This window comes from Trichoplax adhaerens, genomic scaffold (genome assembly GCF_000150275.1).
Source record: "Trichoplax adhaerens TRIADscaffold_37 genomic scaffold, whole genome shotgun sequence".
Lineage (NCBI taxonomy): Eukaryota > Metazoa > Placozoa > Uniplacotomia > Trichoplacea > Trichoplacidae > Trichoplax > Trichoplax adhaerens.
This window is the reverse complement of record NW_002060977.1, coordinates 52,288-160,890: the sequence shown is the minus strand read 5'-3', so window position 1 is coordinate 160,890 and position 108,603 is coordinate 52,288. Positions and strand designations below refer to the sequence as shown.

Here is a 108,603-nt window from a genome sequence, read left to right as displayed (position 1 = left end):
GGTCACGGGGTCATGACTTTATCTCATCAGTACAGTACTGTACAGTAAGTCTCTAATGCGTACAGTACTGTACTGTACACTGTAAGTCTCTAATGCGTACAGTACTGTACTGTACAGTAGAAAGTAGAAACCCTAAGAGGGTCTCTAGTGTACTGTACAGTAGAAACCATAATAGAGGGTCTCTAGTATACTGTACAGTAGTGGTAGTTACATAAAAAATGATGCCTTTCTAGTTATCAGAAAAGACGAGTAGATATTGTCAATTCAAAACATAAAGTTACTGTGCTGATGAGAATCGAGAGTCAACGCAGATATTTTACTGTTGTATCACTTTAGTGTACTGTACATTGTACAATGTAGAAATAGGTAGACATGATGCAATTAGATGCAATCATGTACAGTATAATGCAAAGCAGTACTGATGCATACACTACAGTACTATACTGTACAGTACAGTTCAACAGTAAAAGTAAAATCTAGTAGTGAGTGATTTACGTTATATTGTAATATTTTATATTCCCTTATTAGGGAATATTGAGGTATTTATTAATCGATTCATTAATAGGAGTAGCCAATCGGGTCACTCGATCCATCATCTTCTACAGCACTCACAGTACTGTATGGAGGTACTGTAATCAGATTTAGACTGTACGCTGTACTGTACTGTACTGTACAATTTACTGTCCATTTTTAAAGGCTAGACCTCTGCTAGGAGATCCCAGTACATCCGTTGCCTTCATTAGTTCATTCAGCATCGTAGAAGCCAGCGTTTGCAAATCATTCATCCATGCTGTAGACAGGAGATTAATTCAAGCCTGACCTGAATACTGTCGCGCTTCCATTGATATAGGTTATATTTTAGCGCAAGTGTATATGCAACGGTAACTGTATTTGAAGAAGATGACTGTAGAAACTGATTCCACCGATAAAGAAGTTACTGCCTGTGCTGTTGATGGTAGGTCGCATCGTTTAAAAATAATATTATCAGTATTCAGAATGTGTTTTGTTTCTTATAACATTTGAATACTTGCATAAATGAGGTTTTGTACTCGACTTGGCTTCAATAGCTCCAACTTTACTTGGCCCTATTCACCGATTAATTCTAACCACAATTCCTGTAGATTCATGCTTGATGTTGACGAATCACGTCCAGTTAACATCATAAATGAATATCTACTGTTGTCAAAAGAACACTTTAGTTTGCTGTACATTGAATCCAAATAAGATATGCACCAACACAGGCAGTTGGTTAAATATACATAGCTTCATGCTGCATACGATCACTGCGTTACCGTTACCCTACTTGAAACATCCGTGGTAACTATCTGAAATCGCCTCAGTATAACATAATAACATGTAGCAATACTGTATAGTTACAAATTTTATTTATGACAGTTAACATATTAGCTAAAACGTAAAGCATACTTGTACGGATTGAAAGTTAAGAAATGGCTTACATTTTTCTAGAGTCTCAGCTTAATGCTATCACTTAGTATAGAAGCAGTTAAGTGTATATTGCTATGCGTATACCATTACCATGCAAATAGTGATATTGTAAACAAATATACTACACTACAGTATTGGATACTTGTTGTCATGTTAACTGCTGAAGAATGGAGTGGCGTAGTCCTTGCAGTGAACAATTTGAATACGTTATTTTTACCAACTTTAACGCCGCTATCTTTATCTTTATAATACCAGAAATTGCAAGCCATCATAAGTTTCACCTTCGCGATGCATGCACCTTAAAATCATTGTCCGGACTGATGATCGTGGTAATGCTGGTCATATCATGGGTTTTGCAAGCTCAATTTTCGAATAATATTGCGAATTACAATTTCACCGCATTTTGCTATCTTACATGGTACGTATAGTAAATGACAATCGATATGGATCACAATTGAATTTGTTCATAATGTTTATCCATCATTGATTCAGGTATGCTAGATCATGGACCATAATATGCTATCCTATATACTGTTTATTCGGATTGATCCTTGGTAAATCACTCAACGAAATGTGGAGGTAGAAGATTTTGCCATTCTTTATGTGGCAGTCCTGTGCAGTATCAGTAATTAGTAAAAGAGAGTACTGTCACAGTAGTAAAATACCTTGATGTAGTCGTCATCAATATTCTAAGAATCAGCTTTGTTTAATTTCTATTGGATTAACTATTTAACAATATCTTATGTTGGACAGTGAATGCTCCATTGCATTAAAGTACAAAGGATCGTATACCAAGGGTATCTTGATTAAAGTGCTACCTGTCGCGATTTTAATGTCATTAGGCTCGTATTGCTACTATTACTCTTTAACGCTGATTCCTGCTGGCGATTTCACAGCAATATTATCATCAAATATTGCTCTTATCTACGTATTATCAATTTTTTGGTTGAAAGAACCGACTATTTTAATACGGGTAATTTAAAAGTAAATTAAACAACTCTGCTAAAGTAACTAATTATGGAATCTGTTACTGATTAATTATTATGAATATAATCACAACTTAATAGTCTTAGTTTATGTCGTAATTCTGCTAAACCCTGCTGTATATCTTTTTGATTAATAGATATTCGCAGTTTTACTATCCGTTACAGGAGTAGTTTTGTTTGCATACTCGAATGGATTCGAAGGAGCCACTGCCCTCGGAATAATATTAGCTTTCTGCCTAGCTGTTTTATCTTCCATTTATAGGGTAAGTACTTGCATCATGAAATAAATAGCTTTCCATTCTACTGACTGATTGGATACCGTTGTTAGATACGTATTTATGAGTAGCCTTAGCAATTACAGTACTATGAAAATCTATGATAATAATAAACGTTGTGAGAGAAAAAATTGTAGATAAACAAATACTGAACATAAGAATACGAGCTCGTACATTTTTTTAATTTGTTAAATAGAACCATTATTTCGTGAAACATTCTGTAGGGGAGTTTTTTACCTTATAGTCCACTACGTATTGCGATGAATAAATTTTTTATTGCTTTCTTATAGTCGTGACTAGCATTAATTGCGGCGCCTACAGTCAAATGACTGATTCAAGTCGTTTAAACAGCAATGAATTAACGATTTTTACTATAAAATATTAGCTAGCTTAATGCCAAGTTAGGATTTACTTTAAAATTGTTCGTATCATGATTGTAGGTATCTTTGAAGGTTGTCCTCGCTAACGCTAGTATTGGTAAAAGTGCCCTTTATACGTCTGCTATGAGTATTTGCATAACACTGACGGTGTGGCCAGTTGTGCTAGTCTTTCATGTTACTAACTTCGAGGTTATAAAGTGGCCTGATTTGCCGTGGGATAATTTAAACTCTATTGCTGGATTGGGAGTGCTGTTCAACAGCTTATTGATATTCGGAATAGGAATAACTTATCCAATATTTATTTCTCTTGGTGTGTTATTAGGTATCCCTGGTAATGCTATTGTAGATTTAATATTTCGTCAAATTTATTTTGATTATATTAAAGTGATTGGAGCTCTATGCATTTGTTGTGGCTTTTTAATATTACTCATACCTGAAGAGAGAGCTCTTAGAATTTCTAATTCATTTATCGCAGTTTGTAAAAAGCGTCATTTACAGAATGATGTATCAGTTAGTAATAACAAAACTGTTACTGTTATATATGAAACCCAAGTTTAGATATGGCTCATATATGCAATTATACTGCGAGATAATGTATTCATCGCTGAACTGTGTTTTGATCAATATTGGCTGATTTGGTGAGACGAATACTCATTATCTCAAAAAGAAATTTGTTTGCTATTGAAATATTTCAAACACAATTGCATAGTCTTAATTCAAGTCGTTAAACCTTTGTTACATAGAAAATACAAATACAAGTTAAATTTCGGCCTAAATATTCATAACTATATTCTTAAAATCGAGCTAATAAGTTTCAAATCGAATTTAGAATTGTGAGTAAATTTTACTGCTAGATTATTTTAATTTATTTATATCTGCCTTATCATTCGAATACTTAAATACCGGGTCCGTAATTTTGGAGTTTGTACGCCACTGTGGAAGGATAACTTTGTATGAACATTTTTAAACCTTGATAAAATTCTTCGTCACTCCCAGTAATGCGCATTAATTTGTACAGCTTAAAATATATAATGGTACCGCCAGCAATTAAACGATGGGATATTGAGTTAGTATTGAGAAATTACCTATCATTGATTACTGAATTTCTAAGAAATTTTAATAAAGGATTATTCAAGATTTTTTTCGGTTAGCAGCTTTTAATGTGTATCGTACATCGTGGCAATGGTGATTATATTTGAATGATGTTGCTTGTTTCCAATTCCTTATTCGTTAATCGGATGAAGAAATGACTATACATTTATTATCATAACCTGATTTAAGATCCTACCAGTCATATCCAAAATAAATAATTTCATACATATCACCAAGCTTATAGGAAGAGTTAGATAGCATGGAAATAGTGGAATTTTTATCACTTTTGCATTTATAATATAAAGAAATTCTACCTAAATTTAACTTCTTAGACATCAAGACGTCGATTCAAAAACCTGAACCTACGAAAGAAAAAGCTTAAGACTTAACCTTGTACGAACACAGTTGTTTTACTTCCATCGAAAACTCGAAATATTGATGCCTACGGACAAATTTATTAATAGAAGTAGATAATCACGCTTCGAAGATAATCATGATATCCATGATGCCAAGCTAACAGGAACGATTAGTTTATCAGTAATCTATATGTTCTTGTTACTATCCTTTATATTTACTTTTTGAAAGCTGATGCATAAAAATTGTTACTTCTTCGGAAGGAAATACAGTGCATAGAAGCTGTCGTGATTATAAATGACGATTTTTAATGCTAGAAAACGGAACGGTTTGATATTAGACTATCCCACGAAGGAAAATTATAAAATATTAAAGATTTCCAAATCAAAGAGTAACATAGAGCAAAGTTAAAATTACCCAAGAAGTAAGATAAAATTAGCAACAACATTCACCTGCAAAATCTGAACAAACGGCATTCCTCACAATTTAGCCTCATGCAGCAAAAGAAGTAATGTTGTAGTTTCACTTTTAAAGTATCATCTAGGTATAAAGGAATATAAGACCATCATTTTTTATATCAGTACTCACTTTCAATTGTAAATGACTACTGAACATGTATGTATTGGCGTATAGAAATAGTAGTCAATAGAGCACAGTTTGACCGTAAGAAAAGATAATGTCTATCGATAGGTAACAACAGTCTACAGTCTAAATCATGTAACATCTCTTTGAAGTTGTAATTCTGGGAGAAAAATTTTTTGCCTTTGACTAACGTACCAAAGTATAAACACCGTTTTCGGTACCATATTTTAAGTAGGAGTCAAGCTTTCTTCACTTAGACTTTGCTGTAAGTATATTATAGTTAAATTTGCTATAGCACATTCAAATTATTCAATGAACGCATTAACAAGCAAATAGACTAAAATTGAATTTGATACAGCCAATAACAAATGTACAAACATTTTGACAGTAGTATTAATCATCCATCTATTATCAATTCTATGTGCCGTACCATAATAAGTGTATATTGGTGGTATTTCTTTATTTAAATTCTTAATCAACCCACTGTAGTTTTTCTGTTGTATTTGCTACTATTCTGTGACAATATTTGTAGCGTAAATGTTAATGACAACATTATTTTTTTGCAAATAGTAAGATAGTTCACTATTCACAATTATAGAGGTATCCTTAGGATATTTTCATTCACCAAAAGGGCGAAAATTTAAAATAGTCGATATATCATGGCTGCATGGTTATTCAAGTAATTAAAAATCTTACAACTGCGAATGGATCGTATCAAATACAACTGAAAGTTATAGGTTTAGTTATTTTTAAAATTCATTAATGAATAGTTCGCTGAAAAAATTCTTAATTTAACTACTGATAATATTCAAAGTTAAAAAACAAAACGATAGAAAAAGTAGAAACGAACCATCAAAGATTTAAGAATAATAAAATAACTTTTAATTTATGTCAAGATTGCAAGTGCTGCTGCTGATAATAGCATTTAACACCTTGTAATGTAATAGGCAACTAACCATATTGGTAGAATGTCCATTGTGCAGAACGTTATTCTGTCTGAATTTGCAATTTCAACCTGATCAAATATATCAGGAGTTACGAGAAATATTGTTATATATTTGATAGATATCTTCAAAGAAACTCCTAATCCTATCTTGACTTTTACTTTTAACTTCAATTGATTACAAAGTTTAAATCAATAAGGAATCTTTGGAAAACTTCGAATCGTGTTCCATACCAAACATTTATACGATCTTGCAGACAGCAATTTTAATTTGAGTCGATTAATATGTCCTAGTCAATAGTTATGAGAGATAATTATCATTTACATAACTATTATGGAATAAAAATACTACTATTTAACCAAAATGAATTGGCGTGATAGTAGATGAAAAATGTACTTTTATACTGTTATATTGTCATAATGACAGTTAGGTATCACGGGAAATTTCTTTCAAATATGATATCCAATTGTGAGTGAGACAAATAGGCTAAGTTAATAATGGCATTATTCTACAATTTTTCTGTTAAAAAACATGTTGTATTTTAGCTTGAATATGTAAACGCTTATGTAATAAGATACAGCTTCATTAATCTTCTACGTTTTACGTAAAAGTACTAAATCTTTACTATCACATGCAATTTCACGTCCTTATAACTGTGATTTGTAGATAAATCAAGGCAAATATGTAGTTTGTAAACGACCACTGTAACAATTTCTTATAAAACACTGGCAAAATACGATCTTTGCATCAATGTTTGTAGAATTGCATGTGATAGAGGATAGGATCTAAACGCTGGTAAAGTATTTCGTTATAAAACTAATCGCAATGATTATACTCATAGATTATCAAGTTCTAAACACATTTTTGTATCTGATATGGCAAGGTCTATCGTTAAGATTGTTATGTTTTACGCAATGAATTCTAATCCACGCGTAAGATTTGTAAGTGACTTTATTATTAAAAATACCGGGTATTTATAGACATTCCAGCTTACGCCTTGGCCATTTTGCGTTGTGACATTTAACATATACCGTAAAACTAATTACTAACTATTATAGCAATCATTTACTTTACAACATACGTATATCTATCGTAAATTATCAGTCCGATTTTTTGAAATATAATCATGTACGGTATTACAGAATCACAATACAGTTATCATATTACAAGTACTTATATAGATAATATTCTAGTCATATACTTAACGTTCTATCTAATTGCTAATGTAACATATATCGTACTTAATATCTAACACTATCTACAACAAAGATATATCTTACTGTGAGTCAAAGAACATTTACTCACCCTATAATAACTTACATCTAAATTTACTAAGCGGTAACCATCAATTTAGTTAAAACTGTACTAATAACGACTATTTATTATAGTTACATAAATTTCTCAGTATTTATCGGGTGGCGTTCTTATAATCGATATTTTCAAAGATCCTAATAAAATAGATCTAAAAGTGTTACTAATTCCATTTTATAGCTACCGGTATTATTTCACTCGATCATTTTCTTATTTTATATATGTGTGCGTAGACCTTGGTAACCTGATACAATACTATAAGAGGTACTAGAAGATTACTTGGACATTTTACGATAAATTGATACATAGTTTTGTGACCAATACAACAGCTTATAAACCTTATTTTTGGTCTATAAAGCTGTAATGCTATGTTAACAATGGATACAATTTCATCTATAACTTGGTTTCTAATACAGACTCATTATGTTTTTTTGCCATACATATTCAATATCGTATGAGAAGGTATTCAATGAATTGATCTTTTAGTCTGTGTAGTTCAATGCCTGGTATATTTTATTGGCAATATGCACAAAACATCACATCTTGTCTATTTCCGTAGTTAACTCTAAAAGCTGAGTAACTAGGTATGATTTTGTCTATATTATCAGTTATACATCTAATACGAATTTTACTATATTGTACAGAAGAAACATAAAATACTATCCATTCTATAACATAAATTGTTCGTAATCTAGAAAAATCAAGTAGACGATATACTAGAATTATTATAAAGAATGGATCTAATGATAAGTGAAAATCATCTTGACAAATGATAATAACACTAGTATACTTGTATTCTATCTTTACTTAATTTAAAAGAATGAACGAATAAACATAAACTATCAAAATCTATGGATTTATGAGGGCAAGCAATGTCATATAGTGAATTGTTAATCATTTATAAATATGTACTGCACTTTATCGTGTCAATATTATAGCTGGTCTATTGATCAACTTATTTCTTAGACAGTTTGAAATTTACGATAAAGTAATACTTAATGTCTTTAATACTTCATCCAGTCTTTCAAGTGGATTGATTTACTGTTGATATGATTTCATTACAAATTTTGACATCATAAGGTTTATAAGTATTATCAAAGACAGTAAATATGTCTAAAAAGAATATATTGGGAAAAATTTCATTATTAATAACAGTTAATCATTTTTTTAACCTAATAACTGTAACAGCTAATGAAAGTATACCATAGCAATCACTATCTATGTAAACTCTGTTCTACAAATCAATAGACGACTTATCGTCAACGGTAAATGGTTTCCTAATCGATATTCATTCGCCGCCACATGCTTTACTTCAAGGACGCCTCCAGTAAACAACGAGCTTGGTTGCTTTTTCATCTACCAATAATTGGGAAAAGCCGTAGGTAACATATGACTACCAGCAGCAGCAGCGGCCGCTGCTGCTGGATTATATGATGATAGATAAATTCCACTTGGAGTCATTTGAACTGGTGGGCCATTCATGTAGTTGGATACTGTTGTGTTCGGATTGTTGATATCATTAGGCCTTCCTTGCATTTCACTGGTTCGATAATCCGATGGTCCAGGCCTTCCCTTCAGTGAGTAATCCGATCTTTGCATATTGGTTGCGTTTGGATTAGATGATAGTTGCGGCGGGTTGTTATATGCTGGTGGAACTTGAACGAATGCTGATTGCGCGCTATTTGGCATACCAGGAAAAGGATTGGATCCATCCATGGGTGGTCCATGTTGGCTGATAATCATACCTGGAGCGCCACCACCGCCACCGACACCAGCGGCTGCTGCTGCAGCGGCCGCTGCTGCTTGAGTCGATGGTGGAAATGGATATCGATCCTTTTTCATTAATTGTTTACTTTTTCGACGTCGTGGTCGATACTTATATTCAGGATGAATTTTCATATGGACAGCATGTAAACGCTTAGCTTCATTAATGAACGGTCGCTTTTCACCTTCCGATAGCATCTTCCATTTTGCTCCTAATATTTTACTAATTTCAGCATTATGCATTTTAGGATTTTCTTCGGCGATTTTACGTCGTTGTTCTTTGGACCATACAATGAATGCATTCATAGGTCGCTTAATATGATAGCAATTTTGTTTAGTTTTACCATTAGACATGCTTAGCGGTTTAAATTTGGGTCTGTCTTGATTGAAAATGTTGAATTAAGTGTTGAGCGCTTAAATGGTTTAGAAGTAATTGGCAGAATATAAGTTGGGCTTGATTAATCCAGTCCTTGTCAATGTTAATTAATTGTAATTTATTTTTTTGGCAGTTGTCAATATTGATTGAGATAATATTATTTCCTAACAGGTAAAATAACATAATAATTAGTTATATACTATAGCAATAAAGAATTAATTAAAACATCGATGTTGGCAATATTTATAAATCAGTATAAAAGAAACTCTATGCATTAATAATATCCTCGTTAAATTTTAATTATAAAAATACTGTATGAGGATATGGTTTTGCTTAATGAAGGACTGCTTGATATAATATAAATTAAAGTACATTTAATCATTAAATCAAATATGTTATGTCAACAATGTATCGAGTTAATAGAGTATCCATTAAATTTAAATTTTTACATATAGTTGAGACATTCAGATAAAGCAAGTTAATTGCACTTAAAGTGACAATAAATCAATATTTTTGACTTTTTTTCAGTTTAATCCCAAATTAATAATAAACTATATAGTTTTACTATATTCTTAAGAACATAGGGAAGGAATAAAGTCGAATGAGATTGATCAAGACTGAGATATCGAAAGCAATCGTGACATACTGGTAGACAAGGACGATGTTCAATGAAATATACCGTAAATTTGAAAAAACTAGATAATTTTAATAACATCATTATCATATCGCCGTCATGAACCCTTAATGGGATTAAGAAATATTAATACTAAACTATCGTTATTTAATTAAATTCTAGTGGTATCATTTATGTCTAATCCAATATAGTAGTGGCAATATTTTGATTACTTTGGTATAATCTGGCTGATTCATTGATTGATTAGTTAATGAAAAAAATAAGCAAATTTATCGTGATAGAGAGAATTGAATGAGTTATATTATAGTGAACTGTTGAATTATTTACCTAACACGTTATTCAATATTCTTTTTAGGCGGATTGGGAATTTGACTGTTAAAATTTTTTTGCCGTTGCCCGGTAGTATCGCCGATGAATGCTAGATCGTTAAAGGTGTTGAATAATGGATTGGTAGAATTGGATGACTATTAATTGGAAAGAAAACATTAATTAGTTTGATGTAATAATAATTTAGTTTAAAAAAAAGGAGTTAGTTGGAAACAGAGTCTCGAAAGTCGTTAAAATAGAAATTGAATTGAAAACGATAAAATGGGGAATCATTAACTCTAGAAAAATGATTCCACTTACTGTATATTTGCATTAAATGAAGAAAAGAAAGCAATTTGAAAATAATAAGCAATAACAGATAAGACATAAGAAATAGAGAAATGGCATGAAAAATGAGGATACCTTGAACAGTCGATGGTCCTAGTAATAGTGTGCCGAAGTGAAAGAAAAACGACTGTTTTATCAAAAGTAGGAGATGCAAAAGAGAAACAGAATAGTAGATAACACTATCACAGACAGGTAGACAAAGTAATGGTCGACAGAGTGAAGATGGAAGACAGTAGTTTAATAACGTTAGCAAGTAATGGAGAAGAAAGACCAAGTAATAAAATAGCTCGTGCAACAACTGATGCTTGAACTATTTGCAAATGGGATTAAAAAATATGAAGTGACAACAATATCCACTCCATTATATACACAAACTAATCCTGTAAATATATTATTGAATTTCAATCATTTAAAGAAGGGTAACCATGTCAAATTGTTTCTATTCTTCATAGGTCAGTCTTGATTGTTTCTTTTGTATTGAAATATTGAACTCAGTGCACGAACCAACTGTTTCGTTATTGATTTCCATACATTAATTTTGTTTGCTATAGCGAGGGAGGCGGAAAAGGACGAGCAGGGAATCTTGTATCACAATTTAGGTGCGTACGGTGTCTATAAATGTCTGTAAGTACATACAAGAGAAAAGGAGGTAGAGATGCAATTCTAGAAGAGGAAATAAGCCAAAGAAATCTAAATAGAATAACCATATTTTTATTCAATTGTCATCTAGTAATGATTTCAACTTCACAACACCTGCTATTCGACAAAATTGACTAAATAACTTCCCTTCTTTGTATCTTCATTCTATATCCTCCATTTGATTGATAGCTATTGTCTTTTCTTTTAACCTGTCTGCTATTTACTGTTTCTGTTACGTTTGGGCTTGATGTCATTGCATGATTATAATGAAGGAAATCGTTTATTATATTTATCATTTCTTCATCGATGATAAACAATGGATGCTAAACCATTGTCCGTAATGAGATCAATATCTTTCTATCCAACTGGCATTTCTACATTGCCTCTAATTAAATTTTCTTTTCTTGCTTTTCCAACAATTTGAACCCCTTTAGCACCGTACTAGCATGACGAATTCTTTTAGTTGAGTTTTTTAATTCATATCCTTTCTAATTGCCTGATATTTCTATGCATTTTCGTTGTTTAGCTACCATATCGTCATCTAAATCTGGCATATCAGAACCAAATGCTACTATAAAATTAATCAATGCACTTTCATTTATTTATTATCGTATTGCCTAGCCAAAAGAAAAGACAAATTACACATATTCTGATTAGGTTAATAGATATGACAGATAAAAGTCAATTATCCTGAGTCCCTGACGGTGATTTTCATGCTTAGCTAAAATATGAATTGTTATTGCGTTAAAAGTATTGATGCGAAACTAGACAAGGTGAAAAATCTTCGCTTAAAAAATTAATTCTCAATTATTTTTTGTTTACTTTCAAGAATAAATAAGCCATTACGACGTCGTAGTCAAAAATGCAACTTTAGCTTCATACTATCTAAATTGAATTATTACGTTATTAAATTTCAGCCTTTATTTGATGTGAATTAAGTACGAAACCGCATACAGCCTTGATTTTAATCCAGCTTACCTAAATTGACTCTATTAATTTAATCGTTATTCATCAACTAAAGTCAATCTTAAACTATTGATTGCTTTATTCTTTCAGCTATAACGAATTAATTAATCAAATACCAAAACTTGTCAATTCAACATCGTTGTCTATTAAATAGAAAATAGAAGGATAATAAAAGTAATGTCTTAGTTAATTAGACAAGTAATATTTAAAATGATCAATTTAGTATCTTCAATCATTCCAATTTGATCCATCGAAACATGATAGTAACGAATTTTAAAATTGAAGAGTAAAAGTGTCAAATGCAAGAATAACTGTTATTACTTGAAATAAGTTACTTGTAGCAAGAGTTGTTGTCACTGAATAAGCGCTATATTCATATATGAAGACGAAAAATACATGTGTAAAAAGTCATCGTTTGTGAGTTAAGCAAACACTTATTATAACATGATGTATTGTTCAAACATTGCGATTATTTTCCAGTACGTCAACCAACAACAAATTGAGAAGACGAAATGGATGATTATGATAATTTCGTTCAATTATCCTTTTCTTTATTATCCTTAACAATAACTTCAATTTGTTTGAAAAAGAGAAAGGGAATAAATAAGAGGGACGGCTTTCATGCTACAATAGATAAAGTATGGGGTCTAGCGGTCGGCGCACTGACTTCCATGACCATTTAATTAATAAATTTAAATGGCTATTGATTCAACCGCAGCAAGATATTGATTAAAATTCTAATTTCTATTTGACCAACATTGTAAATACTATGTGTTACTAGTATCAATATTGATATATTATCGACGACACTAAAGTAACTGATCACGAAGAAATATTAGATACATCAGATGATCATTTAAATAATATTACAAGGTCATTTAAAGATAGTCATGTTCTTGATGACATGCCATTCATTATAAGGGGACATTTATTCCTAACTTCACTCTACTAAGACTACTGTATTCTATTGAGATGGCAAATAAGAGTTGTTGTCTAAACTATACAATCCAAGATGATCAATTACTTTGCATGGACAATCCAATTATTATCATAGTTACTGACAATGTTTTTCACTATGTTTTCGTAGTATGATTATTTGTAGACAAGTTATTCCGAAGTCTATAGTTAAACTTTTATAGAAGTGTATTCTCGACCAATAAAGGAAAAAAATCCGACAAAGAATAATCAGCTATCCTTCAGTTATATCCACTATTCTATTTGAAAGATATTAACTAATTAGATAGCATTATGACTACTGGCTAAAAAATGGAATGGTGAGCTTAACTTGATCATGATTGCAAGAAGAAAATAATATATTTTATCATACTATCACTACTAAACATATATATTATCATCTGCCTTTCTAGTTATAGTGCAAGTACGAAAGAAGCTTAGAAATAGCGTTGAGAATCTTAAATTATCATTAAATTTATCCAATATAAATATTGATGTCAAAGGGTAAACTATTGCAGAGATTCACTCTGATAGTGGAAATCTTTTATCGAGATATTGATTAGTGGCGGCATAGAATTGCCGATATTGACGACAATCTTTTAAAATTGTATACTATTGTTCGGTAACATCAATATCTTTCCCTTTGTTTTGAATTTGTCTCCCATATCTTATGCCAGTTGTTACCATTGTTTATTTATCTCTATTCTTCCTTGATCTTTAAAGTAAAACGAAAATCTTGCCATCCATCATGAGAATCGATCCTATTGATATCTTATGATTGCTGTGATTAAAACTTAATTTGAAAAATCAACATGGGCCATAGTTAGATTAGATATCTCATACATATTTGATGTGCAGAATCTATTGGAGGTAATTGGATGATTAATGCTAATAAAAATTAAAGTCCAGGAGATAATATAAAAATAATGGAAAACCCCATCTGCAAAAACGGACTCAGAGGTTCCACTTAAAGACGAAAGAATATAAAATAAAAAATGCTTCAGAAATTTCCAGATACCGGCAGGTTTAGCGTCTTAGTGACAAAAAGTAACCAGAAAACAATAAAATAATACACCAGGCGGAAAGTAGAACCGTTGCTAAATGATAAGGAAGTCAGGAAATAGGCACAATTGTTTAACTAACAGACGAATTTTCAATGCATTGAATTGTGGAGCAGTTGTGACAATTATCAATCTGTTGTTGATTTCATTTTATTCAATTTTTAGTCTATCAATAGTTTTGTTCATTGATTTTCTTTTGTCAAATTGAGTTGTTATCCCTTCTCTCTTGATATCATCCCAATTATTCCATCGCAGTAGCTGAATTAGATATGATACTAAACAATGTTACTAGAACTAAATTTTTTTCTCAGAATAAGTATACGCATTCGTAGTACGTGCATTGTACACGAACGATTTGGATGCAAAGAATAAGATTCTATAACACGCTATAGATTTGGAAATTTTTCTCTTAAAGCGAAATTATTCATTCGCTTAAATTTCTGTTCTCTCTCTGAAGGATTTCTCTTGTAATACAATCGAGCAGGATCTAAGTTTTATATTGAGGTATCTAAAAATAACAATTATCCAGAAAGATAATATGATGATTTTGCAGATTGTTTTCGTTTCAGTTTTCGTTTAGCAACTATTAAGATCTTCCAATTAGTTAAAAAAATTTCTCAAGTTATATATTAATAGTACTCGATTTCTATAGACTCTGATTACAACTCTACAGTATTTATGGTTTAAACAATTCATTAAGTGTGAAATTTTTATAACTGAAACCTACAGGAGATTTATTTTTGTTGTGGCTACTCACTTATAAATCCATTAAAACTCTACTGTGCTGCAGCAATCAATATGATAGAAAGAGGCTTGGCAGTATTGGGAATATAAAAACAATCAACTTAACCCTTCAATAGTACAGATGGAAACTTGATTTGAATCCCACGCCATGATAAATTAAGCTGTTTTTAGATAAAGATTTCTTCTGTTGGATAGGCATATATTTTGCTTACACATTTCTTGGTTATACGATTTGGTTAATATTTAATTAATAAATGCAGATTTCTGAGCCCATGTTTCTGTATAGATTTTGGAATGTATTGAGGAGTTAGGGTGAAGATAATATATATGCGAGTAATTATTTTAATAATTATACTATTTTATTCAAGGCGCGATCGTGCCATATTTTACCAGTATTTCTCGAAACAAATGATATAATAGCTCATTTTGGTAGTTATAATATCTAAAGTCTAGACCGCTTCCTATTCTGTACGTGGAAAACAATTACTACAGTAGTATTGCAGCCTTTATGATTTTATTATTCGTATATCAATCGGTCTAATACTTTTCTCTCCAATCCAATTATGTTTTTATAGACTTTCTAAAATAAAATGGCATCAATTCAATTAGTTCAGTTTTATACGGTATTTTAGGCAATGCAGCAGTAGAACTGATTTGATTATTGTTTATTATAGCCTTCAGCTACCTGGGAAGATATAGGACTCGGTTGTAAACTTAAACATTTCAATATAGATGAAATTAGTTCATTCTCGAGGAATTAAGGGAAGAATAGCATGTGTGCCCTTAGAGAATAGACATATAATTGAAATCTTTCAACCGTCGAGAACGGAAGTCTTATAAAGTTAGTAATTACTTTCTTTTCATGATTCCGAATGGAACCTTTTAGCACTCCTTCTTCCTCTTATTGTCTCAACTACATTATGATTAGCTAACGCTTTGAATATATTCAAGTTTTACCGCGGACTTTTTCTCTCCTATATTGGTAATTATATCTTCTTGTCATACATGCTTGCCATTTTTAAATACCTATTTTATTCCAATTGAATAATCATCTTGGCTTAATTTTAGGTATCAAGTATAATCAATAGCTGTTATTACAAACTGTCGCGCAACATATGTATGCTAGTATCATCTCTATATCGGATTATGATATTGAGTTCACTGTGTCTCTGCACTAAAATTTCGCAGCATCAAAATATTTCAGCAATATTGAACGAAATACTGTAGGAAGGTTACTGAGTCGTTCTCATCGATAGAATAATTATTGTTTTTGTAATAAATTTCGTAATCAATTACTGTATCCTACTTCTACAAGTTTTAATTCTGTTGATCATAAATATTGGCCATGTCATCTGACCGTGAATATATTCTTAACAAACCAATCAGAGTTCGCATTTGAGTAACTACTCGTCAATTAATGCTGTCATTTCATATTCTTTCATACTTTCCTCTTTTCTATATAAAATAAATAATTTTAACGTGAACTGCAACAGAGCTCAAGTTGCTTTAGATCCTTTTATCCTTGCGTCACAAACTCCCGTGTGACAAGATAATGTTGTGATCGAATCTACGATCTCGCAATAATTCGTACGCCTTCGATTTACGTTATACTTCTAACCTTAGGGGCTAAGAACTAACTTTTATTAATTTGTCCAATCGTTTAAATAGATTTTATCTACTAGCTTTTACACACTTCTTAGAATACTACTAATCCAACGATAGATATAAATGACCTTTAAGTAAATTATTTGATATCTAACCATTTTAAGGAAACATAAATTGGTCGAGTAGAACTGTTACTTGCATGAATAATAATAATAAGTCGTTTCCTATACATAAAAGCACCAAAGGCCAGTTCTATCATGATTCTGTAGCGTACCTTTACTACGAGTCACTTTAGTTTTATTGTCGTAATGATGGAACAGATTAGCTACTTCTACAACACGAAAAATTTGACGTTCTTGCCTAACTATAGAAAAGATCTATTCTTCTCTAGTTAAATATATCAATATAATAATATATGGGAAATGGAGAGTTTGCATTGGATGCTACAGCCACAAATGGCCCTAGCATATAGCACTTGAAAAAACTCTAAGATTTGACGGAGGTAATAGCAATATCTTGCAGTACTAATAATACAGTAAAGTATATCTGCAATGATTTTGAAATTTGTGATATTTCACATAACTAAATTCGAGTGGCAACGCAATGTTATTTTATAATGTTGTTATATCGTGCATCAGCTAAACTATTCGTACAGTCAAGTTCGAGTAAGAATACGTGAAGTACTATAGTTGCTGGGTAATAATCGGCAAAACTGATAAAAAATATCTATCACTCGCATTTTCATTAAAATTAAAAGAAAGTGTAAAGGATTCGTGGTGATTAAATTTCGTACACCTGTAGCGATCCTAATTTTTTAACTGTAATACTGTGCTGAGTCAATTATAATAGCAAAATATTTACTCAATCAATAATTATTTAGCATAATCACTATTATGTAGCTATTATTTTCTTCTTATACACACTTATACAAGCTAAAAAATGGTAAAAATTATACAAAGTTACGTAATACTTATAATTATTAATAATCTTACAGCTTATTTTAAGCCTCCGTATTTTTCCTTTAATATCTGACTTCGGTTAATCAATTTCTATGTGCTTATTAACACTGGCAGTCTAAGTGATACAGTGGCAAGTGTTTGTATCCTGTACTAGTTGTACGGTAAATTACATTTTAGATAATGATTAAAACAGAAATATGATCAACAGAGTCAATTTCTGTTGGATCTCCATTTAGATTTTCAATGGTATGAGCTAATTGTCAGGAAGACGAACAAATAAATAGTATAATGATCAATAAAATTCCCTCTATACTATCTCGAGCAATCCTGAACCTGTAATAAATTTGTAAATTTTTTCCCTTGTTGCTAACCTTATAAGCGCACTTGATTCCTAAGCTAAAAACTAAGCCATATCTTTAGCGGCAAATAAGCCATATTTTGGAGGTTTATTAGTAATGTAATACAGGTTTTACATTAGATCTGATAACTGGCATATACTTCAGAATATTTTCAAGCATAGGTCTATTGAATTGGGAAATAGCAAGATAAGTTAGAGTTCATTTCTATTTCAAAGAAACATAAATTCAAAGAAAAAAATAAATTGTAGATCTAATCACTTTATTACTACAATTAAAAAGAGCCATAACTATCAAGGATATAATTAAAAACTTTAGGCCATGGACTATTAAATATGAATCAATATCTATTTTCATTTTCTAGCTTTAAAGCAAGCACTAAAGCTAATCAAACGTTTGGTTGTAGTATAAGTGCTAAAAAATACTGTTAACGTTTCTTTTCTGTATTTGCTGTACAAAGATTCTTTCAAGATGGCATCATCTGCCCATTGTTACAAATGCGGCAAGTAATATCAACATAACATCTACTGGTCTACTGTTGCCTTTGAATTGCTATTCTTGTACCGATTTATTTCATAGATAAAAAATTTATTTTTAGATTAGGTTGTTGATACTCTCGATAATACTAATCGTTCATCCTAATTATAGCTATTTGTCACTTATTGTTCGAAATAAATAGGTAGGATAAGCAATGGTGTGTTCTTATTCCATATGGTTGATTAAGTCATCGATGAATCACCGTTGAATAATCATATAACGTATATCTTAGAGTTATCCATTGTTGGCGATAATATCACATCATCATCTGCGTTAAAATGATTTACTGGTTGTAGAATAAATTAGTCTACTGTATATCTAAAAAATTGGTTTATAATTTACATATAATTTAAATGAGTAACCAATTACATCATTTCACAGCACTCTGAAGTTACGTAAGTATGCAGTTGTTAATCATTTTATAATTAAAGTTAATCCTATATGTATATATAATATTAATTAATTGCTAAATAATAGTATACTGTATATGAAGAGACATTTGTAGGCGAAATATACTGTTCCAGACTGAAATTTATATTAGAGCTGTTATCATTTAAAGATGCGGCTAGAAGACTTTTTATTATTTCAATTATATTAGATAGCATCCAAAAAACTTTCCTTGAATTTGCTCTATAAGCTAATACTCTATCGTGGAACATTTTTTGAAATACAAAATCTATTATAATCGCTTTAAAAGTGAGTTTAATATAGGCTAATGGATAATATTGTCATTGGATATTTTGTTACCGACTGTCATGTTAATACGTTATTATATTTATTTTACCAAATGTTTGCCCATTATATACTTTCATTAAAGGTTGCAATATGCCTTGAGGCTGTCGCAACAATAACATCAAATATCTTTGAAAGTGCAACTGTTGTAATTACAGTAGAGCATAATAAAAAACAAAGTAGGACTGTTCCAGCTGGAGAACTGTCCTTGAATAATTCATTTATAAGAAGTGATATCTGTATTATAGTTATAATCAGACGGTCAGTTGTAGTTAAATCCCTTAAAAGACTCCGTTAAAGGTTATGAATAAGAATAAACAAGCAATCCATTATGGACAAAGCTAGATTAATTGTTATTTGCTACTGTGTAAGCGAACAATATATTAACTAGTAATCCCATCGCAAATATATATTTATGAAATTAAAGTGTGGCTAATACAAGTAAGAGCGATGTTATTCTACGGAATGCTTAATTCTCTCAATGCTTACAATGGGCCAATAATAATTTCAAGTAATAGTTCAATATTTGGAGCGATGATGACAACATGACAAGACAAATTTCATAAGATTGACTATTCTAGTTGGCTTTGGCTTTCTATCTGATTTAATTAGTGTCATTGTTGCGTTGCTACATGGGTTAATATTATGGATTTGATTAGATTCAAATTTAAATTCTCATCTATTTTGGAAATGCCATTGCCTATTCTATCTTACGTATTAGCTACTGTTAGGCCAGTGGATTAATTAATTAATTATAAAGAGAATAGGGAGAACCGATTTTTTTTTTCTATGTAATATTCTCAGGTGTGAAAGATCTGAAGTCCATAATTAGCCTTAAGCACAGTCAGACATAATTGCTATGATAGCGGTGTAAACTAAAGGTCCGACTAAAAGCAAGTGAAGCACGATATTTTATTAGTACTATACGTGCTACTCGTTAAATATGCATTTTGACATCTTACGGTAACTCTTTCAGCCGTTAGCAATGCGGACGCTTTAATCCTTAAAATTGGAGAAAGATAATTAATGAAATATTGATTAAATTAACCATAGACTTTCAGTAGTCCGTGGATTAACTAATAGGAAGTTAGTGATAAAAACTGATTTATTACCATCGTCGTGGATGAAATCCATCTCTATTATTAGTACTGTATTTTTGACTCAATCTACCGACAGTAAAGCATTCGCGGCAGGCGAAAATGATATTGATAGAGTGTGAACTTTCAAGTACAGCAGATTTTTGATCTCTATTCAGTTTGGCAACTTTATTGTGAACTATAGCAGGCACAGCAGAATAAGATATCGTCAATCTTATTCCATTCCTGTTCAATGATCTAGTAAGCAATCTATAGTCTAAAAAGTCTTCCAGAATTCCGCAGCAATGGCAAGAAAAGCAGCCCTTGCCGGGCGACACAGCATCCTCAAACTTAAGTCAGACTTTGATTTCGTAGTACTGTGTGCTGTATATGGCAAGTAATAGTAAAACTTTCTTATTTATTTTCTTTTTTGCTATACAGTACTGTAAAGCAAAAATGAAAAGAAAGTTTTACTATTGCTTGCCGTATACAGTGCAAGGACTTCTAACAGAAGACTTTCTTTTAACTTAATAGTCCATGCCTCTATCATGGCTATGACTTCAATAGGCTCCTACAGCACGTACTGTATGGTACGATACAGTACAGTACAACAAAGAGCTCGTAATTTATCTGCAACCCGGTCCGGTGCGATACTGTCCGTTTAATAGTGTTACATAACATGGTGGGAATAGACTGCACTATAAATAATAAAGTACAGAGTTACTGCATACTGTCATACACGTATAGTATAGAAGTATTTTGGGCTTGAAATGCTAATATTCGTAACTTTAACTCATTTTATATCAATTTAAATTACATATTCGGATAAAGCGTCTTATTTCCAATCAAGTGATACCAAATTTATGGAATAAGGACTTAAAATTATAATTCCATATAATTTCAATCACCGGGAAAGACTTATGGGACACCCTAAGTATGTGCAGATAGTTCAACTACTGGGCCTGTAGACTGTACAGAGTACAGGATCTTGACCAAATTACTCGTGTTTCAAAGTGTAATTCTATCATGGAGGTTTTCTTTTACCACGATAGTGTCAACTATATAATCATCCACCTCCATCACAAATGCACGAATAAAACTGAGTGTGTACTTTGACCATGATGACCGTTATTTCAAGCTTTGGAAAATGTTACTAAAACACTTCATAACGAAAATTGGTTGCGCAAGGCACGTTGTACCGTGCCTGAATACTCTTTCGATACAGTCGAATGACTAGTAAAGTAGTCAACTTAAACATTCTGCGCCATGAACAGTTAACTGTTGTTGACAGTCCCTCCCTTTTAATCTAGTGGTCTTTCTACAAAATTGAACATACTGTACGTTTATATAATACAGTGCAGTCCGTAGAATGGATCTCGCTGTAGGAACTCAACTCTATCTGTCATTAGCGATTACTGTTAGCTACCATTCAGGCAGTAAAGTAGGTAAAAATGCAGTGCTGTCAAGGAGTACTAGAAGAAGAAGAAGATCAAGGTCCGCAAGTACAGTACAGTACGGTACAGTACAGTACTGCCGTGTACTGTACACTGTATAAGATGGTACTACATAAGCATGCGTAGTTCATCGATCGCTAAATCTGTCTGATTTTGGAAGAAATGCTATCAACATCCCGACTGTTTGCCAATAAAATAGTTCGTTTTTAATAATTACTTGATGTTCTTGACAATTGCTTAACATTTTATTACCCACAATGACTTACTTGAAGATATAATGACTATTTCATTCAATTACTGTAGTCTACCTGTGGTCTGTTCAGACAAGCAAGACCGCTAACCCACACCAGTTCTGTTTGGCAACGCCAACATGGCCGGTCATTATCATCTGGACAGGATGCAGTAAGTATTGACGGATTCTATTATTTTTTCTGGTAGGTAGGTTGCTGCTGTTTTCCAGACGCTGTCCGATTGCCAATTCTTAATCTTAAGAAATTGAATTTTACAACGATATTAGATTAGAAGTAACTTTCTTCAACGCTCTCCTTTCGAATTTAGTTATCTTGTGATTCTGGTCGACCGAATTAATTATTAGCGTATACGAGTATAGTACCACAGTAATATGCCGTTACTTTACCGGTACAACATGTTGCTGTAGAATTGCAATGGATGTTATAATTATACGATACTTTTAACAAGAAAATACTGCAAAATTGATTGAAGTCTTTATTATCCTTTGTACGAGTCCTCAGTGTACATTATATGTTCATAGTTACAGTAAGACGGAGTAATTGTCGACTAAACTATAGTCTTTAAACTGCCCTTGATTTATATTGACTTTGCCTTGTACTTCATTCAGACATGATTTTATAACTAAACTTACATATTGCTTGTATTTTACGTATATTCAAAAAATCTTACCCTTGTCATTTTTCTGGATCTGTAGTTTTCTAAAGATTACCGTGTAGTTGATCATACTTTCGACGCTGTCGTCGTTGGTGCTGGTGGAGCTGGTTTGCGCGCTGCGATGGGTTTATCCATGGCAGGCTTTAAAACTGCCTGCATTTCTAAATTATTCCCAACAAGATCTCATACTGTAGCTGCTCAGGTAGTTTAAAATCATCGTCAGCAAATCTACCCTTTGTGAAAGTAACTTTTCAAATCATAATAATAATATCTCTTTTATTATAACTGTAAAAAGGGTGGCATTAATGCAGCATTGGGCAATATGGAAGAAGATGATTGGAAATGGCATATGTAAGTGTAATAAGATCGTAAGTCATGAATATATTCAAAGACAAATGTAATATTATAACCATTAACGCTATCAGTGTGTCTACAGAATGAAATAATCAAATTCATTCTGTTATCAGACAGCGTAAACCTTTCTTATATTCTATTCGTGTAATTGATAAGCAAACAAAGTATTTTGAATAAAACTACTATAAATACGTATCCTCAATATTCCTTATTCTTGTAGGTTTGATACTGTAAAGGGTAGTGATTGGCTAGGTGATCAAAATTCAATTCATTACATGACTAGAGAAGCTCCTAAGGCCGTTATCGAGGTAGTCAATCTGTTTGTTAGCTTTACATTTTTACGGTGAATTCATACAGCCGTTACAATTCAATAAACGTTGTAACTTAAAATTAGCTGGAAAATTTCGGGATGCCTTTCAGTCGCACCGAGAGCGGGAAAATTTATCAGCGTGCTTTTGGTGGGCAAAGCTTGAAGTATGGTAAAGGTGGCCAGGCTCATCGATGTTGTTGCGTTGCCGATCGTACTGGTCATTCCTTATTACATACGCTTTATGGCAGGGTATTATTTTATGAATTACTATCATAGAGTGCAACACGCATGCATTTCGTTTAATCTTAGTTAACTGAGGCTTAAAGTAAATCTTTCTTGGAATTGTTGTCATTATAGTCACTGAAGTACGACACCCACTTCTTTATTGAATATTTTGCACTGGATCTCATTATGAAAGACGGAGCTTGCATCGGGGTTATAGCTATGGACATGGAAGATGGTAGCATTCACCGCTTTCGAGCCAAGAATACAGTTCTTGCAACTGGGTAACGCTTTAAAGTTTGAAGCAATCATTGATAATTATTATCTTTTGCTTTATTAATTAACTAATGACATTCCGAATTAGTGGATATGGACGTGCCTACTTTTCCTGCACTTCAGCTCATACTTGCACAGGCGATGGAACAGCTATGGTGTCCAGAGCAGGATTAGCAAATGAAGATATGGAATTTGTTCAATTTCATCCAACAGGTTTGAAAGATATTCATTCTATTACCTTAACGATTCTTTTTATCGACTGTCAAAATTTAGTAAGTATTTATACATTATAGTCTAATAAATTGTTGGAAAACACGCAGAGCAGATTCAAAGTAATCTTAATTTTACTCCAATCCAATTTTTAGGTATTTATGGCGCAGGATGTTTAATTACAGAAGGTTGTCGTGGCGAAGGAGGATATCTGATTAATTCTGAGGTTATTAGCTATACTTATTGAATATAAGTAAATTTTTTAAAATTTCTCATTTCAAGTCATGCAGTAATGACTGATTTATTCTTTTGTAACCTGCTAAGAAAAATTGCTCTAATTTACGTAAATCCTTTCGTAGGGTGAGCGCTTTATGGAGCGCTATGCACCAACTGCTAAAGATCTAGCATCTAGAGATGTAGTTTCTAGGTCTATGACTATGGAAATTAGAGAAGGAAGGTCAGTTTCAAATACAACAAGTAAATAATAGGCATTATTTAACGATGCTACAAAAATCTAATCTCGATATTGGCAATTTCAGGGGGTGCGGCCCAGATAAAGATCACGTATACTTACAACTATCCCATCTACCGCCTGAGACCCTTAGAACCCGTCTGCCTGGTATATCTGAAACAGCTATGATCTTTGCTGGTGTTGATGTAACAAAAGAACCAATACCTGTCATTCCAACTGTTCATTACAACATGGGAGGAGTCCCTACTCTCTACAATGGACAGGTAAAAATATATTGGAATGCTTCAGAATCGGTATAAATTCACTAAAAATTTCCACTTCTGTAGGCCATTCAGTATACAAAAGAAGGTGGTGACGTTATCGTGCCTGGTCTGTATGCTGCTGGTGAAGCCGCTTGTGCCTCTGTTCACGGCGCTAATCGCTTGGGCGCTAATAGCTTACTGGATTTAGTAATATTTGGAAGAGCTTGTGCATTGCATATTGAAGAAACTTGCAAACCTGGCGACTCTATAGCAGATTTACCATCGGTAGAATCTAATAATCGTCAATTTGATACAGTTGAATTTATCGTTCTAGTCTGTATCGTTAGAACTATAACTTTCTTCAATTGTTATACCTTTACAACAGAATGCAGGAGAGGAAACCGTAGCCAATGTTGACAAACTACTTCATGCTAATGGTGCCATACCTACGGCTGATTTAAGACTAAAATTGCAAAAAGTATGTTGTAGTAAAAAAATTTCTTTAGAAAAATTATTCTGAATATGCGGTATTAAGGAGATGTTTGGCAATGATGTTTTGATGATAGACTATGCAAAACAATGCAGCAGTATTCAGGACTGGACCAGTATTGGAAGAAGGTTGCAAGTTAATTGATGAAATTTATAATCAAATGGGCGACATTCGTGTACGTCAAATGTATCCTGACATCTTACTCATATCTACATTGTATCACGTATTTCGTTTTATATTAAAGGTTATGATTTCATGTTTTGTTTCAGTTATCCGACCGTGGACTTGTATGGAATTCAGATTTAATCGAAACCTTGGAACTTCAAAATATTCTTGTTAACTCCGTTCAAACTATCTATGCTGCACAAGCACGTGAAGAAAGTCGAGGAGCTCACGCTCGTGAAGATTTCAAAGTAAATATGTAAATAAATGAACGATACTATGATGGCGGTATTAATAGCGACAATTTATAATTATAGGACAGAGTAGATGAATACGATTATTCTAAACCGCTGGAAGGCCAACAAGAGAAACCGTTCAATCAACACTGGCGGAAGCATACTATGTCATATGTCGATCATCGAACTGGCAAAGTGAGTTATTAAAAGATTTAATTAGAAATAGCAATATGACGGTGCCGTTGTTAAAATATCTTGCATGTTTCGTTCGTTTTCATTGCAGTCTCACTTAGAGTATCGTCCAGTAATTGATGATACAATGGATGAAAAAGAATGCGCTCCGGTTCCCCCTGCAGTTCGATCATACTAATATGGATACAAGTTCATCTAATTGTTGTATAAAATTTGGATTGCCAGGATAGCCTTGCTATAGACTAATATTATCTACTCAATTTTGCTATGACTGTGGTTTGTACTCATTATAATAGCTTATGTTGCTAGTAATCGTAATAAATTAAGTTAGTGGGTTCGCTCCCACTTTTTATTTACTCATGAAATGTATACAGTATTTAATTTCCATAAAGGTAGTACTGCATGGAATTTACAAATTTATGTATGGTGATTATTATCTGACACACTCGGCCGGAGTAGTTGAGTTATGAACCATCTAGGGCTTGTTGCTAAGAAAGTGCACTGACGTTAAAGGTTATGATGATACCCGGATATTCTGCATAGCGGGAGTTTTAAAGTAACTTTGGTCGTAACATAATTATTAGCAGCAAAGTACAGTTAGTAGAAGCCATTTATTGGAATTAATCTATATGCTACAGGTTATCACGGTTGCTATTGTGATGTGATGTCGGAGGAAGAGAGTTCCTTTAATTGATATTTCCGCGTAGTCATTAGAAATATACAAGATTTCATTGCCCTTAGGCATTATCAAATGGTATGTGGCTTTCGTTCAATATGCTAGTAGTAGTAGTAGTAGTATTAACTTAGAGACCAATCTGGTATACATAAAAAATTTAGACCATCCACTATTCTGATGATTGCAATTCGTAAATCATTTATGCATTAGGAACTCGTTGCAGTACGGGTAAAATAATTGTTCAATTGATCATCATTATTTAACTATAACAACGTAGTTGTTAATAACCATAAAAAGAACAGTTTTAACGTTAACCTGGACAAGAGGAACTGTAGCTTGCCTCAATATAAATAGCTACTACCTTGCAACAATGGGAAGGGAGGAATACAGTAAATCATCGTGGCTAAGTTTCATTTTCCAGCAGACATCAAAGTAGCAACAATATCTATGTCTGCATAAATTCAATTTATACTGTATGCCTTTTGCGTTGGCCATTTGGCTTAAGTGTGTCTGTTAATTCGTGTTAAGTCATCGGTAGAATTTTCCCTGAACTCATAGCTGTATTGTCTTAAGTGGATACAGAATATGCGCAAGAAAATTTTTTCCGTTTCAAAGGTACTTTCCATTGCAGTGACTCAGTGATGCATATGACGTAATACTGATATTTACACTATTAACTGGCTAAAATAGCAGGAAAGTTATGACGTACGGAATGTCAATAATATCATTTCTAAGAATTTTTTCAAGAGATTTTTTATTACACTTCGTGAATAATGTGCTATGACTTATGAAGATTATTGACAGAATTATGCACGTAAATAATTTTTATAATACTAGTAAAATGATTAAATTACATTCTAGATTGATATACAATCGATTAACGTGATTTCTGTTCGAAAATATAATCTATGCAAATGAATAGCTTATCAAAATTAGGTGATAAACTTATTTGCGAGGGTTACTCAAAGTACAACGAATATTTTGGCATTAAATTGGTCATACTAGTTGAAATTATATATATAGAGCTAAACCATAATTTGTCAGAGTGCAAGCTAAACTATTATCATTAATGCCGATTGTGCATGAGATTCGGTAACAACTGCTGTTATACCAGTAAAAATTATTTTGTGATTCTCGGTGACTTCAATTTAATTTACTTTACTTACTGCACATATTACAGGTTATTCGGTTAAAATATCGGCATTAAAAAATAATTAATTATTCAGCATCTTTACAAATGCTAAGTTCAACATTTATGATTATCATAACAAAATAAATAATTAAAATGATTAAAAATGATTTTGGCCGCTAAAACTGTTCCAAGCCAATTGCTTATATCTAGAATTACGGTATGCTGAGTTGTAAACATGGAATTCTTAAACTAATCGATCATGGTTATCAAAATTGTTGTTGGTGTGACTTCCAGGCAGTTTAGTCGGTGCATCTTCGGTATCTGGAGTAATTGTAATTTTTGGTTGATTGCCATGATGATTTCCATTATTTAGATGAGACATTTCATAATTTTCATGATGTGGGTTATCATGAGCACCAGAATGTATGCCAGCACTGGGTAATCCAACAGAAGTTGTAGAATTCCCATTTCTTTTTTGAACTGAAACAAATTCGGTTACTGCAGGAGTAACCGAAAAATTTTTTCTTGCAATAAGTATCGACTCTTTCGGATGAGTTTGTCTTGGGACAGACCTACAACGAGAAAGCAACATATATTAAATAATATTATAGGTAGTAATTACTCATTAATAGTCTAAGATTAACGCTGTTGTTATAGTACGTTTGCGCCCTTTCATATAGCTCAACAGAAATAAAAGCATAGATTAAATTGGATATTAATGGAAAGCAAATTGTTGTGGAATATATTTGCTGTACTATTTAATCGCTTGCACATTGAAAATGTAATATTCCTATATGCAAATAATATTAAATTTTAAGACGGAAAAAACTTTGTATTAAAGACATCTAACAGAAAGGATTTAACTATAATTTTGGTTCAAATGATTAACATGAGCTATCTTAGAATAATACTAGATGACAATTAGTTAATATGTCAAAAACTTGGTTTACTTGAATTTGTAGTATTAGTGCATATGTCAGCTGTAATGCTATCATAAATCAGTTTGATATACATGCAAAATCAGAAATATTTTTAAGACTTCTGAATAAATTTTCTCTATTACTGAATTATCACGGCAGTATAGTACTATACTAATTGACGGGTATATCTCATAGGTTTACAAGAGCATCAATCATTACGATATGATGATGAAGTCGACAACAGTATTGGAATGTTAATATTAAAAAAACATAGTATTACTATTATAGTAAGGTAATGATCATTTCAATCTTAAATTGTCAATTCATGATTAATTAGAGAATGTCGAACTTGAATAATTTTTCTCGAAATCGACTTACTTTGAGCCCCCTAACTTACGACGAATACGCATAAAGATCCAAACCAATAGAAGAAGGACTAAGACGAAAAAAACAGCAGCGCCTATACCAATTAAGGCTTCTTCAGTTTTAGTTAGGCGGGCTGCATACTCTATCGAGCACACTAATAATTGTGGCTCAATAATTTCTAGTCGGCTTCCTGGCCCAGTCCATTGCTTAAAAGTGCATAGCAAATTCTCTACGGAAATATTACTGACCGAATACATGGTAACATTATAAAGCATGTCCGATTCAGATATGCAGATTATGCTATCATTTGTAGTTCCAAGGTCTACATCCGTAAAATTGCAATTACAATGTTTCTGAATATTGGCAATCATTTCGGTATATAGCTGCTGTGGATTCTATAATAGAGGAAGTGCGGTAGCTCATTAAATATTGCAGTAAAAGTAGCAGATCGCAAGAGTCTTCAGTCACAACATGCAAAATAAAAGATATTGCTATTAGCACATGTTTGGTAAATATTCCATCTCAACAATAGCCATGGCAATAGATTTCGAATAAATACCACAGTTAAAGCAGTTTGTAGTCGTAGAAAATCGTGAAAACTACTTTTAAATTCTTTTAATCAGCATTAACAAGGATTAGTTATTAAAAATCATGACGAGCAATTTATTGCTACATTTTAAACTATTTTTAAGGTGTTATGTAATTTAACTCTAGCGAAATGGGCCTTCTAATTTTGCGATTCCTAAATATGCTTTTAAGGAAAAAAGCTAATGGCTTTAAACTTAGGCCGCTATGAAAGGGCAAAAATTGTATTGAGACGTATCCTGATGTAATAACGAATTTTCTAAATAGCTAAAAGAAAACGTAACAATTAAAATATTTGTTCAATGATTTAGGCTATAAAATAATGTATCTTAGAAAGCAGCTACTATTACAACTACGAGAAAGAAAACGAGCAAAGTAAATATAGTAAATAAGGATCGAAACTCTGTTATTGCGATGGTTAGGATTACGATTAATAGTTTCTGAGTTTTTTTTTATAAACATGGTAACATTTTTAAACAGTTCAGTTTATCCAGTATTATTTCTACTTGGATAGAATTTCCGACTTACATTGCGATAAAATGAACATGACGGGTGAACTTGATAAAATTGTACGGATACTGGAACGGCAACTAAATTAATTAGTAATAGAGAAAGAAAATATTACGATGAGTGAGCATCAAGGCGGTTTTCTTAAGCATTTTTAAGATAAGATACAGTGACAGGAAGATAATAATTAAAATGCGATTGTATTTAGGCGTGATAGTTGAATGTATCTTTAATTAAAATAAAATTAAGCTTAATAAAATACTATAAGAATACTGATTATTTGTCTTGTTATATATATATATAGAGAGATAGGCCAGATTGATATTGTTGAAATGTTTATGGATACAAATAATCTTCTAAGAAAGATTTTACCGAACAATTAAAGAAGTCAAAGTTTAAATGCGGAACAAAACTACGTTTATCTTTCTAATCATTTGATTCACTATTTCCAAATCAATTATATCATTATTTCTTTTATCCCCTTATGTTCTATTTTAAAATTAAAGTATGATTCACTCAAAACGAACGCCTAAGAAGCTATTGCTTCATAATTAAATAAACCAAATTCCAATGTGGACTAAACTAGATCTATTTTCTAATTCATAGATTGATAAATCATTGCCAATTCTATCGTTATTTCTTTTAGGACTTGGATTTCGCAGTAATCATGATTTTAAGCTATTGATATCGATTAACTAAAATATAATTTATTATGCCTATAATCGAGATTAATGCACTGTATAGTAAGGATTGATTGAAAAGAACAAATTTTTGAAGTCTGGAGATCTTAAACAAAATAAAAGCATTATACCGATAAATTGTATGTGAAAAAAACTCTTTTACCTCGTATACATTTGTAAGAGCCTTGATTGCTAACGCACTGATAGCCAACTTTATCACTACATGGATTATTCAGTACGACGCATAAATCTTGATACAGTTCACAATATGTTCCATAATAAGCGATTGAACACCGACAACTGTAGCCATTAAATGCGGGTTCACAAGGATTATTATTTTGACAAGGGTTTGATTGGCAATAATCAATGATATCTGAGCAGTTTTTACCAGTATAACCTTCTTGACATGAGCAGTTATAATCATAGCTATTAAAGTCACCTTGGATGTCATGACAGCTAGCATTGTTTGAGCAAGGATTTACATAGCAAGCATTATATTCTTGACAGTAACGACCGATTGCGTCTTTATCACATTGACATCGGATTAAAAAATTATCTGCGCTAGTTACATTACAACTGCCATGGCCATTACACTGTTTTACATTACCTGGACTACCTGGTGCTCTACAATCGTTAGAACGACTTATAATAATTTGACGATAGCCAAAGCCACAATAATAAATGTTCTCGGTCAGTAACGATACAAAATAATGTATTCCTGGCCTGAGCATTTGACTATCAATTTCGATGCTGCCATTACCCGAAAGTATGTTATCAGATCGATTCAAGCCATAACTTTCCGAGCATCGTTTAAAGTCATAATAAGTCACATTAGTAATATTCATTACGATTGAACTATTGTCCACTTCCAGAATTTGTAAGCTTACACTATCGCCATCTTGAATTTCTAACGGTTTAATTTGTATTTCTGGATAACTACAGTTTTGTATATTAGTTTGCCAGCACGCATTTGGCGTTTGACAGATAGAATCATTACTGGAAATGGACCATACAACCAGATGATTTACAGGTGCGTTACGCCAAGTAGGCTTGGCTAGACTACATGCTATTGATGAGGATGAGCATGAATTTCTTATGAATTGATAATCGCAATTGATATTTCCGATAGTCGCTTGAAATTGGAAGGCAATCAGCAAACAGATAACTAGTTGATGGCCAGTAAACATATTCAGATACACGTAATAATGATATAAAATCCGCAATACTTACAATTTGTAATATTAATGTATCAATTAATTAAAGATTGATTGGTTAGAATCAAATTTTAATATCGACTTGTCGGAATTTTAAAGGGAAAAAGGCGATATCAAGTCTTCCGTCAAGGTTACATTACAGTGTTAGGCAAGATGATTTCCCCAAATTTTAATACAAAGTACCGAAGTAATACACAACAATACTGCAGTTAAACTGTATCTCTTTAATTATATATTGTATATTAAAATTAAAATCGAATTGATTTAAACTGGAAGATATCCCTTATTATTATTCATTTTGGACAACATATGGTGAGGGTTGGAGTCAAGTGATGAACAAAAGTCGATCACTCTTCATTTCCTGATTGATAACCACACCCTAGTTACTAGGATTACGTATTGCTGAAACTAGAGAAGTAAGATATAGATAGAAACAGTAGTTACCTAAGTTAGAATTAATAATTGATTGATGCATGATCCTGCACAAGATTAGCAGAGTGCCATATTTTCGAAGATAAAAACACTGGTGAATCATTACTAAATATTTTTGATGTAATAATACCATGACGATGACTGACTAATAAATTTTACACCTTAGCAGATATAACAAAAAGATTTTCGATGATAACTCAATAAATTTAATTCAAATTTTACGTTATCATTACTTTCAATGAAAGCTAGTAACTGCAAAGTAATGTGAAATGTGGAATCCAATTCGAACTCAATTCCGGAAATATCACTTTGCGTATGGTATGTATATAATTTCGACATAAGTGATGTAGGCTGGCAAAGGGATAACTAGTATAAATCATAATGTTTACCCATGCGTTGGAGAACAATTTATTGAAACTAAATATATTCTCGACGTGCAATCTTTGTAATCCTTCAGAGCTAAAGTTTCATATTTGACTGAATGAATTGCAAGCTTACAAATAGTAAATATGCATTTTGTCTTTTTATTATTAATTTCGTAAGCACAAAATTAATCTTGTACTTTTAGTGTCGATTCAAGTAAAAGATAAAAAATATGTTTACTGAGAAAAAATTTTATAAATCTTCAAATAAACCGTCGGCAGACCATATCGATAGTAGCTGTACTCTGAACGTAGCCAAAGGAATATTGAATAATTTCTAGCAAACAAACGAACAAGCGGTTACCGCTTTATGTTAGAATCTCCTTGTAAATGCATAATATTTATCATATGTACATATATTCCTTATCTATATGTAATAATGATTACATTTATTTTACATCTCAGCTACATCTATCATAAAGACGTAGAGCGGATAAATTATTTTAACGTTGTCTTATTATTCCTACCAATACTTTGGCTTGTTCCGGTGTTAACTTATCTCCTACTTTACATACAGTATAATTAGTGGATAAGGTTACTATGCCTAGTTAATGAAGAACAATCATAGTTACGCAATCGATAAAGTTCTCATATGAACTCCATGAAAAAATGATAGCTAATTGATAGCTGTTATTATGTCGATTTCTAAAGAGATAGGAAAATTAATCTGGCGAAGTTAGTTCATAAGCACTAATTACTGTCCACAAGATGACCTTTTTTTAAACATGTTGGCATTCCCAGCTGGCGTAGGTACGGTTCCATAGAATGAGGAAACTGATCAATGGGACCTGTCGTCATGCCATTAAAATAAGACTAAGATCAGATTTTTGTAAAATTTAATGATATTTTGCTTTAACATCATACGCTATTATTAGTCGATACAATTTTTGACTTGCCTTCGGGCAATTCTACATCCAGTGTTGCCTCAAATCCAGCTCTGGCATAGTCATTTTCAGCGAATTTACTGAACCATCTATAAGAAATAATATCGATCGCTAAGTCAATGACTCGATGACCGCTTTGAACTAGTAAGCGGGATCATCTTACTGAATAGCTTCGTCTTTGTTGCAGTTAGTAAATAGTAATCCCACATTTCCTTTTAATTTCTGCAAATTAATGGCACGAAGAAATTAGTTGTTAACCGTTACAAATACGTACGTAACTGTCTCTAAAATTATTACCTATTTCGTATAGCTATTTCGTTGCTATTTCGACTTACCTTGGCTATATGATGAAGGCCGTCCTTGTATTCGTCTTGTACGCTTCGTCCCAAGGCTATTTGTGCAATATTATTCTTGCCTAAGAAAAATCTGTTCAACAGTATCGAACAATTTAATTAAAAGCAAAGATCATATACATAATTGAGAGCTATCGAACTAAGCACACTGAGCAGTATCAAAAGTAGCTCATATAAGCAAGCGTATTAACATGGTGTAAAATAGCTAGATCATAGAAAGTAGTACAGTCTATATTAATTCTGTCTCATAATGAGTAGAGTTATTAACAATTTAATAAACCTTTTTACATTGCACCATACCTGCTGTCCTTCCATAAGTTCCGAACTTCTTTCAACTTGTTATTTCTCATATTTTCTACAGAGAAGACAAAGGCATGCTGATAATTATCCGCGCACGTTCGGATCTGAAATAGATTTAAGGTAATGGTAAGAACGTATAGTTATCTTTCGTAGATAATAATATCCAAAGCATCCTAAATCACATTACCGTAGGCAAAAAATGGATTTATGAAAATATGCAGTACATGTTTTACAATTTTATGTTTATCTAATATATTCTTAATTATCGTCTAGTATGTTATTATACAGTACTGTATGCTGCAATAATGTTCAAACTTTTCTATTCTACAGTATTATGTCGTAATTCGTAAGTTAGTTATCCAACTCACGAATTCACGCATAACGTTGTATTAGTTAGCTTCAAATCTCGAAACTGCAAGACGTACAATGTACAATACGAAAAAGTACAGATACGATCAACTGCTCTCATTATAGGCAGTGGTAGCCGACTACAGCATTGCATCAATCAGATAACGAAATTGCAGTAAGTTGAATAAGATAAAAAGGAGAAAACACCATGATCAATAGTGTTATACACGTACAAGTATGAAATAGAGTAAGGCACCGATACGATCAACTACTCTGAAACTAGGCAGATGTAGCCAACTACAGCATTGCATAAATCAGGTTACGAAGTTGCAGTAAGTTGAGTAAGATAAAAAGGAGGTAGTTGCAGGATAAATAGTGTTATATGCATACATGTACGAAATAGAGTAATGCACAGATACGATCAACTACTCTCAAAACAGACAGTGGGTAGCCAACTATAGGATTGCACAAATCCGATTATGAAACTGTAGTGAGTTGAGTAAGATTAAAAGAAGGTAGTACCAGGATAAATAGTGTTATATGCGTACATGTACGAAATAGAGTAATGCACAGATACGATCAACTACTCTCAAAACAGACAGTGGGTAGCCAACTATAGGATTGCACAAATCCGATTATGAAACTGTAGTGAGTTGAGTAAGATTAAAAGAAGGTAGCACCAGGATAAGTAGTGTTCTAAAGTACTTTCAATTGTAATAACTTGCATTAAAATGAGCAATTATAATTTCAGCATCAATCTCATTTTATACTTATAAGTAATGATTGTACAAACCTGCTCTATTAAATCTTTCTTATGATCAAAATTCTTTCCTTTGGTTTTAGTTAAGGAAACTGCATTTTGTAAAAATAAATCAGAATGTAAAAATCAATTGGTAATGGTCATACTTTGGGTAAATTCCTATCGAAGAGTGTTTGCAGTACTTGCAAGCAGTCACCTCTCCATTGGAAAGGATTGGCCTGCAAGACGAGTATCATGCACGATCTGCAGTAGCATTGCATTCAAAATTCTGCAATATGTATACGCGAACAACATTCATTGTCACACTATCAACTCGCGTTATTCGACTATAGTACAGAGTTGAGGTCAATTTACTCCATACTTACCAATTTTATTCCTTTTAGACTTCGGCATTATTTACTATTTCTATTTCTAGGACAGTATTACAAGTACTAAATGACCTCGCAATATACATACAGTAATAATTGAGATCAATCAACGATCGCCTTCGCATGCTTGCAGTAATGCATTTACTACAGTACAGTGTACGCTGTACAATACAGTAATAACTGCTGTTGTATACAGTAGTGTAACTTCGATAAAACTCCATGTGCTGATGTGCATGCATCGTGTACGCACTGTATGACGTGCACTTGTGCAGTCTAGAGTACTGTAGATCAGGAAAGGGTCTGGATATTTGATTTGCGCATAATCCACATATGCAAAATGAGCTGTCAGTCGTTATCAAGTCAATCTTGTCTTTACGCACACTTTACTCAGTAAGACCTTTCCTAGGCGTGCGATATTGATGTCCTTACCTATTAAAAACCACTATAGACTACAGTGCTAGAAGTTGACCTGGACTCATCGCTCTTGGACGGACAGATATTTTCGGGCTTTTTCGTGTCAAATACTGTGCTGTTCACTAGTGTTCTGTGCAGCGCTTTGCTAGGCTTTGGAATTGATTCATTTTTTCTAAGTGTAAATTAAGTAATTCGTATTGCATTGAATCTTATTATCTGTTATAAAGTTCTGCTTGGAAACAGTTCTATAAGATCGTAAATATTATTTAAATTAGTAACAGTGATGTAGGGAACAGACCCGGAAGATTCATACTAAGTCATTTTTCGGCATGAGAGTGGTCACTGCTCAGTCCAGGTCTTCTTGACCAGACCAGGAAGACCTCTATATTAAGTTCATGGTAGATTCGTAATAAAAGTCAACCCGAAACCCGACTCGAGGGCGGGGTTCGGGTTAACAATTTCTGTGCTGATACAGTATTTGTATCGCGATTGCACTCATTTCGAGTTACAAAATCAACAATTTGATTGGGTTTTATCGGGTTCGGGTTGCGCTTATATTCTATTTAAGGGACTAGTACAGTACAATTGGTTCTTGATTCAGCCTGTAGAGGTATTTAAATACTGTATAGGTATTATTTTTTTATTACCTAGACGTACAATATGTATAATGCTGTAAGTGCAATTGATGTCGATGGAATGAATGACCGCAATCATCCATCCCTACGACGAATGCTGACCTTATCGTAACAAAATAATTATCGACACTCCTGTCTTTGTCAACTGTTATTAAGCTACAGTATATGAGGCCATTCAAACCCATATCCAATCGTATTTTTCCTGCAATGAATGTAAGTACTGTACAGTACATGTTGAAAATGTAAAGTATAAAACCGTATGCAAAGCCAGGTAAAACCTTAAAAATAAAAAAGGCTACGAATTAATGTCCATTGAAAATCTAAAATAGAATAGAGAAGGTTTAAAGGTACTATGCTGCACATAGAACAGTACACTGAGTACAGTGTACGTACAAGGAGGATGGAAAGTCCAGAAAGGATTTGATATGGTTGCGTAGGAAAAATCGGGTTCCGATTTTTTTTTGGCCTACTGTATACTGTGCAGTACTAGAGCTGTTCAATGTTCATCTAGTTTTTGTGGACATACAGTACAGTACTTCTCTAAGTTGTAGCCACCTACCCTGTACAGTACACTGTACAGTACAGTACATACACTACAGTATACTGTAACCTACAGTACTAAGTACAGTAAATCGGAAATTTCTATTCATTTCACTCCATTTTACCGACGTTGCACGAAACTCACATTACAGTACCATACTGTACTGTATAGGCGACGAAAATATCTGTATGATTCTACTATACTGTATAGTATGCTTTATGCTAATGATTGTAACAATGTACAGTACATTGTACAGTACAACATGAAAAATATCTGTATGGTTCTATAGTACAGTACTGTACAGTATGTTTTATGCTAATGATTGTAACACTGAACAGTAAACTCAACATTAATGAATTGACTGTACAGTCCTGTACAGTACTGTACTGTACTGTACAGGCTGTTTCATAACATTTTGTCACTTTCGGGCCATATTTTTCTTTAAAAAATACTGTACTTTGATGAAACTCTACCTCTGCCACGCTGTACTGTACAGTATAATGTACTGTATGGCAGTACAGTGAAAATCTGTTAGCATCCATTGACAGTAAAACTTACCGCAGGCGTACTGTATGAGGAAGTTTCAGTTTACAGGACAGCAAAGTGATCAAATACTACTCAAGCAATTTTATCCCGAAAAGCCAAAAAACGTGTAATCATTAATTGGGCTAATGGACCTTAAATGGAGGATAATAGACTGATTTGGGCAATATTTTCTCAAAACGTGTATATTCAGCTAAGCCATTAGAAATTCGGATTGACAGGTGAGTTTGTTTTACTCCTTTAATAGCAAAAAAATTGCACTTCGCCTCGAGATGAATTGATAATGAAGTACTACTCCAGTTGATTTATGATGCTACTTTATAAGGCATTTAGTACTTTTATTGTATCCACTCGAAAACGTTGCCAACTGTAGGTTAGGAGTGATCAAATTATTCGGCATACAACATACGCTATCATTTACAAAAACGTATTTACATTTGAACTGTATGCTTGCGATTTGCCTCATCTTCCAATTGCAGTAATTACAATATGTGCAATAAAGTCTCGTGTAAAGAATTCAAGTACACATATAATTTTTTTCCATTCTTGTGAAGTTCCTTTATTTTATCTTACGTGATGAATACTTTGGGACCAACCAGTTTGGGGTGCTGTTAGTCGAAATTACAAGTATATATCAGATAATTTACAGACTGCGCTTATTAAATTGTATAGACCTTTACACATAGTCTTTTAAGTTATTCAAGAAGACATGACTAAATATTTTCGTCCGATAAAGATTTGTACAGTAATATTAGAAAATAAACGAACAATACCTTTGCCGTGTTGAATTATTGCAATAATTTGGATGGGCGAAATTAGATATAAAAAGATCTATTAAGAAAATTTTTATAGCTTACACCGTGTATTTATTTACTGTTCATACTGGTAGCGTATAGTAAATATCCTAGAAATGAAAAGTTTAGCAGCAAGGATTTCCCTACAATTGTGTAAAATTTCAATTTTGACTTGGTGATACATTGGAGACTCTGAAGGAGTGGAAGATAATTGCATGATTTGTCCCTGTTATGTTTTGTTGTTGTGTTTACTGTAGTTACACGAATATGCTAATATACTGTACAGTTGAGCGAATTGCACTACAGTAAAGACAGTACTATATGAGAACACAGGAGACTGTACTGTATGTTCGCAAGTTACAATTATTGCTCCTTAAATGATCAGTTTTGGATCCATTGCCGTCAGACACTTTCGTTTTCTGTTCGCCACTTCGTCTCCGAGTCTGAGAATTACAACAATGTATTACGGTGGGCAGCTGCAGTGAAGCGGTAATGAATGCTAATAACTGTCATGATCCGGTGATCTGTTTCAAGTACAATACTGATACTGTATACTTTTGAAATAATAACTTTGCCTTAGATTTCACCGATGGACCAGCATATTTTATCGATAAACGCAATTGCAGGACGTTAAGCATTAATTGTTTTCTCGATCAAATCTAGTATTACAATTCTGTACGATGAGGGGAAAGCGGATTGTCCAATTTACATTTAATTGTTAACGAAACTAAAATTTTATTTTATTTTAGTTGTATTTGTTGCATAATTATACTATCACAGTAATTTAGTATGCTCGCGCTTACAAAGTTGCTTGTGTATTAGCTTTCGATAACATCTACGGTATGGTAAACAAAAATGTTATGGTGCTGTTTTAGTTATTAAGTCTCAAGTGCCCAATTTTTGTGGGATCCTCAATTGAATATTTCTAACTATAAGTATGACTACGGCAGTATAATTCCTGGACATGCAAACTCTTCGATGATCTCAATTTTTTTTATTTATCTAATGTAAACGATATATCAACTTTTACCGTTGGAAAAAATCTACATGTAGTCTTTGGATACCGTTCGATTTTCCGAATACTCTTATAACTTTACAGAATCCTTCAATTTTTTTTCTTTTAACCGATGACGATAGATATTTTTTGATTAGTATTATGTAAGGCTTTCTACAGTAATAGCACTATCGGATCGCGCAGCTTTAGAATTTTCACCGTGAATCTTTTTTCTATGTTAGGAGTGCGTCATGGCTTGCTATTATACAGCACTATACCGTACAGTGTACAGTATACTGTATACTGTATACCATATTTCTACGCTTGAGCTGATAAATTGCAATTGCGATTAATAATTTCGACAGTACACTAGTACACGTATACTGTACATACTACAGTAATAATTAATTGATTAGTTATTACCGTTATTACAAACTAAAAAATTGGCAGTAATTATACATGACAAAATAAAGCAAAGAGAAGAATGCTGTCAGAATACCATACAACTGCCATAGGATGATTTATTGTGCAGTATTGTATTATACACGAACAATTTGCTATGATTATAATATGCTTTTCAATGCTGTGTTGATAAATGAAATTTTCAGACCAACAATATATTGCACAGTAGTGAAATTTTCCTTTAATGACGATAAGTTGAGAATACAGTTATTACTGTACATAGCTGGAACTGCTAGAAAAAAAAATGGATTCCCCGCTAAGTGGATTATTATATTATGAAATACTATATTAAGCTAAATCATTAAGTAATACCCTAAACAGCACTGTAGTTGACTGCATTTAGTAGTATAAAACATATAATTTACTGCACACTCATATGTGGTTCTGTATTTGTCGAGGACATATCGATCGATATAGACTAGCAGGCATGAGAACGTATCGTTGAAACTGATCAAAGCAATCTGGGATTTCTAAAAGGGTCTTTCTGTCGTTATTTTTTAAAAGTCCTTGCAGCAATCTTGTCTTCGCTTTACAGTATGCAGTAATGGTTGTAATTTTATTTTTATTATTTATTTATTTACTTTTCTTTACCGTATTCAGTACAGTGCTTTGGACGGAAAGTTAAGCTAATATCACTCTACAGTACACTCTACTGTACTGTACAGTACAATAACTTTCATTTCACAGACTTACTGTAAGTCGGTACTATAAGTAACTTGATTACGTATTCCAAGACGTTACATACTGTACTGTACGTCTGTACCCATACAATCTATGTGTTCAACAAACAAAAGTAGAGTAAGCTAAAAATATCCTCAAAGAATAGAAAATTGCACGTCATTCCATACATTTCATTTCTTTATTAGACTTTCTGTCGTCAATTTCTGTAGTTCAATCAACTGTATATTTGGGTAAATGAATTCATCTAATTTGACAGAAATCTTTAATGTTTTGTTATGGTGATGGAAAGAACAACAGCATAAACTTATCGTCAAGTATTCTATATACGCGTATGATTGCTGCTGAGTTTGCTATGTTGTAATTGAATCGCCCCCGTTGGAGACAATTCTGGAAAATACATTATTTTGGAGTGTTAACTTGTGTTTCAGGTAGCCTTGGAAATAGTCAGTTTACTGATCAATATTGTTACTGCTTATGCTGTGCATGTAATAGAAGATAGAGACGTTGGACTACTTATTGTCTATTCTAAAGATTCCAGTACTATAGGTAGGATAGAAAGAGCTACAATAGGATACTGTATATTAAGGACCAAACCTTACAATATTACAACAGTAAAACTTTTTCGACGATCTGCTAGTTGAAAGAGAATTACAAACAATTTTTTATCTTCAGTTCAGTGGAATCGTCGATTGCTACTTTAGTAGAGTATAGATTACTGTGAATTATATGGCATAACAAATATATATATATGTTACCATTTTTTTTAACTTGCCGATAAAAGATTCGATTAGTAAGACGAGTTTCATTGTATCTTACTGCCTCTATCTGTTGTAAGTAATATAGTAACAGTAGATCGATAACTTATAAGAAAACAAAAATATCCGGCGATATAATACTAGAAGTTATATAGCAGACGGTACAATAGCCAAATCGACTTCTGTTCGTTCCAAGTGAATAACTTCATCCGATAATTTTGCCCATTGTTCTGTAACATAGAGATTTTTTTTGCTTCCTTAATCACCAAACGGTAAGATTTTCTTTACGCTGTTGGCCCCAATGGACTGTATTGCATCACGTATAAAATTGGACGATTAATTATTTCTGTTGCATAAATTGAGTACTCTAGCACTGTAGATATACTTTGATGGATGAGCATTAACGAACATTATTGTTATTTTTTCCTTTCTTGCTTTGTATAGCAACATCGGGCCGTCATTAGCCGGAAAACTTTTACTTCAACCAACTTAATTTGTCTAACTGGTGACATAGTACTGTACAATATTGATCAATTTTATATAGTTTATAAGTTAAAACAAAATTATGACTAATAAACAAGAACGACGCAGTTGGCGTAATCTATGGAAGAAAAAGAAAACTTCTCAGTCATCCTGTGCTGATGAGGACAAAAATAATTATAATGATAGGAATAGCAATAATAACAACAACAATTGCAACTCTGATAACCTTAGTTCTTGTTCCAACGAATCTTCTCAAGATAATCATGAATCGATGCTAACGTGTCCTATCTGTTACACTCCTAAAAGCCCAAGCGAGTTTCCAATTCTATCTTGTTGTGAACATAGAACATGTGCAGCTTGTTTGAAAAGATATGTCAGCTTGCAAATCTCAGAATCTAGAACAAACATTACTTGCCCTGAATGCTCAGAATATTTCTATCCCAATGAAATTAAGTCCATTCTAGATGATAATGATATATGGTCAAAATATGAAGAATTTTCTCTTCGAAGAATTCTCGTTTCTGATCCGGACTGTCGATGGTGCCCGGCACCTGATTGTGGTTATGCAGTTATAGCTGCTGGTTGTGCCAGTTGCCCTAAGATACAGTGTGAACGACCCGGATGCAATACTGATTTCTGTTATCACTGTAAGCAGATGTGGCATCCCAATCAAACTTGTGATGCTGCTCGTCTCAGCCGTTCGGTCGCCGCAATCAACAACTCGGCAACGAATGAATCGTCAACGTCACAAGCAGGGCAGTTACTTCAAGATCTTGGGAGCGAACAAATCAAAATGTGCCCTCGTTGCTCGGCACTTATTATCAAAGTAGATGATGGTTCTTGTAACCATATGGTCTGTTCAGTTTGTTCTACCGAATTTTGCTGGTTGTGCATGCGAGAGATTACCGACTTACATTACTTAAGGTAAATGCTTATACTTATCTTTAGTAATTATAATTAATTTAGCACTGTATACTGTACTCTGTTACTGTCCTTTCAAGACATTATTATAAGATCCTTATTGTTTGTATCGTTTATCTAGCCCTTCTGGATGTACATTTTGGGGCAAGAAGCCATGGAGTAGGAAAAAGAAAATACTATGGCAGCTAGGAACCATCATTGGTGCTCCTGTAGGCATCGGTTTGATTGCTACAATTAGCGTGCCCGCTATAATAATAGGAGTTCCAATCTATGCTGGTCGGAAGGTACCATCATACGAGTAGAACTGTTTATAATAAACCGATATAAATGCTCGGCATACATTTTTTAGACTCGTATAAAGTATTCGATAAAATTTTATTTTATTCTAAAATATTTAGAAATAATATTCTATCGTTATTAAGACAGTTATCTTTTGTCATCCGAACTTGTAGGTGTATGAGAGATTTCAGGAGCGTAATCAGCGTCATAAAAGGAATATAGCCATAACTGCTGGAGTTTCCGCATCTGTTATGGTATCACCCATTCTGGCAGCAGTTGCGGTTGGTATTGGTGTACCTATACTACTTGCTTATGTGTATGGTGTTGTACCGGTGTCCCTTTGTCGTAGCGGTAGCTGCACGGACGCTTCTATGGTAGGTGAAACGTATGAGAGAGACACAAGGCTCGCCGTCGAGTCACTATTTTCGAAAACCATTGATCATTCTAAGCAAGAAAATTGCCGCTCTAAAACTATTGCGGAAGCTGCAACATTACAAGTACAAAAGCCCTTCCGTGGACACGTTGCAACTGCAGATACAGCCAGTACTAGCAATATTATTGCAATGATGGATACTACCCAACCTAGATCATCGACATCTGCCCACGTCCACGAAAAAGCTAGTAACTATCCTTATCTTGAAAAAGATGAATTTTATATTCAACGCAGCGCTAGTGATTCAAGAGCGTTGCCTTCAGGAGATAATAAAACGTACCAGGTGAACACTCAGCGTAGTATATCGCCTCAACCCTCCCCTAATAAGAGAAGTAAGAGTTGCTCCGGTAGAGATTCAATCAAGGCAGAACAGCGTGAGGTCACCTTGTCTCCAGCTTTGCCGGAGTTGCCTCGAGTTGATAGTGCTACCGGTCTTAGTGAAAGAAACTTCAGTGTTAGTTCAGTTGCGTCAAGCATTATAGCTGTTCAGCCCAATGTTCCTTTGTCTGTAGATACATAACATAAACTAACTAATTAATTTACACCTACTTGAGCTCGATAGCTAGACTTGTCAGTTGGGTGCCCGAAAGCGATTGATACCGCAAATTGAAAATAACACGGAAACATAATATTATAAATATAGTGTATACTGTTGTTATAATACATTTATCTGTTTTATTTTAGCGATTCCAGCTATACTGTGTTGTAGCATAATGCCAAGTCTAAAGTTATGATCAAGGACCTATTATTACTGCTGGATCTAGCAGCAGGATAAATTATGTTCTGTAGCTTAATTAGTAACCAATATTACCAGATTAATCAGTAAGATTGAAATTGATATGCTAAAGTGAAAATATTGCAGAAGCCGCCGACTTCTAAAAGTCGGTTACAATTATCATGCAAATGTTATACATTAGAAAAGAACTATTGGATATACTGTAAATTGTATAACAATAATATATATTCGACTTATAAATATTACACATCTCTTGTTAACACATTTCAATTGTTAGATTTATTAATATTGCAATAAATAGGAAACAAAAATACATATGTGCTATTGTTGTACCATAATGTTCTGTATGAAGTCAATAAAATACCATTCGAATTAAATTTAAGCGTAAGCAGGTAGATAATTAGAGGCATATATGATCAACTTACATATATCAGAAGTTAAAAGACCTACAGCTTTCGAGGTCAGATATATCAAATAGTCCTTAATCAATGGAAGATTAATTTCTTAAAGCATAACGCATCTTGTTGGATATCAAATAATTTAGTACCCAGTAGTAGAATGAGTTCAAACCCAAAGAATTTATCGTGCATTCTACATATTTTCATTTAAGCTTGAATCATTACGTATATTAGATGCACGTAGTTATTCGAATGGAAGCCAATTACCGTACCATTCGGAGTCACATCAGGATGTTTCAGTAATTAGCAATCAATGTTTACATTTGGGGTGATCTCCTGAATAGTGGGAGCCTGTGTATATACAATACAGACAATAACATATATACTGTATTACCTACATCTCACTGGTAAAGGATAATACAAGAATTTGCATTATATGTATTATCACAATTTATTAATCACTACTATCAGCGAATAAATTAGTACAAATAATTGAAATTTACGCAGGATATTCTGGCTGCCAGAAGTACATACAACAGCATCTATTCGTATATGCATTTAGCATTGAACCATACAATATAGCTGATTGGTCAACACAGCTAAATGTATTCTACCAGCTACGATAGGTACAGTTTAGCCATGGAACAGGTATTAGAAATTTTGTTTCCGTCACGAAAGATAAAATGTGCAGCATACGCTGACAAATATGACAACCTTAATATGAGAATGTTTCAGAACTTTCTATTGAAGTTTTTCTTTGCACGACCTTGGAAATTATCCATAAACGTAAACCCTCCAAAAAATTTACCAAGGACTATAAATGCACTTGTTGGTAAAATTCTGAATTAACAATAATATTAGTAAATAGAAAGTTATGGCAGATAGATAAAATCAAGAGAAAGAACTTTAAATATTTAAATTACTTCTAGGCCGGCAATTATGTATACCGATATAGGTCATATTTTGAAGAAGTTACCAAGTATTGTATAATTTAATTAACTGCCAACTTACGTTTTCAGAAAAATGAAGATAGAGAGAATCTTTGGAACAAAAAGGATGTGCTGATTTTGTAAAATTGCATCAACAATGCAGGAAGCAACGTACTCCGGCTCCAGTATCGGTAAAATCTTGGGAAATCTACATGTATAGGTATAGGTACAAGATGACTTAAATAATTGAGGTCATTAAATTGTGTTGAGTATATAATACATATTTTTGAATGTTTTGAATACTGTATTATTGAAAAATTCTTAAACGTATTGCAAGCAAGTGCAATTTGGCACCTTGATTTGCATCCGTAGAACAATCCAGTATCTGTATAGTACGGACACACAACTGTCGTATTTATGCCACTATGCATGTCGGTTAATTCGTGGCGTAAAGATTCATCAAATCCAATTGCACCATGTTTGGAGGCAGAGTAATCAACTAACTGGCTTACACCTAATAAACCAGCAGCGGAAGCAATAGTAACAATGTGACCTTCGTTATTTTCGAGCATAGCGGGTAGGAAAGCTTTCACAGTCTACAGATATAAGGAAATAACGTATTATCGAGGGATGTAGCAGGAACGTTAAATTAACAATTTATGAAACTAGCTAAATAACGAAACTGGAAAAATAGAATTGTACAGTATCAGAGATTATTAACAGATACATCTAGTAATCTGTAACTTTCTATTCGTATATACGCTTATATATATACATGTATAGTAGCAGATACGTATAATCAAATGCTAGATACGAGAGGAAAGTTAATATCGCTACCCAAAAGTGTGAGATCATGTTCACTTCCATTGTTCTTATTATCATATCGTCGTCGCAGTCTAGCAGTTTCTTGCCGCTGACAATACCAGCGTTGTTAATGAGAATGTTAACGTCACCAACCTCCATTTTGACGCGGTTGGCAACCTTATAAACGGATTCTTTTTGAGTAACATCGACAGTATAGGCATAGGCCCGCTTGCCCATGACCTCGATTTCTCGCGCAACGTTTTCGTTGGCCTTTTTGTCAATATCCCATAACACGAGAGTCGCATTTAGGTCAGCAAATTTTTTGGCCACGATCTTTCCAATTCCATTGGCCGCACCAGTAATTAAAACGATATCACCTTCTACATTTTTAGCTTTTCGTGGCAGTATAGAATAAATGATTGCAATAACAATATGATAAGCAAACCGAATGCATGTCAAGAAGAATTCGACGGCAATCACGAACAACATAGTTATCGAGACAATTTCTAACGCCTTCTACTGTATCTATTTGCACATAACAGGAAAGATGATTGAACTCTTTAATATGTTCGATATGTACTATTACGATTTCTTCAAGATACAGTAGAAACTACATTTAATAGCAGGCTAGATTTGATAAAACGAGCTAGTTTACTTAACGCTAAAAATTGTTTGCTCCTTGGCTCACTAGCAAGTCACTACCAATCATATGGACTGTAAATCTGTTAGTAAAGTGTCAGCACGGTACAGTACAGTGCAGTACAGTACAGTACAGTACAGTACTTTAAGCTACAGTAGTTAGGCAAGTTTACAGTACTTGTACTGTACTGTTCTGTACTGTACAGTACTGTACTGTAGTTTCCATACCTACAGTATGTCAGCAGCCTACCGTATAGTACTGTACTATACAGTATGTGCGCATGGCCGGAACCCTAGCAACGGAGCACTGCTTCGATTTCGCCAACTGATAGTACTGGCCCGTACTTACGTATACCATAATGTGTATGTGAACAAGTTGCTGCTTTGTGGAGTACTGTAAAGTAAAATCATTTCTGGTTATATATAAAGTTTGTTAATCAGTTGGCGGTCAATTCGATCTAGAAATAAGATGAGACCGTGAGCAAGTGCACGAATTTTAAACGTTAATATTCAATGTGTACGAGCAGTAGTCCTTGGTATGAGTTAGTGTACATATGCATATATGATATATGACAAGTTACTGTAATAAGGATTTTAACTGCAAATAAAATATCTGCTTGAAGCTTTCAGATATGCGTATTCGAATCTCAGCCGTACAGTAAAGTTGACCTGTTTCTTATACCAAAGTTTGAATATTTTTTTTCTTAAATATGTGTCTATAGTGCACTTAGCCTTAAGAATATGCGTATGTACTGTCAAAAATTGATCCAAAAAATCAAAATAATTTCATCACTATCATAGATAGACTTTTGCTTTATTTTACAGACTCTATCGAGCGTACATCATCCATGAAATGCTTTTTGTTAGCACATAAGTACTGCATAAATTCGTTGAAAGAAGAGACTAGATCTGCAAGGTATAGATCAGTAGAACTCCGGTTCTGCAATATATATATTAAACAACTCGTATATACGTAACATATACATTTCGAAAAATTCAAACACATTTAGTAGTGATTTTTATAGGCTACTATTTGTATGTCCTGATCCGCCATGAAGATTTCCTGTAGGAAAAAACCCACATCTCTCAAGTTTATAATTATAATTGAAATAATTTAATAGCATACAGACATTCAGGGTCTACTAAAAGAAGAGAGGTACGAAGCGCTCGTCTCACTGCACTAAAATGTCCTAGGTCAGTACTACTGGGGTGCTTTTTACCTTCGCTTATCTCAAACCAGAGAGGATTTCTGTAGAATACTGTACGTTATTTGTAAGCTTATGATTATTAGATTTACCGTTTACATATTGAAATTCCATTAACGAATTTGCCAAAGTGACTTTACGGATTAATGATTCTTATATTCCAACCCCTACGGTCGAATTAACGTTACTTGAACTGATTAAGAGAACATAGCAGAACGTACAGTATCGGCGTGAAATATCCGGTTCAGATTCAACAAGCTAGCACTTACGCATTCGACGCAATTGTAGGCAGAGACTTACAGTAGCTCGATTGATGAATTTCGTACTGTTTAATCATAAATAGAAAACAAAGTTTTCGATAGAGCTTCTATACAAACTGTCAATAAAATAAAGCGCGTCCCGTATCGCACCATCCCTGATGCTAGAGGTGAACTAGGTCGATTAAAATTATCATCAGCACTTGTAAACAGTGCTCTATTGCACTATACTACTCATATATGCATATTGCATCACAGACGATGTCAAACTTTAGGCGTTTTATTTCGGATAGCTTTACGAAAACAATTAACAGATATAACATACAAGAAATCTAATTCATTTTTCTTATCAGCTGATTGATATATTCTTCCCGATTTCCATAATCACCTCCTTCAATGAAGTGATTACCTTTCTTCTGCATACCACCATGTGGAGACGACAACTTGAAGGGCCATAAAAAGTTATTTGCTTGTTTAAAATTGGGACCAACAGTAAAGATCTCATGTATAAGGTCTTCCATACAGATAATTCCAGATTTTCCAAGGCTATTTTCAATGATTGCATTATCTGATAAAGCTATTCTTTTCTTATCAACTTTTCCAAAGCCACGCTTATAAATCAATTCTCGAACGCTCTTCAAATTTGGGTAACTGTAGAAAGATTTGAGCATATTCAATTAGTTTAATAACACGTTATCACGGTACAATCTACATTCATCAATTATACAAATGTACTACAGTGACGGGTTACAAGAGATGGTAATCATTAGTTACTGATTCAGAGAATCAGCATCATTGAGCCGTATTAATTAATAACTTCTAGTCTTACCCCCATGCAATATATGGGTCGACAAGTTTCAACATATTGATAGTAGCCTTGTTCAGTTTTACGAAAACACCGTTATGGATTTGACGTAATCGGAGCAAGCGAAGAATTTTGCGAACCTTCGGGCTTACGCCGTTGATACTAGATTAATCGATTTTAGTACAAAGGTAAAGATTAGATGGGATATAACAATCATCCCAATAGAATTTTACTGTTAGATATGATCTGAATATCGGCTATAGTGTGTACCCTCGAATTCTAACGACGAAAGCTAGCTTGGCTTCAGCAGGCAGGTAATAGTTGTTTTCTTTCCTTGCTTCTCGCTTCAGACGAATTTCATCGCGTTCTTTTAGACGATATTCTTTTACATACTGTTCAGCTCTTTTAAAAATTACCCTTCTCTTGTTTTTATTGGCCTATCATTTAAAAATATCATACCAATTACTTTCAAATTTTTAGCCATTATTTCTCCTCAAATGAAAATAAGGCAGGAAAATTTCGAATATATCATACGTAATCTTGAATTTTCGTGCAATACAGTTAGCAGTTTCATGCTACAATTTACTTTAAAGTCAGATTTTAGTCGCCTCTCTACAAACTAACCTTTCGGGTATCAATTTTCAGTTTTTCCTTTTCAGCTCGTAACTTTTCTAGAGCCTTACGTTTCTTTAGGACGCTCTCCGGGAGGGTGGGCAATTTTTCATTCCTAATAGATGCACAATATTAACGAAATCATTGGCAAAACAATTAGGTTAAACCTTACGAAATATTGAAAGTCTACCATGTATCCAAATAACGTCTATCAAAAAACGTCTATTTCGCATGGTCAACCACTACAAACGCCTTACAGTAGTAAGTCAATTTACAGTACGTTACCTATTGCTGCTGACCTACTTAACAATAATAAATCGGTATACGTGAATACTACAGCTCCTTAGAAGTAAATGTAAGTTTAAAAATTCATACAGTCTTGGTATAATAGAGCGAAAAATGGTGTGCAAGGCAAAGTACTGAATACGAATAAAGTTAAGAAACAGAAGTGCGGCAAATATAATTATTACACTAAACGTAGGCACACCATATATAGGCGAAATTACCGATTACGTTACGTATGACATGGTAGATTGATTCTAATCTTAGTTAACGACAAATTAGAATGTAACATCTTATACTTTCAGGTGTATCATTTCGCTTGTCGATTTATTGCAATGCTCTACATTGGCAGTGATAGGAAATGTTGTAAAGAAGCTAATGTAAGTTCTTAGTATGTCATGGCGATTAATGCGCGGTACTATTTTAATCAAAAATGAAGAGTGAACCTCAATTTTATGATCATTTAGAATAAGATTGACAAAATAACATGAATAAAGGCGATAGAAAGATGTAAAAGTACATTTGTGGGTAAAAATTTCTCAAAATGATGCAGTAAAAGACATGGATGACAAGAGATCCTTTACAGTTATCGACTTACCGTGTCGCCATTTCGATTGCTGTTGGTTGAAAAGAACGATTTGCACGTGAATAATCGTATTTACCCATGCGCATATTTCAATGGCCGTACAGTACGGTACACACTGTACGATGTACAGTACAGTACTGTACTGTACTCACGACTTGGTATTGTACGGTGCAGTACAGTACTCTGTATGGTACCAATAAAGGAACAGTACGGTACAGTACAGACAGTTTTTTTCTTTGCCTATACAGTACAGTACAGTACTGTACTGTACTATACAGTGTACAGTGTACAGTACAGTATGACGGTACCGCACTGCACATCTACTGTACAATGTACTGTAACGTACAGTACTATACTCATTAGTACTGTACACTGTACTGTACAGTTGTACAGTATACGGTACAGCAGTTGAATCTGTTGGACTTTTAAAAAAGGAGTGGCGAAAGGCTCGAATAGCAAACTGAATTTGTAAAGCTGACCAAATACTGTACTGTATAATGATTTAAAGTAAATCTTTGGTCTGTTTACTTACATGATTCTAGGAATAAAATCAGTCAATTTGGTAATTGTTCACGTACAGTATATGTGTTACAATATCGTAAAGTACGTTAGCTAATCGATTTGACAATTGTTCGCATATAAGACTACGTCCAATGCCTGTCGAATAACCGACCATCCTCTGCTTTACAATTTTATACAGTACTGTACTATGTACATTAGCCTTGCTTGTAGCAAGCAAGCTAGGGCTCTCGACGAAGCTGTAACGTCCTTAAGCTACGGACGAACCATTCGCGTGCAGTGTATCAATTCACCTCTACACAGAAATTTCGAACGAACAACTTATTGCCTTTAATTTGATTAGGTATATTTACGTGTAAATATCATAAATTGATCATTACATTACTTTCATCAGAAATACAAAGACGGTAATTCATTTAACTTAGTGAATAAGTAAATGCGAAGTCCGACCTGGTCGGATCTGCATCCACGTATTATCACCGTATATAAGTTGTCAAGTTTTTTGATGAAGCAAAAACTTGCATTTCAAACAAGCAATGCAAGAATATGTAAAGGCAGGAGCATGTCTAATGGAAGTCTACTGAAATGACTACTCGTGCTTTATGCGATTTAAATATCTTCATACAACAAAGTTGATAATATTACGATAATGTTAATAACAATAAAATCTGCCATACAGGCCGCTACGCTAATCCCTGAATAGGAAATATAGATTTATAATAATAATAACTTTATATACGATGACGCACTTCCTACTGATAGTTTAAGTTGTTTTGAACTATTTCTGTTAACTTAAACAAATAATCCTACGCGTATTGCTATGCATTTACTTGGTGGATTGCACTATCGTACATGCAACAGAGAGAATAAGAAAAGTTTGTTTAAACACGCGCATTCTTATATTGACTGAAAATTTGATAAATTGTTCATGACAATTCGGTCTCTTTGTTTTAAAACTTTTCTTGCATCTACAGTATATAAGATACAAGAACGTGATTAAAACTAGATTAAGAGGACTTTTTAGTAGCTGAAGTGTGGCCGACGAAGTCTTCCATAGATTGGGAACCTCCAACTAAGTCAGAAAATGCTTCTGTTGCTTCAATTGGTAAAAGCCTAAGATTAACGTCATAAAAAGGTCATATAAAAAAGTTGTACAGTGAGTGATGAATGTAGTACACAAAATTAACGCTGCTAAACTTTTACTATACTGTATACTATGCAGATCCCAATTACAGTATAAAATAACTAATTATAATTAATTTAATACCGAACCATGTATTATAAAGTAAAATAATTGATGATGTTACAATGCAAAATCATTTAAGCTCCAATTGCTACTCATAAATTATCTCCATGGATTGATTCTAAATCGAAATCTAGATCAAAGTACATACAGACTTACCCTTTTAGAAATATCATAATAGGTATCGTTCTCGGTAAACATAACATTTTCTGATTCCTTAAAACTGCATCAACAATTTGGTCGGTAACCCATTCTGGTGTCAATACAGGCATTAACGACTGAAATCTACAGTATATAAAAGAGTTATGTTATGTTGATACAATTGTTGATAGGTTCGTACTTTAAAATGATTGATGCATTGAGTTTAGTACTGGACAAGGTACAGAACTTAATAATACAGTAGAGTATAGTTATATGCATAAATAATGTATAAGTGTTGTACTATTTCCGGTAGCAGCGCGACAAGAATTAACGACTTCTCAGATAGCTATTGTAGCTTATAATTTACGTAAATTACATACAGTTATCAATAATAACAGCTGTATTCCTTAGGTATTAACATATCAAATTAACGTTACAAAATATTTAGCTATACAAGCTACTTACTTTACTAGCAATCCGATAGATGATGCTAAACAAGATACAGTGATACGTACGGTATACCACTAATTTATAACTTTTAGTATCATAATAATAGCATAGTTAGAGTTTTCTCTAATGTCTACGATCCTAATTATGATACTGTCTGTACATGAGAGGTGATCTATTGGATAATATGTATCACTTTGTGACAACTTATCCCACGCGTAATTTAGTTATAAAAATGTTTTAATTTAAAATATTACAGTCTGTTAAAGAATTACTTTAAAAAATCGAACTGAGATGGTCTTGACTGCAATTATTTATTTAACTACTGTACAGTATAGTGTTTCAGAATGGGTACTGTTACAGCAAATAGTTGCATCTTTATCAAAAGATGGTTTAAGCATTACCAGAATTGAAACGCACACTGACCTAAACTTAGAGCCTTCAAACATTCCGGTAGAGATGTAAGTTGGGCAAATAACCGTTGTATTTACTTTGGACCGTGCAATTCTTAGCTCATCACGCAAAGATTCATCAAAACCTACCGCGGCAAACTTAGACGTACAGTAGTCGATCAATCGATTAACTCCAAAGAATCCTGCTGTTGATGCAATTGTAACAATATGACCTTCATCCTTCTCCATCATTTTTGGTAGAAAAGCCCTTGTAGTCTGTAATTAAATTAATAAATCCAGAGTACAGTTAACAATTTTAAGAATTATCATGCTTAATTTAGGACAACACCACAAACTATGGCCGTAATTTCATAAATCCATTGCCAACGAAAAAACGGATATTGTTAAATTACTGTTCTGCAGTTATATTCTGCTAGTATAGCAGTATACGTATTCTACCAGTACTTGTATCCGCTTGAAACACGGGAAGTTACTAATTAACTGTCTAAGCTAGCATTTAAAATTACCCTTCTAAGTGACGTAGTTTATCGTCACTTCTTGTACAATATAGAGTTGCCATCTACTAACGACAGTGTACTTTGCAAATTGTTGTTTCTATCCTAGCCTAAAATACGTTATTACAGAAATAACAACTCCATAATCGTGCTGTAATGAAGCATCTACTGATGTTACGATTATCTATGGAAACTGCTCGATCGCTGATACTTATAATTATTCTAATCTGAGGTTATTGAATGGTGGGCAGAAAGCGAATTCACAATTATTTCAGCACTAGCGTAGATGAGCACCAGAGCATTATAAAGTACTGTAGAACATGGGAGTGCAGTAGGTAAGTAGGTATACCGTATACGTGACTGTCTACATGAACAGCAATTATTTTAAGAGAGTATTGGTTAATTAATTTCGTTCGAATAGCTATCCATTCTACTTACCCAAAAATGCGCAATACTGTTTATCTGCATGGTTTTTAATATCATGTTGTCACTGCAGTCTAATAATTTTTTACCGCTAACGATACCAGCATTATTGATTAAAAAGTCCACATCTCCCACGTCCTTTCTAACCAAGTCGGCCGCTTCGTAAATTTTATCTTTGTTGCAAATATCAACTATATAGGTGTATGCAGTCCCACCAGCAGCTCGAATTTCCGACTGTATCGATTTATTACCCTGTTCATTGATGTCCCAAATGACAATAATTCCTCCTAAAGCAGCAAATTTTGTAGCCATTAATCTGCCCAAGCCACTGGCTCCGCCGGTAATTAAGAAAATTTTGCCTTTAACATCTTTTTTAGGAGCAGGAATAAAGCATCTGAGTATTGATATGACAATACTCAACAATATTCTAAGCAAAATAAGAGCTACATCAATCAATGCTGCAAGAACCATGTCTGCGATTTGCGTTTTGACTCTGGAAACTAATGCCGATCAAAGTGGAAAAAGCTCAAGTGGAAGTTGTACTAATGGCGATCAATTGGAAAGCAGCTGTAGTTACCGTATAGTACTAACGCCGATCAAGTGGAAGAAAGCTCAGTGTAACTTACTGTACTGTACTGTACAGTATAGTACAGTACTAATGAGGCTTGAGTCTTGAATCGAATCGAATCTAGTAGAGCTCGGCTGGACTTGACATCCATGATTTGACCTGAGTGCTTCTACAGTATTTACCCCTACGGTGTACAGTATGAGACTATTGTACTGTACATTGTACAATGGACGGTTATTCAACAGCACTACTAGGAGGAGACGAGGACTTTTTTCTGGAGCTGTTTAACCAGTGTTCCAAACACCTGGTCGCAACTGGTGTGAGCGTAAGAGTATTTGACTGATTTTACACCTGGTCATTTTATAAGATGCACTAGACATTGCAGATCAAATAGAATCATAGAAGCGTTGTATGTACTGTGCAGGATGTCAGGGCTTTTTCCAGTAGTCGTAAGCAGTGTTTGTTACAACCCTGAAGAGCATTTTACTGATTTGACCCCAGCTCATTTTGCAACATATATGCTAAATGGAATGTTAGAAATACTTTACAGGATTTGACTAACGTGTAAGAGTTAGTATCAAGTTATACTGTACACTGTGACTGTACAGTACTATCAAGTATCAACTACAGTGAACTACTGATCAAGGCGTGACGTGAAGTAAAGTGACGTAAAGTGAATTGAAGAATATTTACCAAGCTCAGTACAAGTTACATGTTTTACGTATCTAAGATACGGGACTGGAGTTGGATATGGGTAGTTGATGAATGTTCAAAGTACTGTATAGTACTGTACACTGTACACTGTACACTAGTGTACAGTACAGTATTATGATACTGTACTGTACTGTAGTGAGAGGATCGGCTGCACAGTCAATTGTATTCTGTTGCAATCACAGTAGTAGTTACATGTTGTACGTATCTAAGATACGGGACGGGAGTTGGATATGGGTAGTAGATGAATTTTGTGCAAATTGGTTGGTTGATGAGTCTCTGCCGAGGTCTGTTTAAAGTATAGTACTGTACACTGTACTGTACTGTAGTGTACAGCGTACAGTATTATATCATGATACTTTCTGAACGAAACGGTACTGTACTGTACGACATGCCGCAACTAAAAAATGTCTAACCGTGGTCAGGTCTAAACCGTGCCGTACTGTAGTGAGAGGATCGGCTGCACAGTACACAGTCAATTGCATTCTGTTGTAATCACAGTATGTACTGTACTAGTTACATGTTTTACTTATCTAAGATATGGGACGGGGGTTGGATACGGCTAGTTGATGAATTTTGTGCAAGTTGGTTGGTTGAGGAGTCTCTGCCGAGGTCTGTTCAAAGTACAGTACTATACACTGTAGATTACAGTGTGCAGTATTGTACTATGATACTGTACACTGTACTTTACAGTGTACAGTGTACAATACTTTCTGCACATACAGTACCGTACTGTACTGTACGACATGCCGCAACTAAAAAATGTCTAACCTTGCCGTACTGTAGTGAGAGCATCGGCTGCACAGTCAATTGCATTCGTCTCTTTTTCATCAGCAATATCCGTTATTGCGTAGTTACAGCACCTAGCAGTGCCTCACAACAGGAATCTGCCCTGCTCTTCTTATGCTGTCGCTAGCCAAATTTCTCTCCATCTCAGCTAAGAATAACACCTTGCCTCGTGCTATCAATACTATTCGCCACTATCAATCTCAGTCTTGGCTGGTCTACCTGTCTCAACAACATAATCGTTGTTATAGCGCATCGATCTATCGAGATTGTTGGCTCCCTAATTCGTCTCAACAACGAGATCGTGATTATTCTAACTCATTGATACATCGAGATAGTTGGCTCGTTCGTTTATCCGTAATTTCCTGCGCGTTCAATTTCTTCAAATCGTCTCAATTGCACACTATGGCTAGCGAGATTGAAATAGAGCAGCAACTTGCGCCTCTACGCTTGCTTGTCAAAGAACAGGTTTGTTTCCATTGAATGAAATGAGTTGAAATCAATTAAATGTGTTGCGTTACGATAGCAGTACAGTATTCGTAAACCTGAAGCAAGGTATTGTTGATTCTTGGCTACTGTGCTAACACTAATTCATTGGTCATGATGTGATTGCTCATAGCCATACCAGTAACAAACTGTCATTTACTCGAGTATGATTACAATCCATGGATACCATATTCGCAGATTCCGCATACCTCATATAACCTGAACAGACAGTCACTGTAATCTTTTAGCGATATGAAATAGAACAGAAAATTCAGTCTATCATTAATACACTAAATTAATGTGTTACAGTTATAATCTTAGCATGCAAACGATTGAATGAAAGTATTTAATGTGCAATGACGTATGTCGATTCATAGTTGAATTAATTCATTAGTACTACTTAAAGATATTCCGTCACTAGAATACAGGACATATCATATTTTGCATAACTCGTTATTATCAATTTATTAAAGAGTAGCCTATCTACACGTATTTGGACTTCAGTTGGTCGGCAATTAGTACAGTAGATACACCAGAGTGACGACGAGATACGATGCAAACATCTCCGTTAAAAACTTCATGTGGTAATAATGTTTTTAAAGTAGCAGCATGCGTGCTTTAATTAACCATGTATCACATATTTTCGCGTTAAATTATTATAATTGCAGTAATATTACATTATAGTACAGATGGAATATCATACGTGTTGTAGTTGTAATAGACAGTGATCGAAAATTTCTTCATTTTTCGGATTATATATATACCATTGCTATCTTACATTACTGCAATCTTAGCCAGTAGCCATGGTTATTACACATTGAGCAATGCAATGATAAATTGATTTTATTCTTCGTTTAATATTAGGGTGATAGAGTAAGGGAACTAAAGGAAAGTCAAGCACCCAAAGCGGACATTAGTCGAGCTGTTGCTGAATTGAAAAGACGTAAAAAACAACTGGAAGATAAGGTTAGCTAAATGAACATCATTTATCACAATCACATCAGCACTTTTTCTCACTCCAATGATAAGAGAATACTCCATAAATAGAATAGACATTTTTTGGCATTATATATTATATCGATACAAATTTGAAAATGTTGCTGTCCAACAATTAGGAAAAAGCTTTGAATCCCCCTGACGAATTCAATCGTAGCCAATTAGAGACATTATTGAAGCAAAGATTTTTCTATCGGCCTTCATTCTCTATATATGGTGGCATAGCTGGCTTGTATGATTTTGGACCGACTGGTTGTGCTATGAAAAATAATTTATTGCAGGAATGGCGATTGCATTTTGTATTGGAAGAAGATATGCTGGAAATCGAATCCAGTAGTTTGGCGCCAGAACCAGTTTTCAAGTACATTAAATTATTCATATTCTGTGTTTGGATGATAATATCTCATAAAATGTTATATTGCATTTTTAAAATTACAGAGCTTCCGGCCATCTTGATCGTTTTCTAGACTACGTAGTAAAAGATGTCAAAACCGGAGAATGTCTTAGGGCAGACCACTTATTAGACGGTAGCGATTCATTGTGATATTACTGCCTATTCAAAAGTAATAATGATTCAAAATTCAAAACTACGTATGTTTCTGTTGTAGCTCATTTGGAAAAACTGCTAGCAGATAAAAATCTAGAAGGCGATAGCAGGCAAGAAATTATCAACTTGCGCACCAAGGTATTCTACGCAAGTATATAGTAAAGGATTAGCTTCATTTTCATTCGATATGTTATCAGAAATGGTAAAATCGTTTAATCAAGTTCATTAATTGGCCATCGTAATTGTGTAGGTAGAAAGTTTAAGTCTGCAGGAGTTGGGAGACCAAATAAAAAAATTCGAGGTAAAATCTCCAGTAACAGGCAATAACGTTTCCGATCCTATGCCTTTCAACCTTATGTTTCGGACGGAAATTGGACCTAGTGGTGGAGTTAGCGGGTAAAAATAACTATAATGATTTGATACGTATATTCCTCTTATTGACACTAAAAGCTACAAATTATAATCATTATTATATTACTAAGCAACAAAATTACTTCACAGCTACTTGAGACCTGAAACTTCACAAGGGATGTTTGTTAATTTTGACTATTTACTGGAGTATAATCAAGGCAAATTACCCTTTGCAGCCGCTCAAATTGGTTCCGCTTTTCGAAATGAAGTATCCCCGCGATCAGGTCTTCTAAGAGTTAGGTATGATATGCTATAATTTGATAATTACCCTGGAATAATGACTATATATTAGCTTAACAATTGGACAATTTTTCCCGTAGAGAATTCACCTTGGGAGAGATTGAATACTTTTATCATCCCAATGACAATGATCATTTCAAATTTGACTCTGTTGCTGATGTTGAAGTAACTTTATTCCCCAAAGATCATCAAGTTAGTGGGAAGCCTACTAGGAAAATGTCCATTAAAAATGCTGTGGATGAGGTACAGGTGTATCATAAGAAATATACAATACTAAAGGATTTCAATCATAATAACACTAAGTAATAATATGAACAAAAGGGTTGATAATATAACATCAATTATCCCGTAGGGTGTTATTGGCAGTCGGTGTATGGGATATTTTCTTGGACGTATAAGCCTTTATCTAACAAAAATGGGCATAGATCCTAAATATTTACGATTTCGACAACATATGGATAATGAAATGGCTCACTACGCCACAGACTGTTGGGACGCTGAATGCAAAACCTCCTACGTAAATTATATAATTATAACTTTACAATACAATGTACTTAGTACTTGGATAGTTTAATTTTATATATGGTTGTAACCATAGATCTTTACATGATATAATTTTTGTTGTTTAGGGGTGGGTAGAATGTGTTGGATGTGCTAATCGTTCATGCTATGACTTAAAATGTCATGTTAAGGCTACAGGTGCTAGTCTATGCGCTAGGGAAACTCTGAAAGAGCCAATATCCGTTACAATTAATGAATATCATTCAGTTTATAATAATTGCTATTTAAAGATGAATTTCAATAGTTAACCTTAACAATAATTACAAAATCACTCCTGTCGTCGAAGTTGTCTTAAACAAGTCTAAAGTAGGTAAAGCGTTTAAGGGCGATGCTAAGAAAATTATGCAATATTTCAGTAATCTAGACAATGATACAGCTGAAAAATATGATAAAATGCTAAAGGATACAAGGTAAAGTTAAATTGATTACATTCATTATGTTAATATGCCATGTAAATAGCAATTTAAAATTTCTAAAAATTTCTTGCAGCCAAATTGAAGTAGATATCGATTCGAAGAAGTTAACAATAAGCGAAGATATGATAGCAGTTAAACGTTATGAGAAAGAAATTCATGGTTAGTTGCTACAATTGTCGTTGAAAACGTTCATTCTCTTAGATCGTTTGTATTCTTGCACGTATGCGCGTATATAGTGGTGGATATTACACCATCTGTGATCGAACCTTCGTTTGGATTTGGGCGTATCCTATATTCAATTCTAGAACATAATTTTCGAATACGAGAAGGAGATGAGCAAAGATCGGTATATTAAAGAATTATAAAAGCGCCGCGTAATTTTAGTCCTGTACAATATATTATTTGTTGCTAAATATTTTACTAGTTTCTTATAAATATAAGTGCCAACAAATAGATTTTTGTTGAGATTATCTACATTCTACACTGTATTTCTATTTCATATTCTAGTGGCTGTCTTTGCCTCCTCCCGTAGCTCCAGTAAAATGTAGTGTTCTTCCACTTAGTGCTAAGAAAGAATTTGATCCTTACATAAAGCAGCTAGGTACTCAGTATAGGATCTATAAATTTCAATTTTGGTTACAAAAGTTCATAAAGGCATTACGTTATCCGCTAACTTATTGTCGAATTTTATTGCATGTAGCTAGTGAATTAAAATTGCACGGAATTTCAAACAAGGTTGATGACTCTGCTGGCTCTATTGGTAGACGATATGCACGAACAGATCAAATTGGCATCCCCTATGGTATTACAGTTGACTTCGATACTGTCACCAATAATCCAGCCACTGTAACACTTCGCGAACGAAATACCATGCAGCAGATCAGATTAAACGTAATCAACAACATTTTGTAGTTTAAATGCTGATTAATCTATTGGGCAATAAAGTAAGATTATAATTGCTTGTATATCCTAATTGATAGGCGGATATTGCGCCAAAGGTAGTCTCAGACTTGGTTAAAGGACTCACAACATGGAAAGAAACAATTACTAAGTACCACCTTTTTGAAGGTCAAGAGTCTAAGAAATAGGTACTGGACAAAAAGCCGGAGAATAACGTCATATATAAATAGTATTGGATGCCATCCAAATTAATGCATTTATTTAGTTATCGTTCAATATACAGACGTTTACAAGTTTCGATAGACTTGACTGGTACGTCTAATATCAGTTAAAGATTTTACTATTCAAATGATCAAAAAAATGCTGGAATCATGTTTCATTGGTATTTCGGAAATAAATCAACAATTTATCCTATTTGGATATACTATATATACGTCTATCTCATCGTGCGGAATTAACCATTACAGAACATTTTTCATTCCTAAAATATTCTTTTTGCAATTTCTTATTAACCATAAAGTGCATAACGTTTATAAGAGGATATAAGCTATATAGTTTATAATTTTAGTGATAAAATCACAACAGGTATATTGCTTTAAAGTACAAGTATAAGTAATTTGTAAAATTTTGCATCGTTACTGACAAAATATGAGCTGATAACGTATCAGCAGTATCACTTTAGATGCATATTCTGGCACAATTTGACAAGTTCCTTAACACTGGATGAATCAGAAGCCAAATTATAGATAGATCTAACAGAGAACATATATTAGGACATATATCATCTTCGCTCATAAAACAACTCTATACGATTTCTTGTTAGCTTACCTGAACAAATGCAATTTCTTAGCACTACTCTCGAATTCTTTTGCTTTTCTTTTTGCCTTAACTATTACCTAATTCGATTATAACGTAGAATTCATTTATAAAAAACACAAAGGTTATTCCTGTAATTCTTTACATTTTCAAACTTACGTTGTCAGGCAAGCCTGCTAAGCGAGCAGCATTAAATCCATAACTTTTAGGGCAGGCTCCAGCAACAAATTTATATAGGAAGGTAATAGTCTCCTTACTAGGATCATCATCATCTTCGTTTTCCACCATACACGCCTGAATGTAACAAGACCGATAAAATTAAAGTCAATCGTCTTTAGTGAGGTCTGCATGTATAAGTATATACAAAATGACTTAAAAAGAAATAATTTTACCATGTGACCAAGGCGAACGTTGGGATCGGATACAAAATCTTCTACTAACGAGTGATAATGCGTTGAAAATAGCGTGCGACACTTAATTTCATGCGCAAGATGACTAACGACCGCACCGGCAATAGCAGTGCCATCGTAAGTTGCGGTTCCACGTCCTATTTATCGCATAATGAACGAATTATAAATACAGGATTCATTCAAGATTTTTAAGAAATGTTCCTAAATGATTATTCCGATTATGAAGTATAAACAAACCTAGCTCATCTAGGAGAACAAGAGAGTGCTTCGTTGCATGTCGTAAAATTGTTGTAGTTTCGCTTAGCTCGACAAAAAATGTACTCTCTCCTGACATGATCCTATCTGATGCTCCTAGTCTTGTAAATAATCGATCAACTGGAGATAGACAGCAGGAAGTGGCTGGGACATAGCAACCCTGAGTATAAGCAGATAGTACAAATTAAAATCTAAATAAGCTTAGCAATCCATGCAAAAACATCCGTAAAATCAGAATGAGGACATAGTATGTACTGTACTTACAAGCTGTGCCATAATTGCCAGCAGGCCCACCTGCCTCATCAACGTTGATTTACCACCCATGTTTGGTCCGGTTACCAGGACACTATTACCAGTTTCGTTGCAATTATTCGACTATAGTATCACAAATCTTATCGTCAGTAGAGTTAATAGAGATTAATATCCAGTTGAAATTAGCATGAATAGAGTGATTACTGACATCCTTAATTCCAATGATAGTATCGTTGGGGATAAAATCACCACCACTGAAAGTTTGCGAGATGCAAGGATGCCTACCATTTCGAATTTCTACGTATGGCTAAAGGAATGATAATTGAAACATTATAGCACATGTCATCAAAATGGGATTATGCCCAGTTTAGAACATACCTCATCGTTATTGCCGGCGAATGCAACTTTTGGTCGGCAACTCTCGCTTTCAATGCTAGAACTGCAACGTTACATTTAAGTTAACTTACTTTGGTATTAAAACAGTTATTATCTGGCATACTGTATTACGTCTATCTAACCTGTAAGATGCCAGACTACATAACGCATCCAACACGGCTACGCATTGTATCGCCACGTTCCAATTTTCATAGCTAAATCATGAATTTTAAAAATAAGTTTGATACTTACGCATTCAAAAACAACACTGCTTGATTACAGCAAAATTACAAGTCTAAAACTTTATATCAACATACTACTCGTCAAACTTCAGAAAAATCCTTCGCATCGCATCTTTCAAAGCTGCGTCTCGCCTTTCTTCAGCGTTCGTTAGGCTTTCTATTAAATTCAATATATCGCCGGTCCAAAATCGCTTGAAACCCTTTTTGCGAGATCTCAATTCATAGTCGTTTGGTGTATATCGTGATAGCACTGATTCAGGCACCTCTATCTGATATCGGTTGCGCCCTTGTCCCCAGTATCGAATGTTCTGCATATCGTTTCATATCAGCCCAAATCAAAAGTTAATTGAATACATCTACATACGTTATCTCTACGAAAGTTAACAACATTATACTTACACGACAATTTAATCTCTTTTTTTGTGAATCAAGGTAATGTTCAAGTTCTTGCTTAATTTCTGCTATGGACTGAATGGCATCATCGTACTCAGGATCAGCACCTGTGTATTGAAATTTAATAAGTGCATTCCACATTCGCTGTTTAAAAAAGTTTTACTATCTGATACGAAGAAAAAATGACTTGTACAGTTATTGCAACCATTTCCGTCTCCGATGGTGGCAGACTAATTTACTACGTTGTTAATTCAGAGCAGATATCAAACTTTTAGATGTCATGATTTTTGGACACTTAGTATCGTACCCGGTTTAGGTATTATTTTACCATCCTTTTTTGCTTGCTCATGATCAAATGCTTTCTAAATAAATACGCCAACATTTTATAATTGATCACGTTACTTAAAACGGTGACTGTTCACTACAGTAACATTTACAAACAATACCTGAAAGAATTGTATATACTCCAACAATTGAGGAAACTTTCCCTTAATGCCGCTAAAATTCTCGCCGGTATAAGTGATAATTTGCAATAGCAGCCTAGATCTGAAAGTAGTGTTCTAGTTACATTGCCTAAATATTAACATTTTCGATGTAAGTGCAATAATTCAAGAGCTTTACTTCATCTTATCTCGGTTGGTTTGTAAAGATTCAATGCTTTGTAATAGGGTTTTAAAACCATTAATTACAGATATGAATTCCAAAATTTTTCTTTTACTAGAGTTCGAGAGAACATTAAGTGTCTCATTAGTGCCCTAGGGACGCGAACAAGTACTACGAAAACAATAAATAAAGATAACATTTCACAAACCTATACGCGGTATCTTCAAAAAAGATAGCTTTGTTATCAGGGTGATTACTTCTTCGGGAGGAACCAAGGCTATGTATTCTGTCATCAAAAGAATCATAGCTTCGTTACTAAGGAGTCATCGTGTACAGTATTTGCAACTTATACTAAAATTAATAAACAACGGAAGAACTATGTACAGTACTTGTTAATTAATTTTTCGAGATCAGGGATTTTTCGCAGGGTATTTAAACAGTCAGATACTGCCGAAGACATAGCCATCAAGTCTTCTACAGAATCAAGCCTATACATCCATAAATTGAAAGCACAAGAGTCAAAGGCTTCATTTAGACACAAATTGTACATAAAGAATAATGGACAATTCAAAAATCTGAACCTGTCATTGATTAAAACCGGATCGCACAACGGTGTACAAAGCCAGTGCTTGAATAATCGTTTGCCTAATAAAAGGTAAAATTTGTATTTTACCATTTTAACTTTTGCCATGTCAAGAATGGATAAGTACAACATGCTATTATTTCATCTACCCGTAGGTGTAACGCAATAATCAAGCTTTTCCAGCAAAGTACCACGAAGACCAGAGTCACTCGCTGTCGGTAAAATATCTAAATTTATGAGAGTAACTGCATCTAGAATCTAAAGGACAATAATATATAATTTCAAAAATTGATCACAATATTACTAATCGTAAAAATAAATTTTAACCATATGTTTATGCTTTAGAATATTTCCAGCTACAAGACGATCTGGCGATGGAGCATCAGGCGGGACGTACTCCTATTTAAAAATAGCAAATTTCTCATCAAGACTCGCGTAATACTTTTAATTACAGCCTTAAAGTTGAAGAACAAATTGCAAACAATATGCAATAAATTGAGAAAATTCACCTCAAAATTTTTCAAAGACATCAAATCATAATCCAAGAAGCATTTCGTAAGATACCTAATGAAGTAAAGGCTTAAATTTACTACGAAATTTAATTACCATAATGATGGACATCACACTTCAAAATTCTCATACCAGATGGAGGCACCCAAAGCACTGACAGTGAGATCGTAATCTTCCTTAGCAGTAATACCAAATCCGTCTCCTGTAGCAATAACAATAATGAATTAGTAGCAAAAATTTTAAAATATTAGTCACCATAACGTGAAATAGTAAGAACTATCATACCTTCAACAAAATTTCGTAAGGTTTCTGGCCAGGTATCCAACGAAGCATCATCAGCCTCGTTTCCATCTTTAGTAAAATAGCTCTTTTCTGATAAAATTTTTAAAGTGTTGTTACTATCCCAAAATTCGGATCCTGTTCGATAACAAGAACGACACGATTAAAAACTAAATTAGCTGCTATCGTATCGCTTTCAACCTCAAACATTTGGTTATTATTTTTACTTTACCAGGAGCAAGGGCATCCTTCATTGCGGATAGCAAATCGTGCTGGAATATATGCTGTAATTTACTAGAGACTTTTCCACGTTCATACAATATCTGTTGTACCCATAATTGTTTATTTATTAGAGTACGATTCTAAATAGAATATACATTATATGCATATATTGTCATTTAAATTTACCTGAACCGGTTGAAAGTGCGTTACTAAGGTCCGTAATCGAGAACACTGTCGATCATCAGTAAACTGACCAAGCTATAGGACACATAAGTTGTTACAACAGCTTTGTTAAAAATCTTAGTTTTTATGAATTTAGCATTCCAGATGTTTACATACGTGAAATTTTCCAATAGTTGTGTCAAGGAAGCAAACACCGAGTAAGCTGTGACCGACTGCAAGATCATCTCTTTCCTAGTTCCATTTTGTAGAATTTTATCAAGTTAAATAATTTTTTAAGTGCTGGATAAATCCAGAAGTAGCAATAATTGCCAATCACTAAACATCGACTGGTTTTAAACTTACTCTTTCTATGATAGCCAAAAGAAATGCATTTTCAGAATTTGGATCTTCATAATTTTGAACACTGAATGTTCGGGTAGCTAATTAACACATCATTTAATGAATCATGTGCATCACTACGAAAACAGTTAACAAGCTATTTATCTACCTTTTGTAATTCTACCACAAACTTCTCGGTTGACAACCTTATCAAACTTTGTTGGGCGAGTAGCTACTATAGAATAATAATAATAATGAAATAACCTAAGAAAGATCACTTCATTTGTAAACGATTCATTTTGTATTGGAATTTATTATAAACTGTAAAATGTGTTGTTCCTTACAGCTTTTAACTCTTTCTTCCATCATCTGTGGTGTTTCGGTTTGCTCCACTCGAACAACTCTATCGTTAGAAATATTTATTTAAGCACATATATACGAGATTGAGAATAACAGCTTCAAATCAATAGTTATAAAATTACACATTATTTCGTTTATGAACCTATAGCCTCTTTGAGCAAGAGTTTCCGCATATCTTGAAAAGGCGATTTCAGGGAATCCACAATGCGCTACGGCCGTTGAACTTTGAGCTCCTCCCTAAAAATTATACGGATACCTCTTTACAAATTACTATTGTACAAAACTTTAAGAAAATAGATCGAATGATTACTATTATGGTATAAATGAATGAATTTTGGCCATTAATTATATTATATACTGGACCACTGGTTGGAACTACGCTGTTACAAAATGTACAAATTATTCAACTTACTCTCATTAGTATTAATCCCAACTCAGATATGCCTATTAAAGCATCCATATGATACATTTCATAGAACTTCCCCACCTGCATACGTGCAATACAAATAGTAGTATCACTTGCTATATTATTAAACTGAAGGTATTCATTACTTACTTTAAAGCACAATACTGAATCAAAGTTCTCTGATTTAATTTGCCACCATTGTCTCATTAGCTAAATACGAGAAGTTCAGTAAGAAGTTAATAGACACGAGAAGAAGATGACAAAATCTACATTGCATATAATCGCACTATGACATCGCGTGCCCTTGTACCGTACTAAGCTAAGTATTTAAGATCAAAATGGCAAAATATTACTTGTACGTACCGGAGTTTGTTCCTTTAAGAAGCCAGAAGGTAACTAATATCAGAGATTAAAACAAACAATACGATTTATGTTTTTACTGTCAGCTGTCCTCAAGATGTAATAAATATCAATGTTGCATACCCAAAGAGTTCGACTATCGTATTCTGGATCAGATTGAAGGCGACCCTTAGAATCTCTAGAGAATCAATACACATACAATGAAATCAAAAATAGGTAAAATACAGGTAGGCATCTACGACTATTGTGCTACATTGATAATTAATTAATTTAATATGACGTACTTTCGAAATCCATCTTGCATCCACTTTAACCCTTGGTGAATATAGTTATCATTGCCATCATCTAACTGTAATATCGAAATGGGTCCACGAATTACACGATTTTCGTTATGTATTAGACAACATCATAAGTAAGCAGTCTAATTTTTAACTTACAGCATTAACGTTGCGATTTGCGGGAGGGCTAGAACTCTTCGGACTACTATTGTTTCGATTAGCTGTTGTAGCAGTGTTCGTACTTGATGCAGACTTATTACTTGATCCTTGGTATTCGAAGTTTTCTGCATCTATTACTTTCGATCGATTTGCAGGTGATTTAGATTGCTTTGATTGTGATTGAGATAGTTTAGTGTTTCTTTTTTTCAAAGGTATATTAACATCTTCTTCCTAAAAATATAAGGTTGATCAGTACAACCGTAGAAATAGCAATAATTGCTTGCATTGCCACTACAATACTTATCACTGACGAAAGTGTGCAACAATTACGTTTAGGGTGCATCGCGAGTGATAATACAACGCACCTCATCTTCATCTGGCGTAGATATATCATCGACTTCTTCATCACCACTGCTACTGCTAGAGCTATCTTCTTCTTGACTGGGAACGTAAGCATCTTATACCGAAAGCATTTTTAGCTGTTAGTGGCATTTATCGAGCAAACCAATTCAATCGGTATGATGACTCATTGACACAATACTACATTAAGCCGATGCTAACTTACCAGAATCGGAATCGTCCAACATCCGCAGCCTTTTACGAGCTGATCTCTTTCCGGCCGTCTTATCTGCGTTCCTTTTACTCCGAATCTACGATGAAAAATTGAATCATTAAGTCCTGCATTCTTAAAATAGTGATAAAAGTCTTAATATGTACACAATCTTCTAAAACTTACTGTAGCATTAATATCATCCTCATCATTATCACTATCAGCATCGTTGTTATTGTCGCGATGAGCTGTTTGAGGCTCATCGATGTCCATGGCCATTAAACACTCAGCATCGCTATCACTGTCGGCAAAGTCTTCTGACCAAGTAGCTAAATACTTTTCTCTTTGATCTGCCGGGGTTTTCATAACCTCATTCGCGCTCTTTACGGCTTTTATCACGTTTGGATCACGAGAAGTAAATCTGCTTCGGCCAGTATCGAAATCATGCTTATCATTGACACTAAAGTTTTGAATGTCCCTATGTAAAAGTTGGAAGTTCATTATTGATCACGTAACCCATGTCGATTGCTCTACCGACATAGCAAGAAAGTGTAACGCTTGTCTAGACTCTGCAAATTACGGTATAGGTGCAACTAGTGCAAAGGAAATCAGTGTAGAGTAGAACAGCTCAAATCAATTTAATAGCAAGTTTACTTAGCATCGATTTATTCTTTGCAAGATAATAACTATCAAGTAACGTGTAGTACGCTCGATTTGGCTAAGCTGAAGAGAGCCATTCTTTCATCGTTGGGCAACAACTAACGAAAAATCGGGTGAGCTAGACGTCCTATCAACCGTGCCAAACAAGATTCTAAATTTAACGTAGTAATTGTAACAATTGGAGATCAATCTAATGCAATGAACTGCTAGTCATCAAAGACTTGAACTATGTCACGGACAATTCTTGGAACTACCTAAAGACGATATTGAATGATGTACATTTGGCTTTACTAATTCATTAGATTGTTCATGCAATGTGTTATGCCACCGTTGCGATGGTGCAAGACCATCCTCCAATGGAAAAAGTCTACTACAGTTATTGACACAAAATAGAGCATTATTTTACTTGGCAGAAAGCCAGGCTCGACTTGGAGGATTATCGAAAAATTGAACATGGTACCAAAAGCTGTCGTCATTTTTCTTCTTTTTACAAAATTGCATCGTATCAGGATCATTGCAAATTAAGCTAGGCCACCATGGATAACCTTCTAGTCTGGACCACACCACTTGAAATAGGTGCAAATCGTCACCTTGGCTTCCTTGCTTGTCATGACCAGCACTACTGATAGGATTATTATTCGCTCCAGTTCTCATTCCATCCTTGCCAGTGGCTTCATTTCTTTTATTAGCAGGTGTTTGAGATTTGGGTGTCTCTGATTTAGGCGATATACGTGTAAAATAAGACAAGAGAGTATTGACCATTTTACTTTTACCTTGAGCTTTCATCAACGCAATATCGACAAAGCTGCAATAGGCATGTGGTGTGTTTTGCAAAACACTCTACTTTTCCCGCCAGATCGCTGCCTTTTAAAAGTGCCGGACGCCGCGAAATAGATTTGTCGGACATGTACAGTACAGTACAGTACAGTACTGTAGAAGTCGAGGTACTGTACGGTACTGTACTGTACAGTACTGTACTGTACTGTATGGACTGTAGAGTACAGTATTATGTTTACAGTACAGTACTGTACGGTACGTTACTGTACTGTACACTGTACACTGTACACTCACTGTACTGTCCATTGCAACTGGTGGAAGTCCGTCCGAAATGCTCGTCTGTAGTACTGTACAGTACAGTACTGTACTGTGTGCACTGTACTGTCAATTTCAACTGGTGAAAGTCCGTCCGAACTGCTTGTCCGTAGGTGACCGTTTAATTGTTCGAATCCAACCCACAGTCAAGTTCAGTTCACAGTTTTGGAATACAGTACTGTATAGGCAAAGGCATTTCTCTTAGCTCAATGGCCATTATTTTACTGTACAGTATACAGGTAAAGGCAAATAGTCTCAATCTTTCATTGTGTACTACCATGCAGCTGCACGTTAATAATATAGTCTTTGATTGACTAATTTGCAAAGCAATTTTACCTTACTTTATTACTGTAATCATGACAACATAGTTTCAGTAGATGTAGCTGAGGCCTCGAACAGTGATACAGTAATGTCTGATTCGCGATACCATATTGCGCGTACGTATAGAGTGCAGTAGGATGGCATGGTTTTAACTTGGTTTAATGGCTGTAAATAGAAATCAGCGTTCAACGCACGTATCAAGTATTGCTAAACGAATTTGTTTACCTGTTTACCGTAATGTTGCTTTATTAACAAGGATCACAGCGCAATCGTAGGCTAACGTGTGTTGTTCTTACTGTCGTTTGATCATAGCTGGATATCTTCCACAGTTCTCGATCGAATAAGGTATCTTGAGAGTAGTAGACACTGTACATTATTGCGAGCTACCATCAGCTACAATAGCGAAGTTAATTAAGGTATAAAATGGGTCAAATTTTTAATCTGCAGCCGCCCTCAATATACTCAATATTTACAACACCCCCAATTCAAACGATCTGAAACTTTCCGTCCTCGTAACCTTTAGCCTTGCTAACCGAATCCAATGATTATGAGTGAATTAAATTGTAATACTGTACTTCTCTCCAAAATCGTCGATCTAAATTTCGGGTGGGACCCTTATTGGATAGGACAACCAGCGAACTTGGGTCTATTCTTGTGAAATTTTCAATGAATATACGTCAAAACTGGATGTTGTACGTGATTTGGAAACGAGAATACTGTATGTTGCTGCGCTTGTTTCCATAATTGTAATAAAACTTTGGACTAGTCTACTCTACAAGTGTTGTGTTCGTAAGTTATTGTGGGACTAACGGTAGTAGTTTCAGTTGTCCACGTTACAGAGATCATTTGATGGTAATGTAGTATAGCTTTGATTTCCGGAACGAGACGGTGGATCTTCGTAGAAATGGATCACTCGGCAGTTGACAAGTGGTTCTTTAACCACCGTAAGATCTGCCTTAATACCGTATAAAATTTTCGAGTTTTGACTTATAAATGTGACATAAGCTAAGTTCCTACTGTTTTTTAACGTACATTGTACTCTAATACTCTGATGGACTGTTCAATTTCCACTGGTAGAAATGATATTCTATACAAACCTTGAAACTTTTATTAAAACTGATTGCATACTCGCCAATAGTTAGTTAATCAACTCTAATTACTGTTAGAGCCTGGTATGTAAACTTGAAATTTTTTTTCAATCTTTTATTTATATAGTATTAGAATCTAATCCTTATAGAGCACTGAGGCATGTAAACCATAATCTTGAATGAAAGTAAAACTAGCCATTAAAAATATCCCTAAACAGACTGTATATGCGAGTATTGACGTCAACACTAGGAACAAATTTAGACTTCATTATAACCATTGGTATGTTGTAACTTACGAGTATCACAAGATGTACTCACCAGTGCATACCTTTGTAAAATATGTATTTAAGATGGAAGAAACCTACAGTATTTTATTAATGATTAATTATCATGCAATATGTTATACTGAACTTAATTAAAGAATGAAATATCAACGAAATTACAAAGTCTAACAATTACACTTTTAGATGGAAGCATATCTTGTCTGATTGTAATAGATCGTACAACTAAAGAGCAAAGTTACATTCCATACACGAACACTCTGAACTTAAAATATCTTATTGATGATTATTACGTAAAATGTTATGTTAAAGAACTTGATATCAACGAAATTACAAAGTCTATCAATTTCATGGGCACGTTGCATTAGGAGTAATCATGTCTTGTCGGATTATAATAGATTATACAACGAAAGAACAAAGTTAGATTCCATATACAAATACTCCGAATTTAAACTACCTTATTGAAGATTATTACGCAAGATGTTATGCTAAAGAACTGGATATCGCCGAAATTGCAAAGTCTATGGACGTTGATGTAATTGCGGAACAAAGTTACATTTCATATATGAATATTTTAAATTTAAACTCAAACTACATTAGATTCCATGAAATCAGTACATAATTTCCTTTAGAATTTTGTATCGACAAAGTGCATTACGCTTATCGTGTAATTTAAAATGATCATAGAAATAAGTTCAAAGAAAAATCGTAACAGGCAATGTTATAGCCTGAACGTAGCCTTAACTATGTTCTTAGTTTCATAAAGATCAAGCAATAAGGCAATACGTAAACGAAAGAATTAAGTAGAATAAGCTATTCTATATTTTCGATGACATATTCCTTCCGATATTAATGCTAGCCCGTGTGTTATATCTGCGGAATACATGAGTTGTTTTCGTATGGGGTTTCATTCTATTATTGTTGGCCGATAAATCGCTTAGATCTTCAGAGGATTGCATACTGTTTCGTATCAATTTCAATGCCCCTTGAAAAACGCCACCAATTCTGTTAATCTTATTGATAAGGGATTGACTCGATAGTGTATACAAGCATGGATTCACCGCAGAATTGATTGGTAAAGCAAATATAATGGTAAATTGCAAAGCTATCATATCAACCGAATGCGATGTAGATAAAACATGCATAAATACAATGTAATAAGGAATCCAACTGATTAAATCGGTGACTAATATTAAGAATAGACGTATGGCTATACGCTTATCTTTACTGATACTTTTACTTTTGCGTACATTACGACTTGATTGACGAATAGAACTTAGCATTTTACCGTATAGAATACATGTAATAATCCAACAGATAATTGTAATAAGTGTAAATGCTGTAATCCACCATTTAAAGTATGGATTAGAAACATTACTAGCCATACATATACTACTGTATCCATGTAATCGATTATCTCCATCAGCGCCAACGCTATACATAACTGGAATACCAACAAAGATAATTGAAAATAGCCAACAACATGCAACTAATAAGAACGCCGATTTAACTGTTAATTTTCGTTCAGAGAAAGGATAAACGATGCAAACATATCGATCGATACTAATAATTAGCATCATAAAGACCGACATCAGGCTTGCTGCACAACATATAAAACAAGCAAGTAAACATGGTATACTACGTAGCCAGTGCTCAGATTCGACAGCGAAATTATAATGACTATAGAATCGATCACCAATAGCAATAATTAACAAATAGTTAGCAACAATAAAGTCAGAAATAGCTAAATTTGCGATTAGAAATATTGGAACAGGATTCTTCTTTGTTTTTATACTTTTAATATGTAAAGTAAAGACGGCAATGTTACCAATAAAAGCGATACAACCAACTAACCAAATATACATTTGCAGTGTTACATGAGATAATAATCCATCACATGTCGATAGGCCATCGTATTTCCGCAATGGATAACAAGTCTGGATAGATGCTGGTACCATACAACACAAGTATAAACGTGTTGAGCGTCTGTAAAGTAGTAGTATATTTCGTAATTAGTTAGATTTAATGCTAATATTAGATTCAAAATTATCTATACTTTAATGTCTTGATTCGTTACTTATAATAAAAAGTCAATAAGTAAATCTGTGAAAGATATAGCATTAGGAACTACTTAATAGTAAATTTCCCTTTACTTGTTAATCGTTTTTAGCATATGAAGATTTTGTTGAGCAAAAAGGTTTTATGTAAATAGGGCTGGGTGGGAGGGGGGGCTATGCGGAGAGTGTACAACGTGGGAGAGATTTTGTGAAGTAGTTACTGATAGCAAATAACTTCTTTAATGATTAAATACATAAAATTGAGTTTATATAATTCAATAATTGATCAGTTTTTTCAATCTCTAAGTTTAAAGAGATTATTTGCTCACGAAAAATTATTTAATTTGATTAGTATCAACCAAGTCTCTATGGTATGACAGTATACTACAAGCTGATTATCAGTACGAAAACGGTTATTTTTCCATAAGACGTATTTATAGTTATACGGTAGATAATCAAGATAAGGAAGGAAAAAGTTCCAACGGGAGCATTAATCATAGCGTTATAAAAGTTTCATTTAGCGTGTAATATCAGAATTTTACACTTTTACAGATCATAATGGCACTTACATATGTTTAAGTAGAGGTGTATAAAAGAATGATTCCTTTTTAATCTCAACTAATGAATTTCCCTGCATTAATCTGGAAATAGATGGGCAAGACGAGATTAAGAGTTTACAACTTAGAGAACAGTTCATGTATTATTATGATAAGGTACCTTATATTGTTATATCATTAACATTAGAACGATACTAATCATTAATTGTGGTAAATTGTCACGATGCTTAGTGACTTTAAAATATGTTACCGTACTTACATATTGGTAAGCCTCTTTAAACCTTTAAAACAGGTAGCTGTTAATATCTTAATATTGTTCCAACTAAAGTCCCTTTATTAAATACAAAAGAATCATCAAGATATCGATTCGATATCGTATTTTTATCAAATAAATAGGAGTAATAAATTGGTTAGTATTGCGATTACAAATACTGTGGTATTCCATTTCATTAGAAATAGACTATTCTTAATCATAAATATAAGTGTAATAACCCTTCAGTGTTTACTCCAACTTTCTACTGTAAGGTACATATTAAAGCGCGGCTTATGTCAACTTGTTACTCTCTTATACGATCATTTATCTTTAATTTTATGTTTTTCGAGTAGCCATTCATAATGAAGTATTAGGTAATCGTAACATTACTATAAAAGAATAAGAACAAGGATATGTACTGTACATTCCTTCTAATAAATCTTAACGAACTTATAATGGCGGCTATTGCTATTATATTACCAAGCTACCAGAGATAATGGTAACAGCACTAAATAGAATAATTGGTAATCACGACTTACGTCATCTCTAAGTTTTCAGCAAAAGTAGCCCATGGAATCTCACATATATTTGTTAAATTATTGTTGGATAAATCTCTAATATATGTAATTTATTTAAAAAGCAATATTAATCAAAGTTTAAGTACAGTACTTGCACTCCAAATTCTAATTATAGGTTATAAATAAAACTTCTCTGTAATAATTACATCGATTTCAAACTTAATAGTGTAATTTTGCGGACATTTGTTAATGAATTTAGGTTGTTGCTTCTCAGGTGCCTATATAGATAAGCGTAAATTAGTGTACACGCATACGGAAATATTTATCTATTATATCTAATTTCTTCCGGATATCTATAATATCCTTTACACTAAGACAATTGTAAATTTCGTTTTCTACTCTTTAATCAATGTTCTACAAATAATATTATAATTAATAATATCTTATTGCATACAGATGATGTAATCCCTGGTCGCTGCAAGAAAATATAAATCCAAAATCGAAGTGTCGTAGGTTGTTTCTGGTTAGATTTCTTATAAAATATTGAAAAGATATTTATTAAGTGCAGAATCTTTATACTTTTTTAAATCGAAAAATTGCGAATCAATCTAAAAAAGACGGTGCTAGCTTAAATAGCTAATAATTGAAACCGTAAGTTAGAGTTAAAAATTAGTATACCATTACAGGTATTAAATTATTACATCTTTAAAATTCTTTCGATTCTTCATGAATACAATTTTTATAGTTTTGACAATAATATAAGGAGAAATAGTCATAATGTATACATAAGTTTCATTTCTCGAAGAATGACTATATTATTAGAAAATTTGCGACTATTATAGAAACGAATATAGGTATTTATGAAATCAATATAAAATCTTGTATCGGACGAAAAGACAGTATTATGGTTGTACAATACCTGTATAGCTTATGAGATATACTTACAGATTTTGCAGATGTTGCCCATAAATTCTCAATACTTTAGGCAGTTTGGTCCAATTCAATCTGCTAAAATTACTATATTTACAAGCAGAAGACAGAAGTTAATTTAAGACCATGTTCACATAATTATGATTACATAGAATTTTGAATCTTGTCAGCATTATTACAGTTATTGATTAGACACATTTCTCACTACAAGCATTGTATTTGTAACAATCATGATATAATTAAGTTGCATATAGCTTACAATAGTTACTCTTCACAGGTTTTGCAAGATAGAATAAAAATCAATAACTCATCAGACTTACAAATCGTAGTTACAGCTAGGTCTAACGCCTTCGACATGCGTACCCTCACCATAACATCTAGGAACTTGTATTTCGATGGATTTCTCTATTTCGTCAACCGTTGCATCAGTATTAGCCAATTTGCTTGGATAGATGAAATAATTACAAAATTAAAAGGCAGTGGTGGAATAACTGCAGCGCTGCTGCAGTAAAACACTGTTTGCTTATCATTATTTGCAGGCCTAGTCAATATTACGCACTGCAATGAAGAGATGTACGGAAATTCTAAAGTCTACACTTTGCTGGTTCTGCCACCAAAACAGTTTTAAAATAATAATACAAGCAACATCATATCATCATGATAGCACACTTAGGTAACTCATCAGATGAAATCCTATACCTGATCTTTCGATTATACGCGTAATTATGAAAAGCATTATCAATTAAAATTCTTGTTGAAGACTAGTTACACTGAACAATGCTTACACCTTCGATTACATATATATTTTTCCATCTAAGATTACCATGCAGATAACTCAACTTCATGTATAAATCTATTTATTACTGAAATCTTACTTAGCAGCTTTCATAGATGAATACGTACATTACTCGCAGTTTCTTTCTCAATAGATCTTCAAATATTAGACGAAAGTATTTGAATTTGTTTCCAGATATATCACTAGAATAAAAATAAATCGTGAAATTAAACCTTTATGCGCAGCAGCGACTTGATGAGATGTTAATTATTCATCGAAATACGCCCCTTTTAGATTATTTATCTTAAATAGATATTGACACACTAGTATTTGTATTATTGAAAAGGGTTTGATTAAATCGATGAATGAAATTAACCATTCACAAAATTATCTGCAAAATCATTACATCAATAGCTGCAGTTTTAGTGATTAAGAAGAAGAAAGTTTAGGTTAAATTTAAATCGTAAGGCAAGATAGCCAATATTTATCTGTAATGAATTAGATTTTAACCTTTTTTAAGTACACCCCACTAGCACAAATAGTAAAAGAATACTGTTTTATCTTACCAGCCTTCATTTACGATTAATATATGAGTATGACCGACTATTCTACATAATATTGTGTTTTACTTCATATTCCTATTACAGCTAGAAACATATTACTACTATAATTGGTGGATATTGCTAGAGCAACATATGGCGCTTGTGATATATCAAAGTAACATTGATCATTACTTACAGCGAGTAAAGCTCATTTAGGTGTCTTAAAGACCACGAATCAACATTTGACTTTATCTTGTTATAGCTTAAATCTCTAAATGTCGTAATTAATTCAAAAAAATTACGAATCATGTTAATTATCTATAACCTGATATATTTTTATAAGTAAATTCCATCAACATTAATTCTTCCTTATACTGTTATGTGAAACGGAAATGACCATTGCCAATCTTACGGTGAATTAGATCGGAACATGAATTTAATAGTTTTAATAGCAACTCTGCGATCAGTCTCTTTTGAATCGGACTCTATGTTTAAGCTGGATTTTAACTAAGACTGAATATTTTGAGTGATAATACGTGATCACGATTAGAAAAAAATTGGCCACATCCGTGCAATATGTTGTACTAGGAGCATATTCATTATCAATTATTATTTAAAAACGATGTTACTCCAAAAATTAGTACCTTTTTTAATAAATTCAATACTTACGAATAAATTAAATTACAGCAAAGATGTCTAACTAAATCTTGCTCTCTGATGCACATCATTTAATAATTACTATGCTAATATCGGAATATATCCATTATGATTACTATCTTACTGTTGCATTAAAGTATGAATACGACAGACTTTAGGTATTGTATTGTACGTCACTGTTAAACTACCATGATTATGGATAGTGGAAGCAAAGTTTGGTACAAAACTTGCCTGGATAACTTAAGTTAGCTACATTGGCTTAGATGGTATCTACGAAGGGTAGCCGTATACGAGTATATTTATTCTCTAATAGTATAATCTAGGGACCAAAATGCGGTTTCTACAATCTCCTGCAGATTCCATCTAGCAGAATTTGAGCCGATCAGGCGATAGAGAGAGTGGAGGATACATGTATACTGCAGTATACATCATACATTTTCGGCTTATGATACGATAATACTTACAGAGATATCAGTTTCGAGTGAATGCTTTCCACATGGTCATCAAATACGATTGTTCCTACATTAGATAATTTTCTAATGACAACATCAAATTTAAAAAGAGAAGCATCAATATTAACTTAATAATGCATTAGAAAATATCATTTATAAAGTATTTGAAATATAGCACAGAAGTGTATAATAAAATGCCTTAGAAGAATTTCATACGATTGTAACACAGACGACTAAAGAATACTCGTATAGCAGTATTGATCCTATTCTTCACTAAAAAACTCAACGCTCTACCGGTTGATCAGACATAAATAGATTGCTATTCGATATTTCTGAAAATTTTTAGGAATAATCCTCTGAAGCTACGTAGTAAAGAGTCAATGCTAAACGTATTCTAAATATGACGAAAATTATTAACAGTTAAAGAAATACTAGAATGGTTACTGCTATGAACGAGAAATAATTTGAACTAACTACAGACAGCGCTAAACTTTCTCCCAATCTCTTACGCTAAATTCATAGTGAAACTTGAAATGCAGATAAAACAAATAGATTTAGATGAGCTGTCGAATCAAGTGATGACAACTCATCCAAATATTGTTAATATAGACTTCTCTTAAGCTCAGTCAAAGTTAATTAATTGTACGGTATAAAAATTATTTTTTATTTCAATTACGAAGGTGTAAGCCTTCACTTCGCTTATACATTACTGTTAGAATTTGAAATGCTCCCATACTCTATTTTATGAGGCATATACATGTAGTGCAGCCCCAAATAAGCATACGACTAAGATTATAGGATTGTGCGAAAAAAGATGAATTGTACGCTATAATGTAAGATTGCATAGGTATCTAATTATCGAAGATGTTAACAGTACGTATTGTAGTAATTCCATTGAGATGCTTATATTAAGATTCTGAGATAATAATAGATTACGCTAAGCATGTTAGTACTTTGAGACGTGCATTATGACGCTTCAATTGGATGCGTAAATTATGAATTGATAGCACGATAGTAGATTTAGATATGATTTCATGACTTAATTGGCAAGATATGATTCTATTTGAAGGAATATTATTGTGTTACTAATTTTATATATATCGTTAATATTGCTATAACAATTCAAATAGTCCAGAGATAGTCTGATTGTAGGTAGATAGTCTTTGGTAGTTGTAAGAGGAACCTGATCTTATGAAACAAAGTGAAATTTACAAGAAACTGTAGTTCTTGTTGTATTTTTGAGAAGACACCTCATCACAATTGCAATAGGCATAAACAACACGGTAAGTAGGCATTTCACGATAAAGGCTCTACCGCGGCAACACGGTAGCTATTTCAAGCGTTAAAATGTGTTAGTATGCCACTACTTGTAGCATGTCACCAAGACAGTAATTAATATAATTATATATAGTAAATGTAAAACAGTTTTATAGGAGAACAGAATGGTAAGTACTACCGTAAATAACAGATAGCTAAACTTTGTGAATTTTAAAAGTTATATATAGTGATTACAAGAAAGTACTTGCACTAGGAACCACCATAGTTATGATCAGCCACAGTAAATCACATGCTGTACTGTAATAAGATTTCTTAAATAGTAATGGAGATTAATAGACTACAGGACTACCTCTTGTAATTGTAGTCTTGATAATTAACCCATTAGAAGTTGTATCATCTATAAATGGTTTTGTGTATATAGACATACTGTAGTCTAGTTATCTAGGATTGGCCAGTAGATGTCTATGACTGTGAATCTTGTTGTATTAATTCAGTAGCTAAGTAAAAATTAACTCTGAGAATGTAAAGATGATCTATCAATATTAACTGCTGCCGAAGAGTATATAAGCTGGGCAGACTATTAAATAAGATAAAATCTTCAGTCCTATAACGTAAAAGCAAAGGCGTCTAAGTTGTTACGGAGTTAATAGAAGATCTTTATATAGTTGGTAATACCGATATTTTATTGATACTGAATTAGTAAAATCGTAATTAGAGTATTTTGATATTATGATTATGATTAAATATTGAATATTATGGTCGCCAAACATTGTTCTAGACAAAAGTTTTAGAAAAAGTGGGATAATGTAGGAAATTCTGCTTACATACGAGTATTTACTAGGATAATGAACACTGAATTAAGAGATAGAGATTGCCATATTAACAGGTTTACGTTTACTTTTCTATATAACTAGAGTTTTTCTTGAAATAAAGATAACTGTTGTTAACGACTTTAGTTCATAACTTGAGTTTGTGTCTTAAGTTAACTTAAATTTTTCTTGTTCCTTCCAACTACTGAGTTGTGGCAACTTGTTATGAGATTGGTTTTAACAGGATGAAAAAAAAATCGCCTTATAAAGAAAACTACTGCATCAACTTTCCGGTCATTTGTAAACAATAATCTAAATTGGTTATCAATTTGATCAAATTGCACTTACAAATGTTTCAAACTTCTAATTTTGAAGAAAGGAAGCAAATGGACTTCTCTTAGTTTATTATTACTAAGAGATCTAAATTAGAGGAAACAATTTTAATTATCGAGTCTACAATTTCTTATTATAATGTTGAGATTAAAGTTGGTATAAGTATCACAATTAGACTAACATCAACTTTATGTTTGTAAAGTTTTCAAGTTCATGAGCGCCAAACGATACCAAATGATTATTGTCCAATATTCTTCCATGTAAGGTAAGGTAGTTTAAAAATACAGAAAAGAAAAATTTAACTTAAATAATGCATCCAAACGCTTGTATTGATACAATCTATATTGTGCATACGTATTATAATTCATGTTTATCGCTGTATGGCATACACGTACAAAGATTCTAGAGATTTTAATGCACCAGAAATTCCACTATGAACAGAATCAAGATGATTGTTGGCTAAGGACCTGGATAAAGAAAATTTAACAGCGCACTATGACTACAATTATATCAAATTTCTTACAAATCTTTAATGAATTGAATATCTATAAATCGAATATCTAATCGTTGTAATGAAATATCTAAGCTGCCTTACAAGTATTTTAAGTTAGATAATGAATCATGAAATAGGGAGGTTACATTTTTGATTTCACAGCTGTTTAACACCCTATAAATATAATTACCAAATGGAATTGAATTAAATAAATACGTAAGCTAGATATTTGCAATGGATCTGATGATTTACATACAGAAAAGATAGGTTATGTAAACCATTAAAAGTATCGGGCGGAAGTTGTGATAAAGGATTAGAGGATAGATTGCTGAATTGAATTATAAGTTCATGATTACAAATATGAAATACGAAATAAAAATTATGTAATAAGAACTCTTTAGATATTAAGTATGTGGTTATAGCTATAACCTGTAAAATGACTCGAATTAATTTAAAGCTATTAATATGTTAATAGATACATATTTGCACGATTAATTTACTTACAGCTTCTCTAGATTTTGAAGATTTTCAAAAGCATTTCCTTCAATCTGAGAAATTTCGTTCTTAACTAAATAACTTCATTGCCAGTAAATCATAGTTAAATAGCCTTACATTTCGAATAAAATTCCACTTTGAAGCTATCTTATTGTAGTTATTATTTAAAATGCAATAGGATTGCATATTAAAATTCACCACAACATGAATATAGCATAGTTTTCTTATTTTTACTTACAGAATCTTCAAGTTTTTTACATATTGCAAGTCATTTTTGACTATTTTTCTAATTTTGTTATTTCCCAACTCGCTAATAAAAAATTAGAATAGAAATTTATTGTCTGTTCTTGAATGCAAGTTTGTTCACAAATACGAATTAATTCTAGGATACAATATGATAAATCTCATAATTATGATTACAACGTTAATAGGCCAAATTTTACGATCATACTTAACTAATATATGCATTAAAATGAATTATGACCAAGTTAACTCGCATTACTTACAGGATCTGCAAGTTATTTAGCGGTGCCAAAAAATTTATTTGGATTAGCAAATTGGAAAATAAATCCCTAGTAAACATTATAATCAAGACATCTATAGTTCTTGTGGATTGCATTTTTAAAGTAATGTTACATAGTAACCTTTAAAAATGATTTTAATAAGACTTCTTATCTATAGTAGGAATGTCTTAACATTAATTTATCTTTGATATTTTACATGCTTTTATAAGATGATTGCATGGCTTTATAATAACATCTATGCATTGTTATTTATTATTATTGTGACAGAATTATAAATTGACTGATGTTTCTATAAGCTTGGGTTCAATTTTTATCTAAGAGAGACTAGTGGTTTACTGTAACTTTCTGACGATGGGAAATTCGTCAGTATTTAAGGTCTTATTATTGGCAGATTTTAGAAAGATAAACCTATCAGTAGGCTCTTAGTGAGCAATTTACTTTAATTTTCTTCATTTAAAATTTAGACTTAGAATGTGTAATAATAGCTATGAATACTACATTGACATTAAATACTGATTAAATTTCCTCTATAAGTATTAGAATCCATAGATCTGGCCCATAATGAAATTAATATATACTTAATTATTCGAGGCCTAAGAATAAAGAAACTTATTTGCGAGTTGATTCGACTATTAAAGTATCTAGCTCAAGATATCAAATTACTCAAAGGTACAGATATTGTGAAGCTTATTACTTCTAAAATGAGATAATTTGTGACATAGTGCAATAATTATTGACCCGAAATCAATGCAGACATATCTTATGTATGGGTATTTACGAATACTGTTAAACTATACGCCATTTTTCTTTAAGCTACAAAATTGGCAAATAATTGAAGTATCTTAACATTACATCTTGCAGGACGGATAAGTAAAAATCTTAGACTAAAATATTTAATACCATATTTTGAAAAGCAGAAAATTATTAGCTGCTTATATTCTTCAATCGTGCAAATAGAGAATAACTCATTTTATATTGCATTTCTTGGCAGAACAAATTATTGATGATTATTCAAACGGTCTGGTCATATTGAGGATGTTAAGCTAGCAGTTATTATGTTATATTCGTATATCAGGTGAAATCTAATTTTTATAATATACGAGACTTACAAGCGTTTGAGATTTAAGAACATAAAGGCATTGTCAGCTATGGACTTTATCTTGTTAAAACTTAACGTCCTAAAATGTAAGAAATATCATCATAATTTAATGTCTCTGTAACCTAAGCTTTGCTTTCAGAAACATTGCTTTCAGAGTGGTGAATTTGATTTTATTGAATTACAACTTGCTACAGTAACGCGCTAAATAACATTTAAAGTAAACTCTATTCGGAATACTCATAGATTTTAGTGATTTAACCAGGGAATTTTAATTAAGTTTTCGAAATGGCATCAATAATTTAGAAACCTAACTACATAACTCATTCGCATAAATTATAATAGATATTTGTAGTCTGGTAGAATCAGATAACAGTCATCGCGTTTATAATATTACTGGCATAATAAAGTCATAACAATTCGCTTATTAAATAACGAAGCGATAAGAGTAATGAATATAATAATGATCAGGAATAACATAGCGGTTAGGACAATTTTAATAGTGCTTGTAGTTCAGCTGCTATATAGTCAGTAGGCTCTCTTGTCCTAGAACTAATTCTTAGAGGTATTGTCGAAGTATTAATATTAATAAAAGCAACAGTTTATCTATTCGCTAAATAATTAAGCAAAATTCATTCATATTTGAATTATCCTAATTGAAAAAATTATTTTAGTCTTAGCTGGGTGTTAACTCTTTAGTCAATATAGAGACGCAACCTAAAACATAGATTCCTGTAAAGAAGATACTTTTTATTTTATGAGCTCAACCTTAAATACCAGCTCAGCTACAATTCGTACCGTATAGTTGGCGACACATAATACCAGATATTTAAGGTTATCTACACGTGGGGGTACTGTTCTACATCAACTTAATAATTGCAATCATCTGGTAACTACTGCACTGTTCTATAGTACAATGAATATTTCAGTAGCTACACGTAATACTGGGAATAATAAAGTTGTCACGTTAATCAACAATTTTGTGATGAAAAGCAATAGGAGGTACATAATATATCAGGACAGAAACTAGTATTGAAACAGCAGTTCTTATTAGCAATGAATCTTCTAATGGATTTGTTAGCCTAACACGGATTAGGATACAGATACTTTGCATTCTTATTTTATGCCATAATCTCGGATATAATGAGCATGTCTGGCTCTTTAGTGCTTTGCAAAAATTTTATTTATGTCAACTTACATGATGGTTAAATTTGATAAATGCCGTAGGCTCTTGAAGAAAGAGCTGGAAATAGAAATGATTCCATTGCTCTTTAAATTACTATAAATAAATGATATTAACATATTGATCAGATTTGTTACCGTAAGGCTTCATTTCTCCCAAATAAGAAATACAGACTAGCTATAAAAATATTGATTGGATAAAATGGGTACTTACATGGCTTGTAGCCCAGTTAAATTAGCTAAATTTATTTCTGAACCAGAATAAATTCGATTATCTGATAAGTTTCTGATTATGAAATATGATGGCCAAGGATAAATCAATTACATCAGCAAAGATATGAAGCATACTTATATAGTGCATACAAGAAGCAAAGCTGAGTTATCTCTAAATCTTAATCAATCCTGATATAACAATTATACCTTAATCTTGAATTTTATAAGCTTGATTAATTGATAGGTATTTACTGTATATAGATTGCTTCACTTACATTTCCGATAACGATGGCATGAATGGAAAGTTGTGAATATGTCTAATTTTATTCCAGCTTAAATCTCTAGTCAATAGTTAATAATATTGGAAAGATGATTACTAATTTCATTTCTGAACATACACCATCACAATAAGAAAGTTTTCAAAAAGTACTAGAGTATAGGGAACACACAGAATAGAAGTGTCGATAGCAAGAAATTTTTGAAAGTTGATTTCATGAAGCCTGTTAAAAGACATTCTCCTAGCCGATATAAAATTATTGAAGGACAGATTGTAATAATTTTAATGTTTTATCACATAATAGCATTTTGAAATAAAAATTGTTAAATAATTAATCATAGTCCGTGCTATGAATGTACCGTTTACTGGTAGTTGTAAATAATTAGTTAAAGTTCATAGATATATCTTTGATAATTTAATCGAACAAACTGAACTTATATCTTGTAAGATGGTTATAACTATAAAAATATTCTATAGCTAATTTAGGGACTAGATTTATGAATTATCAGAATCTGCCACGATTAATTAATCAGTACAGTATTTGATTAACTAGTTTTATATAAAGTTGTACACGAATTTTAGACATGCTCTGACTATTTATTAAAACAGCTAAGACCTGTTCATTATTCTATAGTCTAATTAAATAGTATAGAAAACATAACCATCGATGGATTATTAAAATAGGTATAATATATTTGATACGGGTATTTCAGCTTGTTCTTACAGATATCAAATTATTTGAAAGTACATATTGGTGCATTTTTATGGCCTGACAGTGATATCAATATAAATATGAGCCTTGGCTATCACTGATCTATCCCACCGATTTATCTATGAATGTAAGAGTATCGCTAGTAAAATAATTATGTTATCATTTACGAACAGAATTTTTCCCATGAACTGTATGGAAAAGAAATCTTTCATAAGTAAATTGTTGCCGCTCAGATACCTAAAAAATTGAAATGGTTAATCAATTTATTAAATAATTATATCCAGAAATACTGAGAAAGTAATAAGACAATAAACTTGCAATGTGTCCAATAAAGGCGACATCGAAAAAGCGCTAGTAGCTATATAGGATATTTTATTCATTTGAAGGGATCTATAAAAAGTAGAATTGAAAATAAATCTAATTTAGAGGCGTTGTAAAACCTCTGATAACATTAGTTAATTTAAATGCAAAAGTAATAGACTGAATAATAGTTACTGAAGTATTAGGCTTACTAATTTCATATGGCACTCAAAGTTATAGTAACTACGTTATGAAGTTCCTTCAAGAATTATGATTAAGCTACCCTTCTTGATATCTATCTACAATACGGCTCCAAATGCTGACGATCTCCTATCATTCGGATATGAAAGTAAATCACTAGTCTTCTTTAAACGAAATTTAACTAAATCTCATTGAAAAATTGGTCAAATTTATATTACCTCTATATTAATAACATTAGTTATATTTGCAGGGCATGAATACTGCTATTAAACGATTTAGTTATCTAAAAGACTATGTAAAGTTTTACAGACAAAGCGCAATCGAGAGAATTTCTCGATAGTATAAGTTATTGTAGGTAAATATGTTACGGTTCCTATGTAATATAGTTACTTTGTGGCAGTAGCAAATGGCCTTTGTAGAAAACTAGCAAGGTGTAGATTGTGCTGTTTATACCTTTAATTGTATGTACAGTTATCAGTTAAAGGAAACAACAAATTCTAGAATGATCCAAAAATGACTATTAGCATGCCCTGAAGCAGCATGTAAAGAATTTATTTTTCCAGTTTAGAAGACGCTATAATCATAGTACTTACAATTTCTTTAAATTAGATAGGCCCAAGAATGTTTCGTTATTGATAATTTCTAACTCATTGTTATCAAGATTTCTATAATAATTTTTAGGATGAGAAACAAATTAAAATGAAAGATATACTTGAAATAATAGGAACTATAAACCAATAATGACATAAACTGCCTTGATGAAGTATATATTAAGTTATTTTTGCTTGACCATTTTAGCTAATTATCGTGATATGTCTAGCAATTTACACAAGTAGTTTCAGTATAGTTTGTGATCTAACTTAAAATATGTTAGAATAACCCTCTAAATATGTTTATTTAGTACATGTATGTATATGAAATAATTCAAGCTCTAGTTTATGCACCGTTAGGCAAACAGATATTATTTGCCTACTCGAGGCGAAGAAACTAGGTTATCAAATGTCTAAAACAATGACTAAAATTATATGCAAATATGATTTGTTTTTAAAATCATCAATGTATGACTCAGTAATCTAAGTTGATAAAATGGAGCTCCAGCATCTAATAATAAGATTTTAGAATTGCAATGTATTCTTCAAATTAAACGTAAAGGATACATTTACTAAATAAATAAACCTTCATTTGTTGCAATAAATAAGAGATCTTGCTATATAGAATTTTAAGATATAGTATATGTATAATATATATACATATATCTGTACCGTAATTAAATTATATCGAACTGGAAAGTAAAATCATTTATGGAAAGCTTACAAGTTTGTTAATAGATTCAAGTTTTTGAATAAACTTGCTTTAATCTTTTTGAGACCGCAACCGGCAATGTTTCTAAAATTGTATAACGAATTTTAGCCAAAGGTTATCCAATATTAAAGTTAATTTAAAACTTAAGAATAAATTTCATTACTTCATATGGTCCATTAAAATAATGAGAACAACAGCTAGGTATCATATGTAAGTAATAATAATTTATTATACTTGTTGTATATCTCCAATTTAACAAATTTATTGGGAACGATTTCTTACGTAGTTTTTACTGGTAAACTGATAAGTGATACAATATTACTTTGATTCCTAGACTGGTTGCATGCCAGTAAGACAGAGTACATGCGCTAACTTATTAATTACTGAAGTTAATAATTTAATCAGTGCTCGTTCTATTATTTAATGTGCGTTATATTGTGTAATTGATCGTAGCATTATTGACAGACTGTAGTTGCAGATATGATATAACAAATGAAGAGTCAATTTGATAGTAAACTATGAACAGAAAAGACTAATATACCTGTCACAACCAAGATTACAATACAAATATTATCGGTATTCTTTCCTCTCTAGTAGTCTTAATAATCTAAGCAACTAACGCTATGCACACTTTAATCTACCAAACTTAAATTCGATTCTTAGGCGATAGAAAACTTACGTGAAAAATCAAAACTTTATTTTATAAACTATTTATTAAAATGACCGATTGAACTCACAACTTACATTCTAATACTAACAACTGGTAACCATCTCTTATCGATTAACTTGTTAACTCCCTAAATTAAGAGCTTTGTGGCTTTTATATAGCCTCACAAACTTCGTTGGCGCATAGCAATAATAAATTTATAGCCAAATCTATATACTGAATTTAGCTAAAATTACAATACACTTTCTATGACATTTAATAGTAGTAAATTAAATTAATGGTTAGGTGTTAACGTGTGATTTATTACTTAATGAAATTATATCATTGAAGACGCAAGAATTAATTAATTGTAACAATACCCTAGTATAGTACTGGGTTGTACTTGTAGTATACATTTTAGAAACTCACAGAAATTTCCAAACAGATGGAAAGTTTAACTTTGGTAAGCATTTTCCATCTGGAAATTATTGTTCTCCGTATAGACATTATTTTTTACCATGCAAGTCAGTAAAGTCATTCTAAGCTACTTACAAGGATCGTAGATGAGTTAGATTATGGAAAACATCGTAAGAAGCGTTTGAAAAGCCAGTGTTTGTTATAACTCTGCAATCAAGAAGTCAGAAGAGTTAGGTCAAATTACGCTAACATAAATTACTACTAATATATTTTAAGAATAATATTTCTTACAATGATTCTAATTTGTATAAAGAATATAAAACCCAAGGCGAACTTTCATCAACATTGTTGTCAGTCATTGCGCTATTAATTATTAGAAATAAAAGCATTTAATTAAAGTGTCTTATAGATTTCGTCTACACACTTGTCACAGTACGAACCATCGTGAAGAGTAAATGACTGAATTTAGCGGTTAAGATTTTTATATGGAGATAGCTAATAATGACTTACAGTAAGAACGACGGTAGTTATTATTTTGTTATAGTAAGTTATGCTGTACTGTAGTAAGAATTTCTATACGGTAGCTAATGTTAATTGATAAAAGTGTTATGTCTTGTATCGCTTTTGATGAAAATCCTAAAGATATTCAATCATAAAGGATACTATAAATAATTCTGTGTATGGACGTTTTGTAATCTAATTATCTAGAATCGTTCAGTACATGGCTAAAATTATGAATAATTTCTGTATTAATTTAGCTATTCAACATAAACTAAATTTCTTGAACTGTTATGACTCATACATGATAACAACTACTGAGGGGTATTTAAGCTCGGCAAATATTTGAATAAAAGAAGAGTTTTATAGTTGTTTAACGTAGAAGCAAAGGCGTCTAAATCCTTATGAGATAGTTAAAGGATACTGAATCCCGGAGACTACATTAATTTAGAGATTTGTTTACGTTATCTTTATCACAGAGCTAGTTTGTGACAGCAGCCTAAATCTATTACAAAAGTGTTTTGTAATTCTTTCAGCTCATCCTAGTAGTGCGGCAGGTGGCTAATAGAATGAAAAGGTGTACTTGTACTGTTTCTAGTATAAGATTGTGTCTCATTAGGGAATTACTCAACTTTTGTTAACTCAAATTTTGGGCTACGTAGGCGGACAAATAGTAATAGCATGAGACTACTACTCGGCCATGACATGTTTTCTATCTCGAATTTTGCAAGCAAAAGTAGAAACTTACAGTGATCTTAGGTTTGATAAACCCATAAATGACATGGGTTGAATTTGTGAAATATTAGCATTGGATGAAGATCTATATATGGTTTAACAACGGTTAAAAAATTAAATTCATCAAATTTAGACCGCATTTCATGTATTAAATTAAAAAAAGTGAATATGTATATATAAATTTAAAGTCATATCTTGTTGATAACTTAACAAAAATTATGCTTTGGATAAGTATTTTTATATTATTACAATAGTAATTAGTTCATCAATAAGTCTTACAAATATTCCAGCCCATGTAAATCAGCGAAAATATTATTAGGCAACAAGTTGATGTTATTCATTGATAACGTCCTACAAATACAAAGTAATCCCGAAGTAATGACAGTAGAAGACAATATATAAGCTCGTATGCAAGAATTAGTCTTTAATTAAATGTATCTCTCTCATTACGAAAAACTTCAGTGCTATATAATGTAGTATAAAAAATCTAATAGATACGTTTCCATACGACTAACAATTCCTGTAACTTTGTTAAATTTCTAAAGGCTCGAGGATGAATGCGTTGAATTTGGTTTCGTGAGATATCTCTAGTGTATGACACCGGTAATAAAATCATTTAATTTAGTTTGGAAATATGAATTAGTTAACTTTTATAATAAAAGTCGATTTCTTAAGTTCACAGCGTTATCCTAATTGAATCAAACTGAACATACAATACTCTCAGCGTTGCCATTGGAGGAAAGAGGTTATTTTGAAGGTATACAAGATTATTTTCATTTAAAGATCTGTTCAAAAATGTTGATATCAATTGTTATATTAACACAAAGGAATTATGATTTTGTTAGATCGTAAATCTAACAGGATAATGATCATTCTTACAGTTGCAATATAGACCGTAATCCTTTGAATGCATTTGCGTCGATAAAGGAAATTCTATTCGACTGCAAATACCTATTTATATTCAATATTATTATAGAAGCAGTGTAAATTGTGCTTTGAAATCGTATAACTGTTATTAAAAATTATAGGTATTTTATACATTATTCATAAATTCCTACGTAAAAATTGGATTAATGATGATAGCTAACAACTGATTCAATACTAATGCAATATTAATCATTAAATTATTTACTTTTGACTATATTAAAACTCGTTAAAGTTTGTAATATATCATTGGAACTTAATTGGATTAATTTAAATTATATTATAAAATCACTTCTAGCTTTTCCCCTTTTTAGCTTAATAAACATATTATACGGTAGTAGCATTTATGTCAACCAACGGTAAATTTGATCACTTCTCAGAGAAAATATTTAATTGATAGGGTATGATGATACCTTAAGCTATATGAAATAACTTCAATATTGACTGTTTCAGCTCAAAATAAGGGAAAGTATGCTACTCCTATTACTGTCTAGTTCTTATGAGTGTCTCTTGTACGTATATTAGCTAAATTTTGGATTGATTCTTAACACCAAACGGGCGAATTTTAAAAGATCTACTTTAAAGTAAAATAGGAAAAGTCTATTTCTCTTACAATTTTCTTAGCTGGTGTAACTTTCTGAATAGTGATGCCGTAATTTTCGTTATTTGGTTTTGATTTAAATACCTAGAATTAAAATTTTTAAATTCAAATTTAGTTTACTCGTACTCGTATGTACCAACGAATTATGACACTTTGTGCAATTATTGCTTTATTTATGATGCATTTTGCTCTCAAAATAGGCTTCAAGATTAATTTATTACAAATATCTGAGATTATGGGTCATTTTAAAGGTATCATCGGAAAGCGTCGAGATTCTGTTGTTCGATAAATAACTGAAACGAAATAGATCGCATTGATCAATTAAAGTTCTTCATAGAATGTCATATAATTTTTCCCAAAATAAACTACAATAAATAGCATTGGAATTTGATAAAATGAATCAATTATCTTAGTCTTGTAATACAGTTTTTAACCTTTTAAGGATACTGACATTAATGTACGAAAGAGTATTTGTATAATATCACTAGTGACTTACATAAATGTAGCGGAAGTCAAAGAAGAAAATGCTTCTGGATGTATAGTGGAAATATAATTACTATTCATGTACCTATGGTAACGGGTAAATTAGAAGCTCCCAAATTATCCTGTAAGATTTACTTTAAGGCTTTTTAATCTATATCTAAGTGGGATGAAATTAGTACAGAGTATAATGCAGCAATTATTATGCTGATTTTCACATTATTGGTGCCATAAAATTTCGATAATAATACCATAAAGTTATAACGAGCGAAGTAGCTACTTTTTACTTTATTAGATTTGTTCTTATTCTATAGTTACTTACAATTTTTGTAAATTGACTAAAAAGTGCAGTAAATTCTTGTTAACTGTAGATAGCCTATTCCTTGTTAAATCTCTAGAAACAGGAAAAGAAAATTCAATATTTCATCCGCTATATTAACTTAAAATTCTTTTGAAAATTCAAATCTGCGGTTTTAGTACGAAATCTTAAAGCATCTAACTTAATGCTATTTGGTTACTTGTTGATAACTTACAAAATTTTTAAGCTTATCAGCTCTTTAAAACTTAAATCATGAATCATTCTAATCTTATTAGAGAATAATTTCCTGATAATAGAAACATATATTAGCGAAAGCATATTGAAGTAATTACTTGAATAAAAAGTCTTTTTGTTTATAAATTTAATTTATATATGTGATATTAAACGATATCAAAGAGTTCTTTTCGTAAATTACTAACAATTTAGTTAGTTCATGAAGCCCATTGAATGAATCATTATCAAGTTCAGTAATTAAATTAACGCCTAAGTCCCTAATATTACACAGAGAAACAAGTATATTTTACTTTCAGAACATTTCTGTAGAAAATCAGGGCTTTAATGAAATTTTAAACCAATTGAAAAGAATTATAAAGGATCCCTTGTGTGCTACCTAATACGAAATTAGTAACTTACAAAGTATGGAGATGCCTTAAATTTGTAAAATGCTCAGAAGAAACACTGGCTATGCGAGTATTTCTAGCCTGCCTATTTTAGTAGCATGAGATTAATACTATAGGTGCAATACGGATACATTATGTACTTTTTATGGTAACACTATGGATATTTAAAATTGAAAAATTTCCTACAAAGTAATTAATCTACTCGGCCTAGAAAACAAGTGCTGTACTTCAATTTTCAAGTTGTTGGATAACTTCCTATATTTTGAAAGTTAAATATTGATAGATTATATTGAAGAATTTTCTATTAATACCGTACAGAAAAAAATTCGTTTATTTACTAAATTTTTGAAATAATTTCGTATAGTCAGCAAGTGATTTCTTCAACAACTTAGATTTTTCCTAATGGCTATTTTCTAATATAATTACGAAGCTTTTCTATCTTCATTGAATTACTCACAAGGCCAACAATTCCGGAATTCTGTGAAAGGCATCAGAATAACTTTGCAGTCGATTCTCCGTAATAGATCTAATATATTCGTAATATAATAATGTTAGGCATTTGAAATATTTTGGTTGTACCCATTAATAAATTCGTACAGAAAAAATTATTAGTTGCTAAATTGATGGAATATAATTAATAGATTACACATATTTCAATTTCTTTAGATTTGAAAATGAATGGGGCCCAATATAGCTGGTTTTCGTCTTTGACATTTGGCTAAATAATGATCGAAATCATTACATCAATGCATTTAGAATTCATGATAGTATTTCTCGAAAAGATTAATTTGTTTCCTCAGAACGAATGTATTCAAACTTTGGGTACATAAAAGCCAGAGCTTGAAAAACTTAACTAGCACTACAGAAAATCAGTTAATCCTTACAGCTTGATAAGATTCGCAAAGGAATAAAATGTGGCACTTGTTACTGCCTCAATCACTGTTTGTTTCACCTTTCTAAATTACATATATATCAAGTTATGGAACAAGATTTTAGTACATATTTGGTTCATTACAAGTCAACTATTTATTGTTGTGTACAGATTGAAAGATAAATCATATACGAAATTATTACAAATCAGTAATGTTCAAGAATTCCGGTTTCCAAGCAGAAGTTAAAGTCCAATTTCCGAAGTTGCAGACCATTTCACCTTTCGATTCATAAATTCTATTAATCTTGATAACTTCACAACTGCACTTCATTGGGCACCATTTTGGCTTAAACTCAGGCTGAGGTTTAGGAATTGCGTTGAATGGAATTATTGCTTTGAAAGGTCTGCTTTCTTGCTGGTCTATTGTTTTGATAATGAAATTCAATTTCAGTTGTTTATTCATTATTGCAATAAACTGATGAATCCATTTAAATTATTTATGGCAAATCACGATATTAAATCAATATATTACTATAGAACGACAGTTAGAAATACTTATCTGCAGACATCATAATATGATACAAGAACAGCTACTAGTATAGCAGACTACAAGTTTATTACATAATTATAAGATATTTAGCATTTTAGATCAGTTAGCACTAGCAAAATAAATAATTTAGTAAGTTGTAATCTTTAAACTACCGCTAAAACTATTGCCACAAAACAGCTTTGCAACAAGATAACGTAATGTACTGTACAATCAATAAGTCAATTCCTTGAACTACGTATCAAGGAACGATATCTGCACTATCACAAACACTTTTGCTCTACTAACAGAATACACAAAGACTTAAACGCCTCATATTTTACGTTAAACACTAAGTTTGGGAATCCACTTTATTTCACGATATACTGCATTTATATACTCTTCCTCAATAGTTCATGAGCCATAGTTAATACAATTAACATTGAAATCATTTACTGAATTAGATGTTAGTTTTAGCTACTGCTCCCTTAATGCAGACAACAGTATTTACAAACATAGACATGTAATGACTAATACAGAATAGTCAGATTACGATATGTCCTATCACGGAACATTTCCATGATAATTTACAATCTACCATAAGTAAATTACAATCACAATGATTGGAACTGTAAGTAGATGATTTGCATTCCCTATTATAGCTATTAATTTCAGTATGTGCATAAGTGTCACTGTCATAAAAAGTCAGTGCTATATTAAAACGCAGAATATCCAAATTGGAAGTTAACTAAATAAGGATAGTCTAACAGAATTATCCTAATATAGATATTTCTACTCTAATACAGTATTCAATACTGTCACAACTGTGCATAGTTCTAAATAAGCGTAGGTCCGGGTTTTGTAGACGTCATAAATCTAAACTTCTAAAAATGTATAATGACATATTAAAACGAGAATACTTACTCCTAATGCATGGCTAACTAGTTTACTAAAATACCCGAGAGTATCTTTCAATAGTATAGCTAAGTTTAAATTGCAGAAATATTTGCATACATCAAATTGTGTGTGTAATGCGGCAGACTATTTCTTATCCTGTATAAGTTTACTAAACCACAATAAAGTTAGGCCTACGAACTTTAGCTAAAATTTTACTTTCATTACAATATTTAAAAAGGATTGTGTAAGCTAGTCTATAATATTTGACCATTAGCGTAGTTATATTTGTTTATGTTAATGGCAATATTTGTATCTAGTTAGGTTACTAAACATGGATATTATCGTGAAGCTAATCCCACCCATTTGATTTGATGTAATATTCTGATGAAAATTGAATAAACATAGAATCTTTATAGAGTTTTCTACACAGCCATTTTGATAGTTACATTTTCTTATAACGGTTACTATCGACAGAGCAAGCTTTGCTTGCATACTCAAGCGATCCTTAGACACATTATAATGATTGGTATAGAATTGACCACAGTACGAAGGGCATTGTACCGCACTGTAGATATCTTACAGTACCTGCTAATCTTAACTTGGTATGTCCATCACCGTACATTAGTTATCATAATGTGCTTTGAACCATTAACTAATCTTAATATAGTATTTCATCCGTCAAGTCATTATTGAAAAGTAGTATTCTACAAGCATAGCTGTGAATATAGTAGTGTCTAGCTATTACTGGGATATAAATAATGTCGAATGGTAATACAATCTGTTAATTATTAACAAATAAGTACATTATCGTAAACCGTCAGCAAAGCGACGTGAATTTGTAGTAGTATAAGATGATTGATAACTATTGTAGAAATTGCTGATAACTAATATTAGCCAATTGACTAATTATGTTACAAGATTTATAAGACTAGAAATACTGTAATTATGAAGGTGCCCAACACCGAAATGTGCTGGAAATTAATAGAAGAGTTGTAACATCTTACGTAGAGTGATTTCAGATTGTAAAAGATACTGATATTCTAGTTAACAATAGTATACTGTTTGACACAAGTCTGATTATAGATTAATAAAGCTGTTATAAAAGGATTTAGTGAAATGTATTTAAGAATTGTGAATATGAGATCAGAGAGAGAGAGAGAGAGAAGAGATTTCGCTTCGCTTTGAGCTCGAAATATTTAAGGTTCCTACTGGATTCTTGTAATAATTAATTATTGCTCTATTATTCCTAAAATCTTGTAATAAAAGCCTTTTGGAAAATACTATTTGACTGAGACAGCTATTGCGAGACACTTTAATTACAAGAGGGTTGATATTTAACAAGGCTAATCAACAGCAGTAATAACATTCACTATAGTATTCTAAATAGAATATAGAAGTAAGAATATTATTATTTCTCATTAAAATCCTGTCTTGCCTTGCTTCCCACATTTTAAAAGGCGTCTTCAGGCATTTATCTTATTAGTTAGCTAGTTTACTAGTTACATGGTAAGCTTGTTTGAATTTATCTTTTCTACTTTACCATAGCTACTCGACTAGTTTAGTCGTTATAAATGCTATACCTTACACGGTTTCCTTCCCACTTAAACTAAAATACAGACTAATTTTTCATTTCATTATTCAGTTATAACTTCTTGTGAATATGATAGACTCTCAATCTTCCAGAATATAACAACTATTATAATTTTTACTCTAATTTTCATATGATAGTAGCAATAACTAGCAAGTGCTTCAATAATTTATAGTGACAAACAAATATTCATACAATTCAAATTGAAGGCATCAGATTTATTAATGAGGCCGAACAAAACGAAAAATATTAAAATTGAATAACTCGAAAAATGTTAGAATATTTAACAAGCTGAGGATGAATACTGTGAAATAAGTACAGTAAATATTATAAAAATTTACGATAAAATAAGGCATGAAAGAACTACTGATAGGATCCATTATACAGTACCTTAAAGTTTGTACAGTGATGTAATGCACCCCTTAATTTATTACACGAGTATCGATAGCTATATTTCATATAGTTAGGTTTCTAATAACAGATTGTAGCTGGATGTTATATCATTTTGCTGACTAAAATGCCAAATTTAACTTTTTTAATTTCTTAAATAATGACTATCGTTACGCTAACATTGGATGATTGCTAAAATTTTTATTAGAAATTGTTGACTACGAACGGGAACGTATTCTACACAAAGCATTACATTAAAAGAAAATTCATAACTAAGCTATCATAATATATATGAATTCCTTCCTACTGCGAGTTAGTCAATTATGATGCAAGATTTATATTGCTTGATGCACTTTAGATGTGAAGATTGCAGAGTTGCACATTAGTGCAAGAGTAAAATATTTTGAGATGATTGATTTGTATGATAAGTGTATTAAATTTCTGATTAAGAAGTGTTGTATTTGATGACCGAAGTCTGATCGTAGGCTACATTGTTACAATATCGTATATAGATCAAATGAAATGTATTTAAGAATTGCAAAGGTTGGTTTGAATCTCTTTACTTATTTGAGTTCTAGAAACCTTAGATTAGATTCTTACTACTAACTAATTAGTGTTTTACCATTCTTAAACTCTATAACATAAGCAACTTTTTAAATTCTATCTTGACTGAGACAATTATTTTAAGAGAAATACACTTGGATTTAATAGAGTAGCTATGAGATACTTTTATTACAGCTTGATAATCACTTGCCAAATCGTGCAAGATTCTTAATGATAGTTCAAAAACAAATTAATCTATAATGGCTAATTTTTTAAGCGATATTACAGCGTAGTTAAATAAGATTTTAGGCTGTATGTAATCAACATTTTACTGTTAGTGAGAATTAACCAACCTGAAAAATGGACCATCAGAAATATTACCGTCATGTTCAATGATAGTGTTCTAAGAAATAGCGATATTAACATGATTTCATAAAGTTCCGAATTTGACTGAATAACTTTCACCAGTTCTTATTAATTTCTCTAATAAATGGAGAATAGTCAAAGATTTTGATTAGAGATCTGCTAAAACGTTTTCATATTCACATAAAGCAATACTCTACTTATAGGAAATTGAATTGCAGCTACACAGTTATAAGTCAGCTAAACATTTTAAATATCAAAGAGTTGTATAATGTACTAGTATACACGTTTATAATAATTATATTAGTAACAACACAACATATAAAAGTTATTTTTGTAATACCTAAACATGAATTTAAAGTATGATTAGAAAGGATAAAAATTTGCACTCTCGAGATGCCGTTTGAAACTAAGAATTTTCTCAATCGATCGTCTGCTTTATTAAATAGCAAACAGCATTCAATAAGAGAAAATTATAATGACCAAATTATTAATAATTAATTAATTTAAAGTTGCAAGTAGATATTTTTGATCGTAGTACTAAATATTATGATACAACACTTAAATTGAAAATCGCTTCTGTATAATTTTTAATCTAAAGCTTGATCGTACCTGAATTTAGTCAAATTTTTTTTGTAATTAAACTAGTAGGATTCTTATTATTTCATTGTTTATTGCATTATAAATAATAAATGTCTTCATTACCGTATTCTTTAAACTATAAACATCTACACTGAATTGATTTGCTTTACAAATTTGATTCGAAGTTTTAATTATTTCTCATCGATTAGTGTTAGCAAAGCTTCAATAGAGTTTCGGATCATACGGAGTGATGTTTGTGAAGATGTTATCGATTATACTGTACAAGCCTTAATGCAGGCTTCATAAAATTGTTAAACACATAAATATACCATATATTCCTAAATAATTTTTATTTCGCATTTCTTCTTGTCTCAATCAATTATTTTTGCCTTAACGTTTTGAATCGAACATCGCTAACTACATGCTCGTATGTGTAAATATATATATCTTTCTAACTGCAAGCACATACATATCTAGCTAACGTATATTGAACAAAGAAGGTACTGTTTACCATAATTAATCTTAAAAAATACGGCATCCAGCTATATTTAGATAATTCTATTTAAAAACGAATATAGCGACATATTTCCATATTGGCTAAATTAGTGTTTATCTAGTATTGCAACAAATGGGATCATACCACGTATTATGATGACATGTTCAAAAATTTAAGTATTAAAAGGTACTGTGCAGGCTTCTGCGATAAAACTTTGTTATGCGAGCGAAATATTTAATAGACATTAATTAAAAATCTAAATTTATGTAATGCCTTCATGGCTCATATGAGTATATTACTCTAAAAAGCTTCTGATATCAACCTGAAATATTTCTAATTAACAATAAAGAGACTTAAAAAACTTATAAAAGTTGGAACATATTATTTTAGAGAATCAATGTTTCAACTGAATTCCTACTTAATAGCATAGTCCATTAAATGTTACTGGTAAATTATTAAGCTATTGTAAGTTGCATTAACTAGTGATAAAAATAAAAATCATCAAACTGCGGCAAATTAGCATCTCGACTATTTTTGTTTAACCAATTAATAAATAGTCTATTTATCTAATTTGTTTGTTTTTCCAGATTAGATAATAAACTGCCTATTAATTTCTTGCTCATTGTAGGTGGTCTGTAGACATGGTTTTATATTTAGTATGTATTTCGTAACTGCTATTGGTGTTATTATGGCTGCTTCATCATAAAGCATTAACTGCTTATTCGCTGTAAAACATGATCCAAGATATTTTAGTTACAGTTCTTTGGTTGCTACTGACAACCCTATTCGTTAGTGTTATAAATTATGAGTTGAGATAGGAGACTTAAATAAATTATTAATGATATTTTTGAAAATTAATGGATGAGTAAACGTAAATTAAACTCATTATGTCTGCACCTTTCAATAAAGTCTTCGCGAGCCCCAAGCCTCATGGCTAGATAGCACCACAGCTGGGCAACGAGCTGAAACCTTGATATATCATTGTTTTCGAGTAAAATGTCTCTATTACAAACGGAGGCTAGTTAAGCAAAAAAATATAGCAAATCTTTTAACCACAAATCGCAAATTTTGTATAGCGATAGTGAAGGGATTTTTCTCTAAACATTAACGAATTGTTCTTGTTCTACGTTCAATTTTTTTCATCTGTTTTTAACTATTGAATTTAGTGATAATTACATAGAAACTCGTGCTTGGAAAACTACTTATTTTACGTTATCAGAAATTCTTAATAACGTATGCTTCGATAATATCATAATGTATTGCAAGAAATTACTTCAATAATTATAATTGTAAACTGCTTAGATTCTGTAATTCTATAATCGACGAATATGTTAAAGTTATCACTTACCGGATCGGGCCAACCATGGATAGATTTTAATTATCGAATAGCAATTACTAGTACAGATCATTTACGTTTGTTTAAGGGCAAATATCTGTATGGGTTATAACGTGTGGTTACTACAAGCTCCTTAGCCCTTCAATTCATGGCTAAAGGCTAGAATCTTCTATATAAAACAAATTAATGTTCAAAATTTAGTACGGTACCGTACTTGGTAAAGAACAATAAACAAAAGTATACAGATCTGACAGTGATCTTATGATTATTTTATATGCACACGAAATTGGCCTAAACAATTGAAATTAAATTCATTTGCAGTAAAGGACTAAAAGCGAAGTCTTTATAGCTTTTAGTATGAAGCTACTGTTACTTTACTATAGAAAATACATAGAAAGTGAAACGTATTTTTAAGTTTTACCCTGCCAAGTCACGATGTTGCCATCTTTTCTTCTTTACTATTTTACAAGGTTTTATGTGTATGTATTACTATAGAAGTGATCTAGGAGCAATCACCTAATCTAAAGAAAGAGCCTTTGATAGTCTATTGAGATTATAAATGATTTTGAATCTATAGCTGTAATGTAACTAGTATTTTGATTGTAGACTGTTAGCCATGTTTAGTATAATGTACGGTAGATATTTATCCTAAGAGATATTTGGTAGCTATAACTATAGACTGTAGTGGTATAGACTCTATGCTAGAGTACAGAACTACAGATGACTATATACAGTAAAGTGATAAATTATTAAGTTACTAATAAGGCTATAGGTAAAAATAGAACTGTAAATCATATATTAGGATATGGTTAATTCATTGTACTTTGGCTGGTGTGAATAATGTCTACGTAAATACTGTAGTCGTATCCATATTGGATTAATGATGGTCCGCAGTAGAATAGTCTTACTAAGAATAATTTAACTATGTATAAAATAAGGTAAAAGGTTGCTATGCGGATTGTAGCTGCGAATGCTACGGAAAGTATAAAAGCATGCAACTTTAGATTACTCTGTTAGTTCGTTCTAGAAGTCTTTAGTAGTAGCATTCGGCTAAAGTGGAGCTGTGTGTAGTTAATCTTTGTATAAGATTCAATAAAGCCCTTATTTTTCTAAAATTTGGAAATTTCGTGATTGGTATATATCACAATAGCATAGCCTTTTTATTAAAGTAAGGGGTTTTATAGCTTGATGGCAAGGTACTGTAGTGTATGGTACTATCGTATGGTTGTTAACGTCATTTTACAAAATGCCAAGTGATTTTGTAAATGACAAATTTTTGAATAAATACGGTAACATGGTTACTGTACAACTTCGTACTAAAACAGCAACTGTCAATACAAAGTCAGAAAAGTTATAGCCGTCGCATAAAATATTTTGATAAGCGATTATGCAATTTTTAGAAAATAAAAGATGATGCAATTAGAAAATTTAGAGAGAAAGACGGGAGAAGATTCCTTGAAGACCTCGTTAAATTTTAAAGACCTTCGGGTCGAACTGTAGTAAGTGAAAGCGTTGTTCTTTTTGTAATGTTGTTTGGTGGTTGACAGTTTTAAGTCTGTCGTCTTTTTCTTATTTTTTCTTTATGATACTTATAATTACGTATCTGAAAGATTATTTAGTCTACAGCATATCTCTCTCACGTTTAAAATAAATTCTTATTAGGTTGTTTTCCCAGTTTTTATTTCGTGTCTAAGTTTCATTAAGTCGACCAGTGCAATGATTTCAGCTAATTGCAGTAGTTATGTGTTATGAAAATACAGTGATAGTACAGTATATAATGTAGAACTGTATATCTTAGTAAAGTAAGTGTTGATTAATTATGGCTAGAATGATGAAGCGGTTCACATGCACTATGGGCTATACAAGGCCGCAGCTGATTGCCATATTAAGTGCTATTATAAAGCAATGTCATAATGCGATTGATGACTTCTATGACCAGGAATATTCGATTGCAATTAATATGAGCTGATGGAATTGTTATCGTAAAGGCTAAGTCATGTATTTGATTTGTCTTAGCCTCTTTCGGCGGCTCCTATAAGGGGAAGAAATTTGGAATTCTTCTCCGACAAACAGATACAATAAACATTAATCTGAAATTCAATAAAATAGTGCTGACTATATGTATCACATTAAAGATTTACTCTATTAAACACCTCAAATTTTAAGTTATCAGATTGTGAGCCTAGCATTAAGAACCCATACACTACACTCTGGTACGCGATAGAATGTCTCTTTTGCTGCATATGGTATAGCTTTTCCTTGAAGGCTTGTAAAATTTCTAACACAAGTCAAAGTATTAAATATACAGCGGTTAATCTCCATTATACCTCATTATCTTGTAGTGCATTGATAGGATACTATAATGCATAGTTAGGCTTAGTTTAGTTAATTAGCTGATAAACTGATTAGCGTCACGACATACTTAACTGTACCAAGACCAATTGAAATAGATTGTTTGCTTTACTCGTTACATTCACATCAAATATCGTTTACTTAATCCTTGAAAACAAGTATCTTTTGGTATTTTAATATTGTTTCGACCCAAATATCTTTATCGTAGCGTAAAATTGTGCGCAAAGATTTAAAAATATCGTATAGTAATCATAAATAAATATAAGTATCATACAGGATTCACAAATATACCGTTAGTGTTATAGTGCACTGTGTTGATGTTACATTTGATATTTTAATCATCGCTCGCAATTAACTACCAGAATATTTAGTGATCATTAACTAGCTACTTCAGTAATCTCATTCATTACTTTGGCATAAATACTTTGGAATATCTATCCTTTAAACGTAGATCTAGGGATGAAAGGTGATAGATTACTTGCAATTAGAATGATCAATTCTTTATTAGTCTACTTTTCAGAAGTAGCACTTGTATATAAGAACTCATGCAAAAATATACTGAACTACTCACATAAGCCTAAAACTAGTTAGAAGCTCACAAATGATGAAGCTGTAGTCAAAATGATAACATTGATCGAATTAATAGCATGCACATAAATAGAAAGAACTTTGCCTTGATTACAGTTAAAGTGAGAGTGAATAAGTAGAAATGCTCTCATCCTGATTGATTGCATAGTACAGCTATCTTACTAGACCATTACTATTGAAGCAATTGTTTGTCTACTTGCTTCTAGCATATCGCAATTTGTGTTGATATGTATGGCCAGGCGATATCTTGTCTTATTGTTATAAATAGCACAAATAAGGAACAAAGTTACATTCCATATACGAATACTCCGAATTCAAACTATCTTATTGATGATTATTAGGCAAAATGTTAGGGAACTGGATACCAGGGTAGATATAATATCTATCAATTGAATATACATCTTGTCTTGGGAGTAAGCATATTCTATCGGATTGTAATGGATTGTACAACTAAGGGAAAAAACTTACATTTCATACATAAATACTCTGAATTTAAACTATCTTGCTTATGATTATTAGGCAAGATATTATCGTAAAGAAATGAATTTCAACGAAATTACAAAGTCTATTACTTGTATGGACGAGTTGCTTGAGAAGTAAGCGTATCTTTTGATTACAAGAAATTGTACTATGTATAACCTAGGAACAAAAATATATTCCATTGCCACGGACTACTCTCCTGACAAAGGATGAAGAGAAGTATTGTACTCTTCTAAGTTGCTTTTACCAACTACTACGCGTATTTTAGTTTCGGCCTAGAACCTACCCCTTTAGACTGCAGTCACACAGGCAAACTTCACCATGACGAGATACTTCTACTTTATTCCGACTAATACGACCAACGCTATTTACTCATGAGAACTTTAAAACTAGTTACTAACGAACAACATTCGTAATTCCAAGTCAATAATAAAAGTTTGGTCAACCTAACCTACATAGGCAGAAGTCTACTACAACACAAATACTTGATCTATACCACGACTCATGATATATTTGCAACTTGACATCCTTATATAAGTATTACGAATTTAAACTTAAACGGCTGGAGACTTCGTGAAATCAGTACGATAAATTACTTTATAATTTTACATCGACAACTTGCACTACTATACTTATCGTATTATTAATAATGATCATAGGAATAAGTTCAAAGAAAAATCGTAACAGGCAATGTCATAGCCTGAACGTAGCCTTAAGTATGTTCTTAGCTTCGTAAAGATCAAGCAACTAGGTAATATATTAACGAAAGCATTAAATTCAATAAGCTATTCTATACTTTTGACGACATATTTCTTCCGATATTAATGTTAGTCCTTGTGTTATACGAGTATCTACGGAATATATCCTTTATTTTCGTATGGAGTTCCATTTTACTATTGTTAGCCGATAAATCGCTTAGATCTTCAGAGGATTGCATACTGTTTCGTATCAACTACTATGCCCCTCGAAAAGCACCACCAATTCTATTAATCTTATTGATAAGGGATTGACTCGAAAGTGTATAACATACAAGCATGGATTCACCGCAGAATTGATTGGTAAAGCAAATATAATGGTAAATTGCAAAGCTATCATATCAACCGAATGCGATGTAGATAAAACATGCATAAATACAATGTAATAAGGAATCCAACTGATTAAATCGGTGACTAATATTAAGAATAGACGTATGGCTATACGCTTATCTTTACTGATACTTTTACTTTTGCGTACATTACGACTTGATTGACGAATAGAACTTAGCATTTTACCGTATAGAATACATGTAATAATCCAACAGATAATTGTAATAAGTGTAAATGCTGTAATCCACCATTTAAAGTATGGATTAGAAACATTACTAGCCATACATATACTACTGTATCCATGTAATCGATTATCTCCATCAGCGCCAACGCTATACATAACTGGAATACCAACAAAGATAATTGAAAATAGCCAACAACATGCAACCAATAAGAACGCCGATTTAACTGTTAATTTTCGTTCAGAGAAAGGATAAACGATGCAAACATATCGATCGATACTAATAATTAGCATCATAAAGACCGACATCAGGCTTGCTGCACAACATATAAAACAAGCAAGTAAACATGGTATACTACGTAGCCAGTGTTCAGATTCGACAGCGAAATTATAATGACTATAGAAACGATCACCAATAGCAATAATTAACAAATAGTTAGCAACAATAAAGTCAGAAATAGCTAAATTTGCGATTAGAAATATTGGAACAGGATTCTTCTTTGTTTTTATACTTTTAATATGTAAAGTAAAGACGGCAATGTTACCAATAAAAGCGATACAACCAACTAACCAAATATACATTTGCAGTGTTACATGAGATAATAATCCATCACATGTCGATAGGCCATCGTATTTCCGCAATGGATAACAAGTCTGGATAGATGCTGGTACCATACAACACAAGTATAAACGTGTTGAGCGTCTGTAAAGTAGTAGTATATTTCGTAATTAGTTAGATTTAATGCTAATATTAGATTCAAAATTATCTATACTTTAATATCTTGATTCGTTACTTATAATAAAGCAAATAAGTAAATCTGTGAGAGACACAGTATCAGGGACTAGTTAACAATAAATTTCTCTTTACTGTAAATCCCTTTTGGTATATGAAGATTTTGTTAAGCCAAAAGGATTTGTGTAAAATAGGGCTGGTGCTAAAGTAAGGGTATACAATGTGGGTGAGATTTTGTAGAGTAGCTACTGATAGAATGTAACTCCTTCATTGATTAAATACATACAGCCGAATTTAAATAATTCGTTAACAGATCAGTTTTTAAACTTTAACTTTGAAATCAGATTATTTGCTAATGAAAATTATTTTACTTTGATTGACATCAACCAGCTCGCTAGGATAAGTGTTGCTACGAAAGTTTGATGTAAGTACTATTTAGCTCTTTAGATTGTGGATTACTATCTTAATAATCCATTGAATTTTTATTAAGTTTATTTTCCTTATTATAGTATGATACCATACTATAAGCTAATCATCAATGCGAAACGGCTATTTTCCATAAGATATATATTCATTGCCATAGATAATCCAATAAGGTAGAAACAGATTACGGCAAGAGCATTTACACAGTGAAACAAAAATCTTATTTTGTGTATAATATCAAAAAATATAAACTCTTATAAATCATATTGGCACTTACATATGTTCAATTTTAGGTGTATAAAAGAATGATTCCGTTTGAACCTCAACTAGTGAATTTCCTTCCATGAATCTACAAATAGATTTACCAGATAAGATAAAGAATTTACAATTTAAAAAAAAGTTTATATATTGTTATAAGGTATCAGATAGTATTATTTATAAAGAACATTATCAACACTAGTACGATACTTGTTATAATAATAATTAATTTTGATGAAATATTACGATGCTTTTGTTACTTTAGAGTATGTTACTTACAAGTAAGTAAGCTTCTTTAAACCCTTGAAACAGGTAGTTTTTAAAATCTTAATATTGTTCCAACTAAAGTCCCTTTAAATATAATATCATCAAGATATCGATTCGATATATTATTTAGTAAATAATGTAAATGACAGAATTAGTTATTATCATGATTACGAATAAAATATCATTCCACTTCATTAGATATAGATTATTCTTAATCATGAATGTAAATTACACGTTTAGCGCGAATTATATTAACTTTTTACTCACTTATGCGATGATTTATCATCAGTTTAATGCCTTTTGAGTAGAAATTTACGATGTAGTAAACGTGATCGTAACTTTACTACAATAGAATAGGCATAAGGATATGTACAACACTCCTTTCAATTAATCTCAGCGAACTTATGATAATTGCTATTACTATTACATTTCGACAGTACCAGAGATAAAAATTAATAAATAAAACTACTACCAATTATGACTTACATGGTCATTAGGTTATCAGTAAAAGTTGCCCATGGAATGTTACATATGTTAGTTAAATTATTTTTGGATACGTTTCTAATATAATTTATTAAAAAAAGAATGATCTATGGGTAAGTACAGTAATTTCAGTTCAAATTCCAATTATACGTTAAAAGCAATATTTCTTTGCAATAATTACATTGATTTCAAACTTGATAATGTAATTTTGCGGACATTTGTTAATGAATTTAGGCTGTTGCTTCTCAGATATCTATGTAGGCGAGGGTAAATTAGTACACACGAATATTGAAATATTTATTTAAGATTCTAACTTCTTATTGATAGCTGCCGTATCCTTTATGCTAAGATAAGTATAGCTGCAGATTTCAATTTCTAATTTTTACTCAATGCTGTACAAATGTAATTCTAATAAATTTAATCATATCCTAGTACATACAGATGCTGCAATCCCCTATCGTTTCTAAGAAACATAGATCCAAAATCAAAGCTTCGTAGATTATTTCCGGTTAAATTTCTTGTAAATTATTAAAATGAACATTAAGTGTAATAAATCTTCATACTATTTTAAATCGTAAA

General features: G+C 32.4%; 15 protein-coding genes across 15 annotated transcripts; 4 read left to right on the top strand and 11 right to left on the bottom strand.

The window, feature by feature from the left end:
• Positions 1-2,188: 2,188 nt before the first annotated feature.
• TRIADDRAFT_33689 (uncharacterized protein) lies at positions 2,189-3,645 on the top strand (the record flags this gene model as incomplete). Its single annotated transcript, XM_002118122.1, has 3 exons — positions 2,189-2,419; positions 2,570-2,695; positions 3,148-3,645. 3 exons carry the CDS (start codon positions 2,189-2,191, stop codon positions 3,643-3,645), a joined length of 855 nt encoding a protein of 284 aa, XP_002118158.1.
• A 5,549-nt stretch (positions 3,646-9,194) lies between these two features.
• TRIADDRAFT_17959 (uncharacterized protein) lies at positions 9,195-9,473 on the bottom strand (the record flags this gene model as incomplete). Its single annotated transcript, XM_002118102.1, has 1 exon — positions 9,195-9,473. A coding segment is annotated over one exon (279 nt), but the record flags the coding sequence as incomplete, so codon positions are not given.
• Positions 9,474-22,827: 13,354 nt separating this feature from the next.
• Positions 22,828-26,131, top strand: TRIADDRAFT_38520 (uncharacterized protein; the record flags this gene model as incomplete). The annotated part of the gene is made up of 15 exons (XM_002118121.1): positions 22,828-22,989; positions 23,083-23,138; positions 23,362-23,449; positions 23,536-23,700; positions 23,809-23,957; positions 24,038-24,162; positions 24,315-24,385; positions 24,519-24,616; positions 24,699-24,894; positions 24,958-25,158; positions 25,259-25,351; positions 25,440-25,538; positions 25,633-25,776; positions 25,843-25,956; positions 26,045-26,131. The coding sequence occupies exons 1-15, from the start codon at positions 22,909-22,911 to the stop codon at positions 26,129-26,131; spliced, it is 1,767 nt and encodes a 588-aa protein (XP_002118157.1). The 5' UTR covers positions 22,828-22,908.
• A 1,874-nt stretch (positions 26,132-28,005) lies between these two features.
• TRIADDRAFT_62177 (uncharacterized protein) lies at positions 28,006-29,418 on the bottom strand (the record flags this gene model as incomplete). The annotated part of the gene is made up of 2 exons (XM_002118101.1): positions 28,006-28,333; positions 29,060-29,418. The coding sequence occupies 2 exons, from the start codon at positions 29,416-29,418 to the stop codon at positions 28,006-28,008; spliced, it is 687 nt and encodes a 228-aa protein (XP_002118137.1).
• Positions 29,419-29,734: 316 nt separating this feature from the next.
• TRIADDRAFT_62176 (uncharacterized protein) lies at positions 29,735-32,006 on the bottom strand (the record flags this gene model as incomplete). Its single annotated transcript, XM_002118100.1, has 3 exons — positions 29,735-29,899; positions 30,161-30,222; positions 30,983-32,006. The coding sequence occupies 3 exons, from the start codon at positions 32,004-32,006 to the stop codon at positions 29,735-29,737; spliced, it is 1,251 nt and encodes a 416-aa protein (XP_002118136.1).
• Positions 32,007-33,080: 1,074 nt separating this feature from the next.
• TRIADDRAFT_51180 (uncharacterized protein) lies at positions 33,081-35,925 on the bottom strand (the record flags this gene model as incomplete). The annotated part of the gene is made up of 9 exons (XM_002118099.1): positions 33,081-33,164; positions 33,355-33,431; positions 33,601-33,700; positions 33,752-33,860; positions 33,935-33,993; positions 34,107-34,197; positions 34,425-34,528; positions 35,566-35,624; positions 35,898-35,925. The coding sequence occupies 9 exons, from the start codon at positions 35,923-35,925 to the stop codon at positions 33,081-33,083; spliced, it is 711 nt and encodes a 236-aa protein (XP_002118135.1).
• Positions 35,926-42,473: 6,548 nt separating this feature from the next.
• Positions 42,474-43,761, top strand: TRIADDRAFT_33670 (uncharacterized protein; the record flags this gene model as incomplete). The annotated part of the gene is made up of 3 exons (XM_002118120.1): positions 42,474-43,126; positions 43,245-43,407; positions 43,576-43,761. Coding segments are annotated over 3 exons (1,002 nt in total), but the record flags the coding sequence as incomplete, so codon positions are not given.
• A 1,939-nt stretch (positions 43,762-45,700) lies between these two features.
• Positions 45,701-47,191, bottom strand: TRIADDRAFT_33710 (uncharacterized protein; the record flags this gene model as incomplete). The annotated part of the gene is made up of 4 exons (XM_002118098.1): positions 45,701-45,809; positions 45,981-46,106; positions 46,253-46,494; positions 46,736-47,191. 4 exons carry the CDS (start codon positions 47,189-47,191, stop codon positions 45,701-45,703), a joined length of 933 nt encoding a protein of 310 aa, XP_002118134.1.
• A 1,877-nt stretch (positions 47,192-49,068) lies between these two features.
• TRIADDRAFT_36785 (expressed hypothetical protein) lies at positions 49,069-51,133 on the bottom strand. The gene is made up of 5 exons (XM_002118097.1): positions 51,101-51,133; positions 50,233-50,335; positions 49,879-50,045; positions 49,633-49,770; positions 49,069-49,454 (listed from the first exon to the last, which is right to left on the bottom strand). Exons 1-5 carry the CDS (start codon positions 51,109-51,111, stop codon positions 49,136-49,138), a joined length of 738 nt encoding a protein of 245 aa, XP_002118133.1. The 5' UTR covers positions 51,112-51,133; the 3' UTR covers positions 49,069-49,135.
• Positions 51,134-52,614: 1,481 nt separating this feature from the next.
• TRIADDRAFT_62171 (uncharacterized protein) lies at positions 52,615-55,239 on the bottom strand (the record flags this gene model as incomplete). Its single annotated transcript, XM_002118096.1, has 4 exons — positions 52,615-52,720; positions 53,010-53,135; positions 53,865-54,106; positions 54,784-55,239. 4 exons carry the CDS (start codon positions 55,237-55,239, stop codon positions 52,615-52,617), a joined length of 930 nt encoding a protein of 309 aa, XP_002118132.1.
• Positions 55,240-57,238: 1,999 nt separating this feature from the next.
• On the top strand, positions 57,239-61,578 carry TRIADDRAFT_33686 (uncharacterized protein; the record flags this gene model as incomplete). Its single annotated transcript, XM_002118119.1, has 16 exons — positions 57,239-57,301; positions 58,184-58,285; positions 58,435-58,676; positions 58,754-58,842; positions 58,924-59,000; positions 59,113-59,258; positions 59,364-59,513; positions 59,594-59,756; positions 59,866-60,030; positions 60,143-60,280; positions 60,375-60,484; positions 60,564-60,649; positions 60,727-60,836; positions 60,998-61,091; positions 61,191-61,381; positions 61,471-61,578. The coding sequence occupies 16 exons, from the start codon at positions 57,239-57,241 to the stop codon at positions 61,576-61,578; spliced, it is 2,034 nt and encodes a 677-aa protein (XP_002118155.1).
• A 636-nt stretch (positions 61,579-62,214) lies between these two features.
• On the bottom strand, positions 62,215-68,297 carry TRIADDRAFT_33687 (uncharacterized protein; the record flags this gene model as incomplete). The annotated part of the gene is made up of 33 exons (XM_002118095.1): positions 62,215-62,286; positions 62,366-62,500; positions 62,599-62,753; positions 62,854-63,031; positions 63,136-63,246; positions 63,332-63,430; positions 63,502-63,562; positions 63,642-63,713; positions 63,816-64,048; positions 64,140-64,240; positions 64,441-64,495; positions 64,580-64,679; positions 64,755-64,850; positions 64,945-65,022; positions 65,126-65,224; positions 65,318-65,381; positions 65,469-65,577; positions 65,647-65,718; positions 65,829-65,883; positions 65,962-66,031; positions 66,115-66,246; positions 66,341-66,431; positions 66,517-66,588; positions 66,670-66,744; positions 66,856-66,932; positions 67,001-67,063; positions 67,176-67,234; positions 67,334-67,421; positions 67,600-67,678; positions 67,748-67,807; positions 67,961-67,993; positions 68,081-68,135; positions 68,242-68,297. Coding segments are annotated over 33 exons (2,955 nt in total), but the record flags the coding sequence as incomplete, so codon positions are not given.
• Positions 68,298-73,204: 4,907 nt separating this feature from the next.
• Positions 73,205-78,327, bottom strand: TRIADDRAFT_62168 (uncharacterized protein; the record flags this gene model as incomplete). The annotated part of the gene is made up of 8 exons (XM_002118094.1): positions 73,205-74,372; positions 75,013-75,084; positions 75,260-75,331; positions 75,793-75,867; positions 76,717-76,788; positions 77,022-77,144; positions 77,605-77,679; positions 78,215-78,327. The coding sequence occupies 8 exons, from the start codon at positions 78,325-78,327 to the stop codon at positions 73,205-73,207; spliced, it is 1,770 nt and encodes a 589-aa protein (XP_002118130.1).
• A 3,811-nt stretch (positions 78,328-82,138) lies between these two features.
• TRIADDRAFT_62167 (uncharacterized protein) lies at positions 82,139-89,764 on the bottom strand (the record flags this gene model as incomplete). The annotated part of the gene is made up of 10 exons (XM_002118093.1): positions 82,139-82,214; positions 82,545-82,616; positions 84,169-84,237; positions 85,354-85,434; positions 85,552-85,623; positions 85,826-85,891; positions 87,634-87,705; positions 88,355-88,426; positions 89,541-89,612; positions 89,697-89,764. 10 exons carry the CDS (start codon positions 89,762-89,764, stop codon positions 82,139-82,141), a joined length of 720 nt encoding a protein of 239 aa, XP_002118129.1.
• A 15,778-nt stretch (positions 89,765-105,542) lies between these two features.
• TRIADDRAFT_62166 (uncharacterized protein) lies at positions 105,543-108,035 on the bottom strand (the record flags this gene model as incomplete). The annotated part of the gene is made up of 3 exons (XM_002118092.1): positions 105,543-106,563; positions 107,294-107,365; positions 108,028-108,035. 3 exons carry the CDS (start codon positions 108,033-108,035, stop codon positions 105,543-105,545), a joined length of 1,101 nt encoding a protein of 366 aa, XP_002118128.1.
• Positions 108,036-108,603: the final 568 nt, after the last annotated feature.

Bases quoted from the DNA above. Each gene is read 5' to 3' on its own strand.
- TRIADDRAFT_36785 (XM_002118097.1), bottom strand. The intron at 50,046-50,232 runs GTTAGTTTGTAG...TTTAAATGATAG, and splicing joins TGAAAATTGATACCCGAAAG to GCCAATAAAAACAAGAGAAG. The intron at 49,455-49,632 runs GTAAGACTAGAA...ATCTTTCTACAG, and splicing joins GACCCATATATTGCATGGGG to TTACCCAAATTTGAAGAGCG.